The 144,179-nt window shown below is 43.3% G+C and overlaps 1 protein-coding gene across 1 annotated transcript; it reads right to left on the bottom strand.

The window, feature by feature from the left end:
* Positions 1–52,710: 52,710 nt before the first annotated feature.
* LOC106586620 (anosmin-1) lies at positions 52,711–130,680 on the bottom strand. Its single transcript, XM_014174105.3, has 14 exons — positions 130,399–130,680; positions 122,069–122,116; positions 88,002–88,064; positions 87,142–87,364; positions 71,608–71,792; positions 71,052–71,181; positions 63,345–63,550; positions 62,118–62,265; positions 61,571–61,708; positions 58,063–58,151; positions 56,778–56,949; positions 56,305–56,522; positions 55,152–55,293; positions 52,711–54,915 (listed from the first exon to the last, which is right to left on the bottom strand). Exons 1-14 carry the CDS (start codon positions 130,591–130,593, stop codon positions 54,860–54,862), a joined length of 2,013 nt encoding a protein of 670 aa, XP_014029580.1. The 5' UTR covers positions 130,594–130,680; the 3' UTR covers positions 52,711–54,859.
* Positions 130,681–144,179: the final 13,499 nt, after the last annotated feature.

The following is a 144,179-nucleotide window of genomic DNA, read 5'->3' as shown; positions in this document are numbered from 1 at the left end:
TTGTTGCGAGTTCCGCTGAGGGCTTGCACTTTGTTATTTATCTCCGGTAATGGTCTCCGGTATTCTCCGTCTTAAATTTTATCGTTTATTTACATATTAGGGTACCTGAGGATTGATTAGGAATGTTGTTTGATACGTTTGGAAGAAGTTTATTGGTAACTTACGGGATTCATTTGTATGCATTTTGAACGAGGGAACCCGGTGGATTACTGAGTCAAGCACGCCAATGAAACATACTTTTTTGGGATATAAAGAAGGACTTTATCGAACAAAAGGACCATTTGTTATGTAGCTGGGACGCTTGTGATTGTAACCAGATGAAGATCTTCAAAGGTAAGTGATTTATTTTATCGCTATTTCTGACTTTCGTGACGCCTCTGCTTGGTTGGAAATGTATGTAATGCTTTTGTGTGCGGGGCGCTGTCCTCAGATAATCGCATGATGTGCTTTCACCGTAAAGCCTTTTTTAAATCTGACAAAGCGGCTGGATTAACAAGAAGTTAGACAGGATTAGTTAGACAAAGCCGTGTTAGACAGGATTACCTACACATACTAACCAGCTCAAATAGACAGAAGCGTGCTATATGGCAGGCCAATCTGAACTCATCTCTCGGCATGTCCAGCTCACTCATTATCTCAGCCAATCATGGCTAGCGGGAAGGTTACTTGCTTTTTCTGTGGCTAAACCAAGTACGCTCGTAATTTAACAATTTTATTCGTATTTACAAATGGGATACACGGTTTTTATTGAGGCACGTGAAATTTCACATTTCAGAAGGCATTTCTGCACAAAAATGCATTTTGATAAAAAAAAGAAAGATTACGTTCAAATGTCTCTCGTGTGAAGTAGTGACCCGTGACATACACCTAGTTTCCTGAAACGGGTCACATTTGCACAAGTTGTGCTGTTCGGAGACCATGGGAAGTCTTAGGCGTGATGTGTTTAGTTATGTCTGTCACACCCTGATCTGTTTCACCTGTCTTTGTGTTTGTCTCCACTCCCCTCCAGGTGTCGCCGATCTTCCTCATCATCCCCAGTGTATTTATACCTGTGTTTTTCTGTTGCCAGTTCGTCTTGTCTTGTCAGGTTTTACCAGCGTGTTTTCTGATAGTTCTGATAGTACGAACTGGCCATGACTGACCCAGCAGACTCCCGTAATCTCCTAGCTTACGCAAGTGTCTCGAGAACCCCACTTACCTCCTCCTCCGGAGCACTACGCTGGAGATACCAGAACCTGCCGAGCTTTTCTCTCCCAGTACTCCCTCATTTTAGAGCTGCAGCCTTCTTCGTTCCCCTCGAACCGCTCGAGGATAGCGTACATCATAACGCTGATGTCCGGGAGGACACTCGCCTGTGGGAGCAACAGTCTGCTGTCTGACGCAGTCGGGAGGAGTTCGAGGAGGACGTTTGGAAGGTGTTTGATTCTCCGTTGTCCGGGAGAGAGGCTGCTTGTAAGCTGCTCAAGCTACGTCAAGACTCCCGTAGCGTGGCAGACTATGAGGTGGATTTTCGCACATTGGTGGCTGAGAGTGCCTAGAACCCAGAAGCATTGTTCGACATGTTCCTTCACGGATTATTGGAGGTGATCAAAGATGAGCTTGCAGCCTGGGAGCTGCTAAAGGACCTTGACTCCCTCATAGCCTTGACCATCTGGATCAATGGGCGGCTTCGAGAACGTAGAAGGGAGAGGGAATCTGTGCCCTGTCACCCTCGCTCAACTTCGATGCCCACCTCGCCTCTGAAGAATCCTGGAGACCCCCGAAGTCTACATGTCCGAGTGAATCCGACGTCACCTGAGTTCTCTCGGGAATCACCGAGGGCTGCCGTCTCGAGCCCTGCATCTGGGCAGGGCTAGATTGACTCCGGCTGAGTGCTTATGCCGGCTCCACGCCCAGAGTTTTCTATATTGTGGAGCTATGGGACATTTTGTGGCTACCAGCCCATTAAAAACCTAGGCTCATCAAGAAGGGGAGGGTACTCTGGTGGGCCATAGGGATAACTTTTCCTCTCCCCTTATTCACACCCCTTTCCATGCCATCCTGCTGTGGAGGAACCGGTTGAAATCTCTCCGGTTACTCATCGACTGGGGCCGATGAGAGCTTTTTGGAAGCTATCCTGATGTCCGTGCTGGGCATCTCCACTCAGCCCCTCTCCATTCACATGGACGTTAGAGCGCTGGACGGGGCGCTCTATAGGCCGGGTCACTCACAATACCACTCCCATCAACCTACGAGTGTCAGGGAACCACAGCGAGACAATCCAATTTATGCTGATTAAGTCTCATCAAGTTCTTGTCATATTGGGAATCTCTTGGCTCCAGCGACACAATCCCATCATAGACTGGACCGCTGGTGCCATTATGGGCTGGAGCCCGTTCTGCCACGGCCAAGTTAGCGCAGGCTGCCCCGGGACGTCTTCCTGTAGGCTCGGAAGTTGCCCTGCACCTCTCCGCCATTCCTGCGGAGTACCAGGACCTCCGGGAGGTTTTCAGTAAGGCCCGGGCCACTTCACTTTCTCCGCATCGACCCTATGACTGCGGAATCGACCTTCTCCCAGGCACCACACCGCCCTGGGTATCACTATACTCTCTGTCGTCTCCGAACACCAAGGCTATGGAGACCTATACTATCATTCAAAAGTTTGGGGTCACGTAGAAATGTCCTTGTTTTTGAAAGAAAAGCATACAATTTGTTTATTAACCTCTATGGGCTAGGTGGGACGCTAGCGTGCCACCCGTGGTGCACTCCATCAACAGCAGGTGCATTTCAAGAGCGGCCAATTTGAATCCAAATAAATGTCAAAATTCAAATTTTTCAAACATACAATTATTTTACACCCTTTGAAAGATAAACATCTCCTTAATCTAACCACGCTTTACGATTTCAAAAAGGTTTTACGGCGAAAGCATAAATTTAGAGTATGTTAGGACAGTACATTTACAAGAGTTGTGTGTAATGTTTTGTCAATTCAAAGACAGGGTCACCAAAACCATAAAACCAGCTAAAATGATGCACTAACCTTTTACAATCTCCATCAGATGACACTCCTAGGACATTATGTTAGACAATGCATGCATTTTTAGTTCTATCAAGTTCATATTTATATCCAAAAACAGCGTTTTACTATGGCATTGATGTTGAGGAAATCGTTTCCCTCCAATAACCGGCAGTCAAGTCAGCGTCACAAATTAAATAATTAAAATTAGAAAACATTGGTAAAATATTATATTGTCATTTAAAGAATTATAGATTTACATCTCTTGAACGCAATCAACTTGCCAGATTTAAAAATAACCTTACTGGGAAATCACACTTTGCAATAATCTGAGCACTGCGCCCAGAAAAATACGCGTTGCGATACAGACTAGACGTCATGTTGGGGAGATCTAAAATCGAAAATACTATGTAAATAATCCATTACCTTTGATTCTCTTCATCAGATGTCACTTCCAGGTATCACAGGTCCATAACGAATGTAGTTTTGTTCAAAAAAGCTCATCATTTATGTCCAAAAATCTCCGTCTTGTTCGCACATGATCTAAGCCAGCCGGACTTCTCGTCATGAACGAGGGGAAAAAATATATTTACGTTCGTTCAAACATGTCAAACGTTGTATAGCATAAATCATTAGGGCCTTTTTTAACCAGAACATGAATAATATTCAAGGTGGACGAATGCATACTCTTTTATAACGTATTGGAACGAGGGTACCCAACATGAACTCGCGCGCCAGGTGTCTAATGGGCCATCATCGTTCCATGGCTCTTGTTCGGTCAGATCTCCCTCCAGAAGACTCAAAACACTTTGTAAAGGCTGGTGACATCTAGTGGAAGCAATAGGAAGTGCCAAAATATTCCTCAGCCCCTGTGTTTTTCAATGGGATAGGTTTAAAGGTAATACAACACATCAGGTATCCACTTCCTGTCAGAAAATGTCTCAGGGTTTTGCCTGCCAAATGAGTTCTGTTATACTCACAGACACCATTCAAACAGTTTTAGAAAATTTAGGGTGTTTTCTATCCATATGTAATAAGTATATGCATATTCTAGTTACTGGGTAGGAGTGGTAACCAGATTAAATCGGGTATGTTTTTTTATCCAGCCGTGTCAATACTGCCCCCTAGCCCTAACAGGTTAAAATAACATCAAATTGATCCGAAATACAGTGTAGACATTGTTGATGTTGTAAATGAATATTGTAAATTACAGATTATTTTATGGAATATCTACATAGGCGTACAGAAGCCCATTATCAGCAACCATCACTCCTGTGTTCCAATGGCACGTTGTGTTAGCTAATCCAAGTTTATCATTTTAAAAGGCTAGTTGATCATTAAAAAAAACTTTTGAAATGATGTTAGCACAGCTGAAAACTGTTCTGCCAGTTAACCTCTTACATCTAGACGTTCCGCTAGCGGAACACCTGCTCCAATATCCAATGATAGGTGTGGCGCGAATTACAAATTCCTCAAAAATACAAAAACTTCAATTTTTCAAACATATGACTATTTCACAGCATTTTAAAGACAAGACTCTCCTTTATCTAACCACACTGTCCGATTTCAAAAAGGCTTTACAGCGAAAGCAAACCATTAGATTATGTCAGCAGAATACCAAGCCAGAAATAATCAGACACCCATTTTTCAAGCTAGCATATAATGTCACAAAAACCCAGAAGACAGCTAAATGCAGCACTAACCTTTGATGATCTTCATCAGATGACAACCCTAGGACATTATGTTATACAATACATGCATGTTTTGTTCAATCAAGTTCATATTTATATCAAAAAACAGCTTTTTACATTAGCATGTGACGTTCAGAACTAGCATACCCCCCGCAAACTTCCGGGGAATTTGCTAACAATTTACTATATTACTCACGATAAACGTTCACAAAAAGCATAACAATTATTTTAAGAATTATAGATACAGAACTCCTCTATGCACTCGATATGTCCGATTTTAAAATAGCTTTTTGGTGAAAGCACATTTTGCAATATTCTAAGTACATAGCCCAGACATCACGGGCTAGCTATTTAGACACCCGGCAAGTTTAGCACTCACCAATATCAGATTTACTATTATAAAAGTTTGATTACCTTTTGTTGTCTTCATCAGAATGCACTCCCAGGACTGCTACTTCAATAACAAATGTTGGTTTGGTCCAAAATAATCCATCGTTATATCCGAATAGCGGCGTTTTGTTCGTGCGTCCCAGACACTATCCGAATGGTAAAGAAGGGTCGTGCGCATGGCGCAATTCGTGACAAAAAAAATCTAAATATTCCATTACCGTACTTCGAAGCATGTCAACCGCTGTTTAAAATCCATTTTTATGCCATTTTTCTTGTAAAAAAGCGATAATATTCCGACCGGGAATGTCCATTTAGCTAAACAGAGGAAAGAAAACAAAGCTTTCGGTCGATGCGGGCACGAGCCTGAGTCTCACAGTACTGTAACCAGCCACTACCCAAACGCGCTACTTTGTATCAGCCAGAGCCTGCAAAGCCACGATTCAGTATTTTGCCGCCTTCTGAGAGCCTATGGCAGCCGTAGGAAGTGTCACGGGACAGCTAAGATCCTCACTCTTCAATAAACAGAGACAAGAAGAACGACACCTTGTCAGACAGGCCACTTCCTGCATGAAATCTTCTCAGGTTTTTGCCTGCCATATGAGTTCTGTTATACTCACAGACACCATTCAAACAGTTTTAGAAACTTTAGGGTGTTTTCTATCCAAAGCCAATAATTATATGCATATTCTAGTTACTGGGCAGGAGTAGTAACCAGATTAAATCGGGTACGTTTTTTATCCAGCCGTGTCAATACTGCCCCCTAGCCCTAACAGGTTAAAATCTGACACCGCGATTGCATAAAGGAGTTCTGTATCTATAATTCTTAAAATAATTGTTATGTATTTTGTGAACGTTAATCGTGAGTAATTTAGTAAATTCACCAGACGTTTGCGGTTGGTATGCTAGTTCTGAACATCACAATGTAAAAAATAGTTTTTTTTATATAAATATAAACTTGATTGAACAAAACATGCATGTATTGTATAACATAATGTCCTAGGAGTGTCATCTGCTGAAGATCATCAAAGGTTAGTGCTGCATTTAGCTGTGGTTTTGGTTTTTGTGACATATATGCTTGCTTTGAAAATGGCTGTGTGATTATTTTTGGCAGGGTACTCTCCTGACATAATCTAATGTTTTGCTTTCACTGTAAAGCCTTTTTGAAATCGGACAATGTGGTTGGATTAACAAGAGTCTTGTCTTTAAAATGGTGTAAAATAGTCATATGTTTGAGAAATTGAAGTTATAGCATTTTTGAGGTACTTGTATTTCGCGCCAGGCGATTCCACTGGCTGTTGACTAGGGTGGGACGCAAACGTCCCTCCTTGCCCAGGGAGGTTAAAAGGAGGGCTCTTAACCGCAGCTTGTTACCTGTAAAAAAGACACCTGTCCACAGGAGTAATCAATCAATCAGATTCCAAACTCTCCACCATGGCCAAGACCAAAGAGCTCTCCAAAGATGTCAGGGACAAGATTGTAGACCTACACAAGGCTGGAATGGGCTACAAAACCATCGCCAAGCAGCTTGGTGAGAAGGTGACAAAATTTGGTGCGATTATTCGCAGATGGAAGGAACACAAAAGAACTGTCAATATCCCTCGGCCTGGGGCTCCATGCAAGATCTCACCTCGTGGAGTTGCAATGATCATGAGAACGGTGAGGAATCAGCCCAGAACTACACGGGAGGATCTATGATCTCAAGGCAGCTTTGACCATAGTCACCAAGAAAACAATTGGAAACACAATACGCCGTGAAGGACTAAAATCCTGCAGCGCCCGCAAGATCCCCCTCCTCAAGAATACATATACATGCCCGTCTGAAGTCTGCCAATGAACATCTGAATGACTCAGAGGACAACTGGTGAAAGTGTTGTGGTCAGATGAGACCAAAATGGCTCTTTGGCATCAACTCAACTTGCCGTGTTTGGAGGAGGAGGAATGCTGCCTATGACCCCAAGAACACCATCTCCACCGTCAAACATGGAGGTGGAAACATTATGCTTTGGGGGTGTTTTTCTGCTAAGCGGACAGGACAACTTCACCACATCAAAGGGACGATGGACGGGGCCATGTACCGTCAAATCTTGGGTGAGAACCTCCTTCCCTCAGCCAGGGCATTAAAAATGGGTCGTAGATGGGCATTCCAGCATGACAATGACCCAAAACACACGGCCAAGGCAACAAAGGAGTGGCTCAAGAAGAAGCACATTAACCTCTATGGGCTAGTGGGACGCAAGCGTCCCACCCCTGGTACACCCTATCAACAGCAGCTGAAATATCAAGGGCGCCAAATTTGAAAACAATTAAATGTCATAATTCAAATTTCTCAAACATACCAACTAACTTACACCCTTTGAAAGATAAACATCTCCTTAATCTAACCACCATGTCTGATTTCAAAAAGGCTTTACGGCGAAAGCATAAAGTTAGATTATGTTAGGACAGTACATTGAAAATAGCTGTGTGTAATGTTTTGTCAATGCAAAGACAGGCGTCACCAAAAGCAGAAAACCAGCTAAAATTATGCACTAACCTTTGACAATCTTCATCAGATGACACTCCTAGGACATTATGTTAGACAATACATGCATTTTTTGTTCTATCAAGTTCATATTTATATCCAAAAACAGCGTTTTACTATGGCGTTGATGTTGAGGAAATATTTTCCCTCCAATACCGCCAGTCAATCAGCACAACAAATTAAATAATTACTATTCGAAAACATTGGTAAAATATTATATTGTCATTCAAAGAGTTATAGATTAACATCTCGTGAACGCAACCGCATTGCCAGATTTAAATATAACTTTACTGGGAAATCACACTTTGCAATAATCTGAGTACTCCGCCCAGAAAAATAGGCTTTGCGATACAGACTAGGCGCCATCTTGGAGTCATCTAAAATCAAAAATACTATGTAAATAATCCCTTACCTTTGATTATCTTCATCAGAAGGCACTTCCAGGGATCCCAGGTCCATAACAAATGTAGTTTTGTTCGAAAAAGCTCATAATTTATGTCCAAAAAGCTCCGTGTTGTTAGCGCGTCCTGTAGGCTACTCAAAAACATGAACGTCGCCCGCCGGACTTGTCTTCATCAAAGAGGGAAAAAAATGTATTTACGTTCGTTCAAACATGTCAAACGTTGTATAGCATAAATCATTAGGGCCTTTTTCAATCAGAACTTCAATAATATTCAAGGCGGACGATTGCATTCTCTTTTAAAACGTATTGGAACGAGAGTACCCAAACATGCACTCGCGCGCCAGAGTAGTATTGGCCATCTGCTTATGACCAACGTTCCAAGTTTCTTGTTTGGTCAGTTTTCACAGTAGAAGACTCAAACCACTTTGTAAAGACTGGTGACATCTAGTGGATGGCGTAGGAAGTGCTCAATGATTAATACGTCCCTGTGTGTTTCAATGGCATAGGCTTAAAAGTAATTCAACACATCAGATATCCACATCCTGTCAGAATTTGTCTCAGGGTTTTGACTGCCATATGAGTTCTGTTATACTTACAGACACCATTCAAACAGTTTTAGAAAATTCAGAGTGTTTTCTATCCAAATCTGTTAATAATATGTATATCCTAGCTTCTGAGTTGGTGTAGGAGGCAGTTAAAAATGGGCACATATTTTTTTCAAAATTCTCAATACTGCCCCCTAGCCCCAACAGGTTTTAAGGTCCTGGAGTGGCCTAGCCAGTCTCCAGACCTTAATCCCATAGAAAATCTGTGGAGGGAGCTGAAGGTTCGAGTTGCCAAACGTCAGCCTCGAAACCATAATGACTTGGAGAAGATCTGCAAAGAGTGGGACAAAATCCTTCCTGAGATGTGTGCAAACCTGGTGGCCAACTACAAGCAACGTCTGACCTCTGTGATTGCCAACAAGGGTTTTGCCACCAAGTCATGTTTTGCAGAGGGGTCAAATACTTATTTCCCTCATTAAAATGCAAATCATTTTATAAAATTTTTGACATGCGTTTTTCTGGATTTTTTGTTGTTATTCTGTCTCTCACTGTTCAAATAAACCTACCATTAAAATTATAGACTGATCATTTCTTTGTAAGTGGGCAAACGTACAAAATCAGCAGGGGATCAAATACTTTTTTCCCCTCTGTAGATTAGACTCCGTTACATAGCCTCAATCAGTGATAACTTTAGCTTGTCCTATTTACTGTAACCTTATCCCGACCTGACTTTATGTGCTAAAAACAAATCATCACTAAAATCAAAATCAACACTAAATTATTGGTTGGCAGCCAATTCAGAAAAATTGTTTTCAGGAATGGCAAAGTCAATGGCACTGTGTGTTAACACAATAGCCAAGACTCTCAACACTTAACAATAACAAACACACTTTTATTGCACTTCTGAGTTGTGTTCCAGGAAAGTTGTTTTTTTACTGCATCTTACATCGTTGGCACTGTCTGCTATAAAACTCTTTTATTTTTTAACAAATGTATTGATAGCTACAGCCATTCATGAAAGCTTGGCAAAGGCCATTGAGCACATTTGTCTCTTAAACCTGGAGCTGCTCTTCTGGGAATGGTATATCCACATGTGTTTCTTTCCATGACATTCCCCCTCTCTTCTTAACAAGCTCACAGAGACATATAAAGCCCTCGGTGTGGACTCTGTGTGGACACAGGGTGGACTCTGCGACCAACACAGCTCCAGCTCTTTCATCCTGCGCTGCTGCAGAGGATCTCACCGCAATGCAAAACAACATAGAACCAAACCAACCAGAGTGGATCCAATGATTTAGGTATTAGACGGGATCCTACATGAATGTATTTTGATTGTTAGACTAAAAGGTAGACAAGGCTCTGAGTGGATTAAATACATATTTGTGATGTTCAAGCTAAACACATGTCAGTTGACAACAGTTTAATTGTGAATTCAAAGAGTCCAATCAGTCACCTCATCTATTTGATGCTCCTCGGTATATATAATTAATGCAATGTGATACAAAAGCATTGAGAGAAATATAATGATGAAAATAAACATTGGGATGGTGGTCTTTGTTTTGAAATATGGATCTGTTAGAAATGGGTTTCTGACAAACAAACAAATGCCAGGCTTTCCTTGAGCTTCTTAGGGGATCATGGGGCTTAGGAATAAACAATGACACAAATCTTAAAAGGAAAAGACAAATCCCTTCTATGGCATGTGCTCTGACCATCACCATCAGCTTGAAAGAGCTGTTTCAAATGGGGGAATAAACATATATCTCTGGATTTGAAGAGGAATTACTCAGCAAGACATTAAATACCTATTCAATCCTAATATGTCTGTAACTTGTAAACCTAGTGCTCGAATAACATCCACACCCCGTTTTTACCGTTTCCTGAACATCGCTGTCTTTAACTTATTTAAAATACATTGTCATACATTAAATTCTACCTAACAGTAAGGAGGAGTGGGCTAAGTTGAGCCACCCTTTGTTTCTGGGAAACCATAGATAAAATGTATAATTTGACCAAATGTTTAGGAAGAGGTCATCATTTTATGGAGTCTGTGAAGGAAGCACGTAAATGGAACTTAATGCCATTTTTATGCCCTTTTCTCTCTATGACCTTGAACTTAAGCATGAGAATAGCATGCTATTCATCCCCTATTTGTTCAGGGTGGAGAGCTAAGAAATGAAAGTGTGGCGGAGGTGTCCACAGATATGTCGTATTCTTAATTCCCTCATAATTCCACCACCTTTACGTCTGAGGAAAACATGAATAAGGTCTAGCGAACCTGCCGGTTCCAAGTGGGAAAAGCATCTACTTCATTTTTTCGGATAGAAATAACAGCATTCTCCATGCACTGTAATTTATAAATGGAGAAGAACTATTGATAAGAGCTAGGTAAATTAGCTATCCGTTTGGAGAAGGGGATTGTAAATACACATAGCAATTGTTTTGATGATATTTTCTTATGATCCCTGGAAACAAATTTGAAACCAGCCATATGGAAGCAAACTGAAAATCATATCAACATCACATGTATTGCGGCCCATTTTCACAGTGAAATAGGCTATAAGTAGCTGTTCCGTTATTCCGAATTTATATTGTGTGCCCTCGTAAATTGCGTGGATTAAATTTTGACGCCCATGCTATAGGCTAAACTTGCCGAGTTGATGTATGCGCTTTAGAATGCTTTAATTATAGCCAATGCCCGGGCTTTTCTCCATTTCATTTTACAATTTGAGTTATGAATTTTTTTTGCCACCATCAGTAATTTCCACATAAATTTAGAATTGTCACTTTAATGTTCTTCTTCAATTTGTAGCTTACATTTTGCATCATTCATTCCGTTTACCTTTCTTTCCTATGTCACGTCCATGTAAGTTGTTCCTGAGGGTCACTGTGGCCGCTAGTACTAGTGAATCATATTAGGCTAACGATGTGCAATAATTTGGGACATGTAGCCTATTTGAATCATTATGGAACTCAGACCACATGTAGCAGGTTAAACCTGGAGCCTGGCGCAAGGTTCACGATGACAACTGTCGTCATAGAGTTCCATGATTTGTGAGAATTAGGGTAGATTTATAGCTTTATTGTTCAAGCCCTGTTGTACACTTTTTTCCACCTTCCAATATTTCATGGATTGAACTTGAATATGACAACTGTCAGGATGAATCAAACCATTGTATTTTTATTCATCAATATATTTTGTGCAAAAAGGCTCTCCACTTTTTTTTATGATTCATACATACTGTTGTACCCCAAAATGTTCAAAAGCAGATCATTTTTGTATCTACCAGTTGGTGCTGAAACGGAGACAAATATGCATAGTGTAACACGGGTCATATAAAAGGGACCAAGGCGCAGCGTGTAGAGTGCTCATATTTACTTTTAATGAATATACTTTAACAAAAGAACAAACCGACCGACAACAGTTCCGTCAGGTGACATACACTAAACAGAAAACAACTACCCACAAAACCCAGGAAGAAAAACCCCTACTTAAATATGATCTCTAATCAGAGACAACGAGGATCAGCTGCCTCCAATTAGAGATCAACCCAAACAATCCCAACATAGAAAAAGAAAAACTAGAACTTAAACATAGAAATAGAAAACATAGAACAACTCAAAAACACCCCCTGTCACGCCCTGACCTACTCTTCTATAGAAAATGACATCTTACTAGGGTCAGGACGTGACACATAGATGGCTTTCTTTCATTGATCCTTATATTCTGACCCGTTCTCTCGATGTATTCCATTGATTCTCTCGACAAAATTCAAATAAAAGTTGCACAATATTTAAAGGGATGGTTTAAGATGAAACCCTATTGAATGAAAACTCCAAAAGAAAATCTGTTGGCCAGCAAGTGAGAGGGTTTTCAGCAGTTGAATTACATTTATCCAGCGCTCGTAAGGAAACAAAGCCTGCAAATCCCGTTACACACCTTCATAAGTTAAGTGTGAATAACAAACTTCTGAAAAGTGCGTAAGAAAGGTGTGCTTAAGAAAGGCCTAATATCTTAAGTTGGAATCGGGCCCCAAGTCAAATTAATGTATTCTGTTTAATGATTCTTGTATCTAAACCAAAGTAGATACTTTTAAGATTGTCCTATATATCAGTTGGGTTCTCTATAAGCTTTAATATGAGTTTCTAAACCTAGCGTGAAAGTGCATCCTTGTAGATGTGTGGGCTAAAATAGTTAAAATGTTTGCCTTGGGGTAAGTTGAGCGTATGGTTGAGCCAATGGCAAGTTGAGCATATTGCAGTATTTTCTTCCCAGGCGTATTGCAAGGCTGGGATATGAGGTAACACCAGAGCCTATGTTAAAAGGGTTTTTAAAAAGTACTTTAAAGAGTACAAAGTACAAATAAAGATAGACATGGTTTTAAAAAGGTAGTGGTAATATTTTATTCAGTACAGACATTTGTAGGTGGCTCAACTTACCCCATACCCAGGGTAAGTTATGCCAAGAGACCCCTTTTATTGGACAAGCAATGTTTTCAAAACTGTAATGATTACATTAATTCTGATTATTCCCAGGGATACACAACATCCTGAAATATATGTAGATATCTTTTTTTTAGAAAAAATACTATATTTCCCTTGATGGAGTGATACTGAATGTAAAATATGACTCAACTTACCCCACTCTCCCTTATGCAGAGAACTCAGTGGGGGCTCTTTGAGTTGTGGTTTTCCTCCCTCATTGCTCTGGGTTCCTTGTGGCCTGTTAGTGTGTCTTGTATGAATGCACGCGTCCTGCACTGCTTTGAAAGGTGATTGCATGTAGTCTGCTGTGTAAGCTTCCTTGGCTCCAGGCTTGGCTCCAATGATCTGAATAAAAATGTGCTTTTCTCTGGATGGTGCTTTGCTCCCCTCTCTCTCTCTATCTCTCACTCTCTCTCCTCTCTCTCGCTCTCCTTCTCCTTCGGACAAAACAATCACTCCGTGCCAGGAGACAAATATAATATTTTACTGCGAAACTTATATAAGCTTGCATGTGCCAGAATAAATGATTTTAGCACAATTGAATGTATGCCTGTTATGATTTGATCAGAAGCATATGTGTGGTGGAATACCTATGATATACACTGAGTGTACAAAACATTAGGAACACCTTTCCATGACAGACTGATCAGGTGAATCCAGGTGTAAGCTATGCTCCCTTATGGATGTCACTTGTTAAATACACTTCAATCAGTGTAGATGAAAGGGAGAAGGCAGGTTAAAGAAGGATTTTGAGACAATTGAGACATGGATTGTGCATGTGTGCCATTCAGAGGGTGAATTGGCAAGACAAACGATTTAAGTGCCTTTGAATGGGGTATGGAGTAGGTGCCAGGCGCACCGGTTTGAGTGTGTCAAGAACTGCAACGCTGCTGCTGGGTTTTTCATGCTCAACAGTTTCCCGTGTGTATCAAGAGTGGTCCATGACCCAAAGGACATCCAGCCAATTTGACACAACTGTGGGAAGCATTGGAGTCAACATGGGCCAGCATCCATGTGGAACGCTTTCGGCACCTTGTCCATGCCCCCAACAAATTGAGGCTGTTCTAAGGACAAAGGGGGTGCAACTCAATATTAGGAAGGTATTCTTAATGTTTTATAGACTCAGTGTATAAAGCAATAGCTGTAAAGTGGAATAATGTAGGAGGTTTATTCTCTTCAATCATAAAACGGATATAAGTCATTTACTTGAAAAATGTCCCCTTAGCCAGCTGCTACCATAAAAAGAGGGATTATATTACTGTTGAAAGAGAGATTGGCTCTGTAGAGTACCAGGAATTAAATGTCCTCCATCTACATCTTACTGCAGATAATGAATGACATATAACATTCAATACTGGCTTTTGAATATATATATTTTGATAGTCCCGCATCCATTTTAGCAGGTCCCCTCTCCTAACTCACTGAAGGCCTGGTCCCTCCTATCTGAAGGGGTCCAGCTGTGTGTCTTCTTCCCAGTGTATTTTACCAGCGTCATAGCCGAGGCCACACTGCCCTCATAAACACATCCAGAAGGGAGTGATTATTTCTCAAGATGCAGAGATGTGGGACTTGCCAGATCATGCCTGTGTTTTGTCACAGCGGCCTGTTTTGACTCATGATGCTTTTGTTTCGTATCGCTGGGGAGAGTCGTCTCCCAGTCATTCAGCGGGAGTGTGTCTTTGTCACTTCAAACACGTGGAGCGGGGCTTCTCTGTTTGTATCTCTGATAATGAAATGCACCATATCATATTAAATAAAGGTTAAATACAAATGAAATAAATATCAAATCTCCCCTAATTTGGATAAGTATTGCAGGTCATAAAAAAATAGAATCTGGACACAGTGATGCCTACATTCCGACAGCCGATAACATCATGAATTGATTTTCATCTGAGCATTTTTATAGGTAAATTTGTCCCCAGATTGTGAAACTTAAAGAAGTAATAAACATTGTACAGGAGATTATGGGCACTTAGACTGAGATGTGAGTGGATAAGAAAATTAGATACAAATGTGTGTGGGGGGGCGGGCTGTCCCAAATCCCACTTTTTCTATGGCCATGCTATTCAGGGTCCTTGGGTCCCTACCCCATTGAAGTTGAAATGTAAAATGTAATTTAAGGGTTGAAGTTAAGGTTAGGGTTAGGGTTTATGGTAGGGACATTTCACGATAGCGCTAATCCTTTTGCTATTCATTGTACTGATTATACAAACTACAGAGATGGTTCTATTCTGTAAATGAATTTAACTGAGCCAGACCATGCAACATGTCAATAATACAGAATGTACTGTATGTGTTGTCCATTTAGCATTCAAGCTTTTATTGATAAACAACATTCAGTGACTGAGAAACTCTAAAAGGTTTTGGAGTAGATGTTTGAAGTGAAATGCTCAATGTACATACAGTGCATCATGTTTGTACCCAACAGTATCCTCAAGGATTCGCAATGTACTCTAGACTGGTTTACGGAATGAGCACCATCACTCCACAACAAGCTCCTCTCTAAATACCTATCAATTTAATTATGTTATAGAAATACCACTGGCACTTTTCCCAGACTTCTATGTTCACAATCAGTCACACAAGACCAGGCTTGGCCAACAACTGTTTATTTTCCCAAATACTAAATGGAAGCCTGAGGATATTATGGTTCATTACACTTTGTCTCTGACTTCAAAGGCTCTGCTGGGAATCGATTGAGTCATATTTCCATTGTTTCTATTCAGGAATAGAGCCTGGTTTATCACAGAGAGGAGCTGTTCCTCACAGAGATAGAGACAATGAGACATGTTGATGCATAACAATGGAATATCTCTTATCAGTTTGTCACTTCATAAAAAAACGTAAAAATAGCTGGATATGTAATGCAATATGGTGGAGAGCAATGAATCAAACCATACACATTATTTCATTTTGTGGCTTGAAGTTTCAGGAACTATGTATACTCACACGCACAGTGTCAAATGATATATGTATTTTCACAAGGACCACAAAATACCACACCTAAAGCAATTTCCAATAACTGAAATATTTAAACCATGCACAAACGTTATGGTAAGGAGAGCACAACTCTTGAATCGTGACAGTTTTTAAATCTAGGAATAAGTCTTGGATGATTTTGAACTGGGTTGTGTTTTTGTTTATATTACCGTGATTTTTCCTGCTATTGGCCAAGCCTTGTTGCTTTGCATCAACATCAGAGAGGAATGCTCTGGCCCCGTACCTACAGACTTCATAAATAAAGATGTGTAGACAAATTATGCATGACGGCAAACACTTGAATGACAGAAATGTGAGCTGTGTATTTAATAGCATGCCGTTTTGACTCTCTGGCAGGATAACAGAGGTATTATTATCGTGCTGCCTGCCCAGGCTCCCCAAACAAATTCACACTTGCTAAATTAAATCCTCCATTCAAAACGTGTTTATGGATAGAAAGCAAATACACTTCCCTGCAATGCAGGACATTTTAAACTTGTAATGTATATGAGGTTTAAAAAGGCTTCTGAAGTTTGCAATTTCTACTTTGAAATGTCAGATTGGATTTTCTCTTACGAAAAATATAGCAAATTATATTATAAATTATAATCCACATAATAATTCACATACCCTGTTGCTGCAGGATTATTTTCCTGCTGTAGCAAACTGGCTCAAATTACCGACATCTGTAGTCTGGTGCAGAAAAGATTCTTGCACACAAGAATCCATGGGTTCAGGTCCTTTCAGAGACTATTTTCACTTCATCAAGGGGAAAACGAAGGGAGAAACATCCAAAACCAAGTAATGAGTGTGTTTGCAACACTGCCTGTTGAACAAGGAATGAGGGAGAGCTCGAATTGTTGTTTTGGAAAGTTTGTTGTTTTGAAAGTGTGTTGGAAAGTTTCGTAGTAGCTAGCTAACTTTTGAGTTTGGATCCCGCAGCGCAGTTGTCATCAGTTGCTGTAACTGCTACTCTCTGTCCAGTGATCCAGCCGACCAAGACCGGGTCTGAGGAGATATTTGGCATAGCAGCTAGCCTAGCTGTTAGCAAGCTGCATATTAAGCTAGCAGGGTTTTCTTGAGCGCTCAAATGCAGCCCGCAACACGGTTAGCTATTGACCCGGGTTTGTGGCTGTCTATATCTGGAACACCAGATGTGGCTTCTATGCGATCTGCCCTGTTTGGAACTGTGAGGAGTAACAGCGTAACCTACATTGCTAGCTACCATGACAAAGACCAAAGCCGGCGGTAGTACCGTTGAGAACAGTGGTGTCTCTATCACAGGTGAAGGATCTTTTAAACGAACAAAAATAGTTCTACAAGCAGTTGTTACAAGAACAAGAAAATAGCTTCAAGTGTTTTGTCCAAATACTAATGTCAACTAATAAAATAATGGACGACCTGACCAGAGAGGTCCAGGACCTGAAGAACAGTTTGTAGTTCTCCCAGGGTCAACTCGATGAGTTTAAACAGGAGAATGACAAGATGAATAAACTCTGTAAGTCATTAAGAGAGGACATCAGTTGTGTGTGTGAATCCATGATAACAATGTTGGAGAAATCAGATTATCTCGAGGGACAATCAAGGTGGAACAATATGGTTGTGGACGGAATTCCAGAATCTCCACATGAGAGCTGGACGTAGTCTGAGGACAAATTTAGGGAAATGATCTCAGAGAAATTGAAGATGGACCACAGGAAGATTGAGGTGGTGCGTGCCCACAGAACTGGAAAACCCACCACCGGCCCAGGTGACAGGCTCAGGCCGATAGTGGTCAAGTTCCTGAGGTTCAAGGACAAGGTTGCTGTTCTGAAAGAGCCAAGAACTTGAGAGAAATGTATATTTTCCCCAACGAGGACTATCCTGAAGCTGTGAGCCAGAAGAGGAAAGAACTTATCCCAGCCATGAAACCTGCCAGAGCGCGTGGGGACATTGCTTGCATCCGCTATGACAAGCTCATTGTCCACCCTCCCTTCCAGAAGCCTGGAAGAGATGAGAGAGCCAAGCCTATGGGTTCGAAGCACACACACACACATACACACACCAACTAATTAATGGACTGCTGAATGTATATTTTTTTCTCTTGCTTTGTTTGGTCTTCTCCGTATTATGTCTATCTCTGATAAGGTACCCAGGAAAGGGCTGAAAATAGCCCATATTAATATATGTAGCCTTAGAAATAAGGTTCATGAAGTAAATAACTTGCTAGCATCAGATAACGTTCATATATTAGCAATTTCTGAGACTCACTTAGATAATTAATTTAATGATACAGCAGTAGCAATACAAGGATACAACATATATAGAAAAGACAAAAATGCTTATTGGGGAGGTGTTGCTGTATATATTCAAAGCCATATCCCTGTAATGCTTAGAGAAGATCTTATGTCAATTGTTATTGAAGTGTTGTGGTTGCAGGTTCACTTGGCACATCTGAAGCCTTTTCTGTTGGGATGTTGCTATAGGCCACCAAGTGTCAACAGTCAGTTTCTAAATAATATGTGTGAAATATACTTGATCAAGTATGTGATGCAAACAGAGAGGTCTACTTTCTTGGGGACCTGAATACTGACTGGTTTTCTTTAAGCTGTCCGCTCAAGAGGAAGCTTCTCACTGTAACCAGTGGCTGTAATCTGGTTCAGGTTATTAATCAATCTACCAGGGTATTTACAAACACTACAGGAACAAGATCATCCACAAGTATCGATCACATTTTTACTAATATTGTAGAACTTTGTTCTAAAGCTGTATCCGTACCCATTGGATGCAGTGATCACAATATAGTGGCTATGTCCAGGAAGCCAAAGTTCCAAAAGCTGGGCCTAAAATTTTATTTATTTATTTATTTATTTCACCTTTATTTAACCAGGTAGGCAAGTTGAGAACAAGTTCTCATTTACAATTGCGACCTGGCCAAGATAAAGCAAAGCAGTTCGACAACATACAAAAACACAGAGTTACACATGGAGTAAAACAACATACAATCAATGATGCAGTAGAATAAAAAAATAAAAAATAATAATAAAAAAATAAGACTATATACAATGTGAGCAAATGATGTGAGATAAGGGAGGTAAAGGCAAAAAAATGCCATGGTGGCAAAGTAAATAAAGTATAGCAAGAAAAACACTGGAATGGTAGATTTGTAGTTTGAAGAAAGTTCAAAGATAAAATATAAATAATATGGTGCAAAGGAGCAAAATAAATAAATACAGTAGGGGAAGAAGGTAGTAGTTTGGGCTAAATTATAGATGGGCTATGTACAGGTGCAGTGATCTGTGAGCTGCTCTGACAGCTGGTGCTTAAAGCTAGTGAGGGAGATAGAGATCATAGAAAAGATTTAGCTGTGACTCTTATCTGGACAATGTTAAAAATATTTGTTGGTCTGATGTGATTAATAAGGAGCATCCAGACGCTGCACTTAATGAATTTATGAAATTGCTGTTCAAAATACTGATAAACATGCACCTGTTAAGGAACTGACTGTTAGAACTGTCATGGCTCCATGGATTGATGAGGAATTGAAAAACTGTATGGCAGAAAGAGATGGGCAAAGGAGTAGCTAATAGATCTGGCTGCTAATCTGCAAATTGAGAAACTATGTGACTAAACTCATCAAAAAGAAGAAGAAACTGCATTATGAAGCCAAGATCAATGACATAAAGAAAGCTGAAAAAAACTTTGGAGTACTTTAAATGAAATTATGGGCAGAAAGAGACATTGAACTCCATCTTTCATCGAATCAGATGGCTTATTCATCACAAAACCATTGGATGTTGCCAATTATTTAAATGGATTACTTCATTGGCAAAGCGGGCAAACTAAGGCAGGAAATGCAAACAACAAGCAGTGAGCCATCGTACTCATGCATAAAAAAACAACTAATGAAAGACAAGCATCGCAAGATAGAATTTTGGAAAGTGATTTTGGGAGAGGTGGAAAAATTATTGTTATCGCTCAATAATGACAAACCTCCTGGCATTGACAACTTAGATGGAAAGCTACTGAGGATGGTAGCTGACTCTATTGCCACTCCTATCTATCATATCTTTAATCTGAGCCTAGAGGAATGTCTTTCTCCTTAGGCCTGGAGGAAAGCCAAAATTATTCCGCTGCCCAAGAGTAGTAAAGCGGCCTTTACTGGCTCTAACAGAAGACCGATCAGCTTGCTGCCAGCTCTTAGCAAACTGTTACAAAAACTTGTGTTTGACCAAATACAATGCTATTTCTCTGTAAACAAATTAACAACAGACTTTCAGCATGCTTGTAGAGAAGGGCACTCAACATGTACTGCACTGACACAAATGACTGATGATTGGTTGAAAAAAATTGAAAGTAAGAAGATTGTGGGAGCTGTACTGTCAGATTTCAGTGCAGCCTTTGATATTATTGACCATAACCTGTTGTTCAAAAAATGTATGTGTTATGGCTTTTCAACCTCGTGGATTCAGAGCTATCTATCTAAAAGAACTCAAAGGGTTTTCTTAATGGAAGCTTCTCTAATGTCAAACATGTAAAGTGTGGTATACCACAGGGCAGCCCTTTAGGCCCTCTACTATTTTCTATTTTTACCAATGACCTGCCACTGGCATTAAACAAAGCATGTGTGTATATGTATGCTGATGATTCAACCATATACCCATGGTTGAATATGCAACCACAGCTAAGGAAGTCACTGAAACCCTTAACAAAGAGTTGCAGTCTGTTTTGGAATGGGTGGCCAGTAATAAACTGGTACTGAACATCTCTAAAACTAAGAGCATTGTATTTGGTACTAATCATTCCCTAAGTTCTAGACCTCAGCTGTATCTGGCAATGAATGGTGTGACTGTTGAACAAGTTGAGGAGACTAAATTACTTGGTGTTACCTTAGATTGTAAACTGTCATGGTCAAAACATACAGTATAGATTCAATGGTTGTAAAGATGGGGAGAGGTCTGTCCGTAGTAAAGAGATGCTCTGCTTTTTTGACACCACACTCCAAAAAGCAAGTCCTGCAGGCTCTAGTTTTGTCTTATCTTGATTATTGTCCAGTTGTGTGGTCGAGTGCTGCAAGGAAATACCTATTTAAGCTGCAGCTGGTCCTGAACAGACTGGCATGTCTTGCTCTTCATTGTAATCAGAGGACTGATATAAATACTATGCATGCCAGTCTCTCTTGGCTAAGAGTTGAGGATTGCCTGACTGCATCACTTCTCATTTTTATAAGAAACATTAATGTGTTGAAAATCCCAAGTTGTTTGCATAGTTAACTTACACACAGCTCTGACACACACACGTACCCCACCAGACATGCCACCAGGGGTCTTTTCACAGTCCCCGAATCCAGAACAAATTCAAGAAGGCGTACAGTATTATATAGAGCCTTTATTGCATGGAACTCTGTTCCATCTCATGTTGTTCAAATGAACTTGGTTTAAAACCTGGTAAAAAAATAAGAAAAATGCCTTTTCTCTATTTGATCTAGATAGTTTGTGTGTATGTATTGATATGTAGGCTATGAGTGCCTTTTTTATTGATGTAGTTCTGTCCTTGAGCTGTTCTTGTCTATTAATGTTCTGTATTATGTCATGTTTCATGTTTTGTGTGGACCCCAGGAAGAGTAGCTGCTGCTTTTGCAACAGCTAATGGGGATCTTAATAAAATACCAAACAATTCCAAAAAGCTGGGCGGAATGCGTTTAGTACTAATTCACAGTTACAAGCTGACATACAAATACAATGAATGTTTATTATCCTAATTAAAGTTCATACTCATCCAGGGTTGCACCTCCTAAATATTGTGGTGGGATTTGGGGAAGCTGAGGAGAAGGAAACCTTACTACCCATGACACGTCAGTGATGAAGGTTTCCTCTAACAACAGTGCCTTCCTGTTGCTAGTTCTCACCACTCATTATTTGTATGTCCTCATCATTGTTTTGGGTGTCAGAATAAACATCCAATATGTCTCTAGGTTTTCCATTGACTCTGCATGGTGGGAGACAATGTATGACAGGTATGGTATGTATAGAGCACCTTAAAGGAATCTCTGCATGTCTTGGATTGTGTTCTTACATGAGCCTGCAGTTTCCTACCAATGACTAGGTGTTGCATGTTACTCCTTCCACACGCTATTCGCTGGGAAGCCTGTATTGATTTGACCATACCAGAGCTTTGAGTGAATGAGTTCCAAATGGTAGTTAACACTTCAATTGTCAACCTATCTACCACTTGCTGTTACTGTGGACCAAATAAGTGGAGGAAACTTCTAGTGTGCACTTGTAACACATCCATCACAGCATTATTCATATTTGGCATAAAGGGGCCCTCGTAAGTGTGAACAGCTATGGCATTCGGACTAAATCCTGCCTAAAAGCTGTTCAGCTTTTTGTTTTTTTCCACACCATTAATGATGTAATGTATGAGCTATGCCAGAAGGGTGCCTGCACCAGAGATGGTCTGTGTTGGAGGAACTGAAAGGCCTGCTTCAATGGACAGTTTTTAAGTGGAGCTTGATGTGGAAAGAGGACTCTGAGTAGATGACTATTAGATGCATGCTGCCCTACGCGACACCTGTAATATGAGCAATATGTTTCAAATGCCATGCCATTACTACAGCTGTCGATCTCAGTCTGTCTGTAGGACTTGGTGTGGAATGAGCTGAATAATAACAAGTGCATTCTCTCTAAGAAGCCTTTCCATGTTCCACAGAAAGCAGAGTCAATACTGCTTGTCCAATGGTCAACAGTTTCCCATGACAACAGAAAAACACAACTATTTCATCCTCTTAGATTTGGCTCCCGAGCCCACATATCTTCCCATTTAGTGGTGTCTATCTTGGAGAGGGAGACGGGTAATGGAACGCAGGGAGGGGTGGCAGCCCTGAGAATGTCTGTAATGAGAAGCAGACAATGGAGGGGGGGCTCAGTTCATCTGTGGTTATTGTTGTCCACAGGTTTGATTTGGCTTCTCTGTTCTTCCCTGCAGGCCCAGAAGCCCATAAATCATTTAAATAGGGAAAAAACTTTCTTAAAACATTCATCAGAACCCATCTATTCAATTACATGATTTAGATCTGAGATCCACCTGTACTATCAGTGCCCGTGGCAAAACCTATTGAATATTCCAACCATGTGGACAATGAGTCAATACAAAACAGACTTTGCTAGGCAGACAACGATTTCCCTGCTCATATAGAATCCAATCACATATAACAAATACATAATTGGTAGCTCTATATTGAAAGAACATCATAATACCATTAAGGTATAAGACTGAAAAGGCAGAAATAGGTATATAGAGAGAAAAAATTGTGTGTGTGTGTGTGTGTGTGTGTGTGTGTGTGTGTGTGTGTGTGTGTGTGTGTGTGTGTGTGTGTGTGTGTGTGTGTGTGAGAGAGAGAGAGAGAGAAAGAGAAAGAGAAAGAGAGACGATAGGAAACAAAGAAAATCCTTTATGACACCTGTTGACACCTGATGAAATAATCATGACTCACTTTGACTCCCATTGGCAAGGAATCAGTTGTTAGGAGGTGTGTCATTCAGTGGTCCTAGCATCTCTGTCAATGAATGATCGCACACAATAGGACATGCTTCTCACAACCACAGCAATACACACAGCCCCAGGAAAGTCTTCCTTTGAAAAGTTACTTCTGAGAGGAACCTATCCACTGCTAACAAGAGCCAGACACATCAGGCGGAGTGCTGTTCTTGGCAGTCAGCATTGGTTCCTCTATGAAAGACAGACATCGCTACAAGACCAGCCATATACCACAGGGATTTCAGAACGACCACTGGAGTGGTTAGTTAATAAGATGTTTGGCTTTCCTATTACCTTTACGTATTATGGCTCCCTGATTCTGATTTGGCCTTAATTAAGTTAATCAGTCTAGATTGATGTAGTGTACCGTGCATGGAGTTCAATAGGGCTGGGTAATGCAACCCTATGAAATACCATAACAACTGTGGGGATTGGAATGGGGACCCTGAGGAGGGAATGCAGGGCTGAGGGAATGACAACATTCAGATAAACCACTTCTTTAATTAGCTACATGGAATGATTTGTTTGTTTAGGATCACGTAGGATCATTGGTCCAGCTACCATAGTGTTCATCCACATGAGGACCTCAATCCAAACAGCTGTTTTCAGGATCTACTTTAGGATCTACTCCCAAGTGCCGTGAAAGAAAGTTTAGACAGATTCATTAATTTTTAGACCAAGATGACTTTTCTTTACTTTAATTTTGTGGGAAAATATAATTAATGTCACTGAGAGGTTCAGAAATGTGATATGATGTAGGCTACATGACAGTCAAAGTACCAAATGAACTTCAGATTAACCTGATCGACCTCACCAGTTAGTTGTGGGTGCTCAACAGCTGTGGGAATGTCTCATGTCTGACCACAGCTTCATATGTAAGCACTAAAGTACAGTGAACTTTCCTTTTTACACTTTTTATTGAATATTAAAACATACAATCTACCTGCAGTGAAGATGCTCAACATTTACATTACATTCAGTCATCTAACAGACTCCCATCCAGAGTGACGCACAGGAGCAACCAGGGTTAAACTCCCCGCCCAAGAGTACGTCGACAGATCTCCCACCAAGTCAAAACGGGGACCCAAACCAGCGACCATTGGCCCAAGCTCCCAACCGTCAGGCCACCAACCATCCAAGATCCCCCCCCCATAGTCCCACGAGAACTTACCCTTAACAATCCGAGACCTGCCCCCACAGCCCCCCCAAGCCACCATCCCCCAATGCACCAACAACCAACAAAATGAACAAAAGAGAAAAAAGAGAATAACTAAGGAAAAAACAGTAAACAACAATACAAAAACAAAAGACAAGGACAACAAAAATCAAAACAGCAAGGCCAACTGTATAAGTTTGACTGCATGTAAGGCACAGTGAACTTTCCTGCTAATACTCTATGGCTAACTTGGCTCTCAAAGGATGTAGAAGGGTTTTAACAAAGTAGTGTGTGTCTGACATTCAAGGCTGAAACTAGACCGAATTTCATCAAAGTACAGAAAATAATCAGGGATGCATTAAGCCTTCGAAGACAACATGAAAGGCATTGTCATCATATTAAAACAACTAGCTATCAAGGAGGTGAAGGATTCCCCTCAGGAGAATTCAAAAACATTCTCTTTCCACTGCCAGCCATGCTGACATTAATTTGGTGGGTTGTCAATTCATTTTAATCTAATTACACAACTATTTTAAACAGTCTGTTTTGAAACGTGAAATGACACGTCTGAGAGATCTCAAGGATCGGGGGAGCTGGTTTGAATCAGTTCCTCAAACTCTACAATATTTCACTTGTCTTTGGAGTGTTGATGCTTTAAAAGACTTCCCACCCAACGAGGTGGATGATGAGATGAGCTGAGGAGGGGGGGGGGGGGGGGTCATGGCAACATCATAATAACATGATATACTCATAAAAGTGAGGCCAGCCAACACTGCCAATACTCTGTGCATATAAAATATGAAATAGTCAATCAAATCCAAATCAAAGGGGGAAAATATGAATTTGCTCATCTCATGTGAATCTGAAGGCATAATGTGGACCGAGGGGCTTGAATTAGTTTTCTTCACAGTGGAACCCAATGCATTATGAAGACTACTTCCTACCCTGATGACCTGAGGAACTCACTGAGTTATGGGGACTCTACCTCCTGCCCTGATGACCTGAGAAACACACTGCGTTATGGGGACTCTACCTCCTGCCCTGATGACCTGAGAAACACATTGCGTTATGGGGACTCTACCTCCTGCCCGGATGACCTGAGAAACACACTGCGTTATGGGGACTCTACCTCCTGCCCTGATGACCTGAGAAACACACTGCGTTATGGGGACTCTACCTCCTGCCCTGATGACCTGAGAAACACACTGCGTTATGGGGACTCTACCTCCTGCCCTGATGACCTGAGAAACACACTGCGTTATGGGGACTCTACCTCCTGCCCTGATGACCTGAGAAACACACTGCGTTATGGGGACTCTACCTCCTGCCCTGATGACCTGAGAAACACACTGCGTTATGGGGACTCCTGCCCTGATGACCTGAGAAACACACTGCGTTATGGGGACTCTACCTCCTGCCCTGATGACCTGAGAAACACACTGCGTTATGGGGACTCCTGCGCTGATGACTCAGTGGTCCATGAGGCATGGAGGATCCCCTCGAAGCCTGGAACTGACATGCTGTTACGAAGTCAAGATATGAGAAATCTGACATGCAGCTCACCCCTGTATCAGCACAATGGTATGAATTAGGCCAACAGTAAATGTATTGTAACCGGTTTGATTGTGTCTGTATAAAATGTATTCTCTTCATAAGATAACTCAGACAGCTACCCAATATAACATTTGCTTCCGTGTCGAAGTGATCGGTGTCCAGTGTTGTGAACCCTTACGTAAGACATGACAGATGAAATCATGACAATTACAGTACCTTCAGAAAGTATTCATACCCCTTGACTTATTCCACATTTTGTACAGCCTGAATTTAAAACGTATTAAATGTGGGTTTTTTTTCACCCATCTACACATAATACCTCACAATGACAAAGGGAAAACGTGTTTTTATTTTAGCAAATTTATTGAAAATAAAATACAGAAATGTCTAATTTACATAACTATTCAAACCTCTGAGTCAATACATTTAGAATCACCTTGGGCAGCGATTACTGCTGTGAGTCTTTCAGGGTAAGTCTCTAAGAGCTTTGCACACCAACCAAGCTCTGTCAAATTGGTTGTTGGTCATTGCTAGACAACCATTTTCAAGTCTTGCCATAGAATTTTCAAACAGATTTAAGTCAAAACTGTAACTTGGCCACTCAGGAACATTCACTGTCTTGTTGGTAAGCAACCCCAGTGTAGATTTAGCCTTGTGTTTTAGGTTATTGTCCTGCTGAGAGGTGAATTAATCTCCCAGTGGCTGATGGAAAGCTGTCCGAACTAAGTTTTCCCATAGGATTTTGCCTGTGCTTAGCTCCGTTCTGATTTTTTTATCCTGAAAAACTCAACAGTTTTTAACAGTTACAAGCATACCCATAACATGATGCAGCCACCACTATGCTTGAAAATATGGAGAGTGGTACTCAGTAATGTGTTGTTGTATTGGATTTTCCCCAAACATAACACTTTGTATTCAGGACAAAAAGTGAATTGCTTTGACACATTTTTAGAATTGCAAACAGGATGCATGTTTTGGAATATTTGTATTCTCTATAGGCTTCTTTCTTTCCACTCTGTCATTTAGGTTAGTATTTTGGAGTACAAAACTGTTGTTGATCCATCCTCAGTTTTCTCCTATCACAGCCATTAAACAGTTTTAAAGTCAAAGTTGGCCTCATGGTAAAATCCCTGAGCAGTTTACTTCCTCTCCGGCAACTGAGTAAGGGAGGGCGCCTGTATCTTTGTAGTGACTGGGTGTATTGATACACCAGTGAAAGTGTAATTAATAACTCCACCATGCTCAAAGCAATATTCAATGTCTGCTATTAACATTTTTACCCAATTACCAGTAGGTGAGCAGCTATGTGAGGCATTGGAAAACCTTCCTGGTCTTTGTGGTTGAATCTGTGTTTGAAATTCACTCCCTCATTCATCAGGATGGGCCACAGTGGCAGTCCTCAACTGGCAGCTTCATTAAAGTACTCGCAAAACACCAGTCTCAACGTCAACAGTGAAGAGGCAACTCCGGGATGCTGGCCTTCTAGGCAGAGTTCCTCTTTCCAGTCTCTGTGTTCTTTGCCCATCTTAATCTTTTCTTTTTATTGGCCAGTCTGAGATATGGCTTTTCTTTGCAACTCTGCCTAGAAGGCCAGCATCCCGGAGTCGCCTCTTCACTGTTGACGTTGAGACTGGTGTTTTGCGGGTACTATTTAATAAAGCTGCCAGTTGAGGACTGGTGAGGTGTCTGTTTCTCAATTCGACACTCTAATGTACAGTCGTGGCCAAAAGTTTTGAGAATGACACAAACATTAATTTTCACAAAGATTGGTGCTTCAGTGTCTTTAGACATTTTTGTCAGATGTTACTATGGAATACTGAAGTATAATTACAAGCATTTCATAAGTGTCAAAGGCTTTTATTGACAATTACATGAAATTGATGCAAAGAGTCAATATTTGCAGTGTTGACCCTTCTTTTCAAGACCTCTGCAATCCGCCCTGGCATGCTGTCAATTAACTTCTGGGCCACATCCTGACTGATGGCAGCCCACTCACCTATCCTGACCCGTTTTACTGCCGATGCGGAGCCCCATCGGGTCTTCACGACTGGACCACCGACGTTATCTGCCCGAGGGAGTTATCCAACTGGCCCCTCCGTCGCGACGTAACCTGATCGCCCATCTGCGGCCCGCTAATCGTTAGCTGTCTTTTCGGCTGCGATCTGAATAGGTCTATCGGACACTTTTCTTGGGCCACTATAACTAACTATTTTGCCAACTTGGACTGGTCCCCCCTTCCACACGGAACCCCACTAACCCACAGACGGAAACGCACGAGGTGGCTAAAAACAGACCTCCCTCCCATCTTCCACCAGCTTGCTACCTATGGCCCGGCTAGCTGTCTGAATCTCACTGGACCCTTTGTGTTTATTGGCTTATTTCACTGTAGAGCCTCTAGCCCTGCTCATTATACCTTATCCAACCTCTCAGTTCCTCCACCCACACATGCTATGACATCTTCTGGTTTCAATGATGTTTCTAGAGACAATATCTCTCTCATAATCACTAAATGCCTAGGTTTACCTCCTCTGTACTCACATCCCACCATACCTTTGTCTGTACATTATACCTTGAAGCTATTTTATCGCCCCCAGAAACCTGCTCCTTTTTCTCTCTATTCTGGACGTCACAGACGACCAATTCTTATAGCTTTTAGCCGTACCCTCATACTTATTCTTCTCTGCTCCTCTGGGGATGTAGAGGTGAATCCAGGCCCTGCAGTGCCTGACTCCACTCCTACTCCCCAGGCGCTCTCTTTTGATGACTTCTGTAACCGTAATAACCTTGGTTTCATGCATGTTAACATTAGAAGCCTCCTCCCTAAGTTTGTTTTATTCACTGCTTTAGCACACTCTGCCAACCCGGATGTCCTAGCTGTGTCTGAATCTTGGCTTAGGAAGTCCACCAAAAACTCTGAAATCTTCATCCCTAACTACAACGTTTTCAGACAAGATAGAACGACCAAAGGGGGCGGTGTTGCAATCTACTGCAGAGATAGCCTGCAGAGTTCTGTCCTGCTATCCAGGTCTGTACCCAAACAATTTGAACTTCTACTTTTAAAAATCCACCTCTCCAAAAACAAGTCTCTCACCGTTGCCGCCTGCTATAGACCCCCCTCGGCCCCTAGTTGTGCTCTGGACACCATATGTGAACTGATTGCCCCCCATCTATCTTCAGAGCTCGTGCTACTAGGTGACCTAAACTGGGACATGCTTAACACCCCAGCCATTCTACAATCCAAGCTTGATGCCCTCAATCTCACACAAATTATTAATGAACCCACCAGGTACAACCCCAAAGCCGCAAACACTGGCACACTCATAGATATCATCCTAACCAACGTGCCCTCTAAATACACCTCTGCTGTTTTCAACCAAGATCTCAGCGATCACTGCCTCATTGCCTGCACCCGTAATGGGTCAGCGGTCAAACGACCTCCACTCATCACTGTCAAACGCTCCCTGAAACATTTCAACGAGCAAGCCTTTCTAATCGACCTGGCCCTGGTATCCTGGAAGGATATTGACCTCATCCCGTCAGTAGAGGATGCCTGGTTATTTTTTTAAAATGCCTTCCTCTCCATCTTAAATAAGCATGCCCCTTTCAAGAAATTTAGAACCAGGAACAGATATAGCCCTTGGTTCTCCCCAGACCTGACTGCCCTTAACCAACACAAAAATATCCTGTGGCGTTCTGCATTAGCATCGAACTGCCCCCGCGATATGCAACTTTTTAGGGAAGTTAGAAACCAATACACACAGGCAGTTAGAAACGCCAAGGCTAGCTTTTTCAAACAGAAATTAGCTTCGTGCAACTCCAACTCTAAAAAGTTCTGGGACATTGTAAAGTCCATGGAGAATAAGAACACCTCCTCCCAACTGCCCACTGCACTGAGGATAGGAAACTCTGTCACCACCGATAAGCCCACTATAATTGAGAATTTCAACAAGCATTTTTCTACGGCTGGCCATGCTTTCCACCTAACTACCCCTACTGCATTCAACAGCACTGCACCCCCCACAGCTACTCGCCCAAGCCTCCCCCATTTCTCCTTCTCCCAAATCCATTCAGCTGATGTTCTGAAAGAGCTGCAAAATCTGGACCCCTACAAATCAGCTGGGCTTGACAATCTGGACCTTTTCTTTCTAAAATTATCTGCCGAAATTATTGCAACCCCTATTACTAGCCTGTTCAACCTCTCTTTCGTGTCGTCTGAGATTCCCATAGATTGGAAAGCAGCTGCTGTCATCCCCCTCTTCAAAGGAGGTGACACTCTTGACCCAAATTGCTACAGACCTATATCCATCCTACCCTGCCTTTCTAAGGTCTTCGAAAGCCAAGTTAACCTGTTTAGGATAGGGGGCAGTATTGACACGGCTGGATAAAAAACATACCCGATTTAATCTGGTTACCACTCCTACCCAGTAACTAGAATATGCATATACTTATTACATATGGATAGAAAACACCCTACATTTTCTAAAACTGTTTGAATGGTGTCTGTGAGTATAACAGAACTCAAATGGCAGGTCAAAACCTGAGAGATTCCTTTACAGGAAGTGGCCTGTCTGACCATTTCTTGAACTTCTTTTCCATCTCTATCATTTACTAAGGATCTCTGCTCTAACGTGACACTTCCCACGTCGTCCATAGGCGCTCAGAGCCCGGGAAAAAACAGAATGTCGTCATTCCAGCCCCAGGCTGAAACACATTATCGCCTTTCTCAAGTGGCCGATCAAGGGACACGGGCTTATGCGCGTGACCCCGACCGCCCCCGCCTTTGGGATTTTTTCCTCTGTTTGCCGAAAAGGAGATTCCCTGTCGGAATATTATCGCTTTTCTACGAGAAAAATGTCATAAAAATTGATTTTAAACAGCGGTTGACATGCTTCGAAGTACGGTAATGGAATACTTAGAATTTTATTGTCACGAATTGCGCCATGCGCATGACACTTCTTTACTATTTCGGATAGTGTCTGGAACGCACGAACAAAACGCCGCTATTCGGATATAACGATGGATTATTTTGGACCAAACCAACATTTGTTATTGAAGTAGCAGTCCTGAGTGTGCATTCTGACGAAGACAACAAAAGGTAATGAAACTTTTATAATAGTAAATATGATTATGGTGAGTGCTAAACTTGCCGGGTGTCTAAATAGCGAGCCCGTGATGCCTGGGCTATGTACTTAGAATATTGCAAAATGTGCTTTCACCAAAAAGCTATTTTAAAATCGGACATATCGAGTGCATAGAGGAGGTCTGTATCTATAATTCTTAAAATAATTGTTATGCTTTTTGTGAACGTTTATCGTGAGTAATTTAGTAAAATGTTAGCGAATTCCCCGGAAGTTTGCGGGGGGTATGCTAGTTCTGAACGTCACATGCTAATGTAAAAAGCTGTTTTTTGATATAAATATGAACTTGATTGAACAAAACATGCATGTATTGTATAACATAATGTCCTAGGGTTGTCATCTGATGAAGATCATCAAAGGTGAGTGCTGCATTTAGCTGTCTTCTGGGTTTTGGTGACATTATATGCTGGCTTGAAAAATGGGTGTCTGATTATTTCTGGCTTGGTACTCTGCTGACATAATCTAATGTTTTGCTTTCGTTGTAAAGCCTTTTTGAAATCGGACAGTGTGGTTAGATTAACGAGAGTCTTGTCTTTAAATGGCTGTAAAATAGTCATATGTTTGAGAAATTGAAGTAATAGGATTTTTAAGGTTTTGAAAATCGCGCCACAGGCTGGCAGTGGCTGTTACGTAGGTGGGACGAATTCGTCCCGCCTAGCCTAGAGAGGTTAACAAACAGATTACCGACCATTTCGAATCCCACCGCACCCTCTCCGCTATGCAATCTGGTTTCAGAGCTGGTCATGGGTGCACCTCAGCCACGCTCAAGGTCCTAAACGACATCGTAACCGCCATCGATAAGAAACAATATTGTGCTGCCGTATTCATTGACCTGGCCAAAGCTTTTGACTCTGTTAATCACCACATCCTCATCGGCAGACTCAGTAGCCTTGGTTTCTCAAACGATTGCGTCGCCTGGTTCACCAACTACTTCTCTGACAGAGTTCAGTGTGTCAAATCGGAGGGCCTACTGTCTGGACCTCTGGCAGTCTCTATGGGGGTACCACAGGGTTCAATTCTTGGGCCAACTCTTTTCTCTGTATACATAAATGATGTCGCTCTTGCTGATAGTGAATCTCTGATCCACCTCTACGCAGACGACACCATTCTGTACACTTCTGGCCCTTCTTTGGACACTGTGTTAACAACCCTCCAGACGAGCTTCAATGCCATTCAACTCTCCTTCCGTGGTCTCCAACTGCTCCTAAACACAAGTAAAACTAAATGCATGCTCTTCAACCGATCGCTGCCTGCACCTGCCCGCCTGTCCAGCATCACTTCTCTGGACGGTTCTAACTTAGAATTTGTGGACAACTACAAATACCTAGGTGTCTGGTTAGACTGTAAACTCTCCTTCCAGACTCACATCAATCATCTCCAATCCAAAGTGAAATCTCGAATTGGCTTCCTATTTCGCAACAAAGCATCCTTCACTCATGCTGCCAAACATACCCTCGTAAAACTGACCATCCTACCAATCCTCGACTTCGGCGATGTCATTTACAAAATAGCTTCCAATACCCTACTCAACAAGCTGGATGCAGTCTATCACAGTGCCATCCGTTTTGTCACCAAAGCCCCATATACTACCCACCACTGCGACCTGTACGCTCTCGTTGGCTGGCCTTCGCTTCATATTCGTCGCCAAACACATTGGCTCCAGGTCATCTACAAGACCCTGCTAGGTAAAGTCCCCCCTTATCTCCGCTCACTGGTCACCATAGCAGCACCCACCTGTAGCACGCGCTCCAGCAGCTATATCTCTCTGGTCACCCCTAAAGCCAACTCCTCCTTTGGTCGTCTCTCCTTCCAGTTCTCTGCTGCCAATGACTGGAACGAACTACAAAAATCTCTGAAACTGGAAACACTTATCTCCCTCACTAGCTTTAAGCACCAGCTGTCAGAGCAGCTCACAGATCACTGCACCTGTACATAGCCCATCTATAATTTAGCCCAAACTACTACCTCTTCCCCTACTGTATTTATTTATTTTATTTATTTTGCTCCTTTGCACCATATTATTTATATTTTATCTCTGAACTTTCTTCAAACTACAAATCTACCATTCCAGTGTTTTTCTTGCTATACTTTATTTACTTTGCCACCATGGCATTTTTTTGCCTTTACCTCCCTTATCTCACATCATTTGCTCACATTGTATATAATCTTATTTTTTTCTCTTTTTTTTCTACTGCATCATTGATTGTATGTTGTTTTACTCCATGTGTAACTCTGTGTTTTTGTATGTTGTCGAACTGCTTTGCTTTATCTTGGCCAGGTCGCAATTGTAAATGAGAACTTGTTCTCAACTTGCCTACCTGGTTAAATAAAGGTGAAATAAAATAAATAAATACAAATTCTTGCATAATCAATGCTTGGAGTTTGTCAGAATTTGTGGGTTATTGTTTGTCCACCCGCCTCTTGAGGATTGACCACCAAGTGCTCAATGGGATTAAGGTCTGGGGAGTTTCCTGGCCATGGACCCAAAATATCGATGTTTTGTTCCTCGAATCACTTAGTTATCACTTTTTGTCTTATGGCAAGGTGCTCCATCATGCAGGAAAAGGCATTGTCCATTACCAAACTGTTACTGGATGGTTGGGAGAAGGTGCTCTTGTAAGATGTGTTGGTACCATTCTTTATTCATGGCTGTGTTCTTAGGCAAAATTGTGAGTGAGCCCACTCCCTTGGCTGAGATGGAACCCCACACATGAATGGTCTCAGGATGCTTTACTGTTGGCATGACACAGGACTGATGGTAGCGCTCACCTTGTCTTCTCCGGACAAGCTTTTTTACGGATGCCCCAAACAATCAGAAAGGGGATTCATCAGAGAAAATGACTTTACCCCAGTCCTCAGCAGTCCAATCCCTGTACCTTTTGCAGAATATCAGTCTGTCCCTGATGTTTTTCCTGGAGAGAAGTGGCTTCTTTGCTGCCCTTCTTGACACCAGGCCATCCTCCAAAAGTCTTCACCTCACTGTGCATGCAGATGCACTCACACCTGCCTGCTGCCATTCCTGAGCAAGCTCTGTACTGGTGGTGCCCCGATCCCGCAGCTGAATCAACTTCAGGAGACGGTCCTGGCGCTTGCTGGACTTTCTTGGGCGCCCTGAAGCCTTCTTCACAACAATTGAACCGCTATCCTTGAATTTCTTGATGATCCGATAAATGGTTGATTTAGGTGCAATCTTACTGGCAGCAATATCCTTGTCTGTGAAACCCTTTTTGTGCAAAGCAATGATGACGGCATGTGTTTCCTTGCAGGTGACCATGGTTGACAGAAGAAGAACAATGATTCCAAGCACCACCCTCCTTTTGAAGCTTCCAGTCTGTTATTTGAACTCAATCAGCATGACAGTGATCTCTAGCCTTGTCCTCATCAACACTCACACCTGTGTTAACGAGAGAATCACTGACATGATGTCAGCTGGTCCTTTTGTGGCAGGGCTGAAATGCAGTGGAAATGTTTTTGGGGGATTCAGTTCATTTGCATGGCAAAGAGGGACTTTGCAATGAATTGCAATTTATCTGATCACTCTTCATAACATTCTGGAGTATTTGCAAATTGCCATCATACAAACTGAGGCAGCAGACTTTGTGAAAATTTATATTTGTGTCATTCTCAAAACTTTTGGCCATGACTGTATTTGTCCTCTTGCTTAGTTGTGCACTGGGGCCTCCCACTCATCTTTCTATTCTGGTTAGAGCCAGTTTGCGGTGTTCTGTTAAGGGAATAGTACAAAGTGTTATACGAGATCTTCTGTTTCTTGGCAATTTCTCGCTTGGAATAGCCTCCATTTCTCAGAACAACAATAGCGTTTCAGATGAAAGTTATTTGTTTCTGGCCATTTTGAGCCTGTAATCAAACCCACAAATGCTGATGCTCCAGATACTCAACTAGTCTAAAGAAGGCCAGTTTCATTGCTTCTTTAATCAGGACAACAGTTTTCAGCTGTGCTAACATACAGTTTACATACACTTAGGTTGGGGTCATTTAAGCTGGTTTTCAACCACTCCACAAATTTCTTGTTAAAAAACTGTCGTTTTGGCAAGTCGGTTAGGACATCTACTTTGTGCATAACACAAGTAATTTTTCCAACAATTGTTTAAAGAAAGATTATTTAACTTATAACTCACTGTATCACAATTCCAGTGGGTCAGAAGTTTACATACACCAAGTTGACTGTGCCTTTAAACAGCTTGGAAAATTCCAGAAAATGATGTCATGACTTTAGAAGCTTCTGATAGGATAATTAACATAATTGGAGTCAATTGGAGGTGTACCTGTGGATGTATTACAAGGCCTACCTTCAAACTCAGTTCCTCTTTGCTTGACATCATGGGAAAATCAAAATAAATCAGCCAAGACTTCAGAAAATAAATTGTAGACTTCCACAAGTCTGGTTCATCCTCGGGAGCAATTTCCAAATGTCTGACGGTACCACATTCATCTGTACAAACAATAGGTCGCAAGTATAAACACCATGGGACCACGCAGCCATTATACCACTCAGGAAGGAGACGCATTCTGCCTCGTAGAGATGAAAGTACTTTGGTGCAAAAGTGCAAATCAATCCCAGAACAACAGCAAAGGACCTTGTGAAGATGCTGGAGGAAACAGGTACAAAAGTATCTATATCCACAGTAAAACGAGTCTTTTATCGACATAACCTGAATGGCCGCTCTGCAAGGAAGGAGCCACTGCTCCAAAACTGCCATAAAAAAGCCAGACTATGGTTTGCAACTGCACATGGGGACAAAGATTGTACTTTTTGGAGAAATGTCCTCTGGTCTGATGAAAGAAAAATAGAACTATTTGGCCATAATGACCATCGTTATGTTTGGAGGAAAAAGGGGGTGTCACGACTCCTACCGAAGGTGGCCCCACCTCCTGCTCGGGTGGCGCTCGGCGGTCGTCGTCACCGGCCTACTATTCCCTTTTTGTTTTCCCCCTTTTCGTTATTAGGTGCACCTGTTCTGAGTTGGGCTGATTAGCGGGCTTTATTAGCCAGTAGGCCCGCCTGCTCTTTGTGCGGGATTGTTTCATTGTATGCTGTGCGTGGTGACATGCTGTTGTTGTACATTTCAGTGGTGCGTGTGTTTTGCGCAAGCTATGTTTTGTCCCTTGTGTTTGGGGCACTTTGTTTTGTTGTGCGCTCTGAGCGCTCTTTGGGTTGGCTTGTCGTTTCAGCCATGGTGCCTATTAACCTGTTGGGTCTAGGGGGCAGCATTTGCACGTCTGGATAAAAAAAATGTACCCGATTTAATCTGGTTACTAATCCTACCCAGTAACTAGAATATGCATATACTTATTATATATGGATAGAAAACACTCTAAAGTTTCCAAAACTGTTTGAATGGTGTCTGTGAGTATAACAGAACTCATTTGGCAGGCAAAACCCTGAGACATTTTCTGACAGGAAGTGGATACCTGATGTGTTGTATTGACTTTAAACCTATCCCATTGAAAAACACAGGGGTTTAGGAATATTTTGGCACTTCCTATTGCTTCCACTAGATGTCACCAGCCTTTACAAAGTGTTTTGAGTCTTCTGGAGGGAGATCTGACCGAACAAGAGCCATGGAACGGTGATGTCCCATTAGACACCTGGCGCGCTAGTTCATGTTGGGTACCCTCGTTCCAATACGTTATAAAAGAGTATGCATTCGTCCACCTTGAATATTATTCATGTTCTGGTTAAAAAAGGCCCTAATGATTTATGCTATACAACGTTTGACATGTTTGAACGAACGGAAATATATTTTTTCCCCTCGTTCATGACGAGAAGTCCGGCTGGCTTACATCATGTGCTAACGAGACGGAGATTTTTGGACATAAATGATGAGCTTTTTTGAACAAAACTACATTCGTTATGGACCTGTGATACCTGGAAGTGACATCTGATGAAGAGAATCAAAGGTAATGGATTATTTACATAGTATTTTCGATTTTAGATCTCCCCAACATGACGTCTAGTCTGTATCGCAACGCGTATTTTTCTGGGCGCAGTGCTCAGATTATTGCAAAGTGTGATTTCCCAGTAAGGTTATTTTTAAATCTGGCAAGTTGATTGCGTTCAAGAGATGTAAATCTATAATTCTTTAAATGACAATATAATATTTTACCAATGTTTTCTAATTTTAATTATTTAATTTCTGACGCTGACTTGACTGCCGGTTATTGGAGGGAAACGATTTCCTCAACATCAATGCCATAGTAAAACGCTGTTTTTGTATATAAATATGAACTTGATAGAACTAAAAATGCATGCATTGTCTAACATAATGTCCTAGGAGTGTCATCTGATGGAGATTGTAAAAGGTTAGTGCATCATTTTAGCTGGTTTTATGGTTTTGGTGACCCTGTCTTTGACTTGACAAAACATTACACACAACTCTTGTAAATGTACTGTCCTAACATACTCTAAATTTATGCTTTCGCCGTAAAACCTTTTTGAAATCGTAAAACGTGGTTAGATTAAGGAGATGTTTATCTTTCAAATGGTGTAACATAGTTGTATTTTTGAAAAATTAGAATTTTGACATTTATTTGGATTCAAATTTGCCGCTCTTGAAATGCACCTGCTGTTGATGGAGTGCACCACGGGTGGCACGCTAGCGTCCCACCTAGCCCCAAGAGGTTAAAGCCAATACCCTGCATCGCTGCTTCCTGCACTTGATTTCTCGTCAGCACACACCAACGCCTTACAGGGGGAGGCTTGCAAACCGAAGAACACCATCCCAACCGTGAAGAACGGGGGTGGCAGCATCATGTTGTGTGGGTGCTTTGCTGCAGGAGGGACTGGTGCGCTTCACAAAATTGATGGCATCATGAGGGAGGAAAATTCTGTTGATATATTGAAGCGACATCTCAAGATGTCAGGAAGTTAAAGCTTGGTCGTAAATGGGTCTTCCAAATAGACAATGACCCCAAGCATGCTTCCAAAGTTGTGGCAAAATGGCTTAATAAAGACAACAAAGTCAAGGTATTGGAGTGACCTTCAGAAAGCCCTGACCTAAATCCCATAGAACATTTGTGGGCAGAACTGAAAAAGCGTGTGCGAGCAAGGAGGCCTACAAACCTGACTCAGTTACACCAGCTCTGTCAGGAGGAATGGGACAAAATTCACCCAACTTATTGTGGGAAGCTTGTGGAAGGCTACCCAAAACGTTTGACCCAAGTTAAACAATTTAAAGGCAATGCTAGCAAATACTAAACTTCTGACCCACAGGGAATGTGATGAAAGAAATAAAAGCTGAAATAAATCATTCTCTCTACTATTATTCTGACATTTCACATTCTTAGAATAAAGTGGTGATCCCAACTGACCTAAAACAGGGACTTTTTACTAGGATTAAATGTCAGGAATTGTGAAAAACTGAGTTTAAATGTATTTGGCTAAGGTGTATGTAAACTTCCGACTTCAACTGTATTTGCAAAAGGGTTTTCTAATGATCAATTAGCCTTTTAAAATGATAAACTTGGATTAGCTAACAGAATGTGCCATTGGAACACAGGAGTGATGGTTGCTGATAATGGACCTCTGTACGCCTATGTACCATTCAAATCCAGCTACAATAGTCATTTTCAACATTAATAATGTCTACACTGTATTTCTGATCAATATCATGTTATTTTAACGGACAAAACATTTGCTTTTCTTTCAAAAACAAGGAAATTTCTAACTGACCCCAAACTTTTGAACGGTAGTGTATATACATATATGTCATATTTCAGTTTTCTTTTTGTAATAAATTTGCCATCATTACTAAAAACATGTTTTTGCTTTGTTATTTTGGGGTATTGTGTGTAGATTGATTATGGAGAAAAACAATTTAATACATTTTAGAATAAGGCTGTAACGTAACTAAATCTGGAAAAAGTCAAGGGGTCTGAATACTTTCCGAATGCACTGTATATGTCCAGGTATATTCATAATTGAAATGTCAAATTCAATACTGTTCCTATGTTGCTAATGTTGCTTTAACATGTTTGCCAATGCCAATGTTTTCTTATCAGTTATTAACATTAATATTAACAAAATGAAGTATTAAGTGGTTGTGTGGTTTGGCAGTTTGACTTTACACAGCTGGGATGCAGATGATGATGGGAGATGAAAGCAGCAGAACACATGGGCTCCCATTCTGAAGACTGTACTCTACTCACTCTGAGTTATACTGTAGCATAATGCTACTCTTTCCAACCCTTCTGACACAAACACAAGCTCAATCTTCCTCAGAGCACACCAATAGCCATACGGGTATGCTGCTTGATTTTACCACAGTAGACCCAAATTTACCGATTCGTAGTGAGTTGAAATCAAGTGAGAGAAATGTCAGATCGGAAAACTCCCACTGGGTGGTACTCCCACTGTGTATTTTCCAACCACGTAGGATTAGGAAAAGACCGAAAAAGTGATCATCAGCGCTGCTGACTTGTACTTCATCAACTTAATGTTTCTCTAGAAGTTTACATTAAATACCGTATCTCAGGGACCCAATATGGTTTTATTAACCACATTGTGATGCAATAATGTGACAGTGTGAGAGTAGGGCAGTTGGCAGGATGATACGGGAGGCAGGGCCAGGTCCAACAACTCACTTTAATGGGCTTCAGAGCCTGCAGGGTGTGAATCATTATCATTTCATTTATTACTGTCACCAATATCCAAATAATCCCCCTCCACCCCCATGTTTGACATCATGTATTGTTAATGAGAGCCAGCTACCTACAACATCAGAATTTAACTTCAAACAAGTATAGAAAAAACATAAAAGTTAGTGCTTTAAACACGTCCAAATTCCTATGTGTGCCATGGGGCAGAACATCCTGCTCGTTGTGATTACATTCAATGGTGCCTGTGATCATCAGGGTGGAAATGAGTTCTCAGACTAGGAGCACAAACACACACACACACACACACGAACGCAAACATGCACGCACAAATGCGTGGATGTGCACCCCCTGGACTAGTAACCAACACACGATCGTTTGCTATAGCATATACACATACACACATGCACATGGGGCAAGAATCTAGCCTCAGACTGGGGATTCATTTTATAAACGCTGTGGTTTGCCAGAGCCATGGGTTAGCTGCAACATGTCTTGTATTTAGAAGCAGCAGTGTATCGGTACAATATAAAACACATCAACTTACCCTGATTATGTTTTATTGGAGAAGTCAATCATTTCAGAGGCGCCCTGCCTGTTTCCAAGGCATTAATAGTTCTAGTGGCGAAAAGTTTTGACATCCACGCTGTTCTTTTGCAGTGTAATCAATTTCATACACCTTCTCTGGTCCTGCCCCCTGTTGGGTTTTCAGAAGGGAAAATTACTTTAGCAGAAGTATAGGCTAATGCACAACAAAGGCTACTTTATGAGTAATATTGACTTCTGTAGGCATCTTATTACACATAAACGTAAATATGTGACATTAATTTGTCTGGGTTTGAAGCAGCTGTGACCTGATCTTTAGCAGACCTTACACATGGAACACCCAGTGCCAGGCAGAGCAGACATGGATTGTACATTCTGAAAGACAGACAGACTGCACCAGTCAGGAACAATATGAACCAAATAGAACAGCTTTTCTTACTCTTAATCTTATTGAACAGAACACACTGCTCTTTGAACCAACCAGATGTTAATACAGTGTATTACCTGTTTCCAGTTGCATGACACGATGCCAGATTCATTATTTGATCAAAAGGAGAGCAGAGAGGAAGATATGTTCTTGATCCATCAGTCATCTTTCTTATCAATTTGAAGTTATTTTTCATACATTCTAATGACTTATCATTTAAAGAATATATTCCCACAACCAAATCCTTCGCCTTACAAGACAACCTCTCATGTACAATGATCTGCTTGACATGATAATGATGTGATTCCTGTGGAACCGAGAAGGAGGTTCTAACCATTCTAACATCCTCTGGGTGGATTCCATCCTTCTGAATCCGACCCCTGACAGGCTCCTTGTCACCGAGCCCCCAGCCCCAGAGTCCCCTGCCCTGCCCTCCCCCTCAACGGCTGCAGTGTCTGTCCTCTGGGGGGACGGTGACCTCTGACCTGCCTCTGAGGCTCCGCTACCGTCCAGCTCTCTGACCCGGGGTCCGGTCACTGACTTCAGAGGAGAGAGAGGAAACACTAGATCTAAAGTTGCCTCCCTGGCCACTAGTCACTCCTAAAGCTTTAGACAACTGTTACATGGTGACAAGGGTCAAGGATTCCATGACTCGTGGCTGTAACCTGAGTTTAATCAAATCACATTTTCCATTTACCTAAACTAATTTTCACATAGCATTACACAATATCCTAACTTTCACATATCATTACACATAATCCTAACCTTCACATAGCATTACACATAATCCTAACTTTCACATATCATTACACATAATCCTAACTTTCACATAGAACTACACACAATCCTAATTTTCACATATCATTACACATAATCCTAACTTTCACATAGCATTACACATAATCCTAACTTTCACATATCATTACACATAATCCTAACTTTCACATAGAATTAAACACAATACTAATTTTCACATATCATTACACATAATCCTAACTTTCACATAGCATTAAACATAGTCCTAACTTTCACATAGCATTACACATTTGGGAATTTACAGAATGTCCTTTATTGGCAATATTTGAACGCAACTGTGACAAATGTTTGAAGCGGATATGAGCATACTTAGCTAATAGACCAATAGGGCCTTCCTAACTTCATCAATTATGAGCAGGTCACATTGTTCAATATTTGTTTATTCCCAGGAAGGAGCATTAAAGGGATTAGTCCTAATCCAAGGAGATTATAAACATCTCTAACTCGGCTGGATGATAGTTTTCAAACTGATCTCTCTTCACTGTGTATGTTGTATATTAGTGGAGAAGGATGTTTGGCTAAAAGAGAATCAAATCCAATTTTAATTTGTCACATGCTTCGTAAACAACAGGTATAGACTAATAGTGAAATGCTTACTTATGGGCCCTTCCCAACAATGCAGAGATATAAAAATAGAAATAACAGAAAAATAATAACACAAAGGAATAAATACACAATGAGTAACAATAAATTGGCTACATACACGGGGTACCAGTACCGAGTCGATGTGCAGGGGTACGAGGTCATTGATGGATATGGATAATGATTTCTAAGTGGAGGCCTTCTTAGTAAACACAGTCAGATCTCAGTGGACCTCCTGTTTACCTTTGACCCTAAATCTGAGGAACTCAATTGACCTTTTGTTTACCTTTGACCCTGAGGAACTCAATGGCAGATCCTCCTGACACCGTGTGTTTATAATTCGACAAATTATGATAGTGGCTGAAATGCGAGAAGTGTTGCTCCCACAAGGAGGTGGATCACCTGGGTGATTATAGAATAGGGTTGCACAACACCGATAACGTTCCCAAAATGTTTGTAAAATGTAGCCAGTCTCAACAAAAACCAATACCCTCAACAAGTGTGCTGAGTTCTGAATATGGAGCTATCCAAGGGTCAAGGGAATTCAGATAGACATGTATTATCATTTTTTTGTGTCTTTCCATGTGTCCTTTCGGTTCCATACAGTATTCTGTGTATAACATACTTATTTTCTGTGTGTTTCTGCAGTGACAGAGTGCCTTACAGAAATGAAAACTCTTGAAATCGGAAGGTCATCGAATCCTGGCATGACCACAATACATTCTTAAGCTTACTTCTTAAGTGCTCCCTCTTGGTATTTCTGCTAACCCTCTCCGCAGACATATTATTTTGTCTTACAGTTGTATAATGTCTGCCAGGCATGTAGTGAAGTCTCTATACGTCCATACGTGTTCTGGTCTTCATTAGACTACAGCTGAGCATCCTCCCGGCCTGACAGAAGGTTTTTCATCTGCACCTCCACGGCCTGGTCCTGCTCAACCAGAATCTAACCAAAAACACCCCACAGCCCTGGGCAAGGTCAGAGTTCCCACCAGCACGCAACATTACAGCAACATTTGCCTGCTCTAATGGAGAAAGAGCAACATTCAAGTTACTTTGCATCAATCTCAGACAATATATTCCAGTCCAACCATTCATAAGCATCCAATGGAAATGGAATGGTTCCAGATGTTTGTGATCTAAAAAGAATACCACGCTCCATCAATGGCATTGGAACTGACCTGGAACTCACATGGGAATAGACATGTGCGCATTCAACTCATTAAGATTACCAATCATAATTGTAACTTGACGAGTGACAATGGGCTCCAGAGCGGCACAGAGGTCCAATGCACTGCATCTTAGTGCTAGAGGCCACACTACAGACCCTGGTTCGATTCCAGGCTGTATCACAACCAGCCATGATTGGGAGTCCCATAGGGCGGTGCACAATTGGTCCAGCATCGTCCGGGTTTGGCCGGGGTAGGCCGCCATTGTAAATAAGAATTTGTTCTTAACTGACTTGCCTAGCATCTAGATGTTCCGCTAGCGGAACACCTGCTCCAATATCCAATGATAGGCGTGGCGCAAATTACAAATTCCTCAAAAAACCCCAAACTTCAATTTTTCAAACATATGACTATTTTACACCATTTTAAAGACAAGACTCTCCTTTATCTAACCACACTGTCCGATTTCAAAAAGGCTTTACAGCGAAAGCAAAAAAATTAGATTATGTCAGCAGAGTACCCAGACAGAAATAATCAGACACCCATTTTTCAAGCTAGCATATAATGTCACAAAAAACAAAACCACAGCTAAATGCAGCACTAACCTTTGATGATCTTCATCAGATGACACGCCTAGAACATTATGTTATACAATACATGCATGTTTTGTTCAATCAAGTTCATATTTATATCAAAAACCAGCTTTTTACATTAGCATGTGACGTTCAGAACTAGCATTCCCACCGAACACTTCCGGTGAATTTACTAAATTACTCACGATAAACGTTCACAAAAAACATAACAATTATTTTAAGAATTATAGATACAGAACTCCTTTGTGCAATCGAGGTGTCCAATTTTAAAATAGCTTTTCGGTGAAAGCACATTTTTCAATATTCTGAGTAGATAGCCCAGCCATCTCGGCTAGCTATTTTGACACCCACCAAGTTTGACCCTCACCAAACTCCGATTTACTATTAGAAAAGTTTGATTACCTTTGGTGTTCTTCGTCAGAATGCACTCCCAGGACTGCTACTTCAATAACAAATGTTGGTTTGGTTCAAAATAATCCATAGTTATATCCAAATAGTGGCGTTTTGTTAGTGCGTTCAAGACACTATCCAAGGGTGACGAAGGGTTACGCGCCCGACGCGTTTCGTGACAAAACATTTCTAAATATTCCATTACCGTACTTCGAAGCATGTCAACCGCTGTTTAAAATCAATTTTTATGCCATTTTTCTCGTAAAAAAGCGATAATATTCCGACCGGGAGTGGTTGTTTTCGTTCAAAGAGAGAGAAAGTAAACATGGAGTCGACTCGTGCACGAGCCTCAGTCTCATAGTACTCTGACCGGCCACTATCCAAACGCGCTAATGTTTTTCAGACAGGGCCTGCAAAGCCACGATTCAGCTTTTTGCCGCCTTCTGAGAGCCCATGGGAGCCGTAGGAAGTGTCACGTAACAGCAGAGATCCCCTGTTTTGGATAGAGATAATCAAGAAGGCCAAGAAATGGTCAGACAGGGTACTTCCTGTACAGAATCTTCTCAGGTTTTGGCCTGCCAAATGAGTTCTGTTATACTCACAGACACCACTCAAACATTTTTAGAAACTTTGGAGTGTTTTCTATCCAAAGCTAATAATTATATGCATATTCTAGTTTCTGGGCAGGAGTAATAATTAGATTAAATCGGGTACGTTTTTTATCCGGCCGTGAAAATACTGCCCCCTATCCATAACAGGTTAAATAAAAAAATTAAATGAATGGGAAATTACTGTTTAGCAAGAGTACTATATTAGAGGGCCCCAACCCCAATACCGCAGTGGTGGAAAAAGTACTCAATTGTCATACTTGAGTAAAAGTAAAGATACTTTATTAAAAATGACACAAGTAAAAGTGAAAGTCACCCACTAAAATACTACTTGAGTAAAAGTCTGAAAGTTTTTGGTTTTAAATATACTTAAGTATCACAAGTAAATGTAATTGCTCAAATATACTTAAGTATCAAAAGTAAAAGTATAAATCATTTCTTATTCTTTATGTCAAGCCAACCAGACAGCAGAATTTTCTTGTTTTTTAAATTTATGTATAGCCAAGGGCACACTCCAACACTCAGACATCACTTACAAATAAAGCATTTGTCTTTAGTGAGTCTGCCAGATCAGAGGCAGTGGGGATGACCAGGGATGTTCTCTTGATTAGTCTGTGAATTGAACCATTTCCCTGTGCTGCTAAGCATTCAGTACTTTTGGGTGTCAGGCAAAATGTATGGAGTAAAAAGTACATAATTTTCTTTAGGAATGTAGTGAAGTAAAAGTAAAAGTTGTCAAAAATATAAATAGTAAAGTACAGATACTCAAAAAAACTAAAAGTATAATTACTTAAGTACTTTACACCACTGCAATACTGCAGGGCATGAAAACCATCATTCCTTATGAGGTATGGCTGATATTGTTTTGTCAGGGTGTATGCATGCATTACGACATGGTTATTCTACTGTAGATTTGATCATGGGCGAAGCATGGCTCAGTGCACTAATCTGCAGAATGGGTGCCGAGGGGTCAGAGGAAATGTGTTGGAAATTGTTACTCTCCACTGAAAGGAGTTAGTGTTTTATATACCCCATTTTAATAACCCCCTAAGGTCGAAGTCCGCACCCGCACGCAAATCTAATTAGCATACTAAAAAAATCCCCATAAACATCAGTCAGTTTGCATTGGATGCATGCAATTGACCTCATCCACATATGTCGCACTTCTGCATCTGCGGTGAAAGATGACAGAGCTACAGTGCTGTTTGTCAGACCATAAGACATCCCAAAAATTGGTCTTCTGACAAAATAATCTGTAGCGTCCGCACAGTTTGGCCTACAAACTATGACCACTCTGTGCAAAGGTAAGACTCTCACAAACATGTACAGGTTGGTTGTTTCATCTGAAGGTCCTCCGGTACCAGTTGAAAAAATGAATGGAAGTACACTATATATACAAAAGTATGTGGACACCCCTTCAAATTAGTGGATTCGGCTATTTCAGCCACACCAGTTGCTGACAGGTGTATAAAATCGAGCACACAGCCAAACTCCATAGACAAACATTGGCAGTAGAATGGCCTTACCGTCATAGGATACCACCTTTCCAACAAGTCAGTTCATCAAATTTCTGCTCTGCTAGAGCTGCCCCAGTTAACTGAAAGTGCAAATATTGTGAAGTGGAAACTTCTAGGAGCAACAAGTTCTCAGTTTTTAAGTGAAGTGTTAGGCCACACCAAAGCTCACGGAAAGGTACCGCCGAGTGCACAAAAATCATCTGTCCTCGGTTGCGACACTCACTTTTTATTTAACCAGGCAAGTCAGTTAAGAACAAATTCTTATTTACGACGACGGCCGAGTGGGTTAACTGCCTTGTTCAGGTGCAGAAGGACAGATTTTTACCTTGTCAGCTCATGGGATTCGATCTAGCAACCTTTCGGTTATTGGCCCAATGCTCTAACCACTAGGTTACCTGCCACCCCCTCACTACCGAGTTCCAAACTGCTTCTGGTAGCAATGTCAGCACAATAAATGTTAGTTGGGAGCTTCATGAAATGGGTTTCCATGGCCGCGCAGCCGCACTCAACCCTAAGATCACCATGCGCAATGCCAAGCGTCGGCTGGAGTAGTGTAAAGCTCCCCGCCATTGGACTCTGGAGCAGTGGAAATGCATTCCCTGGAGTGATGAATCATGCTTCACCATCTGGCAGTTCGACGGATGAATCTGGGTTTGGCGGATGCCAGGAGAACGCTACCTGCCCAAATGCATAGTGCCGACTGTAAAGTTTGGTGGAGGAGGAATAATGGTCTTGAGCTGTTTTTCGTGGTTTGGGCTAGGCCTCTTAGTTCCAGTGAGGGAAATCTTAACGCTACATCATACAATGACATTCTAGATGATTCAGTGCTTCCAACTTTGTGGCAACAGTTTTGGGAAGGCCCTTTCCTGTTTCAGCATGATAATGCCCCCGTGCACAAAGTGAGGTCCATACAGAAATTGTTTGTCGAGATCGGTGTGGAAGAACTTGACTGGCCTGCAGAGCCCTGACCTCAACCCCATCGAACTCCTTTGGGATGAATTGGAACGTCGACTGCGAGCCAGCACTAATCACCCAACATCAGCCCCGACCTCACTAATGCTCTTCTAGGTGAATGGAAGCAGGTCCCCGCAGCAATGTTCCAACATCTAGGGGAAAGCCTTTCCAGAAGAGTGGAGGATGTTATAGCAGCAAAGGGGCGACCAACTCCATATTAATTTCATTGATTTTTTATGAGATGTTCAATGAGCAGGTGTCTACGTACTTTTGGTCATGTAGTGTATATATGGAGACTGTTTAATAACAAAAATATGGGGTTAAATACAAATGTTTAACTGATCTTTCATATATCTCTTAGATATAGGATAGACACTTCAGAACAAACTTCCTTTTGATATTTTTTGGGACTATCTGTTGTTTCATGTAGTTAATCTGTCATTCAATGCGTTTGTATGAGCTAATAGCAGTAAGGCCAAAAAAATCTTTCATCAAATCACTTTTTTATATATTTTTGGGATACTTCAAGGGGTCTTAAAATTCAAAATCAAATAGCTAAATGATCCTTGATTTGACCTTCTTAAAACAATTCCGTATATTTTAGTAGAACCTCCCCCCCGGCTTAGACAGGGCTTAGACTCTGATGGGTTAATCAAAAAGACAAATGTCAGTGAACAGAAGGGTAAATATTTGACTGACCGTGATTATTCAAGCAGTCCAAAAGGATAATATTGTTTACCAAAGTATGTTTGAATTGGAAAACAATATCCCCCAGGCTGGGACAACGGGCTTGTAATGTCATACAAAGTGAATAAACTCTCTCTGGGCTTGTAGTGACCGAGACAAAGCTTTTGTGTCCAACAACAACACTTTTATTTAGTTGTTGCAGTTTTTATTCATGTTATGTCCTCGGAGACTTGGACTTTAGTGCAGCATGGCTCAAAGGAGATGGGAGGCCTTTGTTTTGATGTTTTCACATTTGAGGGCTGTGGTATTTGGTGTGTTTGTGGAGAGGACTGTGAAAAGCTGAAAGGGAGCTGGTCTGACTCACAGAGAAAGGAGGCCTTGGCTAAACACTGGACAGGCTCCTGAAACATAGAGCAGCACAGTGGAGGATTAGCGTCCATGGATAGAGGAACTAATCTCTTGTGATATACTAGAGCTGTACATAACATCCTGAGAGGAGAAAGGCCAGCCACTGCCCTAGCACAGCCACTGACCTACTGCAGAAAGAGAGAGGGCCTGAAGGGATGTAAGGCAGGGTTCAGAATAATTAGCTAGCTGCTGACTGTAGAATGTGCTGGGTCTTGACCATTTGGAATTGTGGACATCCTTAGAGGGGCAACGGCCAATCGTCTACAGTCTAGACTTCTAGGGCCTCTGTTGGCACAGAGGAAGCGGTTAAAGATACACAGTGCGCACACACACACAAACGTGTGCACGCACACACGCACACACAAACTCCTAATCCCTGCCTACATGTTATTATCTACCTCAACTACTCCAGTATTCCTGCACATTGTAAATGTGGTACTGGCACGGACCCTGTATTTAGCTTCCTCTCTTATTTCTCCTGGTTTAGTTATACAATTTTGATCTTGAATACTGCATTGTTGGGAAGGTCGTGCAAGTTAAGCATTTCACTGTACTTTTGCATGAGACAAACAATACTTCAAACACACACATAGGCATGGCAATGGAGACTGAAGCCTTGGTAATACGCAATACATGAATCTTGATATACTACAAAACAGTACAATGTTCATACTTTTTGATAATGATATTGCGTTAATAAACAGAAATAGATAATAGCTTGAGGCCATGGCATTATAAAACTCATGTGCACAGAACACTTGGCAGTCTGTGGGAGAGCTAATCCACTGTCTGTCAGTTTTGTATATGAAATGAAAACTAGAATATGTGGTCTAAAACAGCAGTGTAGACATTACTAGGGGCAAAAGGGCTAGCCAAGAGTAACATGTTGGGTCATTCAATCCAACATCAGGATGTTCAGGCTATGTAAAACTGAATCAGGCCACACACTTGGCCAGTCCGGTGAGGTGTTTACATGTAAAAAACAAACAAACATATATGTATATATACAGTACCAGTAAAAAGTTTGGACACACCTACTCATTCAAGGGTTTTTCTTTATTTTTGGGGTGTTTTCTACATTGTAGAATAATAGTGAAGACATGAAACTATGAAATAACACATATGGAATCATGTAGTAACCAAAAAAGTGTTAAACAAATCAAAATATACTTTATATTTTACATTCTTCAAAGTAGCCCCCCTTTGCCTTGATGACGGCTTTGCACACTCTTGGCATTCTCTCAACCAGCTTCATGAGGTAGTCACCTGGAATGCAAAGACCAAGTCCATATTGTGGCAAGAACATAAACTGCTGCCATCTAGTGGCCAAAATCTAAATTGCGTCTGGGCTGGAATAATACATTATGGCCTTTCTCTTGCATTTCAAAGACGGTACAACAACAAACAAAAAAAGCATGTTTTTTTCATTGAATGATCTTTTACCAGATCTAATATGTTATATTCTCCTACATTCATCTCACATTTCCACAAACTTCAAAGTGTTTCCTTTCAAATGGTATCAAGAGGCTTCTAAACAGCTTCTACCCCATTAGACTCCTGAGTCAAATAGCTACCCAGACTATTCTTTACACCACTGCTACTCTCTGTTGTCATCTATGCATGGTCATTTCAATAACTCTACCTACATGTACAGTTGAAGTCGGAAGTTTACATACACCTTGGCCAAATACATTTTCAGAATTCCTGACATTTTATCCTAGTAAAAACTCCCTGTTTTAGGTCAGTTAGGACCACCACTTTATTTAAAAAATGTGAAATGTCAGAATAATAGTAGAGAGAATGATTTATTTCAGCTTTTATTTCTTTCCCAGTGGGTCAGAAGTTTACATACACTCAATTAGTATTTGGTAGCATTGCCTTTAAATTGTATAACTTGGGTCAAACATTTTGGGTAAGCCTTCCACAAGCTTCCCACAATAAATTGGGTGAATTTTGTCCCATTCCTCCTGACAGAGCTGGTTTGTAGGCCTCCTCGCTCACACACACTTTTTCAGTTCTGCCCACAAATTTTATATAGGATTGAGGTCAGGGCTTTGTGATGGCCACTCCAAATGTTTTGTCGTCCTTAAGCTATTTTGCCACAACTTTGTAAGTCTGTTTGGGGTCATTGTCCATTTGGAAGAACCATTTGCAACCAAGCTTTTTTATTTATTTTACATGTATTTAACTAAGCAAGTCAGTTAAGAACAAATTCTTATTTTCAATGACAGCCTAGGAACAGTGGGTTAACTGCCTTGTTCAGAGGCAGAACAACAAAATTCGACCTTGTCAGTTCAGGGATTCGATCTTGCAACCTTCCGGTTACTAGTCAAACACTCTAACCACCAGGCTATCTTCCAGCCCATCCTGACTGATGTCTTGAGATGTTTCTTCAATACATCCACATAATTTTCCTTCCTCAAGCTGCCATCTATTTTGTGAAGTGCACCAGTCCCTCCTGCAGCAAAGCACCCTCACAACATGATGCTGCCACCCCCGTGCTTCACGGTTGGGATGGTGTTTTTCGGCAAGCCTCCCCCTTTTTCCTCCAAAGACAACAATGGTCATTATGGCCAAACAGTTCTATTTTTGTTTCATCAGACCAGATGACATTTCTCCAAAAAGTATGATCTTTATCCCCATGTGCAGTTGCAAACCGTAGTCTGGCTTTTTTTTATGGCAGTGGCTTCTTCCTTGCTGAGCGGCCTTTCAGGATGTGTCGATAAAAGACTCGTTTTACTGTGGAAAAAGATACTTTTGTACCTGTTTCCTCCAGCATCTTCACAAGGTCCTTTGCTGTTGTTATGGGATTGATTTGCACTTTTCGCACCAAAATACTTTCATCTGTAGGAGACAGAACGCGTCTCCTTCCTGAGCGGTATGACGGCTGCGTGTGGTGTTTATACTTGCGACCTATTGTTTGTACAGATGAATGTGGTACCTTCAGGCATTTGGAAATTGCTCCCAAGGATGAACCAGACGTGCGGAGGTCTAAAAAAAAAATTCTGAGGTCTTGGCTGATTTCTTTTTGCTTGACATCATGGGAAAATCAAGAGGCGCTGAGTTTGAAGGTAGGCCTTGAAATAAATCCACAGGTACACATCCAATTAACTCAAATGATATCAATTAGCCTATGAGAAGCTTCTAAAGTCATGACATAATTTTCTGGAATTTTCCAAGCTGTTTAAAGGCACAGTTAACTCAGTGTATGTAAACTTCTGACCCACTGGAATTGTGAAATAATCTGTCTGGAAACAATTTTTGGAAATATGACTTGTGTCATGCACAAAGTAGATGTCCTAACCGACTTGCCAAAACTATAGTCTGTTAACAAGAAATTTGTGGAGTGGTTGAAAAACGAGTTTTAATGACTCCAACGTAAGTGTATGTAAACTTCCGACTTCAACTGTACATACAATTTGGTAAAAATATGCATTTGGGTATGTCATTTTAGGTGTTTAAAAAAAAAAAAAATTTAAAGGGGAGGATCCCTAAGTAGCAATAGCATCTGTGAGTTATGATCATTATAAAAACTAAAAGGAAAACACCTCAAACATCTGGCATACCATCCTCATTTTGGTCGCTTTCATATACTGCGTTCTCTCGCACACCAGCCTTTATTTACGTGCAATAATGTCAACATTCCACAGCATATTGGAAAAGTGAAGGGATTGAGAAAATAAGGATTTAAAGCTGTTCAAATACTAACAGTACACTTGAATTAACTGGCAGGGCACAATACTGTAGTCTAAAGGAGAGTATTATGTCCAGGCCATCAAACTCCAGCCATGGCTTGCTGGTAAGCTCTGAATGACCTGTTTATTTGGACTGTTTGAGTGCATGTCTCAAGCTCCTGGGTAGATCAGTGAATATGCTGTGTTAGAGTCTGGCATTATGGAATACACAGCCAACATAAGCACCAGCATCTGCCAAAGAGTCCAATGTTTAGAGAATATACCCTATTTCATATTGACTCCTCATTCCTCATAGTAATTTCAATTAAGCAGGAAAAGCATAAGGAATAGGTTAAGGATTATTTTATTACTTAACAGTTTCTACCATGGAAAAATAACATGTAACATGAGACTATATTTACAATTCAATTTTTACAAAATGTCTTTACAAGATGTTTTGCCGGTTCAAAAACTCTAGACTGAAACACACACACACACACACATACATAAATAAATAGACATTCACTGACTGTTCCACAACAAATATTTCTACAGCCAATAAGATACAATTCCATCATTTCCACACAGTTATAATTTCATTAATAAACATGACATATTATTCCCCATATAATTCTCTGTTAATGAAATATTGTTAACATATTAGAGGTAACACAGACGTATTTATGCCTACACAACACTCACGTTTGACATGCAAAACCATTACAAGCATTCAAGTTGAAGCTAGTAATTCAGTTACAGTTCAAAATCAAATATACTCAGTGCTTGACTTGGACGGAAATAGGTGCTGGTACTCATTTTGGGTGCTGGTACTGTCTATATTTAGGTGCAGGAGCTCCACAGTACTTTTGAGCTAATATTCTATAAGAGGAACAGGAGCTCAAGCAGTAGAACATTTGATGTGCCGGTACTCAGCTCTGGTGAGCTCCTGCCCAAGTCAAGCACTGAATGTACTTCTACATGCAACATACTATGAGAAGTATTCTGGGTTAAACTACACTGGTTTTAGTTCCATTATGCCTAAGGGACATCGTTTTACTTATTTGGTAAAACAAAATAAATAGGTGAAATTCAACGCTCCTTTCTCAATGAATACATGATTGTGTTTTACAATTGTATGGCATTTTCCCCACTGTTATTCAAGTGTCTTCAATTTAGTTACTAGGGTTGGGTGGTATCCAGACTTCCATACCGTGCTTGTGGCATCCCGGGATCAACGGTATAACCGGTAGTGCACAAAATGGCTGCTATTTTTAACAAATTGTTTTTTTTTAAGCCCAACACATGTAGCTTACCAGAATGTTAACAAAATGCTAACAAGTACTAAGGAATCCTCATAGCGGATGTTAGGTAAATGCTAACGAGCACATGCAAACATTTACTACTAAAACAGACAACCTAGCTCATAACGTTATGAAAGTGTCACAAAACACAGAATGCATAAAACAAATATTAGACAGCAGGGATCATAATCCAGGAGGGGTTTGTCTCTGCTGCTGTTACCAAGAAGCTTGATCTTGCAAGCTAACGTTAGCCACTTAGCTAAGATTAGCAAATTAGCAAAACCAAACTGGAAAGAATTTATTTGGCACATCTTAGATAGTTAACTTAATAGTTATAAGATATTTAGCTGGCAAACATTAGTACAGAATTTCAGAATTTCATCACCTCACTTAAATTGCGCTGCAGGAGTGACTTACCTCACGAAGCTCCCATTTTGCTCATTGTGCTTCTGTGTAAACAAACACACGTGACTGGCTCAAACAGCTGTTTTGAGAAACTAGTACCTTAAGCTTCATAATGAAAAATCATCTAACAGGTGAAATGATGAACACGATCTGCTGTATCTATTACCTAGTGCACAAGTTGAATGCAGGTATTAATTTAAAAAGTACTAATATTAAAATGTATTTAAAAACAATAAAATTATATCGACTGTATTGGAAAATCATACTGATAATATGTTTTTATACCGCCCAACCCTATTAAGTTACCAAGATATTCAAACAAAATGCTTGAATATCATGGTAAAAACAATATTTTCTCTGGGCCTTTTTTAATCTAACAACCTTTGAGTTATTTTATCTAATGAAACACAATTGGAATTGATAATATACTGTTGCTTTGTAATTGGTTCTATTGGATGAAAACAGTTTGAGAACTCCTTAACCATCTTAGGCTCTGTCCCACAAAGCCTTCAGTGAAATAACGGGAGAATGAACCAACCTGTCCTAAAGAAAAGTCCTACATAAGATTTTGTATCTGACTGTATGGTGCAGAGAGCCCAGTCAGTGGGTTGAATCAGAAAGGACTGTGAGGGGAAAGCATATTCTGTGCAGCCTGAAGGTGAACCCATATCACATGGGTTGGGGTCAGAGTTCATGGTCTGCTGTGTGGTTCCACACCGAATTCCCTCCCTGGGTGAAGGTGCTGTGAGACATTGATTACGGCCAAACTGGGTCTGATAGGCCAAGGGGTCTCAATGTCTTTCTGCTGAGATCTTCTGGTGTGGATGGTGCTGCCTGAGTCTGGGTCCTACAACACACACAAAAAACATGTCAATATCAGTTTCTAATGAAAGTTCAGAATAATGATCAAAAGGATTATGTGATCATGTAAGAAACATACTCATCAGATGACCTCAAAAGATGTCACTGAAGAGTCACAGCTCCAATGAGCTACGGTATCTCCGTTTAAGACCACCTGAACACAGCCCGGTGGTTGACTAGAGGAGAGCAACAGTTGATCAGTGGTCAGTAGCTGGTACTTACGGTCTTGCAGGACTGGTAACACACTGGGGGTCTGGAAGGTCTTGACAGAGGCAGGACCCTCCCCTCCTGACGTTATCACCTGGACCTCCAGTCTGTAGTACGTGGCTGGTCGCAGGTTAGACACCACCAGCAGATTATGGTCCTGAAAGGGTTAACAGCACAAGAGAAGACAATTAACCATCGTTGGTGCCACTGTAGAAAACAATCTTTCACATGACACTCAGCATATGAGAGGTATTCAACCACTTCCAAGGACAAATTGAAGCTGATAGAAAAATTGCTTTTTTTTTTCTTAAGAACCCACACTAAAGATGTGTTTTTTTTTTGTGGAACCTTTTCTACAGTTGTAAAGGATTTTAACAGCAATGTTGTATCAATGTCAATGTGTCCTCCAAGACGGTCTGAATACCTTTCTCACATACAGACTGTTGTTCAATGCATTCACTTGGTTTGGAATTCAAGGTAGTAAACCGTTCTGTTCCCCAGATGCTTTTTTCCCCACATAGAATCTAGAGTTTCAGTCCCTTCTGATGTTACCATGTTGAATTAGCTGTTGGGTTACCTGGGCTATACCCCATCCACCCTCTGCTCTCAATTCAGGTAAATAAAGACACATCCTGTTTTCTCTCTTTCCCTTCCTGACAAACTGACTGTAGTTATGGGTGTTTGTATTTTCAGAGCTGCGAGCAGCTCGCTGGGCGGAGAAGACAGACAAAACGTGTTGTTGATAGATTATGTAAAACCGGATGAAAGAGGAAGCAGGATAGGTAGATGACACACAGGAGGATGAGAACTTCTAGCAGGACACACCCCTCCCTCAGATCTCTCTCGGTTTCTCTACACACCACTGCTTATCTCGTTATTCATGTAAAGAGAGCAACACATTTGTATCCTTAAAATTCCTCCACTCCTGGCAGGCGTTGTATAATGAAATGCTGAAGATGGAGCTTATTCTTTAGCTCGGGAAAAATACAATATATTTTCCCCAAGAATATATACATTTCCCTTCCTTGCTAATCTTTTGTGTCCTACAGCAAAGAGCCATGTCCTGGTATAACCTACTCTGAAGGGACTGCATGTAACTTTCCAATTAAGAAGTTCTGTCACAGGAACAATAGATTTACTTGAAAATAATAGAATGAAACAGACTTACTGGAGGCAGGATCTGGGACTGGGAGATGATGCTGTTGGGCAGGCTGTTTTGTCGACTCTCTGTGGTGACCTCTGCCCAGGTGACCTGAAAGCCTGTGATTCGTTGATGGGCCAGGACCCGTGACACCCGCCACAGGAAGTTGCCTGTGATATTTCCCTCGTGGATGGAGAAGGATGCCGTCAGATTCTCTGGCTTAGCCAACACTTTGGGAACTGGGGCTGCAGCGAGAGATGGGAATAAAGATGTTGAAAAATACTTGTCTGATGGACATGTGTTCTTGGCTTAATATAAATTCTATGGTGTGGTAAGAAATTAGTCACAGTAAATAAAAAAAGCCAATAGTCTACTTGTACCATAATATGAGAGGATGCCTCTTTCAACTAGCATGTGGAGAGCCTTGTAGTCAGACATAATGTTAAATGAGAATCAGTATCAGCATAACATGAACTGGTTGTACTGGGAAGCTGACTCACCTTCCTCCCCAGGACAGGGGATGTGTTTGTGGCTCTTGTTCCTGATGGTGGCGCAGGACGGGGTGAGAAAGGTGGCGCTCTCGTCCTTGGCGCGCCTCTTGGACTTGAGCATGTGAACGGTGACTTTGTACTTGCAGGAGAAGAGCAGGCCTGGGACGTTGATATAGTTCTCCTGAGCCAAGAAACACATTAAACGTTCAGAGACTTGGTGACTTTTACATGATGTCGCCCAGGTCACGTCCCTGAGAACCACCACAGATAATGAAATCCATGGAGGCAAGAGAGGATCAGATTCCCTCCCTATGCCCTTAAACATGGCCCACATTACTGAACCACTTTGAACAGTCATGTGTTAGGGGTTAATCCACTAGTCCTCCATTCAAACTACAATGCAAAATTATATCCTTTTTATGGGTTCCAAGTGTAACAGAAATATAAAGGGGACACTTAATAAAAACAAAGGACCAAGAGTACATTTTGGGGATAATTTGAAATGAAAATGACATGTCAACTCAATGTTAAGGAATTCTTAGCAGCATTCTAATGCCGCAGACTTGTTTCAGACATTAACTATTGACCTAAAAATCGCCTCCTGTGTCCCTTTATCCAGAAAATGTGAACATTTCCTGCTGAGTGGCTGGAATTAGATATTTCATTTGTAATAATGTAGTTCTACACTAATAGTGGGTGTGTGTGAGTATTCTCTCTTATATACAAAAGCTATGATTAAAAATGAACCAAGGCGCCATGTTTGCACACAAGAGACGTAGACCAACGCTGTGCTGGAATCCTTCCCAGGAATCTATAGAAAAAGGATGTGTATTTCCAAGCAACCAGAGAAGGGCTCCCTGAAGAATGTGTTGATTGCTAGGCCAATGCCATCCTGGAACAGCCCTGAGTTCAACCAGCACCACACAACCCCCACCACACTCACGCACCCAGCATCCAATGTTCTCATTCTGGGAGTGCATGGTCCCCCATTCCCGGAAATATTGTTTTAGTAAATGTGTTTTATTGGGCAGCGCACCACGTTTGACCACACCAACTGAGTCATAACCAAAACAACAGTTGCTGATTTGCTGCAAAGCTACACAACGGAACTGAGGCGCTGAGTGGGGTCCTTTTCTTTAGACAACATGCCTTTTCAGAACGCCAGACAAAAGAGGTTGGTGGGCGATTTGCATACCACTGAGCTGCACATCATGTCATGGGTCTACACAGCTACCGACACTTGGACTGATGAGGTTTACTTTGATAGAACGATGATTTGGGGGATGGGACTGACCTGCGTGACTGATTTCTCTGGTCCTCTGGTCTCGTTATGGCTACAGTACTCAGGCATCCACTGGACATGGTAACGACTCACCAAAGGGTCTGGGAGGAGAAAGAGAGAGAGAGAGGTCACAGACCTGGTGCCAAAACTACAACAAAGGATCCGATGACACAGCCATCATCAGACATGATACATGCTTGTTGGATAAAATGATCTTACAATAACACCCAGTCAGACTGTTTAAGTACTCTATTACTGTCACACCATCAGCCTGATCTTATCAGGCATTAACAGATCCTCTGACAGTATCTGGCATAATGCATTAAAATACGCTTCTAAAGGGTCATCTCAACATTAACATCAACATAATAAAATAAGAAATTAAAAGGGGGGGTTGAATTTGACTAAACGTGTGTACATTGAAATATTTTTCGTAAATGTGTTGTTTAACTATCTCAAAAGGGAAGGGATCACTGCCGCTACTCGCTTTCCAATGAAGGTGCATGAATTGAGGTGCAAACTGACTTAGAGGAGATTCAGCAACACTTGGAGGACAATGGAATGAAATACAACAGCTTCTTCATTGCTAAAAGTAGACACTTCTATTTAACCATCTCATCAGCGAAACGTGGCATTGTAAGGCCTATCCCTCAGCAATGGTGAACCGGCCCTGGCCCCGGCCCTAGCTCACTTCATTACTACATAGTAGTGCCTCATTGGCTAATCAGTGCTGTTTATGCTCCCATTGCCCTGTCATTTTACTGGAATTATTATTCATCCGGCTGTGTGCGTTCCGATGTGAAATTATACTTTCCCCATTAATAATTGAGTTATGCTGTGTTAGCCCTTGGCAGGGGCCTCGATTGCGGTCGGGAGATAAAAAGAGGACTTTGAAGGTTTCGACATGGATCTGGCACACACAGGCTCCCAGCAGTTTGGAAGCAGAAGAGAGGAATTACAGGGAAGCAGGAAATGGGAAGAAAATAAACAAGATATGCGTAGCCGGAGTTGACAGAGGTATGGAAAACAGCTATAGAGCAGCGTGGCAGTGTTAGATTTTACCTTTATTTAACTAGGCAAGTCAGTTAAGAACATATTCTTATTTTTAATGACGGCCTAGGAACAGTGGGTTAACTGCCTTGTTCAGGGGCAGAACGACAGATTTTTACCTTGTCAGATCGGGGATACGATCTTGCAACAAGTCTCTCTCTCTCTCTCTCTCTCTCTCTGCGTCCGTCTCTCTCGCTCTCTCTCTCCGCGTCCGTCTCTCTCTCTCTCTCTCTCTCTCGCTCTCTCTCTCCGCGTCCGTCTCGCTCTCTCTCTCCGCGTCCGTCTCTCTCTCTCTCTCCGCGTCCGTCTCTCTCTCTCTCTCTCTCCGCGTCCGTCTCTCTCTCTCTCTCTGCGTCTCTCTCTGCGTCTCTCTCTCTCTGCGTCTCTCTCTGCGTCTCTCTCTGCGTCTCTCTCTCTCTCTCTCTCTCTCTCTCTCTCTCTCTCTCTCTCTCTCTCTCTCTCTCTCTCTCTCTCTCTCTCTCTCTCTCTCTCTCTCTCTCTCTCTCTCCTCTCTCTCTCTCTCTCTCTCTCTCTCTCTCTCTCTCTCTCTCTCTCTCTCTCTCTCTCCTCTCTCTCTCTCTCTCTCTCTCTCTCTCTGCGTCCGTCCGTCTCTCTCTCCGCGTCCGTCCGTCTCTCTCTCCGCGTCCGTCCGTCCTCTCTCTCCGCGTCCGTCCGTCTCTCTCTCCGCGTCCGTCCGTCTCTCTCTCCGCGTCCGTCTCTCTCTCCGCGTCCGTCTCTCTCTCCGCGTCCGTTCTCTCTCTCCGCGTCCGTCTCTCTCTCTCTCGCGTGCCTCTCTCTCTCTCTCTCTCTCTCTCTCTCCGCGTGCCTCTCTCTCTCTCTCTCTCTCTCTCCGCGTCCCCCTCTCTCTCTCTCTCTCTCTCCGCGTCCGTCCGTCTCTCTCTCTCTCCGCGTCCGTCCGTCTCTCTCTCTCTCCGCGTCTCCCTCTGTCTCCCCGCGTGCGTCTCTGTCTCCCCGCGTGCGTCTCTGTCTCCCCGCGTGCGTCTCTGTCTCCCCGCGTGCGTCTCTGTCTCCCCGCGTGCGTCTCTGTCTCCCCGCGTGCGTCTCTGTCTCCCCGCGTGCGTCTCTGTCTCCCCGCGTGCGTCTCTGTCTCCCCGCGTGCGTCTCTGTCTCTTTATCTGTGTGTCTCTCCCCGCATTAGTCTCTTGCCCTCTCCATCTCCCTGTGTGTCCATCTCCCTGTGTGTGTCTCTCTCTCCCTCCATGTGTGTTTCCCCGCGTGCGTCTCTCTCCTTCTCCATCCTCCCCCCGTCTGTGTCTCTCTTCCTCCCTCCCCGTGTCTGTCTCCCCGTGATTCACTACATCACCCTCTGAGACCAGATGTGTCACAATGTTGACCTTCCTCAAAATGAGCAAGTGCAGTAATCAGCAGCGTTGAGTTAACCTGTCCCTCAGTTTAAAGTTCTGAATACACAGAGTCTGATGAAGAGAAACCTGATCCTAGGTGTTCAGGGACCAGGTCCCGCTCTCACTCTCCAGTCCAGCTGTCTGCTTCCTCCTGTATAACCACGGTGGTCAGTGGCAGACCGAGAGCCATCCATCATCAACCCAGTTAGAGGCCGTGTCTGTGCCCACCACACCACCAGCCTGCCAGACTAGGACTGCTGCAGTGTAATGGAGTGGGCCCAGAACCAAGTCCAAAACACTCTGGGCTGAACGTGTGCTCAAGCCAGTCACAATCACTGAGCCCTGCTAACCACTCTGGACCAGGAAGACTCTCCAGCTCTTCTCAGTTGCTCTGTGATTCAGCAGAAGGCCTCATCACCAGGCTTCTCCTCTCCCCAGCCTGGGCATTTCTGCCTCCACTTCGTGGAGCTTGGCTTGGGCGATGACATATTAGCAACATAACATAGTCCAGTGAATTGGACTTGACAGGCTACCCTTGGAGCGCGCCTTTCAAGGTTTTCATATTTCCACTCTGGTCTTAATCGTGGGGGCTGGTGTACAAAGTCTAAGGAGGAGTACAAAGTCTAAGGAGTCTATGGACACTTATGCGATGATTTGTCTGTAATGCTTTAAATCTTTTACATCCTCCTGTGTGTTTCTGCAGGGTGACGTCAGGTCTTGTAAAACAAAACGGACAGTTTCAACACCAATATGAGAGACGGCTCTTATTAGCTACAGTTGTCAATAAGCTCCATCACCTCTTGTTCCCTGTGTTTATTGTTCTTCAGCTAACAGAACGTCCTAGACCTCCGCTCCTCCTGGTCCACGGTAGATTCACTCACCCTGCGCTCATATTACTCCAGTCAGACAAGGTTTCATTTAGTTGCAATATTAGCTACAATATTCAACAGCATTTTTCCAGATTGAACTTAACTGAGAATCATTCATATTCCGACATTAATTAGTCGATAAAAGGATTCAGGATGACTAATGAAGGAGAAATGATGTGGCAATTACAGTAGCGTAGGAGCCAAGACCCACATACAGAACAGGCATATGGTACATACCGCCCCGGTTCTTCCAGTAAACGCGGACCTGCAGCTGGCCGTCCTGGTAGAAGGGTGTGCCGACCTCCAGAGGGCCTGCCGGGCGCTTGCCCAGGGTGGAGCCAACTGGCATGATCACTTCCTTGGACACTGGTTTCACTTGGTTAGACAAAGAGAAGAAAGGTTAAGATCTAATTTCCAGTCCAGGTAATCTCAGAAAAGCGCAGAATGCAGCTTTAAGCTCTTATATGGGAAGGTTACAGTATGCTTAAACATCTATGGTCATACCAATAGTTATGCTAATAACTACTTTTAAATGTATTCATAAAAACTGCATCGAACAGCATCTTGATTTATCACCAAGTCCGATGAGCTCAGCCTCATCATTAACTCAATGCCATTTTACATTTATAGTTGAGTCATTTAGCAAACACTCTTATGCAGAGCGACTTACAGTTAGTTCATTCATCTTAAAATACTGTAGCTTGGTGGGACAACCACATATCTCAAATCATAGTAAGTACATTTTCCCTCAAAGTAGCTATCGGCATGCCCCATGATGCCTTACCTGAGCCATTGTTCTGGGAGGTGGTGCTGAAGTGGAGTGATGCCTTGGAGCTCTTCAGACGCACCTGACCCCAGTAGGTGACGGCCTGCAACTCCACCGTGTAGCTACTGTTGGTCAGCAGCCCCTCCAGATCCACCCAGCTCTGGGCCTGAAACCACAGAGACACCCACACATTGTCACCCACAGAGCCAACAGAGTAGACCATAACCATGTCCCTCAATCCAGTAGACTAGAACAGTCCTAACCCAAGCCTGGTCTGTGGGAATAAGAACCATCCTTATTGGGAACACATGTGCTGGTTTAAACCAACATGTAGAGAGATGAGACAGTGATAAGGTCTGTGTGAGGGAGCTGCATTATCCCCATTCCCTGGGGCTTCTTTATGGTGTGTTTAGGTCTCAGCATTCCTCCAGCAGCATGGGCCTGATAGGCTCCAGTTATTGACCGGCGCTTGTTTTGACATACCACCATCAGCAGGTAGCGTTCAAAGCCCTGCAGTCCCAGAGTGGAAACCAGTAGTACATGTGTCAATAGGTATCTGGTGTCTCCCAGCTTTCTCACCTCCACACCACATCTGCAACTGGTTACCAACACTCATTCAGGATTCTAAGTCAGACCACTTTCGCTGTCTAGACAATGGCGTTTTCGCTTTATTCACTATCAAAATTCTCTTCTTCATAGTGATGATAAGCTAAACAGACATTTGAGGCTATTGCACTTTTTATACCACTTAATTTGACAGTTTATTCATTGTTATCCAATTACTAAGAAACCACTGGGCTAAAGGCTCTGGGCTTATCCTAGTTTATTAGTGCTCCAAACAATAGTAACCTTGACAAATATGCATTAAGTTATCCAAAGAACACAATTGTGTGACACTGCATGATTTATCTAGCTGTAAATCAGGCACAAATGATATGTTGTGTTTTCTTTCAAAGCTTAACCAAGCGTTTAAGGGGAAATAAAGGAAAATAAAACAATGAGGTCAGCAGTGCATCGTGCTTCTTGAACAATAGCATTAAGAGTTTATGTAATCAAATGCGATCTGCCTCGCCTTGTATATGTTTTTCCATTGTGGGGCCTTTGGTTCTTATTTACAGTACAGAGAGTAGGTGAGTGGGGTTTAGATGGGTCTGGTCCAACCAGGCCAGCCCAGGCCCGCGGTCTCTAGCCTCCCAACCCGCCGACACATCACCCAGACAGGGGGAGAGAGGAGCCGATGCTTACCCCGTTGGTGGTCTTCCTCCTCTTTTTCTTGGATGGCACCAGGGACTTTCCAGGGACAGTCCAGCTCCAGAGGACTTTGTAGTGATGGACTGGGATGTCAGGCTCCTCAGGCAGGGTCCAGTTGAGACGGGCTGACACTGTCCCCTTGGCACCCAGCGTCATGTTGGTGACACGCAGGCTGGCTGGGCTGGGAGGGGCAGCAGGATCTGGAGAGAGACCAGGAACACAGTACTGTAAAGTCATGTCATTCACAGCAGCTCTCCTCTCTCCAGCTGTTTTTGCTTGTTCAGTTTGGGAGCGACGACAATAAGAGGCGTCAGAAAAGTGACAGCTGCAAGGTCTTCGTGGTGCTAATGATTGGCTTGTGATTCACAAACCCCCCCCCCCCCCAAAAAAAGTTTGTTATTAATTAGAAGGGACGATCAATTAAACACATTTCTGTGGTTATCTTGATAAAAAGCATGTCAGACATTTGGTTTAATGTGTCTAACCAGTTGAGAGTTTAGCAGGGCCTAGCCAGTATGATGGTGTAACGTAGTTAGTCCACTACTGACAATCAGTCATGAAATGTTATGACAGGTGTCATGTTATGTCTATGACAGCGTTATGCAGGACGGAGAGCTCAGGTCAAGGGTGACCAAACACATGCTGCGCACTTTGGCTCTACCCTCACATTCCATCTACTCCTCGACTCTCCCTACTGGGGGGGGGGGGGGGGGGCGTACAAGTAAGTAAGATTGGTGTTTTTGAGGCTGGCCAGATGGGGTCTGTCTCAGGATTTCTGGCAACTGCAGTGTACAGTAAAGTATGGATGTCAGACCGGTGGACCCAGGCAGGGCCAGGCAGTCAGAGGCAGGGGCAGGGCCAGATGCCAGACCAAAGGGAATTGGCTCTTAAGAAGATTATGGAGACTACAGCCCTGTTACGGACAGCTCCTCTCCCCTTCCTTCCCTCTCCCACTTGAAAGTGGGTCCATAACACTCTGGGCTGAACGTGTGCCCAACCTACTCACAAGAGACTGTTTCAGAGCAAACCAGCTGTTATCCATGCTATAAAAAATATGCAGCGAGAGTTTTTTGCAAAATGCCCAAACAAAGTATGGTGGTGCAAAATTGCAATCACTCCACACTGCCCTTTCCCACCTGGACAAAAGGAACACCTATGTGAGAACGCTATTCATTGAACACTGAGCTGTAGTTAACACCATAGTGCCCACGAAGCTCATCACTACGCTAAGGACCCTGGGACTAAACACCTCCCTCTGCAACTGGATCCTGGACTTCCTGACGGGCCGCCCCCAGGTTGTAAGGGTAGGCAACAACCCGTCTGCCACTCTGATCCTCAACACTGGGGCCCTTCAGGGGTGTGTACTTAGTCCCCTCCTGTACTCCCTGATCACCCACGACTGCGTGGCCAAACATGACACCAACACCATCATTAAGTTTGCTGACGACACAACAGTGGTAGGCCTGATCACCGACAACGATGAGACAGCCTATAGGGAGGAGGTCAGAGACCTGGCAGTGTGGTGCCACGACAACAACCTCTCCCTCAATGTGAGCAAGACAAAGGAGGTTATTGTGGAATAAAGGAAAAGGCAGGCCGAAACAGGCCCCCATTAACATCGACGGGGCTGTAGTGGAGCTGGTCGAGAATTTCAAGTTCCTTGGTGTCCACATCACCAACAAACTATCATGGTCCAAACACACCAAGACAGTCGTGAAGAGGGCACGACAAAACCTTTCCTCCCTCGGGAGACTGAAAAGATTTGGCATAGGTCCCCAGATCCTCAAATAGTTCTACAGCTGCACCATTGAGAGCATCCTAACCGGTTGCATCACTGCCTGGTATGGCAACTGCTCAGCATCTGACCATAAGGCGCTACAGAGGGTAGTGTGAAAGGCCCAGTACATCACTGGGGCCAAGCTCCCTGCCATCCAGGACCTATATAATAGGCGGTGTCAGATGAAAGCCCATAAAATTGTCAGAGACTCCAGTCACCCAAGTTCACTGCTACTACACGGCAAGCGGTACCGGAGAGCCAAGTCTGGGACCAAAAGGCTCTTTAACAGCTTCTACCCCCAAACCATAAGACTGCTGAACAATTAACCAAATGACCACCGTCTATTTACATCGACACCCCACCATTTGTTTTGTGCACTGCTGCTACTTGCTGTTTATTATCTATGCATAGTCACTACACCCCTACCTACATGTACAAATTAACAAACATGTACCCCCGCACACTGACTCGGTACCGGTACCCCCTGTATACAGCCTCCACACTGACTCGGTACCCCCTGCATACAGCCTCCACACTGACTCGGTACCCCCTGTATATAGCCTCCACACTGGTACCCCCTGTATACAGCCTCCACACTGGTACCCCCTGTATATAGCCACCACACTGACACCCCCTGTATATAGCCACCACACTGACACCCCCTGTATATAGCCACCACACTGACACCCCCTGTATACAGCCACCACACTGACACCCCCTGTATACAGCCTCCACACTGACACTCCCTGTATATAGCCTCCACACTGGTACCCCCTGTATACAGCCTCCACACTGGTACCCCCTGTATATAGCCTCCACACTGACACCCCCTGTATATAGCCACCACACTGACACCCCCTGTATACAGCCACCACACTGACACCCCCTGTATACAGCCTCCACACTGACACTCCCTGTATACAGCCTCCACACTGACACTCCCTGTATATAGCCTCCACACTGACACTCCCTGTATATAGCCTCCACACTGGTACCCCCTGTATACAGCCTCCACACTGACACCCCCTGTATACAGCCACCACACTGACACCCCCTGTATACAGCCTCCACACTGACACTCCCTGTATATAGCCTCCACACCGGTACCCCCTGTATATAGCCTCCACACCGGTACCCCCTGTATATAGCCTCCACACCGGTACCCCCTGTATATAGCCTCCACACCGGTACCCCCTGTATATAGCCTCCACACTGGTACCCCCTGTATATAGCCTCCACACTGACACCCCCTGTATATAGCCTCCACACCGGTACCCCCTGTATATAGCCTCCACACCGGTACCCCCGTATATAGCCTCCTTATTGTTATGTTGTGTTACTTTTTATAATTTTTTTTACTTATTTCATGGTAAGGTCTACACTTGTATTTCGTGCATGTGACAAATAAAGTTTGATTTGATTATCAGACTGAGCTATGTAAATAACAATGGAATGACAGAATTAGAATTAAAATCGCTCATCAAGTCCATGACAGCTCTCAACAACCCATCAACTTTGTGGGGCTGATGCGACTGATTGGAGGTCAGTTTTCAGGACTGCCGCAAAATCCTGTTTCCACCTGGTGTCTGACGTCAACAGCCTGTCAGAACACACAGGGGAGTACATGTTATTATAGATTAATAATAGTAGTCACATGTACAGGGTCGCAGGTGTAATTACAGGGTATAGTGAACATCTTAAGCTCCGAGCTCCAACAATGCAAGTCAAAGTGAAATAAAAAACAAAATGTAATAATTAAGAATATAATAAAATATATACATATTAACACTAACACTGGTAATGGGGGCGGGGGGAGGGCTGGAGTTGGAATAAGGCAGAGCAGGCAGCTGACTAGTGGTGGGTATTCAGCAGCCTGATGTTCTGGGGTAGAAGCTTTTGGCCAAGCTTCCAGTTTTTTCCATGATGCTCCTGTACTGCCCATGTCTTAGTGACGGAAGCGGGGAGAACAGGCCATGGCTCGGGTAGCCCAGGTCCCTGATGATCTTCTTGGCATTCCTGCGACACCTGGTGTTGTAGGTGTCCAGGAGGGCAGTCAGTGTGCACCGATTGGTGCGTTTGGCTGTAGCGCCTTGCGGTCCGCGGCAGTGGAGTTAACTACCAGGCTGTGATGCAGGCCGACTGTATGCTCTCAATGGTGCTCCTGTAGAACACTGAGGCCCCTCTTGGACAGGCAAAATGTCATGCCTTCTTCACAACGGTGGCAGTGTGGTTTGACCATTTCAGCTGCTCGAAAATGAGTACGCCGAGGAACTACGTTTTTTACCGTTTCCATGGAGGCCCTGTCGATGAGGATGGGGATGTGCCAAATCTGTAAATTTAAATACATTCATTAGGCCCTAATCTATGGATTTCACCTGACTGGGGATAGGTCCACCCACTGGGGAGCCAGTCCCAGCCAACCAGAATAAGTTTTTCCCCCCACAAAGTGATTTATTACAGACAGAAATACTCCTCAGTTTCATTAGCTGTCCGGGTGGCTTGTCTCAGATAATCCCCCAGGTGAAGAAGCCGGATGTGGAGGTCCTGGGGTTGCGTGGTTATACGTGGTCTGCAGTTGTGAGGCCGGTTGGACGTACTGTCAAATTCTCTAAAATGACTTATAGTAGAAAAATTTACATTGAATTCTCTGGCAACAGATTTGGTGGACCTTCCAGTAGTCAGCATGCCAATTGCACACTCCCTCAAAACATCTGTGGCATTGTGTTGTGACAAAACTGTACATTTTAGAGTGCACCTGTGTGGTGCACCTGTGTAATCAGCTTCTTGATATGCCACACCTGTCAGGTGGATGAATTATCTTGGCAAATTTGTGTGTATGGAAAATGTCTGGGATCTTTCATTTCAGCTCATGAAACATGGGACCAACACTTTACACGATGCATTTATATCGGGGCTCTCCTCAGCAGCTCAGAATCGTTGTTGTGCTCGAAGCGTGAGAAAAAGGTGTTTAGCTGTTCCGTGATCGTTAGGAACCACTGCCACATATGCCTGGTGTCCGACTCGCTGAATTGCTCCTCCACTTTTTCCCTATACTTGTGTTTCGCCATCTTGATCGATCTTCATAGGTAGTATTTGTGCTGTTTAACCTGTTAGGGCTAGGGGGCAGTATTGACACGGCTGGATAAAAAAACATACCCGATTTAATCTGGTTACCACTCCTACCCAGTAACTAGAATATGCATATACTTATTACATATGGATAGAAAACACCCTAAATTTTCTAAAACTGTTTGAATGGTGTCTGTGAGTATAACAGAAGTCATTTGGCAGGCAAAACCCTGAGACATTTTCTGACAGGAAGTGGATACCTGATGTGTTGTATTACCTTTAAACCTATCCCATTGAAAAACACAGGGGCTGAGGAATATTTTGGCACTTCCTATTGCTTCCACTAGATGTCACCAGCCGTTACAAAGTGTTTTGAGTCTTCTGGAGGGAGATCTGACCGAACAAGAGCCATGGAACGATGATGGCCCATTAGACACCTGGCGCGCGAGTTCATGTTGGGTACCCTCGTTCCAATACGTTATAAAAGAGTATGCATTCGTCCACCTTGAATATTATTCATGTTCTGGTTAAAAAAGGCCCTAATGATTTATGCTATACAATGTTTGACATGTTTGAACGAACGTAAATATATTTTTTCCCCTCGTTCATGACGAGAAGTCCGGCTGGCTTAGATCATGTGCTAACAAGACGGAGATTTTTGGACATAAATGATGAGCTTTTTTGAACAAAACTACATTCGTTATGGACCTGTGATACCTGGAAGTGACATCTGATGAAGAGAATCAAAGGTAATGGATTATTTACATAGTATTTTCGATTTTAGATCTCCCCAACATGACGTCTAGTCTGTATCGCAACGCGTATTTTTCTTGGCGCAGTGCTCAGATTATTGCAAAGTGTGATTTCCCAGTAAGGTTATTTTTAAATCTGGCAAGTTGATTGCGTTCAAGAGATGTAAATCTATAATTCTTTAAATAACAATATAATATTTTACCAATGTTTTCTAATTTTAATTATTTAATTAGTGGTGCTGACTTGACTGCCGGTTATTGGAGGGAAACGATTTCCTCAACATCAATGCCATAGTAAAACGCTGTTTTTGGATATAAATATGAACTTGATAGAACTAAAAATGCATGCATTGTCTAACATAATGTCCTAGGAGTGTCATCTGATGGAGATTGTAAAAGGTTAGTGCATCATTTTAGCTGGTTTTATGGTTTTGGTGACCCTGTCTTTGAATTGACAAAACATTACACACAACTCTTGTAAATGTACTGTCCTAACATACTCTAAATTTATGCTTTCGCCGTAAAACCTTTTTGAAATCGTAAAACGTGGTTAGATTAAGGAGATGTTTATCTTTCAAAGGGTGTAAAATAGTTGTATGTTTGAAAAATTTGAATTTTGACATTTATTTGGATTCAAATTTGCCGCTCTTGAAATGCACCTGCTGTTGATGGAGTGCACCACGGGTGGCACGCTAGCGTCCCACCTAGCCCATAGAGGTTAACCATACTAATAGAAATGACCAGGAAGGTCCTTCAGGTAGCATGTAATGTACCACTACCACCAAACCGGTGGCCTAGCGGTTAAGAGCGTGGGGCCAGTAACCAAAAGGTCGCTGGTTCGAATCCCTAAACAGACTAGTTGAAAAATATGTTGATGTGCCCTTGAGCAAGGCACTTAACCCTAATTGCTCCTGTAAGTCGCTCTGAATAAGAGCGTATGCTAAATTACTCAAATGTAAGGTGGTTTGTATTTTTGTTCCCTGGTGAGTATTCCACTAATATCTTATCATAGCTATGCATATTGAAGATCAAGACAAAGGTGGTTACTACTTGACAAAAGCTCTACCCAAAGGCATGTTGGTAAAGCAAACGCGAGAACTCAGACATAGGGTCAAATCCTGTTCAACTTGATCTCAGTGCACTGCAGTACGCTACGCACAGCTCTCCCTGTACACCAACAGAGCCTATCTGCTCGACATCAGATCAAATCTAGACACAATATTATTCAAACCTGTGATCTACGGGAATTCCACAACAATTGGCCAGGTGCTTTAACAAATGCCATCTACGGTGCTATTTAGAGCTATTTAGTGTCATTCAATGTGGGAACACACAGCGCAGTACAGGCATCAGCACAACCCTACAGTCAGCCATCAAACTCAGTGCTAATTTGTAGCACAGATCTGAAGCACTGAGCAGCCTACCTTACCTCATTCTCCATGGAAGCCAGACAACAACTTACATGCAGTTGAAACCTGCAATATCCTGACTAACTCAGACATATTACATGTTAGATGGCTGTAAAGAGGGAAAAGCCCACCTTTGAAGAGCTACACGTACAAAAGGTCTGGCTGCAACACTATGCAGAAAAGAACATGTTCTGCACTCAGGGGTTTCTGATGACTCTCTGTGCTCTGTTTGGCATCAGTGTGAATTGACAACTTTATGATCAGAAGGGCGAGGAATGCTTAGGGAATGCTAATCAGATTTGAGGTTCAGGTTTGCTAGGTAGGGAGAAAAAAGAAATCAAGGCTTACGTATGCTTGTGATGGATTTTTAAGACATCGTGCCAAAATCATTTAGCTATTTGCTTGCAATAAATTAGCATTGCGGGTGTGAATAATCTGTAATGTACAGAGTGTATGTATGTATGTTTCTGCAGAGTGGGTTTTCCTCAGTGCATGCAATATACAGAAAACACAATATGTACATGCACATGTGTAACAAAATGGGTCAATGGGCCGTTACTGAGGAAAATCATGTTGTAAAGGACTGTCCCACCTGTTCCTAGGCCTTGACTGTAGCAAAGAGAGAGGATAGGGTGTCACACAGGAACTGACACCCATTGCAGGGGCCCCACACACACACTCAGACGTAGCCTACCTCTGGAGGAGCGGAAGTGCTTGCTGGGGGCAGTAAACCCACGGGTCCCATGCACATTGACGGCCGCAACTCTGAACTGGTACCATCTGCTGGCTCTGATGTCAGCCAGTTGGACGCGCTCCTCTGTAGTCTGAGGGACAGATGGGAGAGAGCAGGCACACAGGGGTCAGAAGTCACACAGGGTCACAACTTTTGTGAGTGTTGCTGCAACAGTCATCTGTCTGTTTCTCCTTGCCAAACTTTCAAAGACACTGACTGTAAGGAATGTGCAACAGTGTCAGGCAGTCTGAATGACAGCTGTGGAGGAGCACCCTGACTTTCTCACATCTATCTCGTGTGATGAAAATATTCGTTTTAGGGTTTGTTTTTCCCCCCAAAGAATGAATCACAGATTTTTTGTTAAATCTTTCAACAAAAGTACTGAGCATGCAACTAAATGAAATGGTTTGATCACAATGTGCTGTATGTGAATGAAAGAGCAATCCTCCACATGCAGTAAGGTATTCAGAGAAGCCTGGTTTGGTATGTTGTGGTGTAGTGTGCTGTGCTGACCTACCTGTGCCACAGTCTCCCACTCTGTGGCGTCGTCCTCACTGGGGTGGATGCCATAGTTCCAGCAGCGCTGCACCACGTACAGGACAGGCTCCACAGAGATGTTGAACTTAGAGGACCAGCGGATCACCAGGCCTCCTGACGGCTGTTCCACAAACACTAGCTCCTTCCTAGGCTTCAGAGGAGCTCCTGAGAACACATACACATGACATCACTGTGAGACTGACTTTGGTAGAGAATGGGGCATGACATCACGGTGCAACAGAATTAAGGGGAGACATATCATCACTGGAAGACTGACGTTAGGAGAAAAATGACATAACATCACCACTGTGAGATTGAGACAGACAGCCAGACACTGTCCACCGGGTCAATAGCATGGTCATTGTGCTGTGACAGACCGTGATATACTCTTGGATAAAGAGAATGTGTTTTACCAGATGTCTCTTTGGGAAGGAGGACACAGATAATTAGCCTCTGGGTATGTGAGGTAGAGTGGAAAGCAGAGGAGCTGACACTATGTCAAAACACACACAGTACATGGGTAAATACATACAGTGCCTTCAGAAAGTATAAACACACCTTTCAACTTTTTCCAGACTGAATTTAAAATGGATTACATTGAGATTGTCACTGGCCTACACACAATACCCCATAATGTCAAGGTAGAATTATGTTTTTCAACATTTTTACAAATTAATAAAAAATGAAAAGCTGAAAAGTCTCGAGTCAATAAGTATTCAACTCCCTTTGCTACGGCAAGCCTAAATTTGTTCAGAGTAAACATTTGCTTAACAAGTCACATAATAAGTTGTATGGACTCAGTGTGCAATAATAGTTTTGAACATGATTTTTACCCCACACATACAATGATCTGTAAGGTCCCTCATTCGAGCAGTGAATTTCAAACACAGATTCAAACACAAAGACCTGGGACGTTTTCCAATGCCTCGCAAAGGGCACCTATTGGTAGATAGATTAAAAAAAGCATGGGGAAGTTATTTGAGCATGGGGAAGTTAATAATTACACATTGGATGGTGTATCAATACACCCAGTCACAACAAAGATACAGGTGTCCTTCCTAACTCAGCTGCCGGAGCGGAAGGAAACCGTTCAGGGATTTCATCATGAGGCCAATGGTGACTTTAAAACAGTTGCAGAGTTTAATGGCTGTGATAGTTTTCTCCTGAGGATGGATCAGCAACATTGTAGTTACTCCACAATACTAACCTTAGTGACAGAGTGAAAAGAAGGAAGCCTGTAAATAATTACAATATTCCAAAACATGCGTCCTGTTTGCAACAAGGCACTAAAGTAATACTGACATTTTTGGGGGGCAAAGCAATTCAATTTTTGTCCTGAATACAAAAGTGTTGTATTGGATTTGCCCCAAACATATTACTGAATACCACTCTCCATATTTTCAAGCAGAGTGGTGGCTGCATCATGTTATGGGTATGCTTGTAATAGTTAAGGACTGGGGAGTTTCTCAAGAAAAAAAGAAATAGAATGGAGCTAAGCACAGGCAAAATCCTAGAGGAAAACCTGATTCAGTCTGCTTTCCACCAGACACTGGGAGAAGAATTCACCTTTCAGCAGGACAATAACCTAAAACACAAGGTCAAATCTACACTGGAGTTGCTTACCAAGAAGACAGTGAATGTTCCTGAGTGGCAGAGTTACAGTTTTGACTTAAATATACTTGAAAATCAATGGCAAGACATGAAAATAGTTCTCTCGCAATGATCAACAACCAATTTGATAGAGCTTAAAGAATTTTCAAAAGAATAAATGGGGAAATGTTGCAAAATCCAGGTTCGGGAAGGTCTTGAGACTTAACCAGAAAGACTCACAGCTGTAATCACTGCCAAAAGGTGCTTCTATAACGTATTGATTCAGGGGTGTGAATACTTATGTAAATGAGACATTTGTATTTAATTTTAAATAAATAAGCAGTAATGTTTAAAAACCTGTTTTCACTTTGTCGTTATCGGGTATTGTGTGTATTTAGGTAGTAACAACAAATAATGGAATAAGTCAAGGGCTATGAATACTTTCTGAAGGCACTATCTATACACAAACATAGAGTTGAAGTCGGAAGTTTACATACACTTATGTTGGAGTCATTAAAACTCATTTTTCAACCTCTCCACAAATTTCTTGTTAACAAACTATAGCTTTGGCAAGTCGGTTAGGACATCTACTTTGTGCATGACAAGTCATTTTTCCAACAATTGTTTACAGACAGATTATTTCACTTATACTTCACTGTATCACAATTCCAGTGGGTCAGAAGTTTACATACACTAAGTTGACTGTGCCTTTAAACAGCTTGGAAAATTCCAGAAAAAGATGTAATGGCTTTGGAAGCTTCTGACAGGCTAATTGACATAATTTGAGTCAATTTGGAGGTGTACCTGTGGATGTATTTCAAGATCCATCTTCAAACTCAGTGCCTCTTTGCTTGACATCATGGAAAAATCAAAAGAAATCAGCCAAGACCTCAGAAAGAAATTGTAGACCTCCACAAGTCTGGTTCATCCTTGGGAGCAATTTCCAAATGCCTGAAAGTACCACACGTTCATCTGTACAAACAATAGTACGCAAGTATAAACACCATGGCACCCCCCTTTGGGTTGTGCTGTGGCGGAGATCTTTGTGGGCTATACTCGGCCTTGTCCCGGGATGGTATGTTGGTGGTTGGAGATATCCCTCCAGTGGTGTGGAGGCTGTGCTTTGGCAAAGTGGGTGGGGTTATATCCTACCTGTTTGGCCCTATCCGGGGGTTTCATCGGATGGGGCCACAGTGTCTCCTGACCCCTCCTGTCTCAGCCTCCAGTATTTATGCTGCTGCAGTAGTGTTTTTCTCTCTCTCACTCTCTCACTCTCTCACTCACAGCCCTAGGACCATGCCTCAGGACTACCTGGCTTGATGACTCCTTGCTGTCCCCAGTTCACCTGGCCGTGCTGCTGCTCCAGTTCCAACTGTTCTGCCTGCAGCTATGGAACCCTGACCTGTTCACCGGACGTGCTACCTGTCCCAGACCTGCTGTCCCAGACCTGCTGGAACCCTGACCTGTTCACCGGATGAGCTACCTGTCCCAGACCTGCTGTTTTCAACTCTCTAGAGACAGCAGGAGCGGTAGAGATACTCTCAAAGATCGGCTATGAAAAAGCCAACTGACACTTACTCTTGTGTTACTGACTTGTTGCACCTTCAACAACTACTATGATTATTATGATTATTATTATTATTAGACCATGCTGGTCATTTATGAACATTTGAACATCTTGGCCATGTGCTGTTATAATCTCCACCCAGCACAGCCAGAAGAGGACTGGCCACCCCGGTTCCTCTCTAGGTTTCTTCCTAGGTTTTGGCCTTTCTAGGGAGTTTTTCCTAGCCACCGTGCTTCTACACCGGCATTGTTTGCTGTTTGGGGTTTTAGGCTGGGTTTCTGTACAGCACTTTGAGATATCAGCTGATGTAAGAAGGGCTATATAAATAAATTTGATTTGATTTGATGGGACCACACAGCCATCAAACCACTCAGGAAGGAGACGCGTCCTAGAGATGAACATACTTTGGTGCGAAAAGTGCAAATCAATCCCAGAACAACAGCAAAGGACCTTGTGAAGATGCTGGAGGAAACAGGTACAAAAATATCTATATCCACAGTAAAATGAGTCCTATATCGACATGACCTGAAAGGCCGCTCAGGAAGGAAGAAGCCACTGCTCCAAAACTGCCATAAAAAAGCCAGACTACGGTTTGCAACTGCACATGGGGACAAAGATCGTACTTTTTGGAGAAATGTCCTCTGGTCTGATGAAACAAAAATAGAACTGTTTGGCCATAATGACAATCATTATGTTTGGAGGAAAAAGGGGGATGCTTGCAAGCCAAAGAACACCATCCCAACCATGAAGCACAGGGGTGGCAGCATCATGTTGTGGGGGTACTTTGCTGCAGGAGGGACTGGTGCACTTCACAAAATAGATGGCATCACGTGGAAGGAAAATTACGTGGATATATTGAAGAAACATCTCAAGACATCAGTCGGGAAGTTAAAGCTTGGTCGCAAATGGGTCTTCCAAATGGACAATGACCAGACTTGCAAGCAAATTTGTGGCAAAATGGCTTAAGGACAACAAAGTCAAGGTATTAGAGTGGCCATTTGTGGGCAGAACTGAAAAAGCGTGTGCGAGCAAGGAGGCCTACAAACCTGATTCATTTACACCGCTCTGTCAAGAGGAATGGGCCAAAATTCACCCAACTTATTGTGGGAAGCTTGTGGAAGGCTACCCAAAACGTTTGACCCAAGTTAAAACATTTAAAGGCAATGCTACCAAATACTAATTGAGTGCATGTAAACTTCTGACCCACTGGGAATATGATAAAATAAATAATTCTCTCTGCTATTATTCTGACATTTCACATTCTTAAAATAAAGCGGTGTTCCTAACTGACCTAAGACAGGGAATTTTTACTAGGATTAAATGTCAGGAATAGTCAAAAACTGAGTTTAAATGTTTATTTATTTTTTACCTTTATTTAACTAGGCAAGTCAGTTAAGAACAAATTCTTATTTTCAATGACGGCCTAGGAACAATGGGTTAACTGCCTGGCAGAACGACAGAGTTTTACCTTGTCAGCTTGGGGATTCGATCTTGCAACATTTCGGTTACTAGTCCAACGCTCTAAGGTGTATGTAAACTTCCGACTTTAACTGTACATTAGGTACACACACACAGAAATACATTTGCCTCATTGTTCCTCAAGTCAACCCATTCAAACGCTTTCAATGTGCAATAAATTTGATTCATTACGTGCGCGGTGAGGGGAAAGTGAGCAGCCAGGACAGATGAACTCTCTCGTGGAGGATTTATTTCAGCTGAGAGGTAGTGACGTATTGATAGAGCATGGGCTTAGTGGTAATGAGATGGAGATTGGAAACAACGTTCAGGAGTACAGAAAATCACTGAATAAATCCCACACCTCTCAATTAAAATCACCTGGCGTTCTCACACACTTACCCAAGGACCTCTTCTCTCTGAGGAGAGAGAGCACCTAGAGCTGCTCTGCATTCATGAAACACATACAGTATAAACAAACTCAAGGTTCTAAAGTAACAGCAAACAAAGTGCTCACAATAGTGTTGAATTGCCTGTGCTGCATAAGCAGGCTGCTTCATCCTGTTACATCTCTACTGAGTCTTTTAGAGGCTTTTTAACGTGATTGATTGATGCTCATAAAATGCCGGGTGGGAGATGGAGGTGGGCCCATTTACCAGACACATATGGAGTCAGTCTTGTGTCTCGTAGATAGAGCCTCTACACAGAGGAAAATCTGTCTGCCATTGTTTTACAGCTGCAGCGTGTGTGCACGTGCGTCAATGACGAACGCACAGTACCACAGCATTCCTCTTCCCCGTCTCATTTTCCCTCAGCCACACACACTCCTCATCCAACAACCCTCCACATGCAGCAAAGCGACCAATCCTAAACGCTCACTCAGCTCTCCCCCCCTACAAAGATTACCACTATGGTAACTATGGTAATAATCAAAATTACCACTATGGTAATAATCATACTCACAGGATTCATCCTTCAATGGCCACATACTTGCTCTGCCACATCCAAAAAAAAAAAAAACACAGCCATGACGTTATCCCTGATGAACAGTGATGAAGAGCTGAGCGTCCATTCATGTCTCACGCGTTCCAACAATAACTCTCCTGGATGCTCAGGCACACACTGTCATAATGACCTGGCTAATTACAGGGGCCGAGGCAAAAGGGCACCAATCATTGTGGGAGGAACACAACACATCCAACAATATATTCTTCAAAAGGTTAATGTAGTACAATGGCCTCCCATAAGGTTTAAATACAGATGAGTGCTCAGTGTCATGCCACGGTTACCAGAGCCATTAATATACATGGTTATATACAGCTCTGGTGGTTAACAAATGAAGATATGTTTCACATACGTACATTAAATGACTGCCTTTGTTTTGAAACACTGAGCAGCCACACCCCGTGGTGGTCAGGCACTGTTCACGCTCGTCTTGAAGTGGTGTGGAGCTGTGAACAGCTGGGGAGGGTGAGGATCAAGCAACAACAGCTTCTCCAGAGGGAGATAGACCGTAAGTAAAGACAGATGTACATGAGGACACGGGTTGAGAACAAGACAGGCTTTTCCACACTGGTCTGTGGTCTCCATGTGATAGTAGAATCATCTATTGCTAATGACGACCAAGCCATCACGACTGTGAGAGTGAGAGCCTGCTGAACAGTTGGACTGGACTGACCACCTACTCTGATTCTCTGCACCTTAGCACTCATCACAACTGCTGCTACCAGACTCTTATTATACTGCTCAGTATATACACTGCTCCCCCCCCTTCCCCAATACACATGGAAATATTGGACTATAAACTGTGCCTTCCTGTATTATACTTATACTGCTAAAATGTTTATTATATTCTACTGAGCCATTTCCTTTAAGTTCGTATTATTATATCATTGTCGAGAAGGAACCTGGAGGTAAGAATTTCCTTGGACAATGTATATCATGCGTATCCTGTACATACGACCAATAAAACGTGAGAGAGAAAAGAGGGAGGGAGAAGAGAGGTGACTAAAGAGAGATAAGAGCATCTGCCTCTGTGTGCTATATAGGAGGTTCTCGCTAGCCTCCCACTAAATAAGAGTCTCTTAGAGGAGAAAACAAAAATCAGCAGGATAGTCATACATACCGTACATTCATTAAGAAATAATGAGGCATTCACGTGATTAGAGTTTCCTATAAAATCTCAAACCCTGAAAAGTCTCACATTTTGCACCACAGTGAAATAGCGATGTTCCATATGCTCACAACATATCTTATTCAGAACTCCACATTGCCAGTACAGCTTTGAAAACAGAAGGAGTTTCAGACTAGTGAATAGTAAGTAATATCACTGAGTTTTGATGTAAAGACAACAGCTCTATATAGTAGATATGGGATAGGGTCCAGTAGGGTCTTCAGTGAGTCTTCAGAAGACATAGCACTTAGAAAAAGATCTGCTTTCTACAGTGCACCCTTCCTCAGTCAGGGACACACCACACACACACTCCCAGTCAACCTTCACCGGAGCGTGCATGCACACACCACACACACATCTGAGAGCGATCTCCATGGGGGAAACGCTCCATTTGTGCACATACAGAAACAATTACTCTCCACACCGTGAGCACATAATTACACATTCAACACTGGAGATCAGGATTGGAATTCAATCCAGACTTAAACCAGACAGCTAATTAAAATGGGCAAATCTGATCCCGATACAAAAATCAACCATAGGCTACAGTAAGTGTTTGGATTAGCAGGACAGTCAACTGTTTGGTTCTATACGTGTGTCTGTAATTTATGGTGAATGTTTTTAATTGAGGATAGTATATTCCTGCATTAAACTCAAGGATAAATCTCCTTTCATCTTTCTCCATCTACAACAACTGACCATGACACTGCCATTGATTCTCTTAGAATATAGGAATATTATTAATGCACGCTTCAACACACACATATGCACCACCCCCCTTCACACACATCTGTGTGTGCACTTCAAAAGTAATCCCAACTCTGTCACTGCAGTGCTTCAAAGACTTAAAGAAAGCAGCAGCCAGGCTCTCCATTTCCACTGAGCCCAGTTCCATTCCTCCTGCCGTATTATGGCCCAAGGCTGTCAGCAGCCAGAGAGGCGGTGGGCTGCTGATATAACATACACAACTGAAGAAGATGTAGCTTCCATCTCTCGTCACAGAGGCCTAGAGTCTTGCTCTTACCCAATGGGCTACGAGCTCTCCTCACAACATCCAGACACCTCAGGCTGTGCCATTAAACAGTTTTACTGGAGTGGAGTGCTCCCTCTCGCTCTGTGCATCTGTGAGCCTGAAGCTGATTTGGAACAATTTCACACACTGGATGTATTATAAAATATGTACAGAATGTTGGGATTGCGTTGAGAAAGAGAAACTCAGAGGAAATATTTGAAATGACTCAAAATTCAAATGTATGGTTCACTGCATAGCTAATTGGAGTTTGCAGCACTACTCGTGAAACTAGTAATTTATACAAACTGCAAGCTCAAATTGTATAAGTCGTATGTACAGGATACACATGGTATACACCATCCAACCAAATGCTTACTTACAGGTTCCTTCTAAACAATAAGAAATAATGAAAGATAATAATACAAAGAGTAAATGGCAGTAGAATAGAATAATTTTTTTAGCATAAGTATAATACAGGAAGACAATTTATAGTCCAATATTTACATGTGTTTTGGGGATGGGGGAGGCAAGTGTTTAAATTGTGCAGTATTTAGCCATAATAATGAGCCTGGTAGCATGTGACGTGATGTATGTTTATAGCATGAATGAGTGAGTGTGTGCGCGCGCGGATGTGAATGAGTGCATGTGTGCTAAGGTGTGGAGAATCAGAGCAGGTGGTCAGTGTAGTTAAAGTTTTTCAGCAGTCTGTCCATGAGCCTGTTGGTATCAGACCTCATGCTCCGATACCGTTAGCCCGACCATAACAGAGACAACAGCTTGTGGCTGGGACGTGTGGGGTCCTTGATACTGCAGGCCTTCCCCAGGCACCGTTTAGAGTAGAACTAGACACGGACACGAATGATCCATTGGTATTTTGTTGTACAAAGTATTGGTGCTAACCGTGTGTTATTGGATGCTAGCATGCTAGTTAGCTACAGCGTCATAGGATATGGTGCACTGGGTGGGTTTCACGGAAGAATACTGTACCAAGTTATCTAGCTGAATAAACTAAGTTTGAGCCTATTCCTGAGAAACATTGAACCACTGTAGTTAACATCAATTATAATTTCTAAAGTGGAAGATAGAAAAGTTATATTTCAGTGTTTCAGTGAATGGTTAGTGAGGGAGGCCCTGCTCTCTCGCTTCCCCAGTTGTTTAGTTAATTTTCATTCCAATCTCCTTTGCATTAGCGTAGCCTCTCCTGTAGCCTGTCAACTATGTGTCTGTCTATCCCTGTTCTCTCCTCTCTGCACAGGCCACACAAACGCTTCACACCGCGTGGCCGCTGCCACTAACGTGGTGGTCCCAGCGCGCACGACCCACGTGGATTTCCAGGTCTCCGGCAGCCTCTGGAACTGCCGGTCTGCGGCCAACAAGGCAGAGTTCATCTCAGCCTATGCTACCCTCCAGTCCCTCGACTTCTTGCCGCTGACGGAAACATGGATTACCACAGAAAACACTGCTACTCCTACTACTCTCTCCTCGTTTGACCATGTGTTCTCGCATACCCCGAGAGCATCTGGTCAGCGGGGTGGTAGACCTGGAATCCTCATCTCTCCCAAGTGGACATTCTCTCTTTCTCCTCTGACCCATCTGTCTATCTCCTCCTTTGAATTCCATGCTGTCACAGTCACTAGCCCATTCAAGCATAACATCCTTATCATTTATCGCCCTCCAGGTTCCCTTGGAGAGTTCATCAATGAGCTTGACGCCTTGATAAGTTCCTTTCCTGAGGATGGCTCACCCCTCACAGTTCTGGGTGACTAACCTCCCCTTTGACTCATTTCTCTCTGCCTCCTTCTTTCCACTCCTCTCCTCTTTTGACCTCACCCTCTCACCGTACCCCCCTACTCACAGGGCAGGCAGTACGCTTGACCTCATCTTTACGAGATGCTGTTCTTCTACTAATCTCACTGCAATTCCCCTCCAAGTCTCCGACCACTACCTTGTGTCCTTTTCCCTCTCGCTCTCCTCCAACACTACTCACTCTGCCCCTACTCAGATGGTATTGCGGCGTCGCAACCTTCGCCCTCTCTCTCCTGCTACTCTCTCCTCTTCCATCCTACCATCTCTTCCCTCTGCTCAATCCTTCTCCAACCAATCTCCTGATTCTGCTTCCTCAACCCTCCTCTCTTTCTGCATCCTTTGACTCTCTATGGCCCCTATCCTCCCGGCCGGCTCGGTCCTCCCCTCCTGCTCCGTGGCTTGACGACTCATTGCGAGCTCACAGAACAGGGCTCCGGGCAGCCGAGCGGAAATGGAGGAAAACTAGCCTCCCTGCGGACCTGGCATCTTTTCACTCCCTCCTCTCTACATTTTCTTCCTCTGTTTCTGCTGCTAAAGCCACTTTCTACCACTCTAAATTCCAAGCATCTGCCTCTAACCCTAGGAAGCTCTTTGCCACCTTCTCCTCCCTCCTGAATCCTCCTCCCCCTCCCCCCTCCTCCCTCTCTGCGGATGACTTCGTCAACCTTCTTTTCAAAATGGTTGACGAAGTCATCCACAGAGAGAAGAGAAGTCATCTGATCCTCGTTTGTTAACCTGTTAGGGCTAGGGGGCAGCATTGACACGGCTGGATAAAAAACATACCCGATTTAATCTGGTTACCACTCCTACCCAGTAACTAGAATATGCATATACTTATTACATATGGATAGAAAACACCCTACATTTTCTAAAACTGTTTGAATGGTGTCTGTGAGTATAACAGAACTCAAATGGCAGGTCAAAACCTGAGAGATTCCTTTACAGGAAGTGGCCTGTCTGACCATTTGTTGAACTTCTTTTCCATCTCTATCATTTACTAAGGATCTCTGCTCTAACGTGACACTTCCCACGTCGTCCATAGGCGCTCAGAGCCCGGGAAAAAACAGAATGTCGTCATTCCAGCCCCAGGCTGAAACACATTATCGCCTTTCTCAAGTGGCCGATCAAGAGACACTGGCTTATGCGCGTGACCCCGACCGCCCCCGCCTTTGGGATTTTTTCCTCTGTTTGCCGAAAAGGAGATTCCCTGTCGGAATATTATCGCTTTTCTACAAGAAAAATGTCGTAAAAATTGATTTTAAACAGCGGTTGACATGCTTCGAAGTACGGTAATGGAATACTTAGAATTTTATTGTCACGAATTGCGCCATGCGCGTGACACTTCTTTACTATTTCGGATAGTGTCTGGAACGCACGAACAAAACGCCGCTATTCGGATATAACGATGGATTATTTTGGACCAAACCAACATTTGTTATTGAAGTAGCAGTCCTGGGTGTGTATTCTGACGAAGACAACAAAAGGTAATGAAACTTTTATAATAGTAAATATGATTATGGTGAGTGCTAAACTTGCCGGGTGTCTAAATAGCGAGCCCGTGATGCCTGGGCTATGTACTTAGAATATTGCAAAATGTGCTTTCACCAAAAAGCTATTTTAAAATCGGACATATCGAGTGCATAGAGGAGGTCTGTATCTATAATTCTTAAAATAATTGTTATGCTTTTTGTGAACGTTTATCGTGAGTAATTTAGTAAAATGTTAGCGAATTCCCCGGATGTTTGCGGGGGGTATGCTAGTTCTGAACGTCACATGCTAATGTAAAAAGCTGGTTTTTGATATAAATATGAACTTGATTGAACAAAACATGCATGTATTGTATAACATAATGTCCTAGGGTTGTCATCTGATGAAGATCATCAAAGGTGAGTGCTGCATTTAGCTGTCTTCTGGGTTTTGGTGACATTATATGCTGGCTTGAAAAATGGGTGTCTGATTATTTCTGGCTTGGTACTCTGCTGACATAATCTAATGTTTTGCTTTCGTTGTAAAGCCTTTTTGAAATCGGACAGTGTGGTTAGATTAACGAGAGTCTTGTCTTTAAATGGCTGTAAAATAGTCATATGTTTGAGAAATTGAAGTAACAGGATTTTTAAGGTTTTGAAAATCGCGCCACAGGATAGCAGTGGCTGTTACGTAGGTGGGACGAATTCGTCCCGCCTAGCCTAGAGAGGTTAAGTCAAACGACACCGCTGGTCCTGCTCACATTGCCCTACCCTATGCTTTGACCTCATTCTCCCCTCTCCCTCCAGATGAAATCTTGCGACTTGTGACGGCCGGCCGCCCAACAACCTGCCCGCTTGACCCCATCCCCTCCTCTCTTCTCCAGACCATTTCCGGAGACCTTCTCCCCTACCTCACCTCGCTCATCAACTCATCCTTGACCGCTGGCTACGTCCCTTCTGTCTTCCCTCCGATGTCAACTACAGACCAGTATCCCTTTCTTTTCTCTCCAAAACTCTTGAGCGTGCCGTCCTTGGCCAGCTCTCTTGCTATCTCTCTCAGAATTACCTTCTTGATCCAAATCAGTCAGGTTTCAAGACTGGTCATTCAACTGAGACTGCTCTTCTCTGTGTCACGGAGGCTCTCCGCACTGCTAAAGCTAACTCTCTCTCCTCTGCTCTCATCCTTCTAGACCTATCTGCTGCCTTTGATACTGTGAACCATCAGATCCTCCTCTCCACCCTCTCCGAGTTGGGCATCTCCGGCGCGGCTCACTCTTGGATTGCGTCCTACCTGACAGGTCGCTCCTACCAGGTGGCGTGGCGAGAATCCGTCTCCGCACCACGTGCTCTCACCACTGGTGTCCCCCAGGGCTCAGTTCTAGGCCCTCTCCTATTCTCGCTATACACCAAGTCATTTGGCTCTGTCATATCCTCACATGGTCTCTCCTATCATTGCTACACAGACGACACACAATTCATCTTCTCCTTTCCCCCTTCTGATAACCAGGTCGCGAATCGCATCTCTGCATGTTTGGCAGACATATCAGTGTGGATGACGGATCACCACCTCAAGCTGAACCTCGGCAAGACGGAGCTGCTCTTCCTCCCGGGGAAGGACTGCTCGTTCCATGATCTCGCCATCACGGTTGACAACTCCATTGTGTCCTCCTCCCAGAGTGCTAAGAGCCTTGGCGTGACCCTGGACAACACCCTGTCGTTCTCCGCTAACATCAAGGCGGTGACCCGATCCTGTAGGTTCATGCTCTACAACATTCGCAGAGTACAACCCTGCCTTACACAGGAAGCGGCGCAGGTCCTAATCCAGGCACTTGTCATCTCCCGTCTGGATTACTGCAACTCGCTGTTGGCGGGGCTCCCTGCCTGTGCCATTAAACCCCTACAACTCATCCAGAACGCCGCAGCCCGTCTGGTGTTCAACCTTCCCAAGTTCTCTCATGTCACCCCGCTCCATTGCACACTCCACTGGCTTCCAGTTGAAGCTCGCATCTGCTACAAGACCATGGTGCTTGCCTACGGAGCTGTGAGGGGAACAGCACCTCCGTACCTTCAGGCTCTGATCAGTCCCTACACCCAAAGAAGGGCACTGCGTTCATCCACCTCCGGCCTGCTCGCCTCCCTACCTCTGCGGAAGCACAGTTCCCGCTCAGCCCAGTGAAAACTGTTCGCTGCTCTGGCACCCCAATGGTGGAACAAGTTCCCTCACGACCCCAGGACAGCGGAGTCAATCACCACCTTCCGGAGACACCTGAAACCCCACCCCTTTAAGGAATACCTGGGATAGGATAAAGTAATCGTTCTAACCCCCCCCCCCCCCAAAAAAAAAATGATATAGATGTACTATTGTAAAGTGGTTGTTCCACTTGATATCATAAGGTGAATGCACCAATTTGTAAGTCGCTCTGGATAAGAGCTCTGGATAATGACGTAAATGTAAATGTAGATGTCCTGGATGGGTGGGAGCACTGTCCCAGTGATGTACTGGGCCATCTTCGCCACCCGCTGGAGGGCCGGTTGTGGACAGAGCATTTCCCATACCAGGCCGTGTTGCAACCGGTCAGTACACTGACTGTAGTATTTAGAGAGGACCCGAGGTGGTAGACCCGAGAGTTAGTGTGAAGGAGGTGTTGTTGCCAATTATCACAGCCTGTCTGCCCGTCAGGAAGTCCAGGATCCAGTTGCAGAGGGTGGTGTCCAGACCAAGGGCTCTGAGCTTGGAGGGAACAATAGTATTGAAAGCTGTACTGTAGTCAATGAACAGCATTCTCACATAGCTGTTCCTCTTGTCCAGATGTGTTACGGCCATGTGAATAGTGATGGAAATGGATTCTTCAGTGGATCTGTTGGAGAGGTAGGCAAATTAGAGTGGGTACAGTGTGCTTGGCATACTGGCCTTGATGTGGGCCATGACCAGCCTATCGAAGCACTTCATGATGACCTGGGTGAGTGTGACAGGTCTATAGTCATTTGGGAATGTCACCTTGTTTCTCTTGGGCACTGGGATGATGGTGTTCTCCTTGAAGCAGGTGGGGACTACAGCCTGGGACAGAGACAGGTTGAAGATGTCTGTTGCGTCAAAAGACAGGTATTCATATTCAAGGGGTTCAGATTTTCAACTGATTTCAAAGATAAAACACCAGCAGGGGGCGAAAGAGTGTATGCATTGTGGAACCCATCATTAGCTTGTGTTTCCCTGGGGAACATATATACTGGTGCACCTTTGTGATAGCAGGTGGTGAAATGTTTGGTGAAAAAGCATTTCACTGGAAGTCCTTCACGGAAGAGGAGACTCTCATTCATACACATTCAGCTCATTTAGGATTCTGGAGACTCAACCGGTAGGCACATGGACATTGTTGTGTAAAATTCTTGCCAGTTCGGTGTTTATTTGTGTTGAGAATTGAGACCAATTGTCTAATTTAGTATATAGTATAATTTAGATAATGACTACATTAAGATTATATATTTAATTTGAAATGACCTTACTTGAAGTAATGTATATTTCTTTTTGTGTTTTGCCTTTAAAGGTTATCAACCTAACTAACTAAAGAACTAATTAACTAACTAACTGACTAAAGAAATAAAAGAAGTCAGAAGAAAATTGAGTTCTCCCTTGCGTCCTTCAGTCCTTAAAGGCCTTTTTCAAGTTTGGGCAAAGAGCTGCAGTGTAAACCATACACAACTTGACAATGTCAGAGAAGACGCCCGCCAGCTGGTCAGCACACACTGAGGACGCCGCCATGGATGCCATCTGGGCCAGCGGCTTTGTGAGTATTCACTCGAAAGTTTTCCTCACGTCAGCCTCGGAGAGCGAAAGCACCTGGTCGTCTGGAGCAGAAAGTCTTCCTGGATGGCTCGGTATTGTCTGCCTTGAAGCCAGCATAGAATGTATCAAGCTCGTCTGGGAGGGAGGCTTCGTGGGCACCACACAGCTGGATTTGCCTTTGAAGTCCACGATAGCCTGTATTCCTTGTCACATGGGTCGTGAGTGAGTTGTCCGACATCAATTCAAGTTTAAGCCGGAATCCTTAATGGTGAAACTGCCATGTCTGTTTGCGATATTACAACAACAAAGAAGTTACTGCAACCAACGAGTTACTGCAATCAGGTTGACACAGACATCATTGCACGTGTGATAGAACATAAGAATATGTATTGAAGAATTTTTTTTACCACGTTAGACGACACGCCTCACCACCGCTTAGTTAACAAAACAAAAACAATAGCCGTGGGGCAGACAGTGGTGCTGTTCTCCCTACTGTGGATTCAATCTTTAATAATAACAGAATAGTATTTATCAATATTCAAGGACAAATGGAAGGAGCAGAAGGCTCCTAGTGCATTTTAATAGTCCTGTACAGTATCTAGCGTCGGTGTTGTACCCAGTGGATGTTACACTGCACATGTCATGATGTGTGTCATTGTACCTTTGTAGAGGTTCTTGGGGTTTTGACAGGTGTGTCCACAGCCATTGGTGCAGCACTTCTTGACAGCGGAGCACTCTCCATCCTCCTCGCAGCTCTCCACACAGGCTGCAGCGAAACCACTGGCCTTATCAGGAGCCGGGCAGTCCCCCTGCTTCACCCCCTCCACAGACTTCAGGAACTCACAGCTAGTCAGACACTCATAGTGCTTCTTGGGAAAGAGAGTCTGAAGGGTAGAGGGGGAGGAGAGGGGGAAGAGGAGTAGGCAGACAGGAGGAAAGGCAGAGGAAAAACATCCATGTGAGATGACTTGTAGCGACAGTGTGCCAAGCTTCCAGGCCTTCATTAAAATCACTTTATTGGTCAATTGCACACAAGGTCCAACCGAAATGTAACTTCCAATTTTAACCCAGCCCCTCTGAAAGACACATACATACAAAGGTTTTAGAGAGGTGTGGGGGGATGCCACACAAGGTGCCTGGGAAGCTGTTGTTGTGGCGGGGTTAAGTGCCAACCCCGAGCCAACTTGATGAAAATTCTGTCGATGTGCCCTTGAGCAAGGCACTTAACCCTAGTTGCTTCTGTAAGTCACTCTGGATAAGGGCATCTGCTAAATGACTAAAATGTAAAATGTCTAACAGGCAGGTCAGTGAGCTAACAGGGATTGTCCTGTTTACATTGGACCTGATGACTCATTTGAGTGGTGCGTAAGTTAAACAGCTTTGATTCAATCTAACAGAGTGCCATTACATTACAGTAGAGAGAAAAAAAAGTCTCCACTTCGCTTGACGCTCTTCATTCCCTCAGACTTTCCCCACTCTGGAGGAAGCACTCAAACTCAGAGTCAGAGATGACATACGTACCTCGCATAAGTCCTGGCACTGGTTTTCCTTCAGGTCCCAGGATTCCTTGCAGGGCTCCAGGCACTGTGAAAGGGAGAAGAAAGGGTGTCAGTGCTTGAAAGAGACAGCCACATCAAAGAACTGTGTGTGAGGGAGGGTCTCTCACTCATTTCAATTGAAATTCAAAGGGGCTTTATTGGTATGGGAAAAACAGTATATATGCATTGCCAAAGCAAGTGAAATAAACAAACAAAAGTGAGAAGAAACAAATTCAACAAACTATTAGAAAATTAACAGTAAAACTATTAGACATTTCAAGTGTTATATTAATCAAATTGTAGTCACATGCGCTGAATATAAACCTTACAGTGAAATGCTTACTTATGAGCCCCTAAACAACAATGCAGTATAAAAAAAATAAAATAAATAAGAATAAGAAATAAAAGTAACAGGTAATTAAAGAGCAGCAGTAAAATAACAACAGGGGGGGTATCGGTACAGAGTCAGTGTGCGGGGGCACCAGTTAGTTGATGAAATATGTACATGTAGGTAGAGTTATTAAAGTGACAATATATAGATAACAACAGAGAGTAGCAGTGGTAGTAATGCAAATAATCTGGGTAGCCATTTGATTAGGTGTTCAGGAGTCTTAAGGGTTGGGGGTAGAAGCTGTTTCGAAGCCTCTTGGACCTAGACTTGGTTCTCCGGTACCGCTTCTCGTCCGGTAGCAGAGGGAACAGTCTATGACTAGGGTGGCTGACAATTTTTAGGGCCTCTGACACCGCCTGGTATAGAGGTCCTGGATGGCAGGAAGCTTGGCCCCAGTAATGTACTGGGCCCTTCACACAACCCTCTGTAGTGCCTTGCGGTCGTAGGCCAAGCAGTTGCCATACCAGGCAGTGACGCAATCAGTCAGGATGCTCTCGATGGTGCAGCTGTAGAAACTTTTGAGGATCTGAGGACCCATGCAAAATATTTTCAGTCTCCTGAGGGGGAACAGGCTTTGTTGTGCCCTCTTCACAACTGTCTTGGTGTGTTTGGACCATGTTAGTTTGTTGGTGATGTGGACACCAAGGAACTTGAAGCTCTCAACCTGCTCCACTGCAGCCCCGTCGATGAGAATGGGAGCGTGCTCTGTCCACCTTTTCCTATAGTCCACAATCAACTCCTTTGTCTTGATCATGTTGAGGTAGAGGTTGTTGTCCTGGCACCACACGGCCAGGTCTCTGACCACCTCCCTATAGGCTGTATCGTTGTTGTCGGTGAACAGGTCTACCACTGTTGTGTCATCGGCAAACTTAATGATGGTGTTGTAGTCATGCCTGGCCGTGCAGTCATGAGTGAACAGGGAGTACAGGAGGGGACTGAGCACGCACCCCTGAGGGGGTCCTGTGTTGAGGATCAGCGTGGCGGATATGTTGTTACCTACGCTTACCACCTGGGGGCAGCCCATCAGGAAGTCCAGGATCCAGTTGCAGAGGGAGGTGTTTAGTCCCAGGGTTATTAGCTTAGTGATGAGCTTTGAGGGCACTATGGTGTTGAACGTTGAGCTGTAGTCAATGAATAGCATCCTCACATACAGTTGAAGTCGGAAGTTTACATACACCTTAGCCAAATACATTTAAACTCCGTTTTTCACAATTCCTGACATTAAAAATGTCCTGTCTTAGGTCATTTAGGATCACCACTTTATTGTAAGAACGTGAAATGTCAGAATAATAGCAGAGAATTATTTATTTCATTCATCACATTCGCAGTGGGTCAAAAGTTTACATACCAAATACTAATTGAGTGAAGCATTGCCTTTAAATTGTTTAACTTGGGTCAAACGTTTTGGGTAGCCTTCCACAAGCTTCCCACAATACGTTGGGTGAATTTTGGCCCATTCCTTCTGACACAGATGGTGTAACGGAGTCAGGTTTGTAGGCCTCCTTGCTCGCGCACGCTTTTTCAGTTCTGCCCACAAATTTTCAATGGGATTGAGGTCAGGACTTTGCGATGACCACTCCAATACCTTGACTTTGTTGTCCTTAAGCCATTTTGCCACAACTTTGCTTGCAAGTCAGGTCTTCCAAATGGACAATGACCAATTTGCAACCAAGCTTTAACTCCCTGACTGATGTCTTGAGATGTTTCTTCAATATATCCACATTATTATACTTCCTCATGATTCCATCTATTTTGTGAAGTGCACCAGTCCCTCCTGCAGCAAAGCATCTCCACAACATGATGCTGCACGTTTGGGATGGGTGTTCTTCGGCTTACAAGCCTCCCCCTTTTTCCTCCAAACATAACGATGGTCATTATGGCCAAACAGTTCTATTTTTGTTTCATCAGACCAGATGGCATTTCTCCAAAAAGTACGATCTTTGTCCCCATGTGCAGCTGCAAACCGTATTCTGGCTTTTTTTATGGCAGTTTTGGAGCAGTGGCTTCTTCCTTGCTGAGCGGCCTTTCAGGATATGTCAACATAGCGTCCATTTCACTGTGGATAGAGACTTTTGTACCCGTTTCCTCCAGCATCTTCACAAGGTCCTTTGCTGTTGTTCTGGGATTGATTTGCACTTTTCGCACCAAAGTACGTTCATTTCTAGGAGACAGAACGTGTCTCCTTCCTGAGTGGTATGACGGCTGTGTGGTCCCATGGTGTTTATACTTGCATACTATTGTTTGTACAGATGAACGTGGTACCTTCAGACATTTGGAAATTTCTCCCAAGGATGAACCAGACTTGTGGAGGTCAACAATTTTTTTTCTGGTGTCTTGGCCGATTTCTTTAGATTTTCCCATGATGTCAAGCAAAGAGCACTGAGTTTGAATGTAGGCCTTGAAATACATCCACAGGTACACCTCCAATTGACTCAAATGATGTCAATTAGCCTATCAGAAACTTTAAAGCCATGACATCATTTTCTGGAATTTTCCACACTGTTTAAAGGCACAGTCAACTTAGTGTATGTAAACTTCTGACCCACTGGAATTGTGATACAGTGAAGGATGTGAAATAATCTGTCTATAAAACAAATTGTTGAAAAAATGACTTGTCATGCACACAGTAGATATCCTAACCGACTTGCCAAAACTATAGTTTGTTGACAAGGAATTTGTGGAGAAGTTGAAAAACGAGTTTTAATGACTCCAACCTGAGTCTGTAAACTTCAATTGTAGGTGTTCCTTTTTTCCAGGTGGGAATGTGCAGTATGGAGTGCAATAGAGATTGCATCATCTGTGGATCTGCTGGGGTGGTATGCAAATTGGAGTGGTCTAGGGTTTCTGGGATAATGGTGTTGATGTGAGCCATGACCGGACTTTCGAAGCACTTCATGGCTACAGACGTGAGTGCTACGGGTCGGTAGTCATTTAGGCAGGTTACCTTAGTGTTCTTGGGCACAGGCACTATGGTGGTCTGCTTAAAACATGTTGGTATTACAGACTCGGACAGGGAGAGGTTGAAAACGTCAGTGAAGACGCTTGCCAGTTGGTCAGCGCTAGCTCGCAGTACACATCCTGGTAATCCGTCTGGCCCTGCGGCTGTCTTGAATGTTGACCTGTTTAAAGGTCTTAATCACATCGGCTGCGGAGAGCGTGATCACCGTCTTCCAAAACGGCTGGTGCTCTCATGCATGTTAGTGTTATTTGCCTCGAAACGAGTATAGAAGTAGTTTAGCTCATCTGGTAGGCTCGTGTCACTGGGCAGCTCTCGGCTGTACTTCCCTTTGTAGTCTCTAATGTTTTGCATGCCCTGCCACATCCGCCGAGCATCAGAGCCGGTGTTGTACGATTCGATCTTAGTCCTGTATTGATGCTTTGCCTGTTTGATGGTCCATCGGAGGGCATAGCGGGATTTCTTATAAGCTTCCGGGTTAGAGTCCTGCTCCTTGAAAGCGACAGCTCTAGCCTTTAGTTCAGTGCGGATGTTTCCTGTAATCCATGGCTTCTGGTTGGGGCATGTATGTACGGTCACTGTGGGGACGGAGTCATCGATGCACTTATTGATGAAGCCAATGACTGATGTGGTGTACTCCTCAAAACCATCGGAGGAATCCCGGAACATATTCCAGTCTGTGCTAGCAAAACAGTCCAGTAGCTTAGCATCTGCTTCATCTGACCACTTTGTTATTGATCTAGTCACTGGTCCTTCTTGCTTTAATTTTGCTTGTAAGCAAGAATCAGGAGGATAGAATTATGGTCAGATTTGCCAAATGGGGAGCGAGGGAGAGCTTTGTATGCATCTCTGTGTGTGGAGTAAAGGTGGACCAGAGTTTTTTTTTTTCCCCCCTCTAGTCACACATTTATCATGCTGATAGAAATTTGGTAAAACGAATTTAAGTTTCCCTGCATTAAAGTCCCCGGCTACTAGGAGCGCCACCTCTGGGTGAGCATTTTCTTGTTTGCTTATGGTGGAATACAGCAAATTCTATGCTGTCTTAGTGTCAGCCTCTGACTGTGGTGGTATGTAAACAGCTACGAAAAATACAGATTAATATTCTCTAGGTATGTCTACAGTTTATCATGACTACTCTACCTCAGGCGAGCAATAGTTTGAAACTTCCATAAACAGTCGTGCACCACACAAAAATACATAGTCCGCCGCCCCTGGTCTTCCCAGACACTGCTGTTCTAGCCTGCCGGTGCAGCGTATAACCAGCCAGCTGTACGTTGATAGCGTCGCGGTTCAGCCACGTCTCCGTGAAGCTTAAGATATTACAGTTTTGAATGTCCCGTTGGTAGTTTAATCTTCCGCGTAGGGCATCTATTTTATTGTCCAAAGATTGCACGTTTGCTAGCAGAAAGGAAGGAAGTGTGTTTATTGGATCGCCTACGATGTCTCAAAAGGCAGCCCGCCCTCCTTTTTCTCCACCTCACGCAAATCACGGGGATCTGGGCCTGTTCCCGAGAAAGCAGTATATCGTTCGCGTTGGCCTCGTCAGACTCGTTAAAAGGAAAAAAAAGTATTCTGCCAGTCCGTGGAGAGTAATCGCAGTCCTGATGTCGAGAAGTTATTTTCGGTCATAAGAGACCGAAAAGGTAGCGGCAACATTATGTAAAAACGATGTAAAAAAAATAAGTTGCAAATAAAACAAAACAAAAAAAGACAATCGGTTGGTGAAACGTAAAACGTCTGCCTTTGTCTCCGGCGCCATCCAATGCAAGCAGCTATGATCAGCCATGTACAATTTTTAGCAATGTGCAATTAGTTTTGGTACAAATATTAGGGGAAGATAAATATTAGGTGGTATTTTACAATGTTTGTGTTCCACTGGTTGCCCTTTTCTCATGGCAACGGGCCACATATTTTGCTGCTGGCAAATATGTCTCTAATGTGGTTATACATTTGGCAGGAGGTTAGGAAGTGCAGCTCAGGTTCCACCTAATTTTGTGGACAGTGGGAGCAATCCTGTCTTCTCTTAAGCGCCAGGTCTGCCTGTGGCGACCTCTCTCAATAGCATGGCTATGCTCAGAGTCTGTACATAGTCAAGGATTTCTTAATTTTGAGTCAATCACAGTGGTCAGGTATTCTGCAAGTGTACTCAGTTTAGAGCCAGAGAGCATTCCAATATGTTTTGTTTTTTTGGATGATTCTTTCCAGTGTCAAATAGTTCATCTTTTTTTACTTTCTCATAATTTGGTTGGGTGTAATTTCATTGCTGCCCCGGAGCTCTGTTTGTGAACAGAGCCCCAGAACCAGCTGGCTGAGGTGATTCTTCTTTAGGTTCATCTTTCTGTAGGTGAGGGCTTTGTGGTGGAATATGCTTCGCTTCCTTTTAGGTGGTTGTAGAATTGAATAGCTCTTTTCTGAAATTTGATAACTAGCGGGTATAGTACCAATTATGCAGCTCTCATCCGAAATGTGCATTAAACATTATATTACTGGTAAATGTACAGTGTTGGAACAAAGTGCATATAGTTGAATTCTCCCGACGACTGCCAAGCACCTCCCTCAGCCACTTCCATGGCACACACTGCAAATCAGCGATCATACCTCTTTGTTGAAGATGCCCCACATACCTTCAGAGAACATCAACAATTTTCTACAAAAGGAGGTAACAGGCCAAGGCCCAAGGGGGATTTGTTTCTGAATAGAACAAAGAGCACAAAGTTGTCGTGACTCCCAAAATCCATTCAATAGCTGGGATATTTTGTCTGGCTCTTCTGCCCTTGACAAATTCCTTTAAAAAAATGCATCAGCATAACCCCCCCTTCAACCACCCTCTTCCCCCCTTCCACCTCATGTCTGGACCTGATACAGTTTGGCACTGGCACCAACGCTCTCCCTCTCTCTGAACCTCGACCAGTCGTACACATATAGCATGGTTAGTAGATGATACACACCCAGTTAAAATGTTCTTGGGATTCCCTTTTCAAACACGTGGAATTTATTTACTGGATGTTTGACGCGGGCCTGGGATCAAAGAGCAGCCTAGTTGTGACTGCAGTGCAAGTTGTTAAGCCCAACATACCAGATGAGGAATTGAAAATACACCAATAACGGTCAGACTCCAATCGCTGTAAATACAACCGCTCGCCCTCCCCAAATCAAACTCAATAAGGCTAAATGTAATAAAACATGAAAGTTCATGCATGTCCAAGAGAATCAGGCATCAGATGCCACCGCAGAAAAGGGGCATGAGTTCAGAACCTCAGGTAAGATAAAGGGGCTGGAGGTTGATGTGTTCCTGGTGCTGCTAGTTGGCTGCTACAGAACCAGTGGTACCGGCAGAGCCCGTAGGAGAGTCTCCCACAGAGGAACCACTGCTTCTGTGTAGCCACTGGGACGGGCCAAAACCACATTGACCAGAGACCTGCCAGAGCTAGTCAGCTCCTTTCAATTTAGACCCTCTGCACCAGCTCCAACAAACCCAGCAGCTAACTGTCAGACTCCACCACCGCATTCCTCGTATGGGAAAGTCCAATATGTTGGTCAGCAGGGGGGAATCATCTTTGATAAACGAGATGGAGACCTTCCGTGAGAGGAGAAATGAGAGCTAATGAGTGTTCGTGAGGTGAACTTGCGGCCAGAGACTTCTGGATGTCTCGCTTCAGTCTCAAAGACCATTAGATACAGTATATTAGTCAGTCAGAGGATAAAGTACAGTATTTGTCCATGTTTCACTGACACAGAGACGAGCGTATAATAATCTCTTAAAATGCACCGTTGATGTAAGAAATGACTCATCTCAGTCAGGGAGCTGAATCTGTGTTTATGAGTTTTTAATTAGCTCATTAGCAGCATCTGTCGTTATTCCATTTCCAGTGAAAAGTTTATTTGCTTTTTATGGAGTGCGTAAACCTGGCTTCTGGGAGGAACATGGAGCAATCAGGGCCTTGCGCTCAGCTCACCTGCCAGTTCTCAATTACACACTGCTCTCAGAACTCTGATCGCTTGGTCTCACCTCCTGATTGGGGTTGGAGGAACACTGTCTGGACACTCAAGTGTTGAGGAGTGAGAGAAAGGGGATAGAGGCGGGAGACAGTTACATTTTTCTTCAGTGGCTTCAACCTCTCCTAAAACCAAGCACAAGTTCAGAATGAACCCCTGGAGACTCAAAAGAAACCACAGGGGGGAAAACACAGAAATAACTTTCAAGAAAACATCAAGTGCATTAGAGCAATAGTTTTACATTCAATAACATACTCATTCATAATAAAATGCATGTTTACATAATCCTACTGAAGTGTCTTTCAAAACTGCATATGTCCTCACAAATGATAGGCTTAAAGGACATTTAGCACATTTAATTTAACACATTTCCAGTTGCAGTAAAGTATAGTAGGCTTCCTGGGTAGTAGCAGCACTAACGACCAGCCTATCTAGCCTAAAGGAACCTCAGCCAGCAGACACAGCACATGCCAAAGCCCCAAAATCCCCTCTACAAATCACTTAACATACACACGTAAGCCGTGGGATCAAGCCAATTTTCCCATTAAAAGATGTGTGCATGGGAATAAATGCATTCCATTGGTTGAAGAAAGGCTCAGGTCCCTGTATGGTTCATCACAATTGGATCTAAACTCAGCAAAAAAAAAGAAACGTCCTCTCACTGTCAACTGCGTTTATTTTCAGCAAACTTAACATATGGTCATACAAATGTTTACACAACAAGACTCAACAACTGAGACAAACTGAACAAGTTCCACAGACGTGTGACTAACAGAAATTGAATAATGTGTTCAATTTCTTGTTAATCAAAATTAAGTCAGTATCTGGTGTGGCCACCAGCTGCATTAAGTACTGCAGTGCATCTCCTCATGGACTGGACCAGATTTGCCAGTTCTTGCTGTGAGATGTTACTCTTCCACAAAGGTACCTGCAAGTTCCTGGACATTTCTGTGGGGAATGACCCTAGACCTTACCCTTCGATCCAACAGGTTCCAGACGTGCTCAATGGGATTGAGATCCGGGCTCTTCGCTGGCCATGGCAGGGACGCTGGGCATCTTTCTTTTGGTATTTTTCAGGGTCAGTAGTAAGGCCTCTTTAGTGTCTTAAGTTGTCATAACTGTGACCTTAATTGCCTACCGTCTGTAAGCTGTTAGTGTCTTAATGACCGTTCCACAGGTGCATGTTCATTCATTGTTTTTAGTTCATTGAACAAGCATGGGAAACAGTGTTAAAACCCTTTACAATGAAGATCTGTGAAGTTATTTGGATTTTTTCGAATTATCTTTGAAAGACAGGGTCCTGAAAAAGGGACGTTTCTTTTTTTGCTGAGTTTATATGTGAAGTGAAAATGGATTGATACTTGCGTTTGAAATGCTTGCGTGTCAAGACAAGTGGAATTCAGATGGCATTCCATGCTCAAAAGATTACAACATAGATCCGACCTTGTATGTTAGTGCATGAAGCTTATCACTTTCGACATTCGTCTCACAATAATTTTGTACAAAAATATGTTTTCATACAATAAAAAAAGTGCATTCCTAAGGATTTACCTGTCTGACAATCTCTTTCTCTGAGGGAGTGGATGTCATAAAATAATATAAGCATTTGACTTCCTCACTGTGAGAGCTCTCCCAGGTAACTGACAATCTGTCAGCGTTTCTCGACAGTCACACCCACAGAACTGACATTTTAGTAGGAGAGGGGCGTGAGCCATGACAGATGTCTTGCCAAAGCAAATAGGAGACACACTGTATAATTACAAAGGTGACTCATCAATTAAAAGACAACATGGAAGGGAAGGCGGCTAATTGTGCTGGTCATGTTGCATCTGTCTGGTTAACCTGGGTGTCAGTCTGAGATAGAGTTGAAGCTAATGCCTAAGACTGGCATCCAGGCTAACATCTTTTGGAATAACAACCCTACATGAGATTGTTCTATGATGCGTTAACATATTTATATGCAAGTTTCTACACAAACAAATACGGTGACTTGAACTGTTTTCACTCCCAGATGTGAACGAGCACATTGACTATCGGTAGAGGCTTGAGTTCCACCACAGCTCTTGGCTAGAGCAATGTATCAACAATAGTGTTTGTGCTCCCGACTCTCCCTTTGTGTCCTTATCATCCTCCCAAAACAGTGAGTGATACAGTACATTCTGCATGGCGAAGTAGAGCCAGCCATGGCCCATCACTGCCCATTTCACGCTGTAGTAAAACACAGCAGTTGTTGCACTGGTGAGCCCTGAAAGGCTTTCTGTGGGGCTGATGTGAGAGTCAGGGACAATGGCTGCCAATGCCACAGCCCTGTCCTCAGTTTGTTACGGGGGGGAATACTGCTTAGCTGTGTGTGTGTGTGTGTGTGTGTGTGTGTGTGTGTGTGTGTGTATCCTACAACTTCCACTTCCCCGGGTGGCTGGGCATCTTAGTCCATCGTAAAAAACTTCCCAACGGGGACAGCTGGAACAACAAACTCTGAAAAATGTCTTGCATAAAATGTCACAGAAAGTGTCATGCTTCAGTTAATGAAGCGTGAAACGCTACCAGTCGAGATAGCCGCGGGCTACATAACACACACTGTAGACATAATAAAAGGCAGGAACATCATTCATACTAACGTATTACATAGGAGACGTTTTCCCATACCGTCTGAGCATATTTGTACAATCATGGGGCGGGGTTTAGGAGAGATGTGTGTGGCTTTCCGACGACAAGCTATATGATTAATGCCTTCATTTCATAAACGTACTGTGATCCATAAAAATAAACATAATATTTCTACACTTGGATAACCAATATGATAGCTTTCCATCCATTCTTTCAACTATGAAGTTGACTAGAATGTCACCTAGGCCCTATTAATACACAACAGGCCTCCCAATCCATTGCATACGTTCCCCCCTATAAAGCAGAAGATGGTTGGAGCCAGTAGAAACTATCGATCGTGGCCCTGAAGTTCAATGTCAGCTTAGCGAGGTGAGTTGGTGGTGGGGGAGATATTTACGAGGCGTGTCTGGAGTCCCAGGGAGGATGCTGCAGCAGTAGGGACAAAACTCCTCTGGGAGAGGGCTATATGGAGGGATCTCTGTTGTTGATCACACACTGTAAATCTCACCTCCTATCGCAGACAAGTTATGACCCTTATCTGCTGCCATGGCACTTTTCACACACATCACCAGACTCAATTACTCCAGCGCCACTCGCTTGCTAAGAGCCCAGCTCATATTTATCGATCCACACAGGAGCTACCTGGTTAAAGTTCTCGCTCTCCGTCTCAGAAGAGCTGCTATGAGCACCATTACTCTTGATGTTTCTTCCGTCTTCCCCCTGATTCTTATTCATTGCAGAGGGCCCACTTCAAACTGCATAGAGATTTCAAAAAGTCAGCTTGATTTCCATCCAAATCCATATTCAAGTCAAGCGTTTTATTTCAACCCTGTCCTAGAAAACGGTTTTTTTTTTTAAGTGAATTTCATTACATATTTGAAATGAATGAATTGAAGTTGTACATCTGGTGAGGAGTTGCCTGTCGGCTGATGCACACATGTAGTATCAATACAAGCGTGAGGTCAACACATCAGAACAGTTTAAACATATTTCATCGAGTGTTGGGTTGTGAATAATGTGAATAAGTAGAAAATCGTATGCTCTGAAGGCTGTCCAATAGGTCTTTGATTTGCCATTAACTTTCATAGGATTGTAAAAATGTTGACAATAAATCTGGGTGGAGTGACTATCGTGAGCTATTACACTATAAAGTTCAGTGTACCTTGAGTTCAGTAAACCGTCGACGTTCCTTCAGTGGACTGTGAGTAACATGAGGTGTGGGTGTGCATTAGGCTCTCAAGTTGTCTCTCTCTGTGTGTGTGCAGTAAACCAACACAGGTGCGTTTGGAAATTCAGTCAAGGCACGCTGCCACACTAGTGTGTGTGTGATTGGATTAGGTATGTCAAAGTTGGAGGAGAAGGAGGCCGATTAACTGAAGTGCTCTAACTTGAAACTTGATTCTACACCCCCCCCCCAGCACACACAATCAAACGAACACACGCATCCATGCACATGTAGCACATGGGGATGTGTGAAACTTAAGCCTCGTTCACATTATCCATAAGCACTCCATTACGTTACGCCAGATGTCATACATTTCAAATGGGGACGTCCACAACGGGATGGAATCGCCACGTCCGGACACATGCGTGTGTTAGTCACACTGGTCGCTGCTTCATGCACTGACTAACGAAAGGTAGGCCCCCAGTCACCTTCAGCATTCAAAATGTTTGTAAAACGGCTGGAGCAATATTAGGCTTCATTAGTTGAGTGACAACCAACGTTAATTGGGTAGGCTATTGTCGATTTTATGTCAATTGTTCAAGTTCACCATCAGCAATAGTTTTGCTATGAACAATCATGTACAGTGAGTGTACAAACATTCGGAACACCTTTCTAATGTTGAGTTGCACCCCATTTTGCCCTCACAGCAGCGTCAATTCATCAGGGCATGGACTCTACAAGGTGTTGAAAGCATTTCGCAGGGATGCTGGCCCATGTTGATTCCAACGCTGCCCACAGTTGTGTTAAGTTGTCTGGATGTCCTTTGGGTGGTGGACCATTATTGATATACAATGAAAACTGTTGAGCGTGAAAAACCCAAACCGGTGTGCCTGGCATTCAAATCAAATCTTATTTGTCACAGGTTACAATGAAATGCTTACTAACAATCCCTTAACCAACAGTGCAGTTCAAGAAAGAGTTAAGAAAATATTTACTAAATAAAAAAGTAAAAAATTATTAAAAAGTAACAATAACAATAACGAGGATATATACAGGGGGTACCGGTACAATGTGCGGGGGTACAGGTTAGTTGAGGTAATTTCTACATGTAGGTATGGGTAAAGTGACTATGCATAGATAATACAAAACGCGTAGCAGCAGTGAAAATTGTAATGGAGTGTGGGGGGGGGGGGGGGGTGTAGATGTAAATCTCTCTGTAGAGAGCCTCCATAGCGCCTTACGGTCAGACGCCTAGCAGTTGCCATACCATGTGGTGATGCAGCCGGTCAGGAAGCTCTCAATGGTGCAGCTGTAGAACTATTTGAGGATCTGGGGACCCATGCCAAAACTTTACAGGGGGAAAGGTTTTGTCGAGGCCTCTTCACGACTGTCTTGGTAATAATCAATAATTATGCTCTTTATTTAACCATCTTACATACAACATTTTATTTGTTCATCAACAATTGTGAATAACTCACCACAGGTTAATGAGAATGGTGTGCTTGAAAGGATGCAAATAACTCTGCAATGTTGGGTTGTATTGGAGAGAGTCTGTCTTAAATAATTTTCCATACACAATCTCTGCCTGTATTTAGTTTTCATGCTGGTGATGGCCGAGAATCTACTCTCACATACATACGTGGTTGCAAAGGGCATTATTTTCTTAACAGCGCGATTTGCCAAGGCAGGATACTCTAAGCGCAGCCCAATCCAGAAATCTGTCAGTGGCTTCTGATTAAATTCAATTTTCACAGAACCGCTTGTTGCAATTTCAATGAGGCTCTCTTGATCAGATATCCGTAAGTGGACTGGAGGCAGGGCATGAAAGGGACAACGAATCGAGATGTTTGTGTCATCCGTTTTGGGAAAGTACCTGCGTAATTGCGCACCCAACTCACTCAGGTGCTTCGCTATATCACATTTGACATAGTCCGTAAGCTTGAGTTCATTTGCACACAAAAGAACCAAACAATGACGGAAAGACCTGTGTGGTGTCCTTGTCAATGCAGACAGAGAAGAGCTCCAACTTCTTAATCATAGCCTCAATTTTGTCCCGCACATTGAATATAGTTCTAGAGAGTCCATGTTATCCCAGATTCAGATCATTCAGGCGAGAAAAACATCACGCAGATAGGCCAGTCGTGTGAGAAACTCAATCATCATGCAAGCGGTCAGACAAGTGAAAATTATGGTCAGTAAAGAAACTTTAAGCTCGTCTCTCAAAAAAATAAAAAATAAAATAATAATAATATTTTTATTAAGTGTCAATACTTTGCCCCTTGAAAACCAGTGCACTTCAATATGTTGTAAAAGCGTTACATGGTCGCTGCCCATATCATTGCATAGTGCAAAAAAGAGAGTTCAGGGGCCTTGCTTTAACAAAGTTAACCATTTTCACTGTAGTGTCCAAAACGTCTTTCAAGCTGTCATTCATTCCCCTGGCAGCAAGAGGTGGATGTTGCAGTGTACCCAAGTGGCGTCAGGAGAAACTGCTTGCACGCGTGTTACCACTCCACTATGTCTCCCTTTCATGGCTTTTGCGCCATCAGTACAGATACCAACACATCTTGACCAGCAAAGCCCATTTGATGTCACAAAGCTGTCCAGAACTTTAGAAATAGCCTCTCCTGTTGTTCTGGTTTCCAGAAGAGATGTCTTCCTTAATTGGCCCCCCCATAAATGTAACGGACATATACCAGGAGCTGTGCCTGGCCCACCCCGTCTGTTGACTCATCCAGCTGTAACGCATGGAATTTACTGGCTTGTATGCGAAGCAGTAATTGTTTCAAAATCTCCTGCCGTGTCACTGATGCATCGTGAAACAGTGTTGTTTGATGAAGACATTTTCTGTATAGTTTTTTGGGCCTTTTCCCCCAGCATTGTCCCAGTCATATCCGCGGCAGCAGGAAGAATTAAGTCTTCCACAATAGAATGGGGCTTGCCTGTCCAAGCCACTCGGTAGCTCCCCATATAAGACGCTTCTAGCCCCTTCTTATTAAATGGTATCTGTTGCTTTTATATATGTCTTACTCTTTGAAAGTCATCTTAATTCTCACTCAAACTCCCATGCCTTATTTTTGAAATTGGCATATTTTTTTTTCGAAATGTCTGTGCAAGAGTGAAGGTTTCATTGAGTTCTGAGATAGTACTTTTGCACATATAAACACACTGTGGCTGGGGAAAAGCACTACTCCCAATATAATTGAACCCCAAATCAAATGTAGTTCTCATCATATTTGCGCCTCTTCATTGGTCCAATGTCCCCGCCTGTTGTTCGGTGCTTTCCCGGGTAAGGGGGCAGTAGCACTTCGGATGCATTAGATTCACAACTGTCAGTGTCCATGCTAGCTGGGCTAACAACAAATGTAGAGTTACTGATGCTAGCATTGGATGTGCTCGTGGAAGCAGAACAACTTGTGTCGTTGACAGGTGCAGGTGTAGTACTGCTGGTAGTAGCAGTACTACTAGTAGAGCTGGTATGTGTGTCTCTATGGACACGGGCCTTATTTTTTTAACCATTTATCCATTTTCAAGTAAACGGAATGAGCAGCAGCTCCGTTTGGCTACATACGGACCGTTAGTGGAATTCTCGCGAGAGAGTAACGGTTAATGTGATTGGATGTTAATTATTTGACTAGGCTACCTGTATTTGACATGGTGTTGTTATTTCGCAAAATACTAGATGGTTTAATTTTATTTTTGGCAGTGAAACGAGGCTACTCAGGCGAGAAAAAAAAAACTCACCCAAATATATAACCTCATTGGAAAATATAAATGGACTGTTTGAAAATGTGAAGATTATTATTATTTTTTTAAATGTGAGTCACATTTTTATTTGGCGTACCCCCGACGGCATAGTGCGTACCCCAGGGGTTAAGCGTACCCCAATTTAGACATATACATGCTCTAATCCAACAAAATCGCATCAAAAACGTATCATTCCTGTATCATATCAGAGCCCATGTATCTAGATATGCATCCTCAAGGGAAAGATGCACCTCCCTACTTTTATCTAGCTTTTTGCATGCCACCTTTGGGAAGACGGTCACGTGTGCTAGCAACGCAGAGGTCCTGGGTTCGAAGCCTCAGTGTGAGCCGAATCGGGAGGAAACGGTACTCGCTAAGCAAGCAGTGTGACATCCTTCACACACACACACACACACACACACACACACACACACACACACACTTCAAGCTCTGGTTTGACTCAAGACGATGTAGACTTCAAAGGCATTCTCATTGGTTTGTGTTGGTTATGATGTTAACCATGGATTACATGACTCATGTCACCATACGCCCTCTCATAGGTTCACAGCACAGCGTAAAGAACACAAAGACTCTTTCTATATGTCTGTCATAACAGACTAGTGGAGAAAACAGTCTGGTTTCCATTCCGCTCTTCCTAGAGTTCATCAACTCCTTTCACAAGGCCCTCGGTTATTATCTCAGATTTGTTTCTACAACTCATTTATCAACCACTTGACATCCGCCATTTGGTGTCAATCATAAGTAGAGTTGCAAAATTCCGGTAACTTTCAATAAATTCCCTGGTTTTTCAGAAATCCCGGTTGGATTTCTGTAAAACCAGGGAATTCATTGAAAGTTACCGGAATATTGCAACCCTAGTCATAAACTGTCAAAGCATATAGCAATTAAATATTCCCCAGAATATTTTTTATAGCTCATGCACCAATATAATTAACAGGGTAATAACAATTATGAGCAGCAGGAATGCATGACAAGTCAACATACATTTCTTGTTCTTTAACACAATTAAATATTACATGCCAACTCTAAACGGCCATGAAAGAGAAGTAGTTATAAAACTTTGTGAATACCATTATCCATCCAATGTTTTCAAAACAACATTGTGCTCTAATGTAGAAAATAGCCTAAATAAATAAAAACCCTTGAATGAGCAGGTGTGTCGAAACTTTTGACTGGTAATGTAGGTGTTCCTTTTGTCCAGGCAGAAAAAAGGTCAGTGTGGAGTGTGACAGATTTCTTAATCTGTGGATCTGTTGGGGTGGTATGCGAATTGGACAGGGTCTCGGGTTTCCGGGACGATGGTGTTGATGTGAGCCATGACCAGCCTTTCAAAGCACTTCATGGCTGCCGACATGAGTGCTATGGGGCGGTAGTCATTCAGGAACGTTACATTCGCTTCTTGGGCACAGGGACTATGGTGGTCTGCTTGAAACATGTAGGTATTACAGACTGGGTCAGGGAGAGGTTGAAAGCTTTCCAGTTGGACCACGCATACTCTGAGTACATGTCCTGGTAATCCATCTGGGCCCTGAGGCTTTGTGAATGTTGACCTGTTTAAAGTAATCTGGAAACAGCTGGAGCTCTCATGCATGCTTCAGTGTTGCTTGCCTGGAAGAGAGCACAAAAAAGGCATTTAGCTCATCTGGTAGGCTCTCGTCACTGGGTTGCTCACAGCTGGGTTTCCCTTTGTAGTCCGTAATAGTTTGCAAGCCATGGCACATCCGACGAGCATCAGAACCAGCGTAGTAGAATTCAACCTTAGTCCCGTGTTTGATGGTTTGTCTAAGGGCATAGCGAGATTTCTTATAAGTGTCCAGATTAGTGTCCCGCTCCTTGAAAGCGGCAGCGCTAGCCTTCAGCTCGGTGCGGATGTTGCCTGTAATCCATGGCTTCTGGTTGGGATATGTACGTACGGTCACTGTGGGGACAATGTCGTCGATGCACTTATTGATGAAGTCGGTGACTGAGGTGGTATACTCCTCAATGCCATTGGATGAATCCCGGAACATATTCCAGTCTGTGCTAGCAAAACAGTCCTGAAGTGTAGCATCCGCGTCATCTGACCACTTCCGTATTGAACGAGTCACTGGTACTTCCTGATTTAGTATTCGCTTGTAAGCAGGAATCAGGAGGATAGAATTATGGCCAGATTTGCCAAATGGATGGCGAGGGAAAGCTTTATGGGTTTCTGTGTGTGGACTAAAGGTGGTATAAAGTTCTTTTCCCCCCCCTGCTGGTAGAAATGAGGTAAAACGCATTAAAATCCCCGGCCACTAGGAGTGCCGCTTCTGGGTGAGCATTTTTTGTTTGCTTATGGCCTTATACAGCTCGTTGAGTGCGGTCTTAGTGCCAGAATCGGTTTGTGGTGGTAAATAGACGGCTACGAAAAATATGATAAAGTCTCTTGGTAGATATTGTGGTCTACAGTTTATCATGAGGTACTCCACCTCAGGAGAGCAATACCTCAAGACCTCCTTAATATTAGACATCGCACACCAGCTGTTATTGATAAATAGTCACATCTCCACCCCTCGTCTTACCAGACGTAGCTGTTCTGTCCTGCCGATGCACGGAAAACCCAGCCAACTGAATATTATTCGTGTCATCGTTCAGTCACAACGGTGAAACATAAGATATTACAGTTTAATGTCCTGTTGGTAGGATAGTTTTGAGCAGAGATCATCCAGTTTATTTTCCCAGTGATTGCACGTTGGCCAACAAAACGGATGGTAGAGGCGATTTACCCACTCGCCGATAAATTCTCACAAGGCACCCCGATCTCCGCCCCCTGTATTTCTGTCAAGTGTCAGTATGTGGCGGGTCGGGTCGGACAAAGTCAGGTGCAGGACACAGAACTGAGTAAAAATGTAACTTTACTCGAAAATAAACCAAAAATCTATTCCACGCTGGGAAACACACCAGCTCACAGAAATACCAACCACTTAACAACGAACAAACACGCACAAAAACCATGGGGAAAACGGAGGGTTAAATAATGAACATGTAATTGGGGAATTGAAACCAGGTGTGTAAAACAAAGACAAAACAAAAGAAAAATGAAAAGTGGATCGGCAATGGCTAGAAGGCCGGTGACGTCGACCGCCGAACGAGCAAGGAAAGGGACCGACTTCGGCGGAAGTCGTGACAATTTCCGTCTTTTCTTCACGCGAATTACGGGGATTTGGGCCTGGTCTCGGAGAAGCAGTATATCCTTCGCGTCGGACTCATTAAATACATTTTTTTTTGTCCAGTTCGAGGTGAGTGATCGCTCTTCTGATATTCAGAAGCTATTTTCAGTTATAAGAGACGGTAAATTAGAAACAATGCGAAAAAACAAAATAGCACAGTTGGTTAGGAGCCCGTAAAATGGCAGCCATCCCCTCAGGCACCATAATAACCAATGGTTGAAGACTTGCTATTCTGTTCTTCAATAGAGAGCGGGAAACAGTAAGCAACCTAGCAGGTGGTATCACAAACATTTTGAGTTTCACTTTAATTATTAATTTAAATGCAGTTGAAGGGAACAGACAACAAAGAGCCTTGGAGGAATATCTTGCCAGAAAGGGAGAAGGGGAAAGAGGGGGAGGAGGAGGGGAAAGAGGAGGAGGGTTCATGCATTATACATGTCATTCACAGAGGTGCCTGTTTAATTTATGAGCTCCAAAAAAAATACTAAAAAAGCCCAGCCCAGCCAGGATCGAGGCTTTGTCTGTCTGCAGTGGAATGCAATAGCAGTTCACTTAATACTTCAGGACTCTGAAGTTTCACCCATAACAGCCACCAACATCCAACTCACTACTATATAATTTCTGAAACATACTACATACCGACACAACAATCAAAGCGGCAACGAAGATGATGACTCATTCTGGTCTGGTCGTTTGGTACTGTTACATTATGCCACCAGCCAGCCAGCCAAGACAAGAGGTGAATATTACAGTGGCTGGTAATGTGAGCCTCACTTATCATCTTTCTCAGGGCTCAGTTTACATATCATGACAATTAGACTCAACAGGATGTCTCCATCAGACGGGGTCAGATGGGTTATAAACATGTCTAGTTGTCCTTTCACTGTGCTGCGGTGGCCTGGGAAAGAGATGGGCCCTCTGTGGCGGTCCCCCTCTTTGTCACACACCACTCAGTTTAACGTCCCATCTGATTACTGTACTCTAGTCTCCCCCTCATACCAGTGATAATAGGAACCGCCACATCGTCCTGCATGATGATGGATGGATAAAAGTGGAGCATAGAATGGGAGAACTATCTAATGCACTTTCCCAGCATCACTCAGTCATTTGTTTAGGCTTTGTTTCACAATGCAAGATAAGATTTCAAGTTGTGATAATCAGATAATATTTTCCACATAATAGGAGAGAAAGAGACTACCATGTAGTCCGTGGTGAATTGTGGGCAATTAAATGCATTTGGTCTTCGCCAACGTGTTCCTGTTGTTTCCATACACTGGGACTCGAGGAATTACAAATGAAATGCGGATGATTTGGAATCTGGAAGCTTCAGACCACTCACCATCTAGGTAAGAAACATCTACAACACCACAGGTCTTCATAGAGAGTGAGACTGACCTAATCACATTCCACTGCTATCTGGATCGGAAGTGTTTCTCTTAGAGAAACACTTCAAATCTACTTCTCCCACTCAACCAGCCCCCACAATCATCTAGTAGCAGACACAAATGGTAGGTCTTCCCCCTGAGTAAACTTGATCTGTATCATCTCTACCAATGAGAATATACCAGGGAACACAAAAGCCAGAATGTCAATATTCAGAGCATGAGAGGCTTTATCCAGAGGGCCACAGGGCCAGGTCAAAGGTCACTGGATTTACACTGCTGCGTGTTTGTAGGGATCAAGTGAGAGCTTAGGCTGGAATGGCCGATTTCGATTACAGAGCAATTAGGAGCCTTTGGAAATCCTAGCAGTGTAAATTACTCTTGTTGACATAGTGACCAGGCCAACTCCCACACTAATTCTGAGATAAGAGCAAAGTGTTTCTGCTGACTTCATCATACCAGTGATGCCCTACTGAATATCACAGAACAGCGTTTCCCCTAGGATGTTTTAAAAACAAGTTTCCTGCTATTATACACATTTTGCCATGGCTTATGCCTTGTTCTTATGCCATCTGCGTGACAAACAATATATTGGGTCCCATGCCATGCCAGTTTGGGAATTTTATATTTTCCCCTGACTGTCTACTTTTTATTTTGGTGATTGTTAGTTCGCAAAGATGATAGCTCCATTACCTTTTCTACATACTTTATATCTGGTTTCAGTCGTTTAAGTGTACACTGAAAAGCGTTTTACCATCCTGAAAATTATCTATATATTTTTTTAATTGCAGTGGCAGCCACAATTTAGCCTGCGGTGGTGCGCCACTACTAAATGCATGAAGGGGAAACACTGCAGACGATCTGTGCAGTTTCATTCAGGAGATGAATATGTCAAATATGTGATGGATTTGATTATAAATATCCAGTCAAAAACACCCTCCTGATGAACACTCCTTTAAAACTAACCTTCCTCATGTCTGGGTCCAAACTGTGAAAGGTTGTGTAAGAAAATAGTGATGACTTTGTATAACAAAAGGTTGACATTCCAACTTTTCCTTTAGTGATCTCAGAATAGGAGAGGACTAAGCTATGGGCTGAGCTTGTGGGTGCTGATAAGTTACACAGCCAGTAGAAAACAGCACAGAGTTCCTTGTCTGCAGGAAAAAACTACTTGGATTCGAGCAGATTGTCCCAGTGTGATGGGTCATTATTGTTAGAAGAGGATTTGACAAGCAGTTGTGATTAAAATAATCCTTCTAGAAATGCAAGAACATAAAACAAACACCTTACATTTGACAAGGAGACGTGTAAAATTGTGCTAGCTGTGTAAGCCTCTGATTAACAGTTTATTTGGGCGTTTGAAAACAGTTGATGCATGGTTAAACAGTAAGTGTCCCAAATAGCTCCTTAAAATGACAAAAACAAATATCTGTTTATGTTGGTGATTCTCCGAGAGATGCCATATGGCGCAATTCAACTATCCCTTCCTCTTTTCACTAGGAGTGATCCATCACTGCCTGAGAAAGTCTAGAGGCTGTAACCTCAGTGAGACAATGCTCGTCTCCAGCATCACTGGTCTTGCGGGTTCTTTCCCTGTCTCCCGATTCACGTTGTCAATTATGATCTCAACAAATAGCAGGCAATAGAGCAACCCCCCTCAGCCAATGAAACTTAACAGCCATGTCCAGATCAGGTCCTTCCTGCTGGGACTGACCAGCCTTGCTTCACTCCTCCTCCGCCACACACACACAACAAAAAAGGCTGGCCTCAAACTCACACATTCTTCAAATATAAAAGGGCGGAGACTGGAAATAATACAAACAGTTAGCAATGTGTGCACACAGAGTTGAACCTAAATAAAATATTGTTCTAAGAACTAATGCCACTGTCTAATGAGATGAGAAAAATTATCATTGTGAAGGAATACCAGTTAGAACAATTGTGAGTTCATCTCAATATTTGGTCCAATGGTATGCATGACACTTCACTTCTAGAACTAAGCGTGTTTTAGTCTTCAGTCAGAGTCTAGATATGACAGCACACACGCTTGACAGTAGTGGAGGCTGCTGAGGGGAGAACAGCTCACAATAAATGTCCGGAACAGAACAAATGGAATGGCATCAAGCACCTGGAAATCATGTATTTGATACCGTCCCACAGATTCCACTCCAGTAATTACCACAAGCCCGTTCTCCCCAATTAAGGTGACACCAACCTCCTGTGCTTGACAGTGATTTTCACTCAGACGTGGAGGGATCTGTCCATAATGGTGGTGTGGCTGGATGTGGTGGGTGAGGACAGAGGTGTCGGTGGCCACTGAGGGTCTGGCTCGACCACCACCAAAAGGTGGATTGAAGTGCGTCCAAGCAAACAAAACAGTCCCAGCCATGCCCCGACCATAAACCATCCACACAGCACTTAGATATTTTTACTGCGCCGCCAAATACGACTGCCTGCCGCCAGAGAAAACATGGCCCCACAAAGACCTTAGCACTCAGGACACACCAACAGCATTTGCTGGCCGAGAGTTCTTAGCACCTCAATGTAATTTGCGAAACGAGTGCGCACCGATTTTACATGTAGAACCAAATCGCCAAAAAAATGTCCGCAGACAGACGTCTACAGCGGGTTGTCCCTAAAACCCAGCAAGCTGAATGATTGGCAGACAAACACTACATCCACATTCAGTGTGATGTGTGTGAGCCTTTAGTAAATTGCCATGACATACTCTAGAAGTTTGTAGCCAATGAAGAATGTGATATTTTCCCAGAGCACATGCCATCATTTTCTTAATGCAGATTAAGGAAAAAGCCAAAGCTACCAATTTAATTTTATTGGACTGATTGACCTAGAAAAACACTACTGTTGGGGAACCCGGATAATTATTTTTGCCGTGAGAAAACTAGTGGGTAAGAAAGGGGGGAGGGGGTGAAAGACACTTAAACACGAGACTTACATAGCTCTCCACTGCTTGCTATTCAAGCAAACTGTACTGTAGCATTCGTCACAAAATGTAAAGGTTGGGTTGAGATGTGTGTAATCCAATAGAACAAACAATGTGTTAGTTCTTATTGCAGGGATGTCTAGCTCTATGGGTATGATGGGTAAGGAGAGTCAAAAAGTAACCTGGAGCGTTTCAGTTCCGTGAAGGTCATCCACAACTCATTGCCGTTAATTAGCTGTCCTGCAGACAATGTTGCTTTACAAAGCTTCTCTACTGGCAAGCTCTGAAAACCTTAGTGGGTTGGTGATGCGGCAGATGGGGTGGAAAGTCGTCAGTTCACTGAAATCGTCCATTCACTGCTGTGGGATGTTATACTACAGATTCATAGATTACTTATTTTAATGTTTGCAATGGGCTGAACTTTCTAGTTCACGGAGAACTCCATCTCCCCGGTCAACGATCTCCCCGGTCAACGATCTCCCCGGTCAACGATCTCCCCGGTCAACAAGTTGGCATGGTATTGTATTACATCTTTATTTCAAGGCATGATTTTCTCCTTAAATCAAAAATACACTTTGTTCTTAGACCAAATTGAAAAACTGGGTATTGAAGAAATGGGTTGAAAACTGGGTAAATTCCAGCATATCTACAGGCCAGGGTAACTGAGCATGGCACACACTGTCTTTCTCTTCTCCTTCCCTGTGAGGAGTTTGGGTAATGATAATGAAGTGCATTGCTTATTTGCAAACTGCCATTTCGCTGCCTCAAGTCAATCCTAGCATTTGATTTGGAGCTTGGATCACACCCTTGGGGAAAGCAGCCCACGTTAATGTCAGCCATACTCTGCATGTTGAAAGCTTTTCGTCTGCCACACACACACACACTCTCTCTCTCTCTCTTTGCACAAGGAGCAGGAAAAGAGAGAACGCCCTGCAGTTTGCAAACTTTCGATGAGTACCTTATCCAAATGTCTCAAGTGGGACGTTATGAAAGCAGAGTAGACCAAATGACAATAGCTCAATAGCTCATACAAATGGCTGCCTGCTCTCCACTCCATCCTCCTGGCTGAATAGGGCTGGCCTGTTGTTATGGCATGCAAATGATTCCCCGCCACTGCCACCTCGCCCTGCCCCGGCAAGAGGGCAGGGGGGGTTAATCACCATGACAATGGGGGCTGCTGGGAGTTGGGAGGCTATGGAAACTGCATAGGAGAAGGCCAGGAGGACTTTCCTCCGTCTCAGTTGAATACTGTGAGGCTTTGATTTCCTTAACCACTGACAGATGGATAGGGTCACAGCATCTTTGTCTAAATAATGAACCAGTCTTTACCACACAGGGACCCCACTATGGGCCTGGATGGATGGGGCAGGCTGCAGCCCCTTGGCAAGGTAGACCCAGGAAGGGGGAGGATGACTTTTCAGCCAATGCTTTTGTCTCTCTGTTTGACAGGGAGCTGTTCATGAAGTAAGGAGAGGCTAATTAGAGTCTGTAGAGCCATTCACACAGAGGCACTGTACGACATGGGCCCATTTGGAGTGATTGTTTGAGCTGACACAATGGCCCCTGTGCTTTGAGAGGCTGAGAGAAAGAGAGAGCAAGGGAGGAAGGAAGGAAAGAGCGAGGAGAGAGACTATTGTGAACTTTTAATATTACTTTGAAAGATGTTACATCATGTTCACACTCCAAACAATAGTCTCTCTCCTCGTTTCAGACAATATGTCTGAAAGTGCAACCTAAACAAGTCCAAACTGCTAACTGATATGTAACACACACACTTGTTTTACTATCCTTGTGGCGACCAAACTATTGACTCCCATTCAAAATACTATTTTTCCTAACCCTACCCATAACCCCACCCATAACCCCAAACCCTAAAGTGACTGTGGAAGAGTTTAACTAAAATATTGTTGTCTATCAACAATGACAAGCTACCGGGGTCTGACAACTTGGATGGAAAATTACTGAGGATGATAGTGGACAACATTCCCAATCCTGTTCACCATCTCTTCAATTTAATCCTACAGGAAAGTGTGTGCCCTCAGGCCCGGAGGGAAGCAAAAGACGTTCCGCTACCCAAGAATAGCAAAGCACCCTTTACTGGCTCAAACAGCCGACCAATCAGCCTGTTACCAACCCTTAGTAAACGTTTGGGGGGAAAAAAATAGTGTTTGGCCAGATACAATGCTATTTCACAGTGAACAGATTTTCAGCACGCTTATAGGGAAGGGCATTCAACATGTACGGCACTTACACAAATGAGTGATGATTGGCTGAGAGAAATGTATACAGAGGGTGTTCTTTAATGGAAGCCTCTCCAAAATAAACCAGGTAGAGTCCGGCATTCTCCAGGACAGCTGTATAGGCCCCTTACTTTTATCAATCTTTACTAATGACCTGCCAGTGGCTCTGAGTAAAACCTGAGTGTCTCTGTATGCTGAGGACTCAACACAATACACATCAGCTACCACAGCAAGGGAAATCACTGCAACAGTTTCAGAATGGGTGGCAAGAAATAAGTAGTCCTAAATATTTCAAAAACTAAAAGTAATGTATTTGGGACAAATCGTTCACTAAACCCTAAACCTCAAATATTGTAATGAATAATGTGGAATTGAGCAAGTTGAGGAGACTAAACTGCCATAGTCAAAACATATTGATGCAACAGTAGCTAAGATGGGGAGAGGTCTGTCTATAATAAAGCACTTAACTCTATCAAAAAGGCAGATCCTACAGGCCCTAGATTTGTCGCACCTGGACTACTGTCCCGTCGTGTGGTCGGGTACCATAAGAGGTACTTAGGAAAATTACAATTGGCCCAGAACAGGGCTGCACGGCTAGTGCTTAACCTCACTAGGGTAGGGGGCACTATTTTCACCTCCGGATAAAAAGCATGCCCAAAGTAAACTGCCTGCTACTCAGGCCCAGAAGCTAGGATATGCATATAATTAATAGATTTGGATAGAAAACACTCAAGTTTCCAAAACTGTTAAAATAATATTTGTAGTTTTCTATTGAATGCCATTACAGTATCCATTGACTTAGGACTCAAATTGCACTTCCTATGGCTTCCACTAGATGTCAACAGTCTTTAGAAATTGTTTCAGGCTTGTATTCTGAAAAATGAGGGAGTAAGACCACTTTGAATGAGTGGACACTGCAGTGTCCCAGAGGTTTTTCATGCGCACGACCAAGAGCATGCCTTTCTTGTTTTCCTTTTATATTGACGAAGCTATTGTCCGGTTGAAATGTTATTGATTATTATGACTAAAAACAACCTGAGGATTGATTATAAACATCGTTTGACATGTTTCTACGAACTTTACTGATACTTTTCGGATTTTTCCTCTGTCTGTTGTGACTGCCTTTGAGCCTGTGGATTACTGAACAAAACACGAACAAAACATAGGTTTTTGGATATAAAGAGGGACTTTATCGAACAAAACAAACATTGAGTAAATGGGAGTCTTGTGAGTGCAACCATATGAAGATCAAAGGTAAGTGACTAATTTTATCACCATTTCTGACTTGTGTAACTCCTCTACTTGGCTGGTAACTGTTTGTAATGATTTGGCTGCTGGGCGCTGTTCTCAGATAATCGCACGGTATGCTTTCGCCGTAAAGCCTTTTTGAAAACTGACACCGTGGTTGGATTAACAAGAAGTTCATCTTTAAACCGATGAATTTTTATAATGAGTATTTCTGTTTTTGAATTTGGCGCTCTGCAATTTCACTGGATGTTGGCCAGGTCCCTAGAGAGGTTAAAATGTGCGCAGAGAGTTAACATTAATTTTATGCATGTCAACCTCTCCTGGCTCAAAGTAGAGGAGAGATTGACTTCATCACTACTTGTATTTACATGTTGAACGCAACGAGCTGCCTGTTTAAACTACTAGCACACAGCTCAGACACCCATGCATACAAGACATGCCACCAGAGATCTATTCAGTCAAAGTCTAGAATAGACTATGGGTGTCACACAGTACTACATAGAGCCATGACTACATGGAACTCTATTTCACATAAAGTAACTCATGCAAGCAGTAGAATTAGACTTAAAACACAGATAAAAATACACCTTATGGAACAGCGGGGACTGTGGAGACACACAATAACATACGCACACATGGATTTTGTGTTGTAGATATATGTGGTAGTAGAGTAGTGGCCTGAGGGCACACACATAATGTATTGTGAAATGTATACAATTAAAACATTTTACAACTGCCTTAATTTTGGTGGACCCCAGGAAGAGTAGATATCCTCACAAGGATAGTAAAACAAGGAAAATTCGGACGTGACATTTCACCAGGCCCCCCAAGGAAAAAGGCTATTTTAGGGTTAAGCTAATGGGGGGAGCCATAATAAATACAAATACAAACCCTAAAATAGCCTTTCCTTGGCGGGCATGGCGAAATGTCCCACTTGTCCGAATTTTCCTTGTTTTACTAATCTTGTGAGCATATCTGGTTCCAAGGATTGTAAAACCAAAAAATTATTATAAAAAGAAAATGACACACACACACACACACACACACACACACACACAGCGAAACAAGGTAAACAAGTACAAACGGACATGTTTGTTAGAATCTCTGGCATTTTCAGAGTTCTAGCAATGTAGCCGGTTGATTATGAAAACAGTATGCAGTGCTTGGACTTGCAGCCAGCAACAGCCTTTTCAAACATAAAACTCATGATGAATGACTGGGGAATGACTTGTGCCAAGAACTGATGTTGGCCATCACCATGGAAAGGAGAGAAACAAGTTTTGCTGCATTAAAGTGAAAACAACAGAGGCTCTCCTTTAAATGAAGCCATATCTCTCCTTTAAAAATACCCTGACGAGCTCATTAGGCATGACCTGAAAAGGATCTGGAGCCGAGAAATATTAATTTAGCATTTACATTTTTGTCATTTAGGAGATAGTCGCTTATCCAGAGCGACTTACGATGCTTTTCCCAGAGGCTCCCAGCAATATTAGATTAAGTTAATGTATTTCATTAGTGCCCTCTTTAAAAAAAAATGTAGTTCTAAATGTTGCAATGTACAGTATAATGTAATGATAATGTGCATATGATCACAGAGAAATATACACTTAAGCAATAAGGCCAGAGGGGATGTGGTATATGGCCAATATACAATGGCTAAGGGCTCTTCTTATCCACAACGCAACATGGAGAGCCTGGATACAGCCCTTAGCCGTGGTATATTGGCCAGGGGCGGCAGGTAGCCTAATGGTTAACTTCTTTGTGATCGGGGGCAGTATTTTCACGTCCGGATGAAAAGCGTGCCCAGAGTAAACTGCCTGCTACTCAGGCCCAGAAGCTAGGATATGCATATTATTAGTAGATTTGGATAGAAAACACACTGAAGTTTATAAAACTGTTTGAATGATGTCTGTGAGTATAACAAAACTCATATGGCAGGCGAAAATCTGAGAAAAATCCAACCAGGAAGTGGGAAATCTGAGGTTTGTAGTTTTTCAAGTGATTGCCTATCCAATATTCAGTGTAAATGGGGTCAGATTGCACTTCCTAAGGCTTTCACTCGATGTCAACAGTCTTCTGAAAGTTGTTTCGGGCTTCTATTGTGAAAGGGGAGTGAATAAGACCATTCACAGTAGATTGCTCAGCTGAAAGCCTTTATTTGTTGATCGTGCGCGGCCATCAGCGCGAGCTCCATTCCCTTTCCTTTCTAAAGACAAAGGAATTGTCCGGTTGGAATATTATTGAAGATTCATGATAAAAACATCCTAAAGATTGATTATATACATCGTTTCACATGTTTCTACGAACTGTAATGGATCTTTTTTGACTTTGTCTGGACTTAGTGCCCGCACCTTGTGCATTTGGATTAGTGAACTAAACCCGCGAACAAAAAGGAGGTATTTGGACATAATGAACTTTATCGAACAAAACTAACATTTATTGTGGAACTGGGATCCCTGGGAGTGCATTCCGATGAAGATCAAAGGTAAGTGAATATTTATAACGCTATTTCTGACTTTTGTTGACTCCAAAACATCACGGGTATCTGTATGGCTTGTTTTGGTGACTGAGCGCTGTACTCAAATTATTGCATGGTGTGCTTTCGCGGTAAAGATTTTCTGAAATCTGACACAGCGGTTGCATTAAGGAGAAGTTTATCTTTAAAGCATTGGGCCAGTAACCGAAAGGTTGCTAGATGAAATCCCGAGCTGACATGGTAAAAATCTGTCGTTCTGCCCCTGAACAAGGCAGTTTATTTTAATTATTTAACCAGGTAGGCAAGTTGAGAACAAGTTCTCATTTACAATTGCGACCTGACCAAGATAAAGCAACATGGCTATGCTACCCTCCAGTCTCTCGACTTCTTGGCGCTGACGGAAACATGGATTATCACAGAAAACTCTGCTACTCCTACTGCCCTCTCCTCGTCTGACCACGTGTTCTCGCATACCCCGAGAGCATCTGGTCAGCGGGGTGGTGGCACTGGAATCCTCATCTCTCCCAAGTGGACATTCTCTCTTTCGCCCCTGACCCATCTGTCTATCTCCTCCTTTGAATTCCATGCTGTCACAGTCACTAGCCCATTCAAGCTTAACCTGTTTAGGATAGGGGGCAGTATTTTCACGGCCGGATAAAAAACGTATCCGATTTAATCTGGTTATTACTCCTGCCCAGAAACTAGAATATGCATATACTTGTTTGATTTGGATAGAAAACACCCTAAAGTTTCTAAAACTGTTTGAATGGTGTCTGAGTATAACAGAACTCATATGGCAGGCCAAAACCTGAGAAGATTCTATACAGGAAGTGCCCTCTGACCATTTCTTGGCCTTCTATAGCCTCTTTATCGAAAACAGAGGATCTCTGCTGTAACGTGACATTTTCTAAGGCTCCCATAGGCTCTCAGAAGGCGCCAGAACAGGGAATGATGACTCTGCAGTCCCTGGGCGAAAAACAGTAGGGGATTTGGATAGTGGTCGATCTGAGAACAATGACACGGGTGCGCGCGTGCACGTGAAGAGTCCATTTTACATTTTCAGTCTTTGAACAAAAACAACGTCTCCCGGTCGGAATATTATCGCTATTTTACGAGAAAAATCACATAAAAATGGATTTTAACCTGTTAGGGCTAGGGGGCAGTATTTGCACGGCCGGATAAAAAACGTACCCGATTTAATCTGGTTATTACTACTGCCCAGAAACTAGAATATGCATATACTTGTTTGATTTGGATAGAAAACACCCTAAAGTTTCTAAAACTGTTTGAATGGTGTCTGTGTATAACAGAACTCATATGGCAGGCAAAAACCTGAGAAGATGCTGTACAGGAAGTGCCCTCTCTGACCATTCCTTGGGCTTCTTGACTCTTTTTATTGAAAACTTAAGATCTTTGCTGTAACGTGACACTTCCTACGGCTCCCATAGGCTCTCAGAACCCGGGAAAAAGCTGAATGATGTCGAGGCAGCCCCTGGCTGAAAAACATTAGCGCCTTTGGTAAGTGGTCTATCAGAGGACAATGAGACTGAGGCGCGTGCACGAGGCGACCCCATGTTTTTATTTTCTCTCTCTTTGTACTAAAACACAGATTCCCGGTCGGAATATTATCGCTTTTTTACGAGAAAAAGGGCCTAAAAATTGATTTTAAACAGCGGTTGACATGCTTCGAAGTACTGTAATGGAATATTTAGATTTTTTGTCACGAAACGCGTCGGGCGCGTCACCCTTCTTTACACTTCGGATAGTGTCTTGAACACACGAACAAAACAGAGGATATTTTAACATAACTATGGATTATTTTGAACCAAACCAACATTTGTTATTGAAGTAGAAGTCCTGGGAGTGCATTCTGACGAAGAACAGCAAAGGTAATAACATTTTTCTTATAGTAAATCTGACTTTGGTGAGGGCTAAACTTGGTGGGTGTCTAAATAGCTAGCCCGGCATCACAGGGCTATCTACTTAGAATATTGCAAAATGTGCTTTCACCGAAAAGCTATTTTAAAATCGGACACCGCGATTGCATAAAGGAGTTCTGTATCTATAATTCTTAAAAATATTTTTTATGTTTTTTGTGAACGTTTATCGTGAGCAATTTAGTAAATTCACCGGAAGTATGCTAGTTCTGAACGTCACATGGTAATGTAAAAAGCTGGTTTTTGATATAAATATGAACTTGATTGAACAAAACATGCATGTATTGTATAACATAATGTCCTAGGCGTGTCATCTGATGAAGATCATCAAAGGTTAGTGCTGCATTTAGCTGTGATTTGGGTTTATGTGACATTATATGCTAGCTTGAAAAATGGGTGTCTGATTATTTCTGGCTGGGTACTCTGCTGACATAATCTAATGTTTTGCTTTCTCTGTAAAGCCTTTTTGAAATCGGACAGTGTGGTTAGATTAACGAGAGTCTTGTCTTTAAAATGGTGTAAAATAGTCATATGTTTGAGAAATTGAAGTAATAGCATTTCTAAGGTATTTTAATAACGCGCCACAGGATTCCACTGGCTGTTACGTAGGTGGGACGATTTCGTCCCACCTTCCCTAGAGAGGTTAAACAGCATTTGACATGCTTCGAAGTACGGTAACGGAATATTTTGAAATGTTTTGTCACGATACGCGCCGGCACGTCACCCTTCGGATAGTGTCTTGAACGCAAGAACAAAACGCCGCTATTTGGATATAACTATGGATTATTTGGAACCAAACCAACATTGGGTGTAAAGTAGAAGTCCTGGGAGTGCATTCTGACGAAGAACAGCAAAGGTAATCCAATTTTTCTTATAGTAAATCTGAGTTTGGTGAGTTCCAAACTTGGTGGGTGTCAAAATAGCTAGCCATGATGGCCGGGCTATCTACTCAGAATATTGCAAAATGTGCTTTCACCGAAAAGCTATTTTAAAAATCGGACACCGCGATTGCATAAAGGAGTTCTGTATCTATAATTCTTAAAATAATTATGTTTTTTGTGAACGTTTATCGTGAGTAATTTAGTAAATTCACCGGAAGTTTTCGGTGGGTATGCTAGTTCTGAACGTCACATGCTAATGTAAAAAGCAGTTTTTTGATATAAATATGAACTGATTGAACAAAACATGCATGTATTGTATAACATAATGTCCTAGGAGTGTCATCTGATGAAGATCAAAGGTTAGTGCTGCATTTAGCTGTGGTTTTGGTTTTTGTGACATTATATGCTAGCTTGAAAAATGGGTGTGTGATTATTTCTGGCTGGGTACTCTCCTGACAATCTAATGTTTTGCTTTCGTTGTAAAGCCTTTTTGAAATCGGACAATGTGGTTAGATAAAGGAGAGTCTTGTCTTTAAAATGGTGTAAAATAGTCATATGTTTCAAAAATGGAAGTTTTGGGATTTTTGAGGAGTTTGTAATTCGCGCCACGCCCATCATTGGATATTGGAGCGGTGTTCCGCTAGCGGAACATCTAGATGTAAAAGGCTAAAATTGCAAACCACCACATTTAAACATGGTAAGGTGACTGGGAATATGGCAGAAAACAAACAGTAGTCATTCCCTCCGCAAGGCAATCAAACAGGCAAAACGTCAGTAGAGAGACGAGTGGAGTTGCAATTTAACAGCTCAGACACAAGACATGTGGCAGGGTCTACAAAAGGAAAGCCAGCTACGTCGCGGACACCGTCATCTGGCTTCCGGACAAGCTTAACATGTTCTTTGCCCACTTTGAGGATAACACAGTGCCACCGATACAGCCCCCTACCAAGGACTGTGGGCTCTCCTTCTCCGTGGCCGACGTGAGTAAGACATTTAAACGCATTAACCCTTGCAAGGCTGCCGGCCCAGACGGCATCCCAAGCCGAGTCCTCAGAGCATGCGCAGATCAGCTGGCCATCCCAGTCTGCTGTCCCCACATGCTTCAAGATAGCCACCATTGTTCCTGTACCCAAGAATGCAAAGGTAACTGAACTAAATGACTATTGCCACGTAGCACTCACCTCTGTCATCATGAAGTGCTTTGAGAGACTGGTCAAGGATCATATCACCTCCACCTTACCTGTCACCCTAGACCCACTTCAATTTGCTTACCGCCTCAATAGGGCCACAGACGATGCAATCGCCATCACACTGCCCTATCCCATCTGGACAAGAGGAATACCTACGTAAGAATACTGCTCATTGAATGCTGAGCCATAGTCAACACCATAGTACCCTCCAAGCTCATCATTAAGATTGAGGCCCTGGGTTTGACATTGCTCGTCCATATATTTATATATTCTTAATTCCATTCCTTACTTAGATTTGTGCGTATTGGGTATGTGTTGTGAAATTGTTAGATATTACTTGTTAGATATTGCTGTCAGAACTAGAAGCACAAGGATTTCGCTACACTCGCAATAACATCTGTTAAACACAATTTGATTTGAAGGAACATAGAAATATTTAAATATCAAACAAAAGGGGATTGGTTACATGTGGGCATGCATACAAGACGCTGATTGTAATTCATCTTCATAACAAATGCAATACTGTGAAGTCAGCAAAGGCTGTTATGCAGTTTGACGTTTCACTGTGTTTCATATTATCCATGTAGTCATTTATAATCAGAGGGTGTCCAAATCATCCTTTGTAAATCATACTGTCCAACACTGATTGGGCCCAAATGTTCAGCATACGAGCTCTGACAAATGAACTGGGTGTCCTTGGACATTTCCAGGTATATGATTTAGAATACAACCTCAATAAAACAGCGTGAGAAACACAAACATTAACACAGGAGAGCATTTGTTTTCTCTACCTGTGCTCCATGCCAAATGAACAAGCCATACGAGCTAGTACAGACAAGGATGAGATCCAAATTGGTCATCACCTTCATAATAGCACGCGTCACATAAGCTATTTAGACAATGTTTTTATAACAATGGAAAACACAGGAGATGAAAAACAAAAAACGGTGTGAATGAGAACACTCAGCTAGACTATTTACTTCCTGGATGAAATTCAGTCTTCATACTATGACCCAATCAGAACCAACGAGTAGGTCGGTTGCTGCTGTCATGGTTTATGTGAACAGAAGAGTTTGACAGACAGAGCGCATCAGTTACTGTATGAAATGGCACCCTATTGTCAGTAAAGTGCACTGGTTTTGGCCAGAGTCACATAGGGGCAGGCCAAAAGGTGGTCCCCTATAAATAGTGACTAGGGTTCAGAGTTGCCCCATGTGTTTGAGCTCCACTGTTGTGTCATTGTCATCCGCCTATCTGGTTGTTGTCCCAGAATGCCCTGGGCTGAGCCTGTTCTCAGTCTACTGTCTGCTCAGTGGGCTCAGCACCACAGTGAAGCTGAGAGGAGGTATCAGCAGCATCCTTCCATAGCACCTGTCAGTCTTTCTATCAACCGTCTTCGGGACAGGGCACGAAACCCAAACAAAGACCGTTGGGAAACGGAGGACAAAATGGCCTACTGGAATTTTAATAAACAAAGAGCTGTATCAGAAATGAGTTGTGGAATCTCAATAACTCTAGAACAACTTGACTGATGAGAAGGTAAAGAGCATAACAGCTATCACAGTTTAAAATTGTTTACCTAGAACGTCTATAAAGTTTGGGTATAAATCAGGTCTCAAACTTGTTTTGTACATTTCTTGTCATTTAGTTTAAGCATATGCAGCCAAGACTTGTTACATACCTTTGAGCACTGTTTGTGATTCTGACACCACACCAAGGATCCATTATTCTGTAAATGAAAATAGAAAGAAGATTATGACTTATGATTTTATATGGAGAAAATATATTCAGTCATTGTCAATGCAATGCAAAACAAAGAGTTTCATTCCAGGACACACAGTAGCTATTCACACTACAATTCAAACAAACATCTGAAAAACAAAAAAAAGGAGTGCTCTGAATCCGTTTCACCACAAAGAAAAACATTTTCAATTTTTTTTTTTTTTTTAAATTAGAAGTTAAGATTCTTTCACCCCAATGTGAATCCTAAGGAAGCAAAGTCAGAGTGGGGCCAGTCAGAGTCTGGTCACTTTCAGTGTCGTTCAGAATTGGAGGTGCCTGCATTTGATCTCACAACAGACATCCCAGAGGTCACTCGCATAGGAATTGATGTCAGCACTCGTATGGAGACTGCAGACACCTCCAATACCCCCTTAATTGCTGTGTGTCACCTTCTGGGTCCCATGAAGCCAAAAATTTGGTCCTAATTGTGCCTAAAGACAAAGTGTCTCCCTGTCATCTTGAGAAGTTCTAATGGCTTAAATGCCCGACACAAGTGGCCATTTCCTGAGTTCCAATAGAGAAAAGGACCACAAGACTATTCTCTCCAATATGGATTCACTTGGACATTAAATGTAAGATAAATGATCGCCCAGACAAAATTGACCATTTGATTAGGGGCTAAAAAGGGCTAAAAAGGGCTAAAATTGCACTCTGGCTGTAGGTAGGAAAATTCATGTGCTTCATTGGTTAGCTCAAATTCCCAATGAAGTTCGTTTTCCATTATGAATAGTTTGGACATATCAAATATAGAGAAAGGAAACCTAAATAAAGGCAATGAGTGTGAATTTCCATTAGCTGACGTATGTTACAAATGAAAGGTCACCGTTAGACAAGAATCAGTGCTTTGTTCTGTACAATAAGACACTGCGGCAGGACTGACTGACTAGCCAAACTTTAAGGGTCTGCAAACCAAAAAGTCTGCTCAAGTTCAATGTCAAGTTCAAAGCCTTCTCAAACAATGTAATCCAGTGGAAATTCCCAGTGAGACCTCAGGAAAGAACTCATCATTAAAGGCTTTACTTTGCCATCCAGTACCAGTGAGCACTGCGTGTTTGGTGTCAAGTATAACGGTCAGCTGGCTTCAAAGACATTCATGGTACATCAGGAATTCTAGAGCAGACTTCTAAAGCTGTAGTACTTAATTGTGTAACTGCATTTGCAATACTGTAACACAGAAGTTACTGAAAACAGTTTTTCCCCTCGCAGACATCATTGCACGTGCGATAGAGCACAATATTTACAATGTTTTTTGTACCATGCTGAGCGACGCTCCTCAGCTCGGCAACAATAATGGTGGTGGGGTAGCCAGTGGTTGAGGCCGCTATTTCCCCCCTACAGCGGATTCCACCTTTAAACGTCCATTCAACAAGCTGCTCTACTGCCAATTTTAATAACATTAAAATAAATCCATGTTACTAATGAACAGGATGCCTGACTGACAAAACTTCTCATAATTTTACCAAACAAATCAGTAGGGAATTGCCAGGGACCTCACGATAATGTATCACCATACTTAGGTGCAGATACGATATCTATTGCGATTCTATATGCATTTCGATTTGATACTGTGATTTTATTGCTATTTGATGTTCCAAACATACTGCTTACCATATGTCTGACACAGAGGACAAGAGAGAGCCATGAGAAAATAAAGTTATCAGTCATGGAAAGAAGTGCTGAAAATAAATTTGCTCCCTATTTAAAAAGAAGATGCAGAATAAGCTATGAAGGAAAAATACTGGAGTTTTGGTGTGGGTATAGCCAACTAGCGTCAAAATTATACTGCGATAGTCAAAACGATACATCAAAAATAATATAAAGATTATGTAACTTTATCGATTTCCCCCCCCCCATCACTATGTTCTACCTATAGATTACATTTCAAAGACAGCACCTGACATTTTGGAACAGGAAAACTTGAAGAATGCACCTTTATGGCAGGCTGCAACAGGGAATGGTACAGTAAGCAATACTACAGAAGAGAAGTATGTAAACTGAAAATACAAAACATTAAGAACACCTGCTCTTTCCATGACAGATTAACCAGGTGACAGCTATGATCCCTTATTGACGGAACTTGTTAAATCTACTTTAAAATCAGTGTACATAAAGGGGAGGAGAAAGGTTAAAGAAGGATTTTTAAGCCATCACACAATTGAGACATGGATTGTGTATGTGTGCAAGACAAAATATTTAATTGCCTTGAAACGAGGCATGATAATAGTTGCCAGGCACAGGTACACCGGTTTTGAGAACTGCAACGCTGCTGGGTTTTTCCACACAACTGTTTCCCGTGGGGATCAAGAAACCCAAAGGACATCCAGCCAATTTGACAACTGTGGGAAGCATTGGATTCAACATGGGCCAGCATCCCCGTGGAATGCTTTTGACACCTTGTAGAGTCCATACCCTGATGAATTGAGGCAGTTCTGAGAGCAAGAGGGGGTGGAACTCAATATTAGGAAGGTGTTCGGAAAGTATTCAGACCCCTTGACTTTTTCCACATTTTGTTGTTACAGCCTTATTCTAAAATTAAATGATTTTTTCCCTCTCGATCTACACACAATACCCCATAATGACAAAAACAGGATGAGCAAAAACCAAGCCATGAGGTCGAAGGAATTGTCCGTAGAGCTCGAGACAGGATTGTGTCGGGGCACAGATCTGGCAATGGGTACCCAAAAATGTCTGCTACATTGAAGGTTCCCAAGAACACAGTAGCCTCCATCGTTCTTAAATTGAAGAAGTTTGGAACCACCAAGACTCTTCCTTGAGCTGGTCGCACGGCCAAACTGAGCAATCAGGGGAGAAGGACCTTGGTCAGGGAGGTGACCAAGAACCCGATGGTCACTCTGACAGAGCTCCAGAGTTCCTCTGTGGAGATGGGAGAACCTTCCAGAAGCACAACCATCTCTGCAGCACTTCACCAATTAGGCTTTTATTGTCTGGCCACTCCTCAGTAAAAGGCACATGAGAGCCCACTTGGAATTTGCCAAAAGGCACCTAAAGGACTTTCAGACCATTAGACTCTATACTGATGAAACCAAGATTGAACTCTTTGGCCTGAATGCCAAGCTCAATGTCTGGAGGAAACCTGGCACCATCCCTACGGTAAAGCATCATGCTGTGGGGATGTTTTTCAGCGGCATGGACTGGGAGACTAGTCAGGATCAAGGGAAAGATGAACGGAGAAAAGTACAGAGAGATCCTTGATGAAAACCTGCTCCAGAGCACTCCAGACCTCAGACTGGGGCAAAGGTTCACCTTCTAGCAGTACAACGACCCTAAGCACACAGCCAACACAACACAGGAGTGGCTTTGGAAAAAGTCTCTGAATGTCCTTAAGTGGCCCTGCCAGAGCCCCGGACTTGAACCCGATCGAACATCTCTGGAGAGAACTGAAAATAGCTGTGCAGCGACGCTCCCCATCCAACCTGACAGAGCTTGAGAGGATCTGCAGAGAAGAATTGGAGAAACTCCCTAAATACAGGTGTGCCAAGCTTGTAGCGACATACCCAAGAATACTCGAGGCTGTAATTGCTGCCAAAGGTGTTGAGTAAAGGGTGTGAATACATATGCAAATGAAATATCTGTTTTTCATATTTAATACATTTGCAAACATTTCTAAAAACCTGTTTTTACTTTGTCATTATGGGGTATTGTGTGTAGATTGATGAGGGGGGAAAAAAACTATTTAATCCATTTTAGAATAAGGCTGTAACAAAATGTGTAAAAAGTCAAGGGGTCTGAATACTTTCCAAATGCACTGTATTTTGATTGAAATGTTGTGCTATATAACATTATGGATATTTTTTTATGTGTAGGCTCATACAAATCTAAATGGTATTAAATATATTTTTTATTTATTTATGATCAAACAAATCTAAATAATATCTCAAGTGACAGTAAATAAACCCCTGGCATTTACACTGCGGGAGAACACTCTAGATCATTTATACAAATTGTCACGAGTCCTGACCCGCTCCTAAATAACAGGCCTAGTTCTTAACGCCTTTCTCAGCCCATTTGTCAGTGGCGACAGATAGGGATCTGCAAAGGGGCTAATTTTGCTCAGTGACAGCATATCTGCAGCACTGGAGGGGCACAGTGTGACGTTACCCCAGCTGTCCAGGCCTGACCCCAGCATGTCATGGAGCAATGGGGAATAATTATAGGTCAGGACTTCATCCCAACGACACAGTGGCATTCCTCAGCAGTTTCAACATTATGCAGTGCTGCTGAGGGACTGTCAAAGACACTGATCGATTAATACCTTCCAGATCAAGACATTCACTACAGAAAAAATAAGCCAAATAATTGCACTGTGTGTCTGAATGCTGGAGGTGAACTCACAGCTTTCTCTGTGTCACTGGTGAAGTCTTGTAAACACAGATTCACCCCAGAGATGTATTATGACTTGTGTCAGTTGAGAAGGTAGAGCAGGTGGCCGGGGGCATGTTGTATTGTCTAGACATTTGAGGAACATAGGCAAAAAGCCTGCTCTGCATTCCTTCATTTGAAAAACGTTCTCTTTTGTTTCCTGTTCATCTTTAAGATTTTTTTGTGACATCTCTGTTCAGTGTTCACTTTCTACATACCATTTTTCAGAAACTAATATTGTGTAGCTGCAGTACTACATTATATTAAAATTAGTGCTGATGAATATATTTATGTTTTCAGCAATTCTGCACAGAAATTGTACATCACTGACATCGGTAAAATACCGGACAAACATCTATTTGGATCGAAACATTGTCAACCAATAAATATATGTGTAGCACATCTTGGTGTGCAGACTAGACTTTATTATTTTATGGATTAGTCTGGCCCAGCACCCCATTCAGCACCCCTATGATTTCATAGGCAATTCAAACCCTAGGCAGAGACAGCTCAAAGAGCAAGCAACCTGCCTATATGTCAATCAACAACCCAGGAGCCTCTCTGGACCAAAATAACTAAGCAACCCCCTAGGTCATGTCATCTATTGACTGGCTCAAATAAAAGCCCTTCAGATCTAAGTCCATAGCTGTGGGCTCTGGGTAAATAAAATGTGAATGGAAAGGCAGGGATAGTGACAGAGTCCTGTTCTTCAGGATAACATACACGAGTAGTAATATAATAGGAGCTATAAGTGAATGTTGTATCACATTGAAATGTTGAAGGTGTTGAGGCTGTATCCTGTCAGGAATGTGTATCGTTTGTCTGAGGAGACACTAGAGGGTGTACCAGGCAGTAGCACTCACTGAGCGCTGACATTTACAGACACGACTGGCATGGATTAAATGCTTTTACAGAGAGGTGAGGCCAAGCTACATAGACCCCTATTCATCCCGTCTTCACTAATAAAAAAGTCCACACGAGACAAGCAGTGGCTGTCGTCTGATTCCACCCCAACTTATTTAATATCAAATAAGTGGACACGGAAAAACGACTTTCTTTCCTCAGCAATGAACATAAGTCTCTCAAGTGCAATACTAACTTTCAGTACCTCCGCTAATTGGGTATATAAAAAAAAAAATGTAATTCCATTTATGACTTCAAATGTAATAACAAGTCCACACCTTGTTTTTTGGCTTCATGGGTCCTCACATAAATAATCCACGACAAGCCTGGTGCTTTCAGAATGTAATAGTGAACAGAGAACTAAGTTCACTCTTAATATTTTAAAGTGTCCAGTGACCATATTTATGACTGGGTGTTCCCCTCTCTGTCTATTGTACCAGGTTGACAAGTCCCCTATAAGCGAAGTAAAATGTCAATAAAAACCTCTGTATTTGGAAGTAATTCTACATTCATAAATCTTAAATTGCCATAAATCCAAAAACCAAAAGGCCATGCCTTTTTCCAACTGCATCTTCAGTCTGTTTCTACTAAGCTCAATAACTCATCATCACTGACAATTAAAACCGTATTCCTTGGATCCTGATTCGGCCAAGTTCAAGGGAGGACTTGTCTGGGAGTTTACAGCTGAAAGTGTGAAAATCATTTCCAGTTTTTAATTTCAATATACAAACAAATGTTTCTATTAGGCTATAAATTCTATAAAAGACAATATTAAAAAAACATAGGAAAATTGTTTCTGGCTGCTACAAAAGTTATGAAACAAATTGGCTGTTGTACAATACACACAAAGAGGTTACATTATATATGTTCTAATGTGAAAAATCAAATAACAGTAAATGTCCCCTGTAGATAAAAGCTATTGCTGAAAGGGTCTATTTACATGAAACTGGAAACTTTGTGTGTCTTGGTTTCCTTAAACAGTATTAAATTACCCCTATTACTAAGAAGGAATGCTTTCCGAGTTGAATTAAGAGGTCTAAAGTCTCAATCATATTAGAGGGAGGCGAGCAGCCACCCGGCCGGGCCTGCTCTGTAATAAGATCTGGCAGAGGAAGCAGATCCACCTGTAGGTCGCAGCACGTTGAGCGCTGACTGGGCATGCACTAGTATTGTGGCAACAGTACATTAGAGCTTATCACATTTAGCCAAAGTGGGCCTCTGCGTTTAGCAGGAAGGTGACCTCACTGGGGATAGCATCAGTGGGCTAGTATCCCTTCTACGAAGTGTGACGCTGGAATTTGGTGGCAGGGGTTAGGGCTGGGGCACAGGGAGGTATGTGTTTTTTCAGCTGACCAGACATCCCATTTCCACATGAAAGAGCCTGCTGAGAGAGAACACAGTGCATTTGACAGTCCTCACAGAGTATCAACAATTGGCTTCTATTCTTGGAGCTGCAAGCCTGCTCACCCAGCACCTTATCACTGAGCAAAAATGCACCTCTTCCTCCTAATTTCCTGCCCTCTGACGACACCTGAGATCAAATACTAAGGCTCTGCAGTCAATTACTAGACAATTAACCCTTTATAGTCGCAGGGGAGTTCACTAGTTTCACCTCAACCTCTGACTTTTCAGTTGAATGGTGATTGATTTTATGCCTCAATATCAAATGCTTGGGCAGTGTTGAAAAGTTGTTGAAATTATCTTCAAACTAATTTATGAGAGCTTTATTACACTACCTGGTCTAATAAAGAATAACAAAACATATGACCCAACATAAACCCAACTAATATAGAGAAGAGAGACAAAGCACTCAATTGATAGTTAGTCAAAGTTGACAAGTTCTCCTGACATTGAATCCAAAACACATACAGCAATTAGTAATAAAATACAATAGTGTGAAAGGCCCGACTTCATCCTTGAAAATGCAAATGTTCACTAGTGAAAAACCAAGGGCAGATAGGAGGTGAAAGAGGAGGTGAAAGAGAGCTGGAGAATGGAAGGATCAGTGGTGAGTCCTTTTCACTGGGTCCTGAGAGAGAACTGTGTGTCCAGTGAAGGGTGAAAACTTCTGACACCACTTATCAAATCACCCAGAGGACAAGGCTAAGTACAGCAAATCACTTCTTCCAACACAAATTATAGAAGGCCATCGAAACACGCTTGGTGGTCACCATTGGTGTGTATCAGCATTGTGATCCATTTTCCAGGTTATTTATGGATAATTGTGAGGTGAGTGAAATGAATGTGGGGTGAGAAGAAAACGGCCTCATTTTGATAGACTATACACAAAGTAGAGCAAACATCCAAAGATGTGACAGGTAGCCTAGAGGTTAAGAGCATTGGGACAGGAACTGAAAGGTCGCTGGTTTGAATCCTGAGCCAACTAGGTGAAGAAGAAAAAAAGTATATGTTAATGTGACCTCGAGTAAGGTACTTAACTCTAATTGTACCTGTAAATTGCTCTGGATAAGAGTGTATGCTAAACGCCTATAATGTGAAAACCACAAATTGGTTAACAAATCTCAAGAGCAGCACTCATTACTTACTTGTATGGGTTATTAATTAACCAGTTAATTGATTTAAAAAAAACAGAATGGCAATGCTAGAATGTCCTTGCATTATACTTGTAAGTGTCATGTGCTCTGCTGCAGAATTGATCCACATAGCGGAGCGCAAAACCAAATCGACTCCTGTAGGGTAATCAACTGTGACACTTTTCGGCAAGACAAGTGAAGTCCCACAAGATTATCAATAAGCTTTTATTTCGTAGAAGATGGCAAATCGTTTACATTGACATTTCAGTACCAATAACTTATTCAACAGATGCAGTACGTGTCTTGACCTCAACTCTTGTCTCTCGAAAAATGTCTTATTTTTATTATGAGGAGGACACATAATGCGTAAATTCCGTAAAAGTTGAAGAGACTGTGAGCAATACACTCTTACCTGGGAGTGCTTGAAAAAGGCGGAGATGCGAGTGATGTGCAGGCTGAGACACCTTGAGGCACATCTAGCTCGGTAAATGCTGGCAGTGAAGAAAGAGTCATCCTGCCTGGTCCTCGAAGCGAAAGTTCCATGGGTCGACAACTCTGTAATCCATAGACACAGGGTAACACATACATTTACGCTCCTGGGCAACATTTTTCGTTTGCGGGTAGCCTATTGCTTTTTATTCGTCTACTGATCGGGCTACACTGCGTGTTGACTCCAGCGGAGAAACTAAAGAAACTTCAATTATACACTGGGGAGGAGTCAGAACCGCGTGCGCTCTGTGATTGGCGGATACCGATGTGATTGTCAAATACTGCGGGTGCCTTGTAGCAGGTAGAGGTTGTGGACTCACTATGAAGGATTTTGAAATTAACTCTATTTGAGTTAATGGTTTGAATGATTTTGTGCTATTGCTATGAATAACGTTTTAATTCAATGTCATCTCATGACATGAATTGGCTACTTATGTAACATTGACTAGGTACCGTTACCCCCTGTATATAGCTTCGTTATTGTTTTATTGTGTTATTTATTTTTTGATAAATATTATCTTAACTCTTATTTTTCTTAAAACTGCATTGTTGGTTAAGGGCTTGTGAGTAAGCATTTCACAGTAAGGTTGTTGTATTTGGCGCATGTGACAAGTAACATTTTATTTATTTGAATTAAAATATGAAGAACTTCTAGTTGCACACACTAGGCTAGAGGTTTTCACAGTGGACCCGATACACTAGGCTACCCTGTTTATCATGCAGTATTACAATCTCCCCAAAACATAAATAGCTCATCCTACATAAACCACACCTTGAATAGGAACCTCCACATTTCATGTCTTCGACCTACTGCCACCTACTGATGACACAATACATCAGAAATGCATAGTATACAGGTTGTCCAAGCCCCCCACATATGGCCCCTGGAAAGCTTCCCAGGAAACCCCTTTCGTCCAGCCTGTGCCTCACCGTTTAACAGTAGCTCGGAAAAATATTCTACCTGGAAAACAATTAAAACCATCTTAAAACAAATTCCTCAACATGGTCTCCCATTATCTGGCATTGTTTCATAGCCCAGGGATTGGAGCAAATATGACATGTAGGAAAATATTTAAATCCTTGCCATTTATTGATTAAAAAAAAACATCCGTATTTAATAAGAAAGTTCCCTAGGGGGAACTAGACACTGTTGCTCTGCTGTTCTCAGCTTACAGGAGTGCTTTCTTGTATACCATTACAGCCACAATGTAATGAACTTTTATTAGTGTTTCTTTTAAACAGTATGCAGAATGGGGTCCAAACGGAGACTTACACAATCATTCGACTTTGGGTCAGGTAGCCAACTCGCCCTGGGCCAGCGATGCTCAGTGCCAAATATTTCAGCCCTTACCTCTCTCTCTCGCACTCATGAAATGGGTCTGTTAATGAGGCTGCCGGTGCCAAGGACAGGGATCACCCCCAAAATACTAGTTTCTGTGTCCAATAACACATTTTTATCAGTTACATATCCTATAGTTATCCCTCCTGCAGGTTGGGTATCCACTAGGCATGTTTGCTAGAGTATGATTTGTGATTAGAGAAGTGAAACAGCTACCACTTTTCTGATGCTGTTGCATGGTGTGTAAACACATTCCCATGGCGGCAGAAACACTATCTGAATGGGTGTTCATTTCCCTGGTGGTCCCAGAGCATAATGTGGTGAGAGATAACTTGTGGTGAGAGAACCCTTGCCACTCTTAAAATATTTAAACGCGGATGTCTGTGTACCTTAAAAACAGTGAAATGGCTTAATTTGTTGGCTTATTACAGCCATGTGTGGTAGAGGTTTTATGGTGTGTGGTGAAGGAAACACAGTGCCTGTGTGTGGTCCTAATGTCTCCTACAGCCTGTCGGACACGTATGCATCCCTCCTCACACTGACTCCACCGTTTCATTGACTGGGAAAACCTCTGCCAATAGTGACCTCAGGCCGTAAAGCCAGATCGGGAGCAGAGGTGTTTGTCTGGGCAGAGATGCATCTCTGGCAACTGATTTTTTTTAGTTACCCTCGTCACCGTGTTAATTCACTCCATTAATTACTGTTGGGGTCTCTACTAACAACTGATGTTTACATGCGTAAATAAACCTGTGTGTACTTTGCTCCGAAGTCTGAGTCCTCTAGATTGAGTAATCTATAGGTACCTAGAAAGATAAAGACATGTTTGTATTGTTGGATATAGGATGATTTGTGGGTTTGCCCTGATGGCATTCTTCTTCTAAAAAAAGTGTAGTGTATCATTGGTCAACATTTAGAGTATGTTGATATCTTCCAGGACAATGCCAACTGAAGCCCATTAACTCAAACTTCCTTTCTAAAATCCCCTAATCCCAGCATGACCTCTGAATGGCCTGAACCTAACCACCTCACCACCCCAACCTCCCCCTAACCTCAACATCTGACCTCAAGTTGTACACCTATACTCAAAATAGTGCCTTAACACAAACAAAATATATATGGTAAACCAAACACTGAGAATTGATGTGAAGACAAGTGCTATTTTTCTAGTATCTTGGAGATGATTGAGTGTGACATGGCAGGTTGTTATGGCTACACTTCCTTGCCTGCACAGTATGTGAAAATAGTAGTGTTTCATCCAATTGAGAGCTTGTGTATGGGAAAGCCTCTGACACGCTGTCAATCTCACTGAGCACAACCTCCAAGCTGCGGTAGTCTGATATATTCCACTGCTTGCATGGTCTGCTTCAGTCCTCATGTTACACAAATATGGGCTTTGACACATGATATGGAAAAAAAGGTTTTTGAATTGGTAACAAACCAGCATCCGTTTTCACCAAGTTTTGATGTTGTTGTAAGAAGAAGTGCTCAGTGCCCATCTTTGATCCCAAAGGCTGCAGGTGTAGTCATTGTTACACACACCTGTGACTGCAGTGGTATGAAGGCTCTCAGATCAGAAAGGACAAGCATGTACAGGATCCTGACTGATGATCAAGTACAGGATATCTTGTGTTATTTTAGTGAGGTATGGGCAGACTAAGTACATTAGCTATAAAAGACTACTGTTCAAATAATAGCGAATACAATGCATGAAAGAAAATATACAGATTCAAAGTTGCATGCCTCTTTGTGCTTACCAATGACATTATCTGCCAAATTAAATTAGGTAATTTAGTTTGTATAGGTTCTGATAGTGATTGTGATCATGATGAGTGTTCCTCTTGTTCCATATCCTTTAAAGGTCAGATTTTGTTATTTTATCACTGTCTACCACCCTCGAATCAATACATTAGGATGATTTGAAAGACATCAATTTGTTAACAGTCCTAAGGACCTCCCCACTTCCCCATCTGGAAATATTCTTCCTTGAAGCCAATGTTCAGGTCATACAGATTGTCAGTGTTATTATTATAGATGAGTATTGCTGAAACATCAACCATCAAAGACACAATATACAGTACCAGTCAAAAGTTTGGACACCCCTACTCATTCCAGGGTTTTTCTTTATTTTGACTATTTTCTACATTGTAGAATAATAGTGAAGACATCAAAACTATGAAATAACACATATGGAATCATGTAATAACCAAAAAAAGTGTTAAACAAATCAGAATATATTTTATATTTGAGATTCTTCAAAGTAGCCACCCTTTGCCTTGATGACAGCTTTGCACACTCTTGGCATTCTCCCAACCTGCTTCATGAGGTACTCACCTGGAAGGTATTTAAATTAACAGGTGTGCCTTGTTAAAAGTAAATTTTATGAATTTATTTCCTTCTTAACGCGTTTGAGCCAATCAGTTGTGTTGTGACAAGTTAGGGGGGTATACAGAAGATAGCCCTATTTGGTGAAAGACCAAGTCCATATTATGGCAAGAACAGCTCAAATAATATATATTTAATAATATAAATACTGCTTTCTCGGGAACAGGCCCAGATCCCCGTGATTTGCGTGAAGAGGAGGCATAGAAAAAGGGGCCGGAGAGCGGGCTGCCTTCTGAGAATTCGTAGGCAATCGAATAAACCCTTCCTTCCATTCTGCTAGAAAACAAACTACCAACGGGACATTCAAAACTGTAATAGCTTATGCTTCATGGAGACGTGGCTGAACGACGACACTCAACATACAGCTGGCTGGTTATATGCTGCAGGATAGAACAGTGGCGTCTGGTAAGACAAAGGGTGGTGGACTATGTATTTTTGTAAATAACAGCTTGTGCACAAAATCTAAGGAAGTTTCGAACTATTGCTCGCCTGAGGTAGAATATCTCATGATAAACTGTAGACCACACTACCTACCTAGAGTATTTATCTGTATTTTTCGTAGCTGTTTACATACCACCACAGTCAGAGGCTGGCACTAGGACAGCATTGAATGAGCTGTATTCCACCATAAGCAAACAAGAAAACGCTCACCCAGAGGCGGCGCTCCTAGTAGCCGGGGACTTTAATGCAGGGAAACTGAAATCCGTTTTACCAAATTTCTATCAGCATGTTAAATGTGCAAGCAGAGGGAAAAAAACTCTGGACCACCTTTACTCCACACACAGAGATGCATACAAAGCTCTCCCTCACCCTCCATTTGGCAAATCTGACCATAATTCTATCCTCCTGATTCCTGCTTAAAAGCAAAAATGAAAGCAGGGAGCACCAGTGACTAGATCAATAAAAAAGTAGTCAGAGGAAGCAGATGCTAAGCTACAGGACTGTTTTGCTAGCACAGACTGGAAGATGTTCCGGGATTCCTCCGATGGCATTGAGTAGTACACCACATCAGTCATTGGCTTCATCAGTAAGTGCATTGATCAGGTCGTACCCAGTGACCTTACATACTGTACATACCCCAACCAGAAGCCATGGATTACAGGCAACATCCACACTGAGCTAAAGGCTAGAGCTGCCGCTTTCAAGGAGCGGGACTCTAACCCGGAAGCTTATAAGAAATCCCGCTATGCCCTCCGACAAACCATCAAACAGGCAAGCGTCAATACAGGACTAAGATTGAATCGTACAACACTGTCTCTGACGCTCGTCGCATGTGGCAGGGCTTGCAAACCATTACAGACTACAAAGGGAAGCACAGCCGAGAGCTGTCTGGTGACGCGAGCCTACAAGATGAGCTAAACTACTTATTTTCTCGCTTCAAGGCAAATAACACTGAAACATGCATGAAAGCACCAGCTGTTCTGGAAGACTGTGTGATCATGCTCTCCGCAGCCGATGTGAGTAAGAGCTTTAACCTCTTAGTGATCCCTTCACGCGCCAATCCCTTTAGCGGGATCTTTAGCGGGATCGATTTGACAACATCCAGTGGAATTGCAGAGTGCCAAATTCAAACTACAGAAATATCAATATTCAACATTCACGAAAATATAAGTGTAATACATCAAAATAAAGCTTAACTTCTTGTTAATCCAGCCGCTGTGTCAGATTTCAAAAAGGCTTTACGGTGAAAGCAGACCATGCGATTATCTGAGGACAGCGCCCCACATACAAACACATGAAAATCATTTTTCAACCAGGCAGGTGCGACACGAAAGTCAGAAATAACGATATAATAAATGCCTTACCTTTGAAGATCTTCTTCTTTTTGCAATCCCAAATCTCTCAGTGACACAATGAATGGTCGTTTTGTTTGATAAAATCCTTCTTTATATCCCCAAAATGTCCATTTATTTGGCGTATACACCGGTTCCAACTTGCCCAACATGACTACAAAGTATTTAATAAGTTAGCTGTAAACTTGGTCCAAACATTTCAAACAATGTTCCTAATCCAACCTCAGGTATCCTAAAATGTAAATAATCAATCAAATTTAAGACAGGAAAATCTGTTTCCAATACTGAAGAAAAATAACACGTAGCGCGCTCCTGTTCACGCGCACCAAAATAGTAGGGACCTTCAGAGTGACACATGGAATGAATAGCACTAATTCTTCATTTCTCAAAAGAAAAACATCAACCAATTTCTAAAGACTGTTGACATCTAGTGGAAGCCATAGGAACTGCAACCAGGTTCCTAATAATAAAGGTATCCCATAGAAAACTAATGGAAAATCCTATGATCTCAATTTTTTTCCCCTGGATGGTTTGTCCTCGGGGTTTCGCTTGCCAAATCAGTTTTGTTATACTCACAGACATTATTTTAACAGTTTTAGAAACTGTAGAGTGTTTTCTATCCAAATCTACCAATTATATGCATATCCCAGCTTCTGGGCCTGAGTACCAGGCAGTTTACTTTGGGCACGCTTTTCATCCGGATGTCAAAATACTGCCCCTTGCCTTTTAAACAGGTCAACATTCACGAGGCCACAGGGCCAGACGGATTACCAGGATGTGTACTGCGAGCATGCACTGACCAACTGGCAAGGCCCTGCTCCCTCCCCGTCCGAGTCTGTAATACCAACATGTTTTAAGTAGTCTACCATAGTGCCTGTGCCCAAGAACACTAAGGTAATCTGCCTAAATGACTACCAACCCATAGCACTCACGTCTGTAGACATGAAGTGCTTCGAAAGGCTGGTCATGGCTCACATCAACACCATTATTCCAGAAACACTGCACCCACTCCATGTTTCATACCACCCCAATGGATCCACAGATGATGCAATCTCTATTGCACTCTACACTGCTCTTTCCCACCTGGACAAAAGGAACACTTAAGTGAGAATGCTATTCATTGACTACAGCTCAGCATTCAACACCATAGTGCACACAAAGGTCATGAATAAGCTAAGGACCCTGGGACTAAACACCTCCCTCTGCAACTGGATCCTGGACTTCCTGACGGTCCGCCCCCAGGGGGTAAGGTTAGGTAACAACACATCCTCCACACTGATCCTCAACACAGGGGCCCCTCAGGGGTGCGTGCTCAGTACCCTCCTGTACTTCCTGTTCACTCATGACTGCACGGACAGGCACGACTCCAACACCATCATTAAGTTTGCCGATGACACAACAGTGGTAGGCCTGATCACCAAAAACGACAAGACAGCCTATAGGGAGGATGTCAAAGACCTGGCCGTGTGGTGCAAGGGCAACAACCTCTCCCTCAACGTCATCAAGACAAAGGAGATGATATTGGACTACAGGAAAAAGAGGACCGAGCACGCCCCCATTCTCATCAACGGGACTGCAGTGGAGCAGGTTGAGAGCTTCAGTCACCTACAAACTAGGTTGAGAGCAGGTTGAGAGCTCCACATCACCAACAAACTAACATGGTCCATGCACACCAAGACACTCGTGAAGAGGGCACGACAAAACCTATTCCCCCTGAGGAGACTGAAAAGACTTGGAATAGGTCCTCAGATCTTCAAAAGTTTCTACAGCTGCACCATCGAAAGCATCCTGACTGATTGCATCACTCACTGCCTGGTATGGCAACTGCTCGGCCTCTGACCGCAAGGCACTACAGAGGGTAGTGCGAAGGGCTCAGTACATCACTGGGGCCAAGCTTCCTGCCATCCATGACCTCTATACCAGGTGGTGTCAGAGGAAGGCCCTAAAAATTGTCAAACACTCCAGCCACCCTAGTCATAGACTGTTCCCTCTGCTACCACATGGCAAGTGGCATTTTTTAACCCATACGGCATGACGAGGTACTCATAATGGCCAGATGTGGTACTGAATGCGGTTTTCCACTCGTCTCCAGCTCGGATTCGCACCAGGTTATACGCGCTCCTGAGATCTAGTTTTGTGAAGAAGTGCGCCCCGTGAAATGACTCCACTGCCGTAGCGATGAGAGGTAGCGGGTAACTGAAACCCACCGTGATAGAATTTAGACCTCTATAGTCAATGCACGGGCGCAGACCTCCCTCCTTCTTCTTCACAAAAAAAGAAGCTTGAGGAGACGGGTGACTTGGATGGCCGAATGTATCCCTGTCTCAAGGACTCAGTGACGTATGTCTCCATAGCCGCTGTCTCCTCCTGAGACAGAGGATACACGTGACTCCTAGGAAGGGCCGCGTCAGCCTGGAGGTTTATCGCACAATCCCCTCGTCGATGAGGGGGTAATTGAGTCAAATTATGCCAAATCGGCATATTCTGAGGTAATGTGCACGGTGGAGACAGGGTCTGGACTTTCCACCATGGTCGCACCGATGGAAACTCCTATACACCTACCTGAGCACTCCCTCGACCACCCCTTAAGAGCCCTCTGCCTCCACGAAATCTGAGGGTTGTGAGTGGCTAGCCAGGGGATTCCCAGCACCACCGGAAATGCCGGGGAGTCAATGAGGAATAGGCTGATACGCTCCTCATGCCCCCCCCCCCACGTCACCATGACCAGTGGCACTGTGACCTCCCCCACTTGGCCTGACCCTAGCGGTCGACTATCTAGGGCGTGCAGGGGTGGTCCAGCTGAACCAGGGGAATCCCTAACTTCTTGGCTACCCCACGGTCCATAAAACTCCCAGCTGCGCCTGAATCGACTAGTGCCTTATACTGGAAGTGAGGGGAAAACTCCGGAAAACAAACTGAGGTGTACATGTGGTCGACAGGGGGCTCTGGGTGTGGCTGGTGCTGACTCACCTGGGGGGTCGATGTGGTGCTCTGTCTGCCATCCGAACTCCCGGGTGGACCTCTCCAGCACCGGTCCGCAGTGTGTCCTCTACGACCACAGTGGGTGCAGGAGAGGCCCCCCCCTCCGGTCCTCCTGGCTGCAGCCCCTCCTATCTCCATGGGCATTGGAGCAGGAGGGCTGGGATGTTGCGACACCTGTTCGGCCATGGACGGCGCTTCTGCTCCTGCTGACTCCATCTGAGGTGGTGCAGGATTCTGTCAGAGCTATCCTTGATAGCAAGAAAGGGTAGAGTCAAGTGCAGGAGACTGAGGTCCGTTTGAACAGATGTTTAATAATCACCGATAAAATAAAGTCGCCACAAGGCAGGGTGCACAGAATATCAGACAGGACAGCTCCAAAATACAAAACACATGGGGCGCAGCCCGGCAACCCTAATGCCTAAATCCAAAAATACGCGGCGTGGCTGAAGCAGCGCAAAATGCCGACTATCACAAAGAACATGACATGAAACAATCCCACACGAATTCCCAAACAAAAAGGACAAACTAAATACCCCCCCACTAATGACTAACAAGGAACAGGTGCGGACCTAGACAGACAAAACCAAAAGACACAGAAACGTAGATCGGTGGCAGCTAGTAGGCCGGCGACGACGACCGCAGAGCACCGCCCGACCGGGGAGGGGCGCCACCTTCTGTGGATGCTGTGACATCAACATCAACTGCTCAGAGGAGAATGCATGAATCAGGCCTTCATGGTCAAATTGCTGCAAGAAACCACTACTAAAGGACACCAATAATAAGAAGAGACTTGCTTTTGCCAAGAAATGCGAGCAACGAACATTAGACCGGTTTAAATCTGTCCTTTGGTCTGATGAGCCCAAATTTGAGAGTTCCAACCGCCATGTCTTTTTGAGACACAAAGTAGGTGAACGGATGATCCCGTATTTGTCATTCCCACCGTGAAGCATGGAGGAGGAGGTGTGGCGGTGTGGAGGTGCTTTGCTGGTGATACTGTCAGTGATATATTAACAATTCAAGGCACACTTAACCAGCATGACTACCACAGAACTCTGCAGCAATACGCCATTCCATCTGGTTTGCGTGTAAAGGGGTGCGTAACTGGTGGCAGTGAAGTCAGATGCAGGAGAGCAGAACTAATAGCCGGAGCAGTTTAATTTCAAAACCAATGGCATAAAGAAATTACCAACATGGGTACAAAACCCCACGCGCACCAGTAAACATGTGCACAAGCACTTACAACAAACAATTCCACACAAAGACATGGGGAGAACAGAGGGTTAAATACACAACATTTAATGAGGAAAATGAGAACCAGGTGTGTCGGAAAATAAGACAAAACAAATGGAACATGAAAATGGGATCGACGATGGCTAGAAGACCGGTGACGCCGACCGCCGACCGCCGCCCGAACAAGGAGAGGAACCGACTTCAGTGGAAGTCGTGACAGTACACCCCCCTTGACGCGCGACTCCAGCAGCGCACCGACACTGGCCTCGAGGACGACCCGGAGGGCAAGGTGCAGGGCGATCCGGACGGAGACGGTGGAACTCCCGCAGCATTGAAGGGTCCAACACGTCCTCCACCGGAACCCAGCATCTCTCCTCCGGACCGTACCCCTCCCAGTCCATGAGGTACTGAAGGCCCCTCGCCCGATGCCTCGAATCCAGTATGAATCGAACGGAGTACGCCGGGGCCCCCTCGATGTCCAGAGGGGGCGGAGGAACCTCCCGCACCTCAGACTCCTGGAGCGGGCCAGCCACCACCGGCCTGAGGAGAGACACATGGAACGAGGGGTTAATACGGTAATCTGGGGGAAGCTGTAACCTGTAACTCACCTTGTTCAGTCTCCTCAGGACTTTAAATGGCCCCACAAACCGCGGACCCAGCTTCCGGCAGGGCAGGCGGAGATGCAGGGCAGGCGGAGGGTCGAGAGCCAGACCCGGTCCAGGGCAGGCGGAGGGTCGAGAGCCAGACCCGGTCCCCCGGTGCGAACACCGGGGCCTGCCTCACTGCGGTGACGGTCTGCATTGGCTTTCTGGCACAGCGCACTGAAGGTGAACATGAGCGGCGTCCCATGTCTCCTCGGCACACCGGAACCAGTCGTCCAGCGCAGGAGCCTCGGTCTGACTCTGATGCCAAGAAGCCAGAACCGGCTGATACCCCAGTACACACTGGAAGGGGGAGAGGTTAGTGGAGGAGTGGCACAGCGAGTTCTGGTCCAACTCTGCCCAGGGCACAAACGCCGCCCACTCCCCGGTCGGTCCTGGCAATAAGACCTCAGAAACCTACCAACATCCTGGTTTACTCTCTCCACCTGCCCGTTACTCTTGGGGTGAAAACCCTAGGTAAGGCTGATCGAGACCCCCAGACGTTACATGAACGCCCTCCAGACCCTCGAAGTGAACTGGGGACCCCGATCAGACTCTATATCCTCAGGCACCCCGTAATGCCAGAAGATGTGCGTAAACAAGGCCTCCGCAGTCTGTAGGGCCGTATGGAGACCGGGCAGAGGAAGGAGACGGCAGGACTTAGAGAAATGATCCACAACAACCAGGATCATGGTGTTTCCCTGTGATGGGGGGAGATTGGTGAGGAAATCGATTGACAGGTGCGACCATGGCTGTTGTGGAACGGGTAAGGGGTGTAGCTTACTTCTGGGCAGGTGCCTAGGAGCCTTACACAGAGCGCACATCGAGCAAGAGGAAACATAAAACCTCACGTCCTTGGCCAAAGTGGGCCACCAGTACTTCCCGCTCAGACAGAGCACCGTCCGACCGATGCCTGGATGACCAGAGGAATGTGATGTGGGGCCCAATAGATCAGCCGATCACGGACAGCAGACGGAACGTACAGACGCCCAGTGGGACACTGGAGGGGAGCGGGCTCTGCACGTAATGCCTGCTCAATGTCCGTGTCCAGCTCCCACACTACCGGTGCTACCAGGCAGGAGGCCGGGAGTATGGGGTGGGATCCATGGGCCACTCCTCTGTGTCATACAGCTGGGACAGTGCATCGGTATTCACGTTCTGGGAACCTGGTCTGTAAGAAAGTGTGAAAACAAAACGGGTGAAAAACATGGCCCACCTTGCCTGGCGAGGGTTCAGTCTCCTCGCTGCCTGGATGTTCTCCAGATTGCGGTGGTCAGTCCAGATGAGAAAAGGGTGTTTAGCCCCCTCAAGCCAATGTCTCCACGCCTTCAGAGCCTTGACGACAGCCAACAGCTCCCGGTCCCCCACGTCATAGTTTCGCTCCGCTGGGCTGAGCTTCCTTGAGAAGAAGGCACAGGGGCGGAGTTTCGGTGGCGTACCCGAGCCCTGAGAGAGCACAGCTCCTACCCCAGCCTCGGACGTGTCCACCTCCACTATGAACGCCAAAGAGGGATCCGGATGGGCCAGCACGGGAGCCGAGGTAAACAGAGCCCTCAGGTGACCAAAAGCCCTGTCCGCCTCAGCCGACCACTGCAAACATAGCGGTCCCCCCTTCAGCAGTGAGGTAATGGGAGCCGCTACCTGACCAAAACCCCGGATAAACCTCCGGTAGTAATTGGCAAACCCTAGAAACCGCTGCACCTCCTTTACCGTGGTGGGAGTCGGCCAATTATGCACGGCTGAAATGCGCTCACTCTCCATCTCCACCCCTGAGGTAGAAATGCGGTACCCTAGGAAGGAGACGGACTGTTGGAAGAACAGGCATTTCTCAGCCTTGACGTACAGGTCGTGTTCCAACAGTCGACCAAGCACCCTGCGCACCAGGGACACATGCTCGGCGCATGTAGCGAAGTATATCAGAATGTCATCGATATACAACACTACACCCTGCCCGTGCAGATCCCTGAAAATCTCATCTACAAAGGATTGGAAGACTGATGGAGCATTCATCAACCCGTACGGCATGACGAGGTACTCATAATGCCCTGAGGTCGTTCTGAACGCCGTCTTCCACTCGTCTCCCTCCCTGATACGCACCAGGTTGTAAGCGCTCGTGAGATCTAATTTGGTGAAGAAGCGTGCCCCGTGCATTGACTCAATCGACATGGCGATAAGAGGTAGCGGGTAACTGTACCTCACCGTGATCTCATTTAGGCCTCGTTTGTCAATACATGGGCGCAGACCTCCCTCCTTCTTCTTCACAAAAAAGAAACTTGAGGAGACGGGTGAAGTGGAGGACCGAATGTACCCCTGACGCAGGGATTCGGAGACATATATTTCCATAGCCACCGTCTCCACCTGTGACAGGGGATACACGTGACTCCTGGGAAGTGCAGAGTCTACCAGGAGATTTATCGCACAATCCCCCCGTCGATGGGGTGGTAATTGAGTCGCCTTCTTTTGGAGACGGCGAGAGCCAAATCGGCATATTCTGGGCGAATCCGCACGGTGGAGACCTGGTCTGGACTTTCCACCGTAGTCGCACCAACGGAAACCCCTAAACACCTCCCTGAGCACGCTCGCGACCACCCCGTGAGAGCCGTTGCCATGAAATGGTGGGGTCATGACGAGCTAACCAGGGAAGGCCTAGTACCACAGGAAATGCAGGAGAGTCAATGAGGAAGAGACTGATTCTCTCCTCGTGACCCCCTGCGTCACCATGCCCAGGGGGATGGTAGCTTCCCTAATTACCCCGTGCCCTAATGGTCGACTGTCCAGATCGTGAACTGGGAAAGGCCTAACCACTGGAACAATAGAGATCCCTAACCTATGGGCGAATGCTCTGTCGATAAAATTCCCAGCTGCGCCTGAATCGACGAGCGCCTTATGCTGGGAATGTGGGGAAAACTCAGGAAAGTAAACATGCACAAACAGGTGTACAACAGAGGGCTCTGGATGAGAGTGGTGCATGTTCACCTGGGGCAACGCCAGAGTGCCCTGCCTGCTGCCTCGACCCCTAGAGGAACCAACCCGGCACCGACCAGCAGTGTGACCTCTGCGGCCACAGATGGTACACGAGAAAGCCCCTCCTCCGGCCTTCCTGAGCGCAGCACCTCCCAGCTCCAGGCACCGGAGCGGTGGTGCTGGGAGAGGGAATCGACAAAGCCCTCTCTGGACGTCCGCGGGTGACCAGCAGGTTATCCAACCAAATGGACAGGTCCACCAGCTGAGGGTGGTATCCCTGCAGGCCAACTCCCGACAGACATCCTCGCACAGGCTGCAACGGTAGTGGTCGATAAGGGCCCTGTCGTTTCCCTCCCGCTCCTGCGGCCAGGGT

This window comes from Salmo salar, chromosome 25 (genome assembly GCF_965601325.2).
Source record: "Salmo salar chromosome 25, fSalSal1, whole genome shotgun sequence".
Taxonomy (NCBI): Eukaryota; Metazoa; Chordata; class Actinopteri; order Salmoniformes; family Salmonidae; genus Salmo; species Salmo salar.
This window is presented reverse-complemented; position numbering and strand designations above follow the sequence as displayed.

Excerpts from the sequence above, each read along its gene's own strand:
- LOC106586620 (XM_014174105.3), bottom strand. The coding sequence starts at position 130,593 with ATGTTGCCCAGGAGCGTAAATGTATGTGTTACCCTGTGTCTATGGATT. Across the intron at positions 63,551-71,051 it reads GCACTTCCGCTCCTCCAGAG|ATCCTGCTGCCCCTCCCAGC; the intron begins GTAGGCTACGTC and ends GTCTCTCTCCAG. Across the intron at positions 56,523-56,777 it reads CCCCTGTCCTGGGGAGGAAG|CCCCAGTTCCCAAAGTGTTG; the intron begins GTGAGTCAGCTT and ends CTCTCGCTGCAG.